This window comes from Ptychodera flava, chromosome 9, assembly GCF_041260155.1.
Source record: "Ptychodera flava strain L36383 chromosome 9, AS_Pfla_20210202, whole genome shotgun sequence".
NCBI classification, from domain to species: domain Eukaryota; kingdom Metazoa; phylum Hemichordata; class Enteropneusta; family Ptychoderidae; genus Ptychodera; species Ptychodera flava.
In genome coordinates this window covers 36,062,545-36,191,592 of record NC_091936.1, presented here as the reverse complement: position 1 = coordinate 36,191,592, position 129,048 = coordinate 36,062,545, and the positions used below count along the sequence as shown (strand labels likewise).

The window sequence follows — 129,048 nt, the reverse complement described above, 5'->3', positions numbered from 1 at the left end:
TATCATCGACAACAGGAGCTTTATAAATGTTCTGCAAGCTGCGATCACAAATTAAAACTATATACAAAATAGAAAATCTGAAATTTATAGTCCAAGGTACTGGTGACTTAGAAAAGACTCTAGGCTACCGTATAAAGTTCATTGAACTTGTTTGATTTGAGTGACATACAAGAACAACTCTCACCAACTGGCCTACAAAATGATGATGTTCTACGTTCACACATATCATGTACTTAGATATATTCATTGTTCGGTAATGATTATATATATATCTCTGGTTGGAAAATCCACGATTTCAACTTTAGCCATAGCGGAGTTATATTTGGTGAAACTCCCGGGGGAGTCGAGTATTTGGATGCACGTATCACGCTAATTGTTTGTTAGAACAATCTCCGGCGTTTTCTAATAGCCGACATGTTTTCAATGGAAATATACACGACTGCCATTTCCTGTCTCACTTCCTTCGGCTTGGCATCGACAAGTCTCTTCAAGGATATAATGATTGTAACCCCAGTCATAAAATCATCTGAACGACAACTCCCAATAGGAAAAGTGTACATCTTTGAATGAAATGTTTATTAGATGTACAAAATCAGGACATTCTATGCTAAATATCTCAAAACTTAAGTCAACAACGGTTTCTCTTAATATTTCGTGCCTACTCATATCTACGTAGTAGGTAAGCAAACATGAGTAAAATGAATACCAGTATTAAGTGATAGAATTGTGATCAATTTTCAAATATATATCTTTGGTTATTTTGATCAAATATTTTCAAATTTCGGCCATGTGGTCTCGAGCCCAGAAATTTGCTTACAGACTCCTTAATTTCATTATTAACGATTGTACAATTTTGATATTTATTCTATATCTACAGACAAGGACGAAAAAAATAACTGTGAGTCCACAGTTATTTTCATCCCAAACTTGCGAACGTATCTTGCCCTCCATCTCCAGAACCAGACAAGAATATATTACAGCTTTTATATTCTGTTGTTTAGGTATACAAAAATATATTAGATAATGGGGCAGTAGATCTTTGGAGGGGGCGATGGAACAAAAATGAAAAATGTGGAGTAAACATTGTAAATAAAATCGGCAGAGGTGCTCTTGGAAAAAAATAATCACCATAACTTGTAATTCAAAAACCATGGACTAATCCAGGGTAATTTGTGCACATTCTGTCTCCTCAGTGTCTAACATCGGAAGATGAAAACAGTAACAAGTCTCTAGTCTGATCAATCGACCTCAAAGCTCTCCTGTACCGAAATGCTATACTGATTATGTCTTTATTTCACACCGTGGTACAGTAGTAATAGCTTAGAAACTGGGTAAAACACACCTTCTACCGTCATTAGCAAGAAAGGCGTTCTTCTTACCCGTTTTGTGCCATTACATTTCAATAATTTAACATATTCTGGGGCATCCTAATCCTCATCCTCAGCGTTGCCTTCGGATTTCCTCGAAGAAATAACGCGTAACAGCGTGTACAAAATGTCTGTTTTTAATAATGACTTTTTATTTGTTTTTTTTTCTCGCGTTCATTCGGGATGCATGGCCGGCTAAAATGCATTTTTGGGAGAAAGTGGAATATACTGCTTGACTTTCTGGAAACAAAATTTTGGAAATAAAACTGTTGATGAGTGAACATGTTTGTATTGATGAAGGAAACACATTATGTGATGTCAAATTTAAAATAAAATTTTATACTTTGATAATGAATGTTTCATGCTTATAAAAGTGCATCGATTGAACTGTTTTCTTTATATGACATTACTTAACATGATTTGAACTAATTTTGGATAATTGGACAGTGAAGTAGTGTCTGTTTAATCTGCAAATGTAAGCTTATCTGCTTTTCTTTTTAAGTGATACACTTGGTTTTATGAGTAATTTGTCATATTGCAACATTCAGGTAAAGGGCACCAAAACTTTTGAGAAATTTGAAAAATATGAAGATCCAATTCTCCCAAATTAGTTCCTTGTATATTGTCCTTTATAAGGGAGTTTTTTCTTCTTGCATTCTCTCTGTTGAATGGTCGTCCTCTTAAGATTTTATTTATGTAATCTGGATAAACGTTTCAACATACCTCTTTTTCTAGGGTCTATGAGTCTAGCGAATAAAAAACAATCCCATGTCAACTCGGAGAGCACAAATGAAGGGAACACGTTTCGCTTTATTCTAATATGTGACGCGAACCTGTCATGCCTAAACTGCAATGACGGAAGTATGTACCTGTGGTGATGCCACATTTTTGTTTCTCAACAAGTAGTCTATTCCAAGCAACCGGGCTTTCCATCATTTGCAAAACACTGTGTTCTGTTCTTCCGTTAATTGCTTGTGGAAAAAATTGGCGCTGAAGACGCTACACTATAGGTCATTAGTCATAGAATATTTTTACCACAATCAGTTTTTCAAAAGCGAACAAGATAGAAAAATGTAATTGGTGTCCTTACACTTAAACTTCAAAAGTTTTCGAACACTGTCGAACTTCCATCATGACAGACCCAAAGAAAATGGAGACACTTAAAGGGATACTGTTCGTGCCGTCTCGTAAACTTTATGCAAATGAGATGTCTGCAGTTGTAAATTTTAAAAAAAATATCTGGCTATAAAAATAAAATTCCTGAAAAACATGCCGCTTTTTAGAAGCCATTTGAAACTGTCTGATCGCAGAGGCTGTAAAACGCCAGCCAAAAAATAAATACTGTTGGAAGTGTCACTGCACAACAGGAAGGAGTATATCGATATTGGGGTCAGAGGTCGCATATTTATCATCGTTTTATACGAGATGCGGTCAAAGGGTGCGGGGACGCAGCTGTTTAATCTATTACAAAGTTTTGTTTAAGCCATTACGGGGGACATTGTCTGAGTAAAGTGAAGCCCCTAGTATACATACGCTTTTTTGTCTTGCTCAAAAGTTCCATGGCTCTCACTCCGTGTTCAGCTGCAGTAAATTTAAAGCGGGCAATGCTCGACATTGTCATGTTAGGGATAAACATTTGAGGTTATAAGCTGTCGGTCAGAAAATTAAATTCTTCAGGAGACGAAGACAAACTATCAACAGCGCTGTGACAGGGGCAAAAACACGTGTTATCAGGGAATAATTTACGATGACAACAGCGAACGCTTTCCCCCTATCTTGCCAATCAGGATAAGTTTCGGTAGTAAATTTCACTTGGCGTTCAAAAAAAGCGCGCCAATAAACACGCCTCCCCCGAAGGCGTCGGTGACTTTTGACAAGACACATCCCGGGAGCTTGCCTGTCAACCGACCCACTTAAAAGTGGCGGACAGGAATTGACAAAACACGGCTAACATCATTCATCTTTCCCGTCGAGCAGTGTGGACCAATATGTCTAAAAACACCAGCCCGTCCACGCACCGGGAGTGTGAAACGTCCAGACGTTCTCAGCAACACTCCTCGATAGAGCCTGAGTGGGTGAATTATCTCCGTGGAATCGCTTCCAACTGGGACTGGCTTTCAACGGACAAGCTGTCAACTTTTGAAATGGCTGTGACTTCTCCAAATGAAAGTGCACAGTAATCACCGGATGATGCCTCCGTGGTTGAAGCAGGTTCTAGCCAAGTCAGTCAAGCTGATAGACCAGCTGAATTATCCCAATGGACAACTGGCACATTTCAATACTTCTATTAAAGAATATGTATCTCCCTGAAGTCTGTTGAAATACAGAGTATTAACCTTGCAAACAAACTAAATTGTTTACAATATATTAATATTGATACATTTTTATGGTCGAAAGGTGAATTCCAGTTCGGACTCTTAAGAAATCAGCCGTCAACAGCAGACAATAGGCTGGATACGTTTGACTGTGATTAGGAGAGTAGAACAACAGACTGTATTTTACAATAAGATCAAAAATAATGAAAAGCATAGCAAAATTTACCGCTAAAATAGGCGGGATGTGAGAAGAGGTCACGGTTGTCAGGGTTTTGAGTGATTAAATCAGGATCAAGACCGCCCTCTCCCACTCCCCCAAAAGTGATTCAGATTGTGAGTGAATCCGTGAAATTATCGTCTTTTTCGAGCAATTAACCAAATGTACCAAAACCACTCATCTTGACAGCAGTCAGGGTAGATATGATACATTATTTCCTGTTGGAGGACAACAGTTATACATTCGTCAACCGTAAAAAGAACCCGACAGAAAAGTTCCTCGTTCAAGAGATATCACGTGATATAGACGTCTACAAAGAATACGAGGTCTCCAGCAATGAATTCCGAGTAACCCACCCTGAACCTATATCAGCATCCCTGTTCACAAAATCAACATGCAGGTCGACAAACTCGAATTCTCCGTGTCGTCCATTGCGTTATTAGGATTAATCGTGTTAAAAATGTCTCTCTATTAGGTTTGAATATGGCTGTTGATTTATTATATTATATTTATTCTCGCTCGTGGGCAAGTAGAGACACCGTCCTGTCTCCTTTCTACATGCAGATACAATCTTAGCGTACTTGTAACTTTCACCCACGGCATTAAACGTTTCTGCGGTTTATTAAAATCGTCTTCATATCACAACATAACACTTATCAGGCCTGGATAACAGTGGCAACTCTGTTGTTGTTTCAACTTCACCCACACACCCTTGAGCGATAGATCTATTCCGATTACAGGGAAATTTTCACAGACTTGAAACCGCAACTTAGGGTAATCCGATCAGTTTTGCTCGGGAAGTCCTCTGACTTGTGTCAATGCCATCCTATCGATATCATGAGTCGAACGGGTTGTGTGCGTCTGCAAACTGTGAGTAACCAGCTCCCCATAAACATTTTTCCCCTCCGGAAAAATAGGGAAACAACGACAGAAAAAAACCCTAGAATTACTCTCCTGTGTGATAACACGTTGAGAGCCCTATTCTCTTCAGAAACGAACCCGACAAGAAATTATAGGAACCGCCCTGGTGTAAAGTTACTAATCGTACCCGGTCAAACTTTATCAATATAGGAACAAATCAAATTTTAAAACAGTAGGGCAATATCAACAATACACTTACTAGCTATGATAGCCATCATACACCGAGTTGTTGTACTAGGTGTTGAAGTGTGATGACCGGACTGAAATTTAACCAATACAAAGGCGTATTGTTGGCTCGATTAAAGGGCCAGTAATGTTAATTTTTGATGATTTTTTTTCATTATTTTTATTTTGTTTGTAAATTGCAAATTCTTATTCTCTTCCCAAGAGAATGTTGAAATATCCACTATTTAGCACGACATCCCGTCTTTATTGTGTAAAATGCACTGTTATCATTTGAATTCTAGTTCGGACCAGAATTCACTTGTCAACAATAACAACGCAGTTTACACAAGTAAACAGGCTAAGTTGACAAGCTCTGTGTATCTCAACATGCTTTGGGGAGTAGAACTCCCCAAATGGTTATAAACATTAAAACAAAAAATAGTGAAAAAACATCAAAAGTTAGCATTACTGACCCTTGAAATATACTGAATTTCAAACACATTGTGGGACACGAAACAAAATTTTAAACGAAGAATTAGGAACGACTTTCAACGACTTTCAAGAGTGTCCGGCTGTTAAGCCCACAAACCAGCACCTCAAGAGGCAATATGGGGTAGCTCTTGAAAAAAGGGCGAAGATTTCCGTGTAAATTGGATATGTTTTCTTCCCATATTTTTAAAGAGTGAGCTTGGCACTCCTACAGGAAACTCTAAAAGTCGATCATCTATTGATAATTTTTTTTTGTTTCAAAATACGTTTCATTCTAAAACATAACGCAACATTCTCACGTCCATGTTTCTTTTCACTAAAAAACGGATGGAGACACGTCCCATTGCAATCGAAATGTAACGGCTAAAACAAGAGCGGACAAAAGACCCGCATTCCCTCACTACTGACTAAACTCGGACGCCTTCGCGTTGTTCTTGCCCCTCAACACCTCTCCATCAATCAACACGTCTGTCCGATTACCCATGAGACAGGTCAACAAAATATGCCTCGCGACAGGCTACGGACTATCACCTTACCGGCAAAACAACCCAACGACCTCTTATAGGGCTGACGTAACGGGAAAACCGGACAGCGGCGAAGGCCATCACTTCATAAGACTTAGACAACGCGTCGAAAAAGTTCTGAGAACGCAGTAGACTAGCATTTTCATGTAGATACGTAAACTTTAAAACAAATTTATTATATTATATTTTTTCAGTTTATGGTTGCAATTGCATCGGCTGAAGGTAACCTTGTGTAACAGCCATTCTCGCCTTCTGGTTATTCCAATGGGGGCGTTTTTAATGGCGATTTAAACTCGGCGATGGTTTCAGACGCATTTAAAACAACAAACATTGAGGGGACAGCACAAATCAATCAATCGTCCAAATCATTTCATCTGTCATTGATCAGCCAATCATGATTGAATTGCGAGTCGAAACCTGTCATTGGACAAATGACAAGAAACAACGTATGTATTAAGATTAAGCAGATAACCACTTCAACTCTCTCGCGCGCGAATTTCCACTATTTACCCTGGGATTCTAGATCACACATTTATTTTTTGGGGGATGCAGGCCGCTTATGTCGAAATTTATTGATTTAGACAGACTGGATAATCACCAGCCTTTAAAGCCAACCCTGCAGCCGCAGTTGAATGCACGGCATTGCGGAACTTCTGAGAAATGCATACATTACAGCTTAAAAACTTGTGCAACAGAATGTATGTATATTGCCGTATGTGACTCTTCCATCTGTAAACTTACAGGCAGGCTGACCGGGATTCACACACGAATAGATGCTTTCTTCTCAGCGGAATACGTTTTTATTGCTAATCTTCTTCCTAAGGAACCATGCAAATGGCAGCACATCTACAAATTGACATAATGAAGCATCCAAATAAAACTGCACTGGAAGTTACAGTTGTAGCTAGCTTATTAATTTTTCGACATATTGTTATATAGAGAAATTACCGATACATCCTGGAATACTAGTATGACTGTGACTATGACATTATATATATATATATATATATATATATATATATATATATATATATATATATATATATATATACATATATATATTTATATATATACACATATAATATGTATATGTACCAATAATGTACTGATATATGTACCTATGAACATATACCTATTTATAATATATACATACATATATATATATATATATATATATATATAATATATATATATATATATATATATGAGCTAGTCAGAGGGAGCAAAAGTTAAAATGACGAAAATAAACGCGACAACATATCAACAATATTTACAATGTCAAAACGAAAACTGACCAATCGCATTGCAGTTTTCTCAGGAGACATATATATATATATATATATATATATATATATATATATATATATATATATATATATTATATATAATATATATATATATATACCTCCTATTCGATGGAAGAAGCTATCAAAATCTCATTGGGCCAATCTCTCATTCGTCTTAACATCGTCCCACACAATCACAATAATTTCTAGCCAGGCTAACTGCAGAGAAAAAATTAAAGCAGGTACAAAAGAATTAACATATAGTATTCGTACCGATCAAAAAGTCACGAACGAGTCTGCTAAATAGAACGATAACTCCCAGTTTCTCGTCCGATACACTGGAATGGAAATGAAAAAAACAATATTTTAAATCTTGCGAGGCATGTAACTAGCACGAACAATGCCTTCCCACGCACAGTGTTCCCTATTAATGATCAGTTTCATCAACTGATATCAGTCGCACACACTTCTCCACATACAGGACTGTGCAGTACACTATTTTAAATCAGTATAAAAGCAGGATAAAACCGACAACCCTTGAGCAAATCAGTGAGCAAGCGAACAAACAAACTGACGAGCAAACAAACAAACAAAAAATACAAAGTAAGACAAAATTCCATTGAAACTATTGCTTTGACGTAGTTTGCAGTACTGTACACACAAAGACTCGTAGCTTGAATATACAACCAATTACCGCCTAAAATTACAAGCCCAGAAAAATCCGTGTGTGACTTGACGCGAGGAAGCTAGATAACCATCACATAAATCATAGCAACATAATTGTCAAATGATAAACACGGGTCTCAATATTTATTATTCAAAGTTTCGATATAAATAATCTGACAGAAAGAAAAATACTTGGTATGCACGTACCCGGGTATATTTTATTTTTAACCCCGTCAAGTGACACATTATCGGACGCGACTTTTAGAAAGTACGGCCAGTAAATCGTCAGGGGAGCGAGTTTGGGTTCGCTTTCTCCGCTCTTGTATACTTTACATTTTTATCCAGCCTGGTTTTTGTTGTTGTTTTTGTATCATAGCGATTGTGTACTTCGATTGCGAACATTTTGAACGCTATATTCGACTGCAACTTTGAAAGTATATAGCCCCATGCAGTGTGGTGCGAAGTCTACAGCACAGGAGGGTGGGTTTCCACTCTAACTCGTGGTTACTGTCACGCCAGCCCTCGTCAATCTTTTGGCGCGCACTTTGGTAGCCGACGGCAAAGATACATCGAAAGAGTGGGATTAAAGATTTGCTCTGAAAAAAACTCTTCTATGACTTGAAATGACGCTGGGCGTCTCTGGGTAACCAATGGAAGCCGCGGAACCAATTACAAGAATCGGTCAAACGAAACTAACAAAGTGACAGAATCAATCAATTCGGACAAAGAACAGAGCATGAAATTTTCATCGAAATGAAAATTTTCGACATTTTTTGTGTGCCACGAGGAGAAATGAAGCAGAAATGGCAGGGCACCTGATTAATTTTAGGTACAGTAACTGAAAACACGGGGCTGTCAACCCTCTTCGGGGCTGTAATATTTGTTTCTGGATACAAACAACTTCAGGCCCAGAGAGGGCCGCGCAATCAATGCATTGACAGTTTCCGAGCCACAACTCGTTCTCTGTTTTGATGGAAAAAAGTACAAAGACATTTGATCCATTAAGAGTACACAAGTTTGGGAACTGTTGAAAGCTGAGGTTTACACTATCGTTCTACTGGGCCTTATAAACGGAAAAACATTTTGGTTTTAACAGATTGAACTCACTGTCGGCTAAAAAGGGGTATGTTTATTGTTAACTGGGAGAAAACAGATACCCCTGTTTCACGGAGTTCCTCTCCCACATGTGGAGTCATTTACATAATTCACTCGCAGACAGGCTGGCACCATGCAAATAATAGCTGCCAAGCACATTCCAATGGTGTTTCTGTGACGTATGTGGCGCAAACCGATACATTATGAAAACAGCTTCGTCGGACGCTCCGGAATACAGCTGTAGCCGCAGCCTTGAAATCGTTCTCACAAGAAGCGGCGATGTTGTATATTTTCTCAAAATCGCAATACCAAAACAAAATGCGTTGCTTTGGCGTAATAGCGCGGCATTCAGCTTACGTGAAAGGCGTCGAAGAAGACTGATAAAGTTCAAATCGGAGCGACCTCAGGTCAAACAGAAATATTTCATCTATAGTTATAAAACATGTCGTGATGAATGTAAAAAGCCGATCACATAAAGTACAACTGATTTATTTCCGCTGGTACCGGACAACACAACATAATAGGGCTTAACGTGGACTTTCACAGGAACACTGGCTGGGCGCCTTAGCCTCGATAGGAGATAAGGGCCACAGCATGTTGGTAAATTGACCACCACTTATCCGCTCATTGCTTTTGCAACTTTCTAAAATTGGACGTTCTGATTTTTCAGTTTAAATTGCATGTCAACTTTTTTTTTCCACAACGGTTTTGCCGTGAGAGTAATTGCAGTAGAGCAAAGGACAAGCGACGGATAATTTACAGCCTAGCTTGACATTAAATATCTATAATTTAACTGTGGTATGCGGACTATTCTAAATAGCAGGAAGATGGGCAGAAATGATGGTACAGTGGTGCAATAGACAAGCATTCGATGGGCGATTACCGACAACGTAGTGTAACCCCTCGCGTCCGATTTCAACTCACCCGGTTGTCAGAGTGAGCGCCAGTTGTCCAAGTTTGTCAGACTTCGGTCACAGAGCGCGAATATCGAGTTTATCTTTTTATTTTGGCGGGGGCGGCGGGGGCGAGGGAAAGTGGTAATCAGACGAAAGAAATGAATGAACGCTGAGGTAAAAGGCGACGGTAGCTTTAACCTCTGATGGCTGTTTTCGAGAGGTTTGTACTTCCTATCATCCTCTGTTCCTACTTCGATTCCGTGAAACTTACGGATGTTGAAACGTCCAGTGTCCAGTCGCTCTCAATCCTCATGAATGTTCGCTAACCCTATATATATATATATATATATATATATATATATATATATATATATATATATATATATATATATATATATATATATATATATATATATATATATATATATATATATATATATATATATATCGATACGGGCAGTAAAACATTATTTCAAAAGAAACACCCGAAATTCAATTTTGGATGTACGTTTTGTCAGTCGACTGTGCAGCGACTGGACCACGAAAGTTTCCCGCAGAATATAATAAAATACTGAAAGATGTCAAATATGATACGGTGAACGGGCGTATTGTACCAAACAGCTGGCAGTGTTGTCGGTCTGCACGTTTTACGCAACCAAAAGCTGTCACAATGGATCATGTGTAGTGAGCAACGACCAAATCTCCCATCGTTGTAGTTAAGAAAGAGAAGAAGATATCTATTTTTGAACTTATTTCGAATCCCATCTGAAAAATTAATCGAAAAACTTTAATGCGCAGTCACGATAAAGTATTTTTCGCCATCAGATTAATCACCCCCCCCCCCACCTTCCCCATCCCCATCTACAGAAGAAGTCAAGATGATCAGATCAGAAGTGTGAAGAAGACAAAATAGAAGCCATCCAGCTGAGAAGATGAAACTCAAACCAACCAGCCAGCACGGCTGTCCAACGCACATGACGCAGATGATGGACGCAACGCCGAGGAGCGTCATGTCTGGGAACCATTTACCTCTCCGCGGACGGCACAGTCGAGCTTTTGCATCGCTGAAGGCACAAACACCATTTTACGTAAGCGTATGTCTGGTATTGTCAACACCGAGACAGGAACACGTTTAAATTTTGTTGTGATGGTTGAATGTGTACTTTTGTTTAGGTTTGTTGTATGTGTTAGCACCCAGCTTGTAGTCGAGAAAAAGATATATTTTATTAGATTCTTAAATGTTAAGTAATTCATCGACAAGTTTAGCTGGGATGTTCTGTTGAGGGTATTTTGGGTGAGATAACAATGAAGATCTGTTATAAGTGTTTAACTTGGCTAGAACTCCAGGCAGCATGCTTTACTTTCTTGGTCATGTCTCCCAAAGTATTGTAGGACCCGCACCGAAGAATCATTTCAAGATATAAGCGAGATGTATCTGACCTAGAAAAAACAAAGGTGGGGACGGTAAAGCGGCATAAATTGTTTATTATCTTAGCTCCGGAAATCATATGAAAAATCAGATTTATGAAATGGCCGCACCCAAGGTCGAGACACAACTGCTTGAGAACGTATCGTCGGCCATTCATGCCATTGGTCGACGGTAAGTCGTCATACTTCAGTTGACCTTTGACCCGAACAGGCGGCCCGGAAAGATGAGCGGCAGGTCGATTGCTTCGGATAAATCAGTAATATTTAACTTCGGAATTCAACAGGACAAAGTTTTAGGACAACAAAAAACACACTCAAATCAGGATGAACATTTTTATATCCAGATAGGTCTCTTATAGGAAAGACAAAATTTTGAATTTGGATCGGCACCCTGGAAAGGTCATTGATAACTGCACGTTTCTGGTGATAAAACTTGACAAACGGTGGCATAAAGCCTCTTTTGAGAACGATAACAGACAAGCAACATAAAATCGAATCGCACCCAGGACATATTCATAAATACCGCCGACCGTTGCTCACCAAAGATTGAGCTTGTCTGTATATGCACAAAAACAGGCTTTTGTAGCGTTGAAAAGGTTGTGTGCTCGTCTAGCTGTAAGCTAATACCGCAAATACCAAAATTGTGCGCCCCGAGCAATACCTGTTTTGGAAGGAAATATTTCTCTTCTGACTGCGATCGAGATTACCGCTCATTAGACGTCGAACAGATTCGTCGGCGCACGGCTAGTATCTTTTCGTTCGGTCGTTTTATAAAAAAAAATCAGTTTAGCTTCACACATATTATGCAATCTCGTAAATGAAGCCACAACGTAGAAAAGCTATGTGCAGGATTCGAGAGTCGAGATTCGCAGCCTGTAATTAACTTTTATGATTGTGATATTCCTCCGCAAAAAAATAAATGTGTCAACATAAACGTCTAGGAACAATCGAGAAACTGCTATCTCTGTCGAAAAGAGATGAGCATTGTCCCATGTTAAAACTATTTGGCCCGCATTTTGCATCATGAACGTAAACATCTCGAGCCGAGGTCAAAGGTTACCCGCAGTTGATGGGCGAAACCGAGGAGAAATACCGAGGCAGGAGATAAATAAAGTTTATCCAAGTTATTGGGTTTTACGGTTTTTATGACTTGCTATCGGCGAGAATCGGCGCAAAGCGCAGTAATTGACTACATTCTCACGACTGGATGTACGTGTACAATGCCAGAAACGCAAATAAATGTGGGTCTTTTTCCACTTTCTGTGTTTCTGCGCAGCTGCGACAGATAGATCTGTACAGCACAGTAGCCGCTGAACTTGGACCGCATCCAACACTTTCAACTGTTTCTCGAATTTTAAGATATTGTTACTACCAGCAATTAAAGTGATACACAAACCGTGTGATGCACAATAAATGATTTACGAGTCAAGACCCTTGATGAAATTGGGGTCATAGGTCACTCAACAAAATTGGTTCAAGATCAGCTTTCTACCGACTTAAAAAGGGATCCGAACTACACCGGACAAGATGGAAAGAAATCTTACATGAATTTCCCGGAGTCCACCCATAAATATTCATACAGGTTGAATGTTTACGTCATGATAATATTTTTATTTTACTGACATGAAATAGAGAAAGCAGAATTGAATTTACCACTAATAGTAAAACCAACAAAACATTGTTGTTGGTTTCTTGCGTGGGAAAATTCGAACTAAATTTTGTGAACGAACGTCTACAGCCCGCCGTTGGCAATGAACGTGCCCACTCCGCGGTAACCTCGTCACATACCAAGCAAAAGAGCGAGGCAAATTTGCCTTCCTCCCCGACAAACACAGTGCAGTTTCAGTTTACTCGGTCTGCCGGAAGATCAAAAGGTTCGGCGCATTTTACACGCGATATAAAATCCGCCAATTCTTGCAGCTGCATTCCCAGCAGAGGAGCGTGTGTGGAGCTGACCGCCTTTCCCAGGAATGCTTGCCCGTTCTCGCATTGCCCTTTCATTCATAAACAGGGACTTCCAACGGCAACATGCATTCTCGCAGTTGCCGAGACCTACAGCATTTTAAACACCAGAGGTTGGCGCTACTGAAATTCATCAAGCTTGTATTCCCCACACAGCGATCTCTTTTCCCTGTATTGCGTATCCAAACGACAAACAGAGGACGCACGGGCCCTCTGAACAACAATCAAAGGATATGTCTAAGAATAAACAGTCTAAAAACAGATCAGAAAACCAAAATTCGAAACTTGGAAACGTCTTACGCGAGTTACAGCTACAACAACGTAAATACATAATGTCTATTTTAGAGACGTCGTTTTTGAACGTTTTTTACGTGTGAAATAAGAACTGAAAAATATTTATAAAATTAAATAGCAAAAATTAATAGCGATGTATGATATGAGGTGCCAATTATAGCATTGGTATTATTCATTACAGGGCCATGTAATTTTTGATGATTTTTAACACTATAATCTGTTTTTAATGTCAACTACAGTTTCTTGTTCGACTCCTCAAAGCATGTTGAGATACAACTGTATTCAGCTGTTCAAATCAGCCTCTGTAGATTAGTAAACTACATTGTTATTGTTGACAAGTGAATTTTGGTCCGGACAAGAATTCAAATATAAACAATAACAGTGCATTCTACACATGTTGACGATATGTTGGCAAGCTAGATAATAGGTGTTTGAAACATGTTTTGGTGAGTAAAACAAGAACTTGCCATTGACATACTAAACAAAAAATACTGGAAAATCCTCAAATGTTACAGTTACTGGCCCTTTACAGCTGAAGTTTGTAGTTAGTGAAAGCAGCGCTCCATTAGCCTACTAGCATGTGTATCTGGTTGATAGCAGTATTATATGTGTGTCGCCGTTGCTGTAAACGTGGCTGAAATTATGTTTTGTTGACTGCTCTTTCATAATTGTCTGAGAGGTACCGAATAAGACGACTAATCTAATAATTGATAATAAAAAGTTGCTCGATCAGAGCGACTGTGTCTGTGTATGTATGTATGTATGTATGTATGTATGTATGTATGTATGTATGTATGTATGTATGTATGTATGTACACAGATATATATATATATATATATATATATATATATATATATATATATATATATATATATATATATATACATATATACCGTACTCTCTGTGCCCAAGTTCAGAGATTGCCATAGAGCCATTATGGTGATAACCGGGAGGGCACATTGTATACATTGTGTGTGTGTATTATATATATATATATATATATAGAGAGAGAGAGAGAGAGAGAGAGAGAGAGAGAGAGAGAGAGAGAGAGAGAGAGAGAGAGAGAGAGAGAGAGAGGGGGAGGGAGAGAGAGAGAGAGAGAGAGGAGACACACACACAGAGTCAAACCTGTGCATAGTGGTAAACCAAGGGACCAAGTAAAAGTGACTACTATATGGAGGTGGCGTTTCTATAGCGGGTGGGTGTGGCATTACTTTCAGTAAAGAAATAAAGTTCAATATCACAAATTGATCTATTGAATCATGTTACATGCATGTAATTTCTGAAGAATCATTTTGCAACTATAAGATCAGTTTAAATAGGTCCATTTCCGGACTGTGTATTTGGCCCTGGCAGTGATGACGACAATACAAAAGCTCTCAAAGCGGACTACTGTCCGCCGAGTCGCTGACGATCTCGAGTACCCTAAATTAGTAACGTTTGCCTGAACGCGGAAATATTTTCCCGCTTCCATGACTGGAAAAATATTCTGCAACTATCTGAGTGGAAGTTCCTCGGGCGCATTCCCTACACTGAACAGTGAAATATTGCCCTGCAGAAAGTGATTGGTCGGAGAAGAGTGGCTATTGAAAGGGATTCCTCAGCGCGGCCCATTGATCTCTATTACCCCTTGTGACTTCAACGAGTTTCACATCGCAAAAAAAACGCCCATCGATTTATCACCGGCGTTTTTGCGCGCCAAAAAAGCTTAAGTATTTCGACAGTTGTAATCCCAAATACCGCGCAACGACGCGCGATCTAATTGGATTAGCCGTGATATGAATTACATACTTTAAATAGTCACGTGACGTTCGAAGATGCTTGAACTTTAACGCGACTAATAAAAGCCAAATTATTTCAACGGTAAAATTTTTTTCTAAGCATCGGCAATTTGTTTCGCGACTTCACTCACATTGAATGCCCGAATACTCTCACAGGAAGAAAGGCCGACATCGGCATGCAGGTTTGCATTGCATATTCATATCGCGTGCAAACATATTACGGAACATGGCAGAAAGCGTTGCAGTTTATGAAATCCTTCAAAACTATTTCACTTTATGTTAATCTATGTCGTGGTATATCAAATGACTGGTACTGGTCGTAACAAGAGGGCGTATCAATCCGAGTATACACCTCGAATTTCGGTTTTTTTCAGTTCTCCTTTCGCATGTAAAAGAAACGTTCAAAAACGATGTCTTCTCTAAAATAAACATTAAATGTATTTACGTTATTAGGGCGCCTATATCTATAACGACGTTTCAGGTTTCAAATTTTGGTTTTCTGGATCCTTTGATTGTTAATCAGAGGGCTCATGCGTCCGATCAAGTTCAGCGATTGCTAGCTATCTACTCCTGGTCAATACCTGTCTTCTGTTGAGACCGCCACTCAACCGAAGTAATTTTTCCTCGTTCAGTCATCCGAAAATATGACTGAGAAACCGCCCCATCAGTTCCGTATACCGAACAGCTACATACGTTGTGAAAATCTCTCAACACTTTCCAGATCCTGTCAAATTTCATTTTGAAAGGAGGTCGTGGAGTGTACAGGGACGAAACCTCGCCAGAGGCTTTCACACAGCCTTGCGCAAAACACGGTGTGTATACCGGATCACACCCACCGACTGTGAACTTGAAACAGATTTGAGTCATATTTTTTAATATTGCCGGTAAAGGACCGAAAGGTTAAAGGTCACTGCGGAAAACGAAATGTAAGTTGATCCGGGAAAGCACTTTGACCTCGTCACTTCCCTTGTAAGCGTGGTGCCACATCCCAGTCGCACCATTGTGTTCCTCCAGCAGTTAGAGAAGTCGGAAAGCTTCCTTTCGCGAGAAAGTTTGAAGAATCTATTACATTTTCTCCGAACGTATGATTTTATGTTTGCGAAAGACGTAACTTAATACAGATCTACAACACTGTTCTGTTAATACGACAGGCAGAAAAAGTATGATGCACGCACATGAAATCTATTTTATACTGACATCACGTGTTTCTACCTTTATGAGACAATAACTGTAACTTTGTTAATGTTTTAATCCTGTTGTTCTATAATTCATTATCTTGTTCTTCTCTCTTGAGTTTATTGAATTACGAAGTATTAGCCTCGTCGACACAGTGTACAATTTGTAGTTTTATTGACAATTGAATTCTAGTCCGGACAAAAATTTACTTTAAGAATAACACTGTGCATATATACATACATACCCATGCACTTACGTATATACATACATACATACATACATACAACATACATACATGCATACATACATACATACATACCTACATACATGCATACATACATACATACCCATGCACTTACGTATATACATACATACATACATACATACATACATACATACATACATACATACATACATGCATATATACATACATACATACACACGTGCATACATATACACACACACATATATATATATATATATATATTATATATATATATATATATATATATATATACTAAAGATACACGTTCGCATACACATATACATATAGACATACATGCTCACATAAATACATACATACATACATACATACATACATACATACATACATACATACATACATACATACATACATACATACATACATACATATCTATAAACCAACATAGTACAAAGTATATTGCTGGTTGGGTGGATTATGTATGTGTATGTACACAATTAAAAACGCTCCGTTAGTTGTAATTTTTAAGTATTCTAGTGTTCAACTTCGCAACACAACCTGTAAGCTTATATGATACATGGAACTATCTATGCTCTCATGCACGCCTTGCCCACTCCATGGATCTATAGCTGTATTTACATACAATACATATTAGCATACACATGAAACATCATACACTTTCGCACACCCAGTAGTCCCAAATAATATCATTGAAACAATGGACCACACAGACATATCGTGCAATCAAAATTATAACTTTGGTTTAATGAAACGATCACTTTAAAATGGCATGTGAAGGAATCCAATGAAACTGCCAGGGACGAAAGTGATCACAGGAATAAAGTCTTTTAAATTACACTAATATATAAAGAAATTAAATCTGTACTCGACGCTTTGTGCTTCAGGCCTGTCATCGGATAAATTGTAAGGAAACACTGTCCGATATCAGTGCAAAAGTCCCGTTATATCAAATACTGGTGTAAAACACTTGTATTTGCCGAGCTTCATCGCTTTTTCCCCCGAGGAAACAGGTCTAGATATTCCGCTCTTGGCCTCATCTGCGAATACATTGACCTCCGTGAGGTTTACGGCGTTGAAGACTAATGTCTGAACAAGCGGCCGACTACGATCCAGGTTAAAGGAAACGAGCAAGCACCCGAAGTCTAGTATAGTTTACAGCAGGACGTTACCAGTGCAAATGGGGATTTCCAATGCAGGGGAAGATCAGAATTTGTCATTCGAAAGACTGGTGGGAAAGGGAATCGGATATGGTTGCGACAAAACAGGATGAATTTTGTGAAATTACACACAGAAAGAAATATGTACTATGACCACTGAAAATAACAAATATCAATATTTCACGAAAATGGGATGAAATTTAACATGCAGTTACGTCTATCGATGTGACTATAACAATATCTGACGATACCATAACATAAATTTGCATCTCATGGAAAAACTAAGCACGTGTGACCTTTCTCAGAAAAAAAAGGAACAAGATTTGGCACAAGTTCAACTTGCAACATGGTAGACTCTCCTTGAAAGTCTCATTACACTGCGTTCATTTACGAATGTCTGAATGGTTTTGCGCACCTTCGCTCTGTCGACATAATGAACCTGCAAATATCTCTAGACCCAGATATTGGTTATGGCATTTGACCTCTGCCCTGGCAACAGATGTCATGATCTACTGAAGTGACCAAATCAAGAGATTATGTTCCGAGGACACGATTGACAGAGGCTTACAAAATTATGCAGGTGTAAATCGAAGGCTCCTTCAGTTTAAGCCGGTATGAATTGCAGGGTAAACACTCTAAAACTTTGGAAAAATGAACTTCGAACAATGTATTTTGAATGTCTGAGAAAACAAATGCGGGTGAAACACGATATAGTATGAGGAGAGCAGTACTGAATACTTGAACTGGTCAAGAAACGATAAAAAACCCCGAATGTTGCGAATGAAAATGTTCAGAAAAATAGGACGAACGACAGCTGGTTAAGAAGTGGCGACCCCTTGTCGTCATCATCACAGATGCTTGTATAAGTCCGAAGAGGATAACTTCATGCGTCGTAGTGCAGCCAGATTACGCGTTACATGGCAGCCTCCTCAGCTATATACATCTGAACGAACAAACGAAGCTCACTGCTGTTCATTCGACGACATCGTATCACGTGATACCAAGAACCTAAGTCTTACACAGTTTGAGTCGCGTGAAGAGCAGAGGATAAGGCTCCTTTTTCGTCGGATTCTTCCAGCTTGCGTTCTCACAGACTTGACGATCATGGGTCAAGTGAATGCAGGATGTGATAAGCCCGCCGGTTGCTCAAGTTAGCGTGTGGGTCTCTCACGTTGCCTGTACAAGGTAGAAGAAAGCTCTGTGGGTAGGAGAGAAGAAACAGAAACGAAAAACCTTTTAATATTTTTGAAACTGCAGTTAGATTAAGATTTTCGATGCAAGTGGCTGAGTAAAAGTGGGTGTACACATAGTTCGAAAAATAAACAGAAAACCATTAGTAACTTCAAGTGGCATAGAAGAAAATGCTCCAACAAGAACATGTGAGTTGCGCATGACTAAAATACATGTAAATTGCCACAGTGACCATCGTCAAAAAGTAGCTTTCATTTAAATGAGCAGACGACAATATCTTGCGCGCCTTTTCACAAGCCGATAAGGGCCCGTCATGAGTTTTGTCTACAATGTTTTCAGAACTTTAGTCGGTAGAGGCATTTGGAGGATCTATTTCTGTAATTTCGCAGTCGTGTAATGGGACGAGATGCGAATGTCACGCCAGTGTACCCGTGAGGTTAGACCGTGAAAATTTTTACCCAATTCCTCGGACACACACTTGCTGGTCAAGCCCTTGGGGCCGATAAAGCGAAGGCCAAGGCATTATATTTGTTTATCCCCTTAAAAGCCGAAGACAATTACCTGATAAATATTCCCACTTCAGAGTTAAAGCGGACGTTGTTGTCATCTATGTGTGACATGACAGCCATTTTTATGTGTTATGTGATATGACTGCCAGCGTCCACATTTATTCATTGATGTTATTGCGTTACAGAAATTAGTCAAGGAACGAGTGTTTCGGTAGACACCCCCATTCATCTGAAGTTTGGTTTTCGTCTGAACAACTTTACCCGTCTTATAGAATAATGCTATCGAAATGAGTTAGAGAGTCCCCCAACATTTTTGAGTCAGTTTTGGTCGGTGTTACTGAGCGATAGACTGAAATGATGTTATCAGAAGTTAGCAGCGATGGAAAGAGAGCCAGAGCTGTGTAAATAACCCCGATTAAAGGCTGAATTCGAAGTGAAACGCCCCCTTACAAGTGGCGAGGAGTGGCACTTGAGCTAAGCCTAAGTAAATAATTTATAAAGCAATTACCAGCAAATTTCATAATTTCAATCTCAACGTCGTGTCAATCGACGAGAAACATCAGCCGTCCGTCATTTCTGCTGGCAAACAACATCTCGCGATTGAAACCGAAAACTTTAAATGTTTGCCTTACTTAAACACGAAATGACAGGTTCTCTACATTTTCTGCTGGATGAAAGCAAACCCAGATATCAACGCGGTTGGGTACTAAAAAACCATGACCCGTTAGGTGTGAAGGAAAATATACAAATTTTGTTGTCAAGAACTTTCGGTCTAGGTTTCAGACGGGCAGCCAATAGTGCCGACCCTTCTTTGACAGTGTCAACAAAGAGACCGATTGCTGAGGACCTCGATAAAAATTGGCAAAAGTGACCCTGTGTTTACGTCATCCTTAAAACAAAATGGCATGAAAAATAGCTATTTGTTGGCCACAGTTTATTTCTGGAGCGTGATGGTTTATGTTGCCCTGCTTGTTTGACATATTGGTTGTATATCAAATGCATATACACAAACGACTCACAACAGCTGCTGCGATCAGTCATCGTCACTACCAGCTTGACTGTAAACGGGTTGTCAAGATTGCGGCGGGGCGGCATACACATTTACCGAATGTCTTCTTTAGAACTTAAAGTTGTAACTGTCGTCTCTCATATTGTGCATATACATTTGGTACATATTTTGACACCGTTTTTGTCCGAATTTTAAAAAAGAGTTGATTTGACAACGAGCACGTTGAACGGTGACGATGGCGGAAGATTGGAAGCCAGACGACATAACGATGGAAGATGATTTGGCGCGAAACTTTTCGCCAAGACATACTCAAGCAGTCTGCAGTTATGTTCACTAACCGTGAACGATACAATCCGACGTTGGCGTCGAAAACTAACGAGTTATTTTATGTATAGTATGAATTTTATATCCTGAAATTCCGCTGAATTAGGGGAAAGTCACTCTGAAGGAACTTGAATATCACCGGAAGCATTTTTCTTTAAGAGGGCGAGGGGGGGACATAAAAATAAAACCAAACTAAATTTCAGAGCCACATCACGAACAGTTTCAGAGTATCAAAAATGTAGAGACCAACTCCCTTGAGCTACCTATGTTTTGTCGTCAAACTCAATTTTCTTACGCATTTTTGGCACAGTTGGAAGTCTGACAAGGTGATGGAAGTTATAGACGACGGACTGTAAGGTATTTTTGAAACTGGGAATACCCCCGGTGGTGTAATGAAAGCATGGCGCCATTTTGTCTGGCAGCAATGACCATTTCTGGCTGACGTCTTTGCCAACTGAAGCCTCGGTTCTTCTCAGAGCCTCGAAATGTTAATGAATAAACAAGTTAACACGCAGGAACGCTAAACTCTGAAAACAGCGCACTGAACAGATTATCAACCTGTTAGCTGGCCATCTGATGATTCAGCGGTCAAGTGATATGACTACCGACTGGGCACAGAGATGTGATAAGTTACAAGGCAAGGAACCATTTGGCCGATCTGCTGAACAATGTGCAGGCATGTGAGGGTGTCCGGTTTTTTGGATCTGTGACACTACGCAGGGCAGTTCTCATGTCATCAGTGATCAAGTTACTAGAAACCAGAATATTGATTATAAAGCCTAAATTGTCTGGAGGTTTACTCATTTTTTTTAAATGAAGGTTGGCGACCAAGCTTCTGAGTGACCTAGCCTCGATGGAAACAACTCGTAAATCTACATAGGAGAACTGCGAACTACTCGTTGCGCGAAGTTTGTGAATCACTCTCGCTCCCTTTTCTAGCTTTCTCTCTCTTGAGCAGGACAACCCGCGGCAAAGTCGGTTGGCTCACGCTGCCGACAAGGGTTTTGACTGGCAGCCAGCTCTCGAAAGTAAGGAAATTGGACAGGACAGGTTGCTGTAGCCGCCAACTAATGAAGAAGTATCAATGTTTATGAAGTCGACAACGGCGCCGGTTTCCCGGGTAGAGAGATCGAGGCGGGGCGACACTGTCCCGGTTTTAGGTTACGATATTTCGCGTGGAGTCGTTCTCTCGTGGCTGTACGGAAGCCAGGCAGCCGTAAACAACAGTGGGCAGTTCTGAAAATGCGGTGATAAGTTTCGTTCACAGAGTGACCGTGGCTTGAGGTTATTATTCGCAGAAGAACCCGTTTGACTGCCATCACCTTTTAACCCAACGGTTAATAAAACAGATTAACTCCTTTTAGATTTGAAATCCCCCTGTATTTAGCGGCACGCCGTTGCTAACTGTCCAAACATACTTGTACAGGTTGTGTCAAAGTGCTACGCCGGACACTATTTGGACACCCTGTTTTGTAAATATGCCAATTGTCTAATAGTCTTTGACACAGATCACTAACAGGAAAAAAGAAATTTTTGGTGACATGTTTGCCGTACCTGAGATAAGAGGGAATGATGGGCGACAAGTCTTGGTGTTATCGGTGCGAGTTGCCATGGCTGGTCATGTTCCACGCTCCTTCCATCCTCCAAACGGAGAAAGCGTAACTGAGTCTTTCGTGAGCGACATAACTACAGCTGGCTGGCATGTTCAGCCTGGTGTCCACCTCATCGCTCCTCAACACTTGGAACAAAAAGTCAATGTACCTCGACGCTAGCTTGAGCGTCTGAATTTTGCTAAGTTTGTCCGATGGCAGTGTTGGAATGATCTTCCTCAGAGCAGAGAAGGCTTCGTTCAGCGACTGGGTGCGCTGTCTCTCGCGCACGTTGGCCATACACCGTTGGTTCTGGAGTTCTTCGAAGGACTGCGGCGGCACATGCTTTCTCCGCAGCTTGCCGCCCCCGTCCCCTCCGTCCGCGCCCGATTTCCTATACCGTCGCTTTCTGGGATGGTGACTTCCTTTCTCTTTATAGTAGTCGGCGTTGTCTTCGCTGTAGAGATCATGCGGCAGCGGTGAAGTGTTCAAGCTGCCGCTGAAGCTGCTGTCGCTATCCTCCATGGACTGCTGGTGCTGGTGCATCGCTTGAATCACATCCATGATTAATCTCGACCCTATGACAGACAACGCGCACACGACCAGAAAAAGGATGGGTCCTCGGTGCTTCGTTCGAAGATGTACGCTCACCTAACTGATGCAACTCTTGCAGTTCAGTCTTATTTGAACTGTCGACGATAAGTGTAACATAAGACTCCTTCACTATTGTTCTGGGAGTGACCACGCGCTGGTAGCCTCCGTCCACATGCCAATCACACATGTATTAGCTGTTCCACCAGTCGGCAGTCACCATACCAAAATTATCAGTCACCAGACCGGTGGTGAAGTCCCGCAAATAGAATTAAACGCTGTTGAGTATTTGGGATACTGCTTGTTCGATGACGTCTTGAAACTTCGATTGGTAGAGAATTTCGATCTGTAGCGCACCTAAAATGTTAAAACAAATGTTTACCCAAGTTACAGGCCAATATTGGGGAAACCACCGATTTGCACCTGTGTCTTTGTATACAGATGCATTCCTTCATAGTATAGGGAACTCTCAAATCTTTAAATCAGCCTAAAACTTACTGTATGCCTTGAAAATACGAGAAAATAGCACTGACAATGGATATATCTTCTCGAAAATACATTTTGGAGCAGCAACCGACAGATAGTGTTAATCATATCAACGGAGGGGGTATGTAAAATAAAATGGACGGCAATATGTGGGCATGCTCTGTCAGCTTATTGAGATTTGGATCTCTGTGTAAAGCAATATCATAACAAACGGTCCATCAATCACAAGAGCTCATACAATGAAACCGCGTTCTCGGACCAATGAATAAAAATCTTGTATTGGCCAAAAGTAAAGCAATACAGGGTGGAATACAAGGACAAATAGGGAAAAAGCTTGGTAACACAAAATTTTTGTCGAATTTTTCACGCGATGCCGACACAAAGTCAATCGTTTCACAGACCCCTTATCTTGAAAATTGCACTGAACAACTTCAGGAGGTGACAGACTACAACTTCCTTTCGAACAATTGGCAAAGTCTACTCACAAATGATTCACGACGATCACAGTCATCCCCATAAATACTGTGCGAGAAAAGGGTCAACGTGTAACGTATTTGAGATATACACGTTTGTTGCTCATCAAATGGACACATTTTGGAAAGACCATTGAATATAAAACTACTACCATTGAATACAAAACTACTCAAGCATAAAATATAAAAAAATTGACAGAAATTATGCACGGTAGTAAAATGTAGATAAAAAATTGAAGGATTACATTCATGACCTTCAGTTCCTTGTGCGACTACTGTGTGAAGGTAGGTTTTAGAATCTGAAAGGGCACGTATAGGCCAAAAGTCTGCCCATATTAAAGAAAAAGTTATATTCACCGCGCTAATAGAGTGAAAACTATACACGATAGACGTTTAGAGTCCCTGTAACATTCAGTAACATTCAGCGATATGATGCATCTCCCCTCGTTGTCCATGTACTTGTTTGGCTCTCAACTTCGTATGTCCAACGATCCAATGTTCTCGACGCGGGAAATTCACGACATGACCCCACCCTAATGAACTTGATAAAACGTACAAAATTATCATCGGGGAAAAATGCCACCAAAATATTTTAGCGAAATAAACTAATTTTGCCGCCAAAGTTTTACAAGTAGGAAGATAAGGAAAAAACCACATTAAACATGTCATGAACAGGTAAGGTAAAACTTGAAAAAAGTTCAAATCGCCTGATAAGTGTTTTTAGCGGTCTATGTGGCGCCTGCCGACTTAGTAAACGATAAGGCAGCTTGATTTATATTTTCACGGAGTCGGTATTCGTGGTTACGTTCAGCTTTTGACTGGTATTTCCGGAGTTCTGAGGCGACAGACAATCTGTCGGAGAGTACGAATTCTAGGACAAGGTGAATTCTAGTAAGGGAATGATTGGTCTCCAGAAAAGTCAGTCAGAACTTGAAATCAGAATAGATCAAGGTAGTAATAGAATAGATCGTACTAGTAAAACCTACAAACGACGTGTTTCCAAATCAATAATATTCATGTATTGGATTATAAGAAAATAAGGGCTTTTTTAACTATTATCGATTATTACTTTTGATCTCGGGTCTGCATGCAGTTTGCGGGGTTCTTTTGAGGTCTAAGCTCATACAGGTTTGTGTTTGTCACATTATAGTGAGATTCAGCCTCGTTTTCGAAGTCGACGTTGTCTGACTGATTGACGTTCCTCCTTCCATTCTGTTTCCAAAGTCATCCGCGTACATAACGAACAAAAATCCGCAAAATGCATTGGTAGTCTGCTACACACCGGCCACGATCTTTTTTAATCACACTTTTGAGCTAACTCAATGAAACATCTCCCAATATTTGTTCTCTGTTGCAGATCAAACATCTACTTTCTAGAATGCAAATTCATCTGACTACCTTTACTTGTTGAAATGTACCTGATCAAAATCTCGCAGAATGAACCGGTTTTTTCGGAGAAACATTAACCATTGTTCATTGAAACTCAAACTAAACCGTTGATTACGTCATTTCGATGCAGGTGTGGAAACCGGAAACTAAATAATAATTTCGTGCATTAGACGTCCACTTTTTTTAAACGCAAAGATTCGCCGGAAAATTCTATCCTGAGTGGGCTTCAACCCTATTGATCTTATGAGCTAAAATCCGAGCCACAGCGTGAGCGATCTATTGAATGCCTGTTTCTCCCTGGTAGGGCGAGCTTTGTACTTGGCAATGATTAACGTTTGGCTTCGAAGCCAGCATAATCTTGACCGTGACGTTTTTTTGAACAGACACGAAAGAAATGCCATGGTTTAATATTCGCGAAAAAAGACAAAAGTTGCTGTCATTTCGATTCGTTTGTTGGTTTTATAAAATGTCTGTGCGGTTGCGGTAGCCAAATGACGCGTGTTGATACAAGTCAAAAATATGTCGTTTTATCCGGAAACGACAAATCTTTGGATAAACAGTCACCATCCTCCATATACAACGGTCGTTATTTTGTCCAGTAATGTTGTTTGTCTTGTTTTGACATCGCTAGATTTTCTCTCCGGGACTAATCAAGCCGAAACACTCAGGGACAATCCAGCCACTATTTTGTATATGCACCAAAAATCCGCCCGCAGGAAATCCCGTATTGATCAAAGTTTAAAAAAAAGGAAGTAAAAGTTGACAGGAGCCCTGGCCGGCCGTACTGTCGTCTGTTGTTTTAAGAACAACGGTTTTATGTGAATAACTTATCTTCCGTCGCATAATCATCCTTAATTGACGATTTAACTTGCAGCTCGAATAATTGCCATTTGTTTAACTTTTTTACACTCAACACCACGTGACCCTTTACTACGCTCTGCCTACTCCATTTCATAGAAGTCTGTGTGTCAGGTGTCAAAAATCAAGTATTTGAACAAGACAGAAGTTGTTTTAATCCATTTTTCAGTTGCATCAATAATTTGAAATGATCAGTGCTCGAAAACGGAAGACTTTGTTTTCTTACGATACTGAGTAAATAAAGAAGATCAAATCAAATGTTTGGCTGCGGCTTGAACCATTTTAAATATTGGCATAGTCAGTTTGGTTTCTTCCGTGGATCTCTATAGCATTTATTTTTAACCTACACAATTTACATTTTTTATTAGTTTGAGGTGTTTAGGGTTTTGAATTGAAATCGAAAAGAGAAAATTTAATTTATCTGAATCGTGTCGATAAGGTATGCAGTGTTTCAGTGTTAACGCATCCCAGGAAATTTTCTTTATGTAACAATCTGAGTACCTGCTGACAACGCAACTGATGTGTCAACCATTAGACCTAAATTAATTCCACTGCAGGCAAACGTATGTTCGATGTATTTCGACTCAGAGAACAAGCGAGTTTTCAGCGTACAGCGATAATGTTATAAGGGTAACCACGGTCTTTTCTCAAGTACAGCCAAAATTTTGTGGAACTATCCTTTCTTTGCCGTACGTGTTCTGCTCGGGTACCTCAGGTGTGATGTCAGCTGCGAACAAGTCGATATAACTCGGAAATGCAAGCATCGGCTTACTCTTAGGCCGATGTTAACTCAACACAGCACAGAACTTAGCCCCTTTCTCGAGAAAACACTCATCTTACATTATTTTCTCCGTCTCACTTCCCCCATCCTCGCTGTCGTAACGCGGAGACCAGCTTCGATGTGGAACTAATCTGCAGGGCCCTACCTTTGGCAATCGACCGCGAGGAAACAGTGACACGTCACATGGTGACGGTGACGCGCAAAACGGGAGACACCGGATGATATAGCCCGTTTAATTAGAGTGGGGCAATCCTTCTCACATTCAAGTGGGATTTCAACCCTTTATAACGACATTCAAAAATTAAGTTGAAACGTAAGCCAGGGAAAAATCCCTAATCGGGGTGGAGCGCAGTAAGTAAAGCGTAATGGCTTTCGCAGGTGGCTCAATGGGCCTGGCCTCATCCAAAATTTGATATTCTCACGGAATACGGCGAATGGCAAGACCATTGAAATACCTTGATATTGACCTTAGCTTGTCGTTGACTTCTATCAGATGATGACTCACTGCCAAATCCGTCTAAAGTCGCTATTACTTGGCAGTGTGCATTTCAAGTTCACGTACGCATGCACAATGATTCTGAGTGTGGCCTTTCGGGGGGGGGGAAGCTCCTCAAACCTCTGTGCCAAATTTGAGTTCAACGAACTCATGACATCGCACATGATTGCGTACGGCAGCATAGTTTTTCATGTGGACAACGATTTGGAAATATATTTCTCTGTACAACCGCATGCCCCTATATTTGTATTTTTCGGAAGCTCAAGTTCAAACATATTAATCCATCTCAAATTGACTTTGTGTGTAGACTAAACATGTCCAACATATCCGCTATTGGATGAGAGTGTACACAGACATGCACATACGGCCCTTGTCAAAGGCTGTGAAGCAGTCCAGTCCCTATCGTTTTCATGACACATGTATTCAGCAGTTGCCTATCGAAAAGCCTTCCGTCATTGTTACGACTGACAGACACCGAAGTGGTCCACACACTTGGGGCAAAATATACATAGAAATTCAAGCATTCTTATCCCCTTCGCTTTATATTTATATATCCTTCAAAAAGAGCCACGCAGGTAAGAACCGACTGCATACCTTCACTCGACCGATGGACATTGATTGGCATGACAACCAAAGAGAGTGAAATATTGCGCCCCCGTGCTTCTCGGCTGTTAGTGCTCTATCGGTTGTGAGATTATTGTAGGGGCTGTTAAAAGATTGTTCTGAACGAGGACGCCTTTGTTGGAATTAACCTGTGCTGTCCAACTCGAGAAAGGTCAAGAACCGAGCCTTAACTGTCGTGAAAATGTCGCGTGAAATGAATAGCTTTTTTCCGCCACTACTGCACCAATCCCTGTGAACCCATCTTTCTCGTGACAATCGTTCATTTCAAACAGCCCGGCCGAATCCCATACAGATGGAGGGGCGGGGCGGGGTTTCTATTTATTCCACAGATAAACATGTTCCATTTTTGAACAGTTCAAGTTCCGCTGTCATGAGCTAGCATGTTTCCATGTAACGTAAAGATGTCGGGACGCAAACCTCACCTTTTTTCTAGTTGTTAATGCATTGAGTCCATGAAGGCCGCAATGGGAAGAAGCCAAGACAGTGATATTGATTCACCGATTCAAACTCTAGTATAATATCAAAAGTTCCCTTCAAATATCTGTAAATCTCTGATCTGTGGACCTTCACATGTCGATGACTTTCATAGTAAAATAGGCATTTTGGATGTGTACTTTCTGCAGATTTTGCGTGTAAGTGTTCATCTTGACACTGACCCACACTCTTGCGATTTTTTAGGCCCATGCATTTTGGAATAGTAAACCAACTATAGGCATTTTGGTCGAGTGACATATACTATACGTCTTACGATTTTTGCTCATATTTTGTGACACTTTAATTTGCGACCAATCTGTTGTGTGGCACAAAAAACCACGCAGGAATTTTTCGGTCGAACTAACTGTGTGCATTTTTTGCAGTTTTGACTACTTCCACGCCTGGTGGAATTTTGAGAATGTAGGCATCTTTGGTCTTGACTGGTCATCGCGATATAAGTTAGTCTTTGCATTGTTTGATACATATCTTGGTTTGTCAGAAATATGAGAGAGAGAGAGAGAGAGAGAGAGAGAGAGAGAGAGAGAGAGAGAGAGAGAGGAGAGAGATCACCCAATTAGTCTATTGAACTGGCACAGATAAAGATGGTTTCTGTGTAAAAGGTTCAAAAATAATTCAATTTGTCTTCATGTTTGGAGTAAAAACAATCACTGTCCGGGGAGTCAATTCTGCGAATGTTTTAAAAATGCACCCATATAACCGGTATAAAACATCTGTTAAAATTGTCCATTCATCTTAGCCTCAGTTAATCACGTAGCAGTGAGGTGCACTGAGGGGTTCGCCGTTCCTGTTTCAGAGGTATCGCCATCATTGGTTATGAGAAGTTAAAGTATAATCATTTCTGAAAGGCGTTTGTTATATCGTCGCAACGAGATCGGTTGAAATACTGGGGAAAAAATGAATGGATTTCTCCCTGTCATAATTCATTAGGCAGTATTACATCGGTTCAAATTTGTCAAGGCGGGTTGAATTGCACAACGGTGAAATATTGACTCTCTTGTAGGAGATACCTGAAAACGTATACTATAATTTGATATCATACACGAAATATGAGCTTTCATTGTTTGATTGAAATCGCCGATTATCCGATTATAATGAAAGCAACGCCTTTCTAATTGATCAAATCGTCAGTAAACGTTCCATTTCCAAGAAGGCACTAAGTCAGATAGGAAATCCTCGAGCCATTTTAATCATACGCTTCCCTACTTTCAGATTGTTTGACATCGGAATGATAGGCATTACTCACTTCAAATGAGACTCATTCTCCAGATCATAATTTTTGAAAGAAGTATGAAATTTTGCAAAATCATTATTGAGTTTTGAATATCATCCCAGAGATGAATGTTCTAGCTTGTGCCGGGTCGATTTCACTGTCGGGGACCCCTTTCCATTACGATTAACCGCCGAGGCCTGGACCATATCAGCGGCGTGACATGATTGGCGTTTTGTTTCTTTTCTTTAGCACGTAAATTAGCAGACAAGCCGGCGTCAGTACGTGCCGAAGCGACGCATATCCCGCTAAGCTTTCACCCAGGTCCAATTTCCACCCTCGCTTGACTGCAATCACGGCCAATTTGTAAATAAACAAATGGTGGGTGTTCCCGGCCCGGGGCACACGGTATCTTTCCGTTTGACCGCTCCTTTTATTTACCGGTCGATTCGTCTTTTTATTTATCTACGGGAATGGTGATAATGGTTTTACCAGAGCCTCCTCGCTTCATTTTTGTGAGATAGGGTCCGTGACATCTCGTGATGGTATTATAAGTTTTCGTTTGGATGGAAAATTGTTCTGATACAAGAACCAGAGTTCCTTTTGGTTCGCACGACCCCTGATATGCTAAACATCGAAATCTTGTGTTTGGGATAAGTCAAAGCCCCATGCATATAATGGATTGTTCTAAAGTGGGATAAAGATGTGAGTTGGCTTGGGAGTCGGCCTACATTAAAAAGATGAGTCCGCCTACAGTTTGAGTGTTCACACATTTAAAGTTTTCAACGAAAAGAGAATCGAAAGAAAAAAAAAGTGCCACAAACTTTAAATACCGTATGGTTTTCCATAGCAACGCCGATGTACCATATGAAATACCTACAAAGATGTACTTTCACATACACTCGGAAATATTTCAAAAGACTAGGGCAGGCAGAAAGACAGAGGATGTGTGTTGAGACTGAGAGGCAGAGAGACAGAGGCACAGACAGACACAGATTAAGGAGAGCGACTTTCATAGAAATACGAGTAGCCATACCGATGCACGAGCACAGGAGACTCATCGTATTTTATCTCGTCTCATATCTAATTGACAAGCGCTGACTCAGTTTCCCGAAGTTGTACTTATTGTACAGAAAGTCCGTGGGCGAGCTGTAGTTGAAATATTTTCTCTGTTGGTGGTGGTATATTCTGCAGTAGGGCGTGACAATGGTAAACACAGAACTGCGCGCCCTCTTCACCGCGGAAGAAATTTCTGGAAGCACTGGGCAGCCATGGAGCAGATAGTATCTACCTAATCCGCAATGAAACGTCAAGTTTGCGTTTCCCAGGTGTCTTCCAATGTGAGGTCACATGAACTTTGATTTGACAAGTGATTGACAATACTCATAAGACGGGGATAACAAGAATTCCCAAAGTACCAGAAAAAAAATTTACATCAGGAAAATAGGTGTAACTTTTGATAATAGTTTTGTTGATTTTATTCTGGAAAGTAAGTACATTAATCTCCGTTTCTCCCTAAAGTATGTTGAAATACACAGTGTCAGTCTTGCAAACACTACAAGACGTGTACGATACGCAATTTCATAGTTGTCGACAAATGAATAATTATCTCGACTGAAAAGTCAGACATCAGCAGTGATGTTGTACACTACACATAAAATAGTCTGTGTTCACTGAGTACGAGTTGATCACCGGGACAATTCGACAGGATGGAAGATGTATTTCTCAAACGGTTAAAAAGCCCGGAAAAAGTATTAGAATTAAAACGAATTGACCTTAGTAAAATCTTCAATATTTCAAAGCAAAAAGCACCGCTACATTTTACATCATCAACACTTTCACATTTTCCATTTCTTATTTGTTTTTTATCCAAAAATTACAAGATTCCAAAGTGAATTTTATCTTTCAAAGTTTGCAAGATAATCTGAAAATTCCAAATCACCATCACCCTATAAAAATGACAGCTTCATACATATGAGTTGAGTTTAACGAACAGAGATTTTCTCTATGCCGTAATCACAGTGTGAACACAGTGTATGACATGGTCTTCTTGTGGCCTTTTGCTGTGGTTATTAAGCAGTATTGAATGTAATCTCGACAGTAGCACAAACACGTTGCTGCTGTTGCTGCTGTTTGTTGTTGTTGTTGTTGTTGTTGTTGTTGTTGTTGCTGTTATCAAGCTTCAAACAGTTTGGTTTGATCCAGTTTTTCAATACACCAGCGCTATTTCAATCACGGTTCATTTTCACAAAATGTCCAAAGTGTGTTTGGATATCGCATTTCAGTGTTGCACACTGGGGATAAACTGGTCGCCCTAAGGGTTCTGAAAACGCGCTTTTGGGACAGACCTTCTCAGCCGTAGAAAGACAATTGAAATATATCCGCACTTTGCTGAGTTGATACTAATAGAGGGGCTTAACTCTCGTAACATCACAAGAAACTTATTCTTGCAAGTTCTCTTCGTTGAGTCAACACTGGACACCCGGGCGGAGATTTTAAGTGCCCCACAATGGTAAACCACAGCCCCTAAGGCTCACCTGGAGGACCGTTTGCTAAACTAACCCTGAACGTTTTCGATGTCCCGTGCTCGTACGTTCCAACGAGAGAAAGCTCCGAAGGGGAACAATGAAAACTAGTTCAAACTTTTCCAAGCGAAGTTATATAAAAATTATTACACGTTTATTCATTGCTAAACTATGTCGGCCGTCACTGTACAGTTGGAGTCTTACACTACAACAATACTCGTATATCTAGTAGTTGAATGTAGGCTATTATGTCAAGTTTTAATTCAGAAAAATTAATTAGAGAAACCAAAATCAAAAGGTAATCGCGTCAAAAGAGCGAATAAGTGTTTACAGGCAATGGAACTAGAAACTGAGTACGATCTGTTCACTCTGGCATCCACTTCCGGCAAAGGAATACGGAACCGGAAGTGAGGTAACAAAACCTTCTGAGGGTAATACCTTTCAATAACTTCCGTCAAGACGTTTACCAAGTTTTCGGAAGAGAATCTCGACTGTTTCGAAATACGGTCTCGTCACAACGATTGTAAGGCAACTATTCAAAAATATTACAGTGCTGTCTTGACATGTAAAACTTTAGCAACTTGGTATGGCCAAATTTGGAATTTTGATAAGTTACGAACAATTTTTAAACAAATCGATATGTTTCTGCGATTCATAAGTCTGTAGCTAGTAAACCAAGATGCTAGAAAGTTATTTTTAAGTGAGTGACAACAGGTGCACTGAGTATACAGTATTGCAGTCTGTGGTAACACTTAAAGTAACAGTTAATGTTACAACAGTAACAGAGACGGGAATGTTTGATCATATTTACCTGAGAGCAAATTGCCTCAAAGTTACCTAAAATCAAATTGCCTCGGTTTCACCTGAAATAAAAGACAGAGTAGTGTCATCAAGAAATGTACATTTGGAAGCTAACAGTAACTTCAGGAAAACAGTGAAACCCCTTGGTTTCAAAGCTTTCCTTCTGATGACAAAATGACTTCACCGTGACTATTCGAGATTTTGTACTGAAGGTGCACAAATCCTGAAACGAAAGGACAAGGTCAGGTTTTTAGGTTTTGCCTTCCATTTCTAGAAATAGGAATACGGTAAACAAAGTACTGCAAGACGGCGGTGATACAACTGACTGTTTCAGTCGAATCACATCCTACCATCATAGTTGTTGAGGGGCTGTTGCTGGACAAAAGTAATTCTGTCCACTTTTCCTGCCAAACTTATAATTCTTCGCAAAACGAAATGGCCGCAATCTATGGCCCTAAAGTGTTATACTGCAAAAGTTAAAGGGGAGACGTTCAATCCCGGGGATTGACCCCCGACAGTTTTGGTCAGTCTTTGTCTTCAGAATGTACAGTCCTTTTTGCGGGGTAGTTTTCTCTATGTCTGGTAATTCTAACGAACGTCATCCATTCAATTACTGGCTGGATCACGTCAGTGAGGATCATCGACACGAAATTCTAATCATTAAGTTTTAAAAAGCCATCGATCATTTGCGATGAGTCGAATTTGCAGGTTTCAAATCACTTGGGCGTCGCATTTGTACAGTGACAATATCCCTTTAAATGCTATCATACCGACCGAGATGTGCGTTGGCGCCGTTTGTTCCTATGAAACATTTCACTGACATTGAGTCGAGTTTAAGAAATTTGGTGAACTGTAGGAATAGTCATACCAGAATCTTAGGGGCCGACCATTAGATCTTGGGAGGGGTGGCAAAAATCAAATAATAACTGCACGAAAATACTGTTGACTGTTTTTGCGGCCATGCAGATTTTTGAAAAGAAAGTATTCATATAAATGTCTGCTGAAACATCGTTAATTCTCGGGGGGGGGGGGACTATGTATGTACACAAAATCTGATGACAATAAGTCAGCAAATTTTGGAACCACACCTCTTAAGATATATTGGCTCATCCCTTACTAAATAATGGCTTCATCGGCATTTATTTTTTCATGGATATGTCTATGTCCACGGACTTGTTTAATTAACTTAAGTTTAGTAGCCATAGTTTGTTTCGTGATAGAGCCCCTAATTAGTATGCAAACTTTTTGACCTATTAGTATGTTGCCATTGGAAATACCGTCAGAAGAACAGATAATGTTTCTGCTATCTGCGGTCTAATCGTTCTTGAAGACACAGATATTTCTTATCTGTCCCAATCGTATATTGCTTTACTATATCTACAGACTGCAGATACCGACTTATTTTGTCTCTCGTGGAATACACGTAGATCAAATACTGTTCAGTATGAAGTCAAGTGAACTGGTGCCATCATTGCTTTGATGTGTATATGCCCGAAAGTTTACTACACATATATGAGTGCGCTTTCTTCTACAGCGTGCAGAAATACAATTTGTTATTTACGCCAATAAATGTTGTGACAGCAATATGCGATTTTCATGTCCACATATTTATTTGAGTCTAGTCTGAAATTTGTTTATCAACAATAACATTCGTCAATGCACACTCTGTGGACACATTGAACTCTGGGCATTTCAATATGATTTCTGCAGACTTTAGAAATGAAAACTAGATATTTCCATATCAATTTTAAAGTACTCTTTAATTGTTACTGGCCAGTTTGTAAAATCCTGTGTTTTGTCTCTTTCAGGTGAAGTTGGGCGAATTTTGAGAGCCGAGGCTACTTTGTAATGTCGTCATTTTGCGGATGAGAAGCATATACAGATAGGAAGGCGTTGGTTACAGTCAAGGTAGGAAGGATTATGCATCGGATAATCTAGACTTAAAATAAAGCTCCACTATAGTTGTGACTTTTGATGCCGTTTCCTGTTTTTTTCTGCTAGTAAAGGCACAATTTCTCGTTACATCCAAATAATGTTGAAAGATCTGGTGTTCAACGTGTAACACATCCTATTTGTAGGTCATGTCCAATGTGATTATTGAAAAGTGAGTTTTATCTCGGATTTGAATGGATAATGTCCACAAGAGCATTGCCTGTGACTGCAAGGACAATACGCAGTATTTCTTCATACAGTAGGGAGAAGAGGAAGAATATGTACTGAGTTTTTTTTTCAAAATTTATAAGATGGGTAATAAACGTTTGCCCATAGACAAAGCATACAAACAATAGTTTCAATATCAGGCTGCCAAAGTGTGACAGAGACTGAGCAGCACAATACAGGCATTTGTGATTTATGTTCGGTAAATTGCTAGACTTTTCCGTTGAAGGTTTAAACGAAAAGTCTCTAGAAAACCTCCCCTCTTATCACACAAGTGGACAGAATCACAAGGTTATGGTACGTGTCCCCGCCATCTGAAAGGTGCTAACCACAGAAAAAAATAAGTGTTTCCGGAAGGCCAAGGATACAGTCAGGTGATTGTATTTCGTGTTTGCTCAACAACATGTTCGAGCGTGTTTTTTTTCGAGTGAGGTGCTTAACATGGTGTATATTGCGTGTGGAGTATTTTTGGCCCACTGGCCTTGTGACTAATTCTGTACACGTCGTTTACCTTTTGCTGCTGTACAGCAATCTCTACACATCACAGTTCTTAGTGTCTGCCCACTTTTATTTCAAATAGTCACGCAGTTGCGTATTCATTACTGAAACGTTCACACCTGCAATGGTGCAAGTTTTGTTTCAAATCTTGTAATCTTCTGAATTAAAAAAGGGGAACGAGCAGCGTGTGATCATAACGGATAGTGTTGTTTCGATCCCAATCATGAGGAAATTAAGGACTGTAAGTTCTGTATACCTTCCCTTAAAATGTTGCCTATATAATAAAAACCTTCATTATTTAAGTCATAAATCAAGAAACCGTGCCAGGTAACAGCCATGTATAACACTATCTTAAGCGCCATATATTATCGATGCACGTGGACATCTTGCTCTGACACTGTCTCTCTCAAATCAAGCAACGTCCCCCTCTGTTGAGAAGAGAGGCTTCACACCCTCGAAACAGTACTCTTCACCCCCAATTATCTTTGAACTGGTCCACACTTAACATTGGTAACAATGGGTTTGGGCCAAACCATGTAAAAGGAAAGGTTAAGGTAGTATGCACCTAGAAACTGAAAGGTTTTTACTCTTCGCTCAATTTTTTCAAAAGCAAACTTTCAATCTTTTTCAACCATGTAAATTGTGATATCAGAGAAACAAACTACCTAAGATTTGCCGACATTTTAAATTCAAAATGGCCACAATCCCAATGTTAACTCCACTAGGAAAGTTATAATTTCAATTTTCACAAAACCAAGGCAGCGAAAACTATATTGCTCCGTAAGATTCAAATTGAGTCCTTACAAGAACATATCAACAAAGCATTGTAAAACTTTGAGAGTCCGAATTTTCTACCTGAGGAGAAATAGCCTCTCAATCGTAAATTCATAAAGTTCACGGCTTTTTGAACTTCACAATCTTGTCCAGAAAGCCAACAAACATGTTTATATCACATAGAACGCAGAAAATTATTCTCTTTATCGACAAAAGCAAGTGCTCGTTTTCATGACCGGACGATGCCCACAACCAGGTTAATACCATAGAATATAGGGCTTTTGAAATAATGTAAATTTGAAAAAAAAAATGAAAGCAAGTCATTCGATGACAGGGCAGTCACAGTAATTTTGAATAACACTGAACTTGGACTTGATGTGTAACATCTGTATAGTTCCTGGCCATTCCTTAAACGTTCGCAATGTTACCGAAATGAGTTGATGGCACAGGAACATGGAGAACATTCCAAATTCACGAAACTACCGTTAGTGCAAATATATTGTCACGTAAACCTAACTATTCGGGAACACAGCTGTGAGTGTTTCATAACCATTATTTACCAAAGGATCTGCCTCAGGATATGTAGAAACCCACTGAAAATTCGATTTTTAACTATTTCCTGAGTACTGTCAAAATTTAAAAATAGCTTTTACTACTAAGCGCCCTTCCTTAGTTGTTTTCTACTTAATCTTGTGGACAGTTGAAGGGTTAAGACTTCCAATAAAGATATAGCCTCAATGTTTTTAAGTGTTAACATTGTATTTATTATATCTGAATAAAACGAAAGGCACACTATTCAAAGTGAACAGACTGAAGTTTCAGACACGAATATTATGTATTTATGAGTGTATGTATGTATGTATGTATGTATGTATGTATGTATGTATGTATGTATGTATGTATGTATGTATGTATGTATGTATGTATGTATGTATGTATGTATGTATGTATGTATGTATGTATGTATGTATGTGTGACTGTATGACACTTCCTCAAGGTTTGTGAAGGAACTGTTTACATGGTTTAAGTTGTGAAGGAACTGTTTACACGGTTTAAGTTGTGAAGGAACTGTTTACACGGTTTAAGAGGATTTTCTTTTTAAAGGCTTGTTTTGTTTAATTTCACAATAATATGCCGTTCATACACAGGCCATTGAAACGTCTCTGAAACGGTTCTGGGCCAATACTGGCACAAAAAGTCATGTATGGACACTCCGAAGTGGTTCTGAAGCGTTTCAGATTTGAGACGGTTCAGTCGGCCGACCTGAGCCGTTGTAGGGATTAACTCTATCCGCAAATCGCTGTATGGACAGACTGAGACGCTTCAGAGGCGTTTCAAACGCCCTCACGCGACAGGTATTTGTAACATAAAACAAACAACAACCAACATACATATTCACTTTCGCAATGGCTGCCGAACACAGTACTACATCTCGTGGTAATAACTGGTCCGACGACGAGATAAGCTTGCTAATTTCGAATGTATAAAGTGTGAAAGAGGCTCCCCACCTAACTATCCAAAATGTTTTTGTGTCGAGTTTGTGTTTGGTTCGTTTCAAAAATGTGTTCCTACATTCTTATCCGATTGTTTGTGTTAATAAAAAATGTTTGTTTCGCCTCGGATATTTGTAGGGAAGTTTGGATTAGTGTGTACGGTAATGTTTTGTTTGTGTGGGGAAAGCTTATGGCGAGACGCAGCCGGACCTATGGTGTTACAAAGTTGATAGAGTGGCCCCTTGACGCTAGCGTTTCGAAACCCGAGTGTGGTTTCTCATCAGTCGCAATGTAGATTCTTTCCTTTGTTTGGTTTGTGAAAAATTATTTTAATGTGTTTTAGTGATCTTACTCATCGAATAGCGAGGCAAGAATATCAATGTTTGGGTCTCGTTGTGAGTCCATTTGGTGGTCTGGTTTGTTTGTTTTTTGTTTCTCCACTTCTGTGAATTTTGTTTTGACTAGTGTGTCTTTTAGGTTTTTGTTTCTCTTGTAGGCAATGATTGGTGATTCTGGAAATAGATTCCTTAGAGTTGAGTCCTTCTCCAGTTCGGCCCAATGTTTCAAAAGAATTGCTTTAAGATCTTTTGTTTTTATGTAGGGCTGTATGTTGTACTGAAGATGAGTTTGTTTGATGTTTCTTTACGTGTAATTGTACGGTTTGTTAGTGTATTACGAATACTGTGGTTTATTTTGTCTGTTATATTCGTAATTTCGTTGTTTGTGTATTCTCTGTCGAGTAGTTTATTTCTAAAGAGAGCGACTTTTTTAGTGAAGTCGTCATTGTTGTTACAAGTGCGAGCGTATCAAAGGATTTCACCTTTGATAAAGCCATTAAATGTTGCTGTCGGGTGACACGATTCTCTATGTAGAAATTGGAATGTGTCTGTTGGTTTAGTATGTGTTTTGATGTCGAGGATATTTTCTTTGTTGTATCTTGCACCTTTGAAAACTACTACATCTAGGAATGTAATTTCTTGTGTTGAGTTTTTGTATGAAAACTTAAACGTTGGGTGCATTGTGTTGATTTTTTGAATGAAATTAGTGAGTTCGGTTTGTGTTCCCAGAAAGATTGCAAAGACATCATCTCTGAATCTTTTCCAGAAGTGAATGTTGTTGTTGTTGTTTACGATTATTTTCTTTTCAAGTTCATGAAAAGCAATGTCGGCGATTTCCGGCGACGCATTCGATCCCATGCTGCAGCCGCGGGTTTGACGGAAGTATCGCTTGTTAAATTCAAAACTGTTGTGTTTTAGAATTAGTGAAAGCATTTCTATTAAGTCTTCCGTTGGTGGTTTTTTGATACCGTAATTTGTTTGAAGCGAGGTTGTGAGTTTGTGAGTTTATCCACAGTATGCTTGGCCATACACACCTTTTGAACTCGAGAGGGCGCATTAAGACGTCTTAAATATCAAAACAATGGCTTAATTTTGTGAGTATGGACACGAGCGGACCCAAACTATTAATCCCCTGTGTTTACAAATCACAAATAAAGTCGCTGAAACGTTTCAATTTTTGCCTGTATGAACGAACTATAATACTGAGAATAGCGGGAGCATAATGAATACGACGAGCAATTGCCTTATAAGCCGTTAATGCCAAGCGTTCAGTGCTCAAGGAGGTGTACATAAGACTGTTGTTAACAAACAGAGCAAAATATTGAAAGAAGCACAAAATTAAGGGACGGCAACTTTCTTGTTAATGGCACGGTTCGCGAGAGATAATGATCAAAGAATGTTGATCGGTGTCAAAGGTGAGTTTTTCCTTAATATTAAAAATCATTCGTGTTGGACATTTGTACATAAAGGCGAAAGAATGTCCACAGTTGTCAGGATGTGTAGTAGCTGCCGCAACTCTCAAAATCATAATTAACAAGGCGAGTTTACACCGTTCAATAAAGTCAACACACAGGTGTTAGGTTCAGTCAGCCCGCTCGTATCGGCACTGCCGCTAATACCATAGTCACTAACCTCGGGGGAAAAAATTTCTCAGGGCAGAAATGTACTTACCGAGCCAGTTTGGGAGGAGTAATACCCCAAATTAGAAAATTCCAATACATTTACGGTATTTGTTTTTACCCTTACATAGTCATTTTATGCGTGATTATTTTTGCCATACGCATATTGCATGCCTGGCATTTCTTTGAAATTCCGCACACATCTACATGTCGAATTTACAGAAAATGTCTTTGCTCAGGTCTGACACTGCTCAAGTGAATGAACACTGATTTTTTAATTCTGAAATCGTTTTATGACAGAGTAATGTTCTTCTGTTTCCCACTCAATATTTCAACGAAAGAACTCGAATCGAGTTATTCTTGAAAAAAGACACAATGTGAGTATAAATCTGCTTGTCGTTCAGAAATTGACAAGCGTAAGCCCTCTTGTCAATTTCAAAATCTATACTTGAATACAACAACTTTTTCCCTTGCATTGTTGCTGTTAGTTTTACGCAAGCGTTTTGTCTCGCGCAAGCTGTGATCTATCGAAGGGGAGAACGTCGCCGTCCCTTAGCAACGGCAGTTCTCTTATTGAAAAACTTACGGGTTCGGCAGACGTGTTGATTATAGAGGCTGTAATCTCCGAAATTAACTCTTACGCTTTGAGAGTTCGATTTCATTCCTTATCCCGAACTGAACGATAATAGCTTTCACCATAGATACCTTGACATGTAACAGTCGTAGAGTGATCCTGGTCACCGCGAGAAGTGCACTGACACTAGGACAGTCACATGTGTACACTGGTGACAGATTATTTCCTCAAGTCTTTGAATCAATGTGAAAGTTACAAGTAGTATGTGATTTCATTTCACATCGCATAAAACTGGGTTGCCTATTCCATTTGTCGCTCCTCCTCCCCTCCAGTGCGCCCGAAAAGAAAGTTCTAATACTAGTACTCTCTGCCGTTGACCAGACAGCGCGAGTACGAGGTCGAGCAGACAGACCTGGTTAGCTCCGCGGCGTGAGTTCACAAAACAGAACGCTGCCAAACAGTGCAATACCCGTGTATCGCGCAGGAGTAGACACCAATCTGAAATACACTTGTCTCTCAGTTTTCTTTCTGTGGAGCTACTCGTGCTAATATATAAACACAGAAAACATTGTAATCTACATTCCTATACTTTCCCACACAGTTGAAACATTAACCGCGGCTATGTTGACTTCACAGCAAGAACAGACACTGGAAGTGGACTCGAGTAAGCCAGTCGCAGAATTCCTTATAAAAGCACCGAGTGGGCGATCATTATTTGAAGAGCTGTGAACAGTATTGAAGAAGTGACAGAAATCCTACTACTTCGGTTTTGAACAATGTATTGTCTAATTTCTTTTCTAAAACATTGTCTTCTTCGTGAAAGGATACTTATTTCTTTGACATAAAAAAGAGTACAACCTTGCCCAAGTCAAAGCCTGATATCGACATGTCATCGCCGGTATTCAAGACCAACTGCTTGGGGCATCTTAGAAGAAATGGCAGTAAAATGGCTGGCTTATTGGAACTTTTAGATGGATACTAGTAGTAAAATGCCTTCTAAAAAATTCATGTCACCGATAAAACACATTGCATTTGTATATATGCAATGCGGATCTTTGTCACAAATTTTGAAACTTTACATTTAAAAATTTCGTATCCATCAATTTATTCTGTATTGAAATCATTTTGATAGGACCCTACATCCTATCATAGGTCTAAGCTAAGGGACAGTCCGAACCCTAATTGTCCAATTAAAAAAATCAATGTAGAGTAAACATGTTCACTATTCTCTATCAAAAGCTTGGCAAAAAAGTATAAATGTAATAGCCTCATATTCAAGCACACCAAGGCCTGTTAATATCAAATGTTTGTTATTCTAGACCTCTGGCTAGGGCTGGAGTGACACGCAAGGGACCGACATTTTGTCTGCGTAAAGCAGCAATAACCAACACGTAATTACATCGCTACCTGATATCTTCAAAACATATGACACATTTCTCTTTGAATCTAGGTTGCCCTGCCGTATTTCTTTCACAATACCGAGTTTTTCCAAATTCACAGTCACATGAAGAATACACGAGACTCACGTGTCTTCTAGTAGGCCAAGTGGATTTAAAAACTTAGCATGTAATTGTGTTTCCGGTTATCAAGACATTTACATGTGAGGGATCTTTCTGTTCGAAGCAAATACTGTTTTGAATTTATCCGCCAATAACTGAGGGGTTTGCAGAACCTAAAAGAAATGGTTTATGTCGAAGACTGGACCAAGACAAATTATGACGGGAAAACATCTCTTTACTTGTATTCTGGAGCAGATGGTATTTCAGAAAATATTTTTGCTCTCGTCCACTTCAGTATCAAGCTGGATCTGCCCGGCCTTGTTTCAATCGCCTTTTCTTCTTTGTACAATTCTACTACAAGCAAATGGTACTTGTGTACACGTATGTGTTCACTGTTTAGTTGTGCAATATACGCACTGCTCTTTCTCAGTTTTCTGGTCAAAACTGGTTGTAACGGAATAAGTTACTAGTACATCACGTAATATAACTCTTGTATAAGTATGTACAGAGTGCCTGTGACTTTTGACGTATTTGAAGCAGTCATGTAGTTGCATAAACTGTCAAGGCAAATTTGAAAATTATTAACTCGGTGTCGGAGTAACTGAGGTCGACACTTGAGCGAAAAACCAACAGGATTTGTCATGAGTGGACTTCCATATTTGGCCGTGCAATTGATCTTACCCTCTGTCATGATTTATCGGTTGGACACCGACAAATAGCGAAGGCAGTTTCGGACGGAGGGATTTAAAAAAACAAACGAAGAAGCTAATCCCAGGGTTCCTTTTCGATTTTGTTTTCCCACGCTGAGAATAAACAACCGATAAAATGTTCCCGTCAGGGTACGACCTCAAAATTTATATCACCCCAAAAACTTCCCATAATTGATATTTCATTATGAGCAAAGTCACCGAACACTAATCCCCCCGGATTTGGGGGATTAATTGCCATGGAAATTGACATTTGTCACAGAAATAGTGGTGCCACTATGTCTGGGGCGAAATCGACACAATTGCAAAATAAACACATTTACTTATCAGGTGGGTTAACCCGTTCACCTTGTGTCTTGTTATGCTTTAATTGATAATTCTTCACCCCGGCCCTCGTTATTCTGTCATTATTCTAGCATGATGGCATACCTTGGTATATTATTCTTATTGACTGAATGGGCCATCTGTGCAATTTTAGGCACTCTGTCAGACTCTGTTTTGTTTAGTTTTGTTTTGTTGTCAATTTATGGCCTCACCTGACATGCGGTGACCAAGGTCTTAATTTTTAAACTTCCTTAATACCTTTTAGCTTTTTCAATGACTAACACTTACTGGTGAATGAATCACAACATTGAAAAAACCTTACAGGTACGGATACCCTCCCCAACTCCCGTACCGACCCTGTACCTGTCATTGCCCATGCCTCTTCCTTCTCAAAATTCTATTTTGTGACGGTTTCTATGGTTTCTTCGCGTTGTATCCAGCGCTTTGTACTTTTTCACTTTACATAAAAAGCCAAAAACCTTTGTTTGGCTTTTGCTCTTTTGGTACTGTTGTACAGTGGACCTTTCAGCCTGTTCAGTCTCTCTCTGTTTAATATATATATATATATATATATATATATATATATATATATATATATATATATATATATATATATATATATATATATATATATATATATATATATATACATTCTGTCGTTTATTTCCATTGTTTTGCTACCCTGTCACATCCCTCAAACCCTTAAACTGTATTTTTCCAATTATTATCATGGACTTTTATCAAAATGATGAAACATCATTGACTCTTTCAGACTGATGAAACATTGTCTGATACACAAAAAATAAAGAGCCTAAAATAAAGAGAGACAGGCACTAAAATACATGTGAAGACGAATGGACGAAATTCAATGAATCTGTATGTACCTACACACAGGCATGGACTAATCAGAGTGTTTAGCTATACGTCCATCTTTAATCCCGTTTATCTCAAAAACGCCGTAGAATCGATTCTTACCATATTCCCCTATTCATGCAACAATGCTCGTTTAATTTCCTCCTGTTCTCTTCCTTCCTTCCTTCCTTACAACCCCGCTTACTGATATGGACAAGATTGGGGAAAACATGGCTTTGGCGAGATAGTCCTGTGAAGACTTAATGACACCGTATGGCAACGCAAGACTTTTTTTAAAATTACAAATGTCTAATTATTATAAGTGAAAACAAACCAGAATATCTTCGAAAGATTAGAAAACAACTTGGCTATGATCTAAAGAAGTAGAACATGACAGAATGAGTTGAACAGGCATGAGTGTTTATCGCTGACAAGTAGTACCAGAAACGAAGGCGAGACTTCATTTGACCCTTTCCCAACCACAATGGTTTTCAGCAGTGGTAGTCGACTTAAGAAGTAAATTTGTTTATTTTGAATGGTTCATTTCTATACCTTGGTATCTAATATCACGGCTCAGTGGGGTCTTTTCAAGTGGCGCAGCTTAGGCCATGTCCCTGGCACTGAAACACGACAAGTATGCTTAAGACCGGATCCGTTTCATAATAAGATGTTTTTCCCTACAAACACCCTCCTGTCCGGAACTTGCAAATCAGAACGTATTACAAAAGTTATTTAACGGCGCAGTTTACATCATGGGATTTCAAACATTACAGCGACCTTTTTATTGATTTATTCATTAAAAAGTCACGATTGTGAGTAAATTTTGCAGTTGAAGAACACCTTAGTATAGAGATTCCGCGTAAATTAACGCCGGGCCCCAAAGTTACCACGCAACCGAACTACACGTCTAAACATTTTGGCATTCTAATACAACAATTTAGATTGCTGAGCTCGCAGGAAACCCGCGAATGTCGTCCACCCCTGGAATATTTCACATAGTTTTTGCGGCGGAGAAGGTCCCCACCAACCCGGGCCGGCGTCGGCAGAACTTCGTTGGTGAGCGTTCGTCGCTCCTGAAGTGTGGGAAAATGCGAAAGAGGTCGCTGATTTGACGGCCTAGTCAACGGGGATTAAATTGAACGAAAACATGTCACAAATTGATACCCACTGCGTTTCTGTGATTAAAGCACCAGTGATCTGCCTTCCAGCCGTCCTCTCCCACTCGCTTTTGATCCGTATGTCAGAACCATTTCTAGGCTGGCTCGGCGAAAAACATTGATTTCAAGTTCGTGGCGAGCGTTGTCACTTAGCTGGAGCAGGTGAGAAACCTCAGACACCGTGACTTGTGACAGCAATCGTGCTTAAATACACCCCGAGGGAAACAACTTTTACAAAATTTTAATTTTCATGCGCAGGGTAATTTGGATTCTGGTTAATGAAGTTTAATAGTCTGACACGAGTTTTAATAAATCTAATCAACGGGAAGATAATGAATATGACCCAAAACGACGCATGTATAAACTCTGTAGTTTGGCCGGACTGTGGTACATCAAAACGACCTGTCATATTTTTTGAGCAGTTCCACCTTAACTGAGCCGATCATAGAACTATCGCATTTGCTCTCAAAATTATATCTATACGTCAAGAACTGAGAAGGGTTTCCTTTGAGTCCAACAGGCCTCCTTCACTTATGGTACAAGTAGCATAGCATTGCACCGTCAGAGTTAACGAGGAAAAACATGCGGTCAGTTGAACGGCCATCTAGGAAGTTTGAGGGTGTTGCAGTTTAAGAGGTATACACGATGCTGTTCTGTGGCTAAAGCTTTTTAGTGTCACATTTGAAGGGCAGGTCATCCTCCCAGCTTGTGGAAACAACGAAATAGCCACTTCACATTTTGGAGAACTTGATTTCGGTCGAGAAGTAAACCGAAAAATAAAAAAACCCCGAAATTTCGTCTCACAGGTCATGTACATCATCCATATAACGGGGAAAAGACGACATTCATCAGAAAAAAAGAGTGGCCAACGTGATGAAAAATATAGCCAAAATTTAGTGAAAGCGATTAACATTACTGTGATTTTATCCCTTTGAAATGAAATACACAATTATATCTTTTATGTCCAAATATTATTGAATCAATATTATTAGTTTTCGTTGCCATTGTTGGTTTAGTAAGGTGGGAATCCCCTTTATAAAATAAACAGGAATCATGCAATTACACTGGTTGGTCTGAGTGGCAGCCTTCAATTCAAATTAGCTAATGACGTCAGATGGAAATTCTCAATTCCTGATCGGATTATCGGCTTTTCCCGGTAGTACTAGTAAACAGACCTGTTCCTTATTCTCACTACATTAGGCCAAAGGAGTGAAGGGAAATATCAAATAAAGTCACGAATATCAGATCATGATATAAGCCTTTTTTACAACAAAAATAGCGACTTCGGTTCGTAACAGCTTCACAGTTTTTCATTTAAATTCCTGGAATGAATTCATCAGTATAGGGCAGAGGTGGCTGCCAAATTTGACAATTATCATATTTGTATCGTGATTTGCTGCCACCCCACGAAAGAATGTTAACTTCATTCTTCAAAGGACACTACCTCTGGCGTTCAATAATTAGTTTTTTTCCATATTTTTGAGGCATGTTAACAATCCAGGTATTTGCCGTATAAAACAATACGCATTTAATGCTATCGTCGGAACACATTCAAGTCCGGTCTAAAAGTAATTCTAATAAAAACGTGAATGTTTAAAGAGAGTATCCCTTGCTCATACACGGCCAGGGTTTCAAAACATATGCTGCAACAGGCAGAATTGCGCTTGAGGATGCCCGATGTCAAAAATGCATATAAAAATCCCCAAAATCGCTTCTATCGTCAATTTTACTGACTCTACTGTACAACGGTGTTTGTTATACTGTACGCGTGCAAGTTGCAGTGAGTGTAACAGCTTTCAGTAAACGAGCATTTGCACCAAGACGTCATTTCACAGACTCTGAGTTGAAAGTAAGCAACGGTTAACCTGGGCGAATTGGTTGAAAATCCTTTGGGAAGAAGTTTCACATTGTTTACAAAGCGAAATAAACACAATGTCCTAAATATAAATTCAATGAGATTATCATAGAAAAGAGATTATAATGACGGTAAAAATCACCACAGCCATTCCCCTACTGATCCTTGTATTAAACCAACACCAATATAGTTTCCTATTACATCTGTAGTTTAGTATCTTGTTTGCTGGTTTCAGTCGATGCCTTTGCTCTTTTAAGACACAAAACAACATGCTAAATACGCAAAATCCTAAATTTAAGTATTTTTATTAGTAAACTTTTACTTGCAACGTTTCATTATCATAAGCTACCCGTACAAACTGTAATTGTACCATGCCCAACCGCTGACTATCGAGTGTCCCTGCAGCAAACAGCGAATTTCTCTTTTCAAAATAACACAAAGTAATTCTCCTTGTAGTAACACGTGGTTTTCGTTGGTTTAAAACTGTCTTAGCCCCAGATAGCATTGCGGGCAGCTTGGTATTTCTAAAGTTGATTTGCAAATATTATACGAAATACACACAGATAGATGAGCGTAGGAGCGATCTCACAACGTACTACAGTAATGTTACGGCTTAAAACGAGTGGCCACATACATGACGCACTGTGATTCATCGTCGATTCTCCCTCATAACTCTATATTACCCCAAAAACGGATGTCTGGACATTGTCAAATTTATTTCCTCCGCCACTACTTGCTCGTATTTGGCCTCTATCTGCTGCCCACTTAGAATACCACTTTCTCTATTTCCCGCACAGCCTGTATCTAAGGTTTTTATCGTAAGGGAGTACAGCGTCGGCAGTTGCCCCGGTTCGCGCGGCGACTGCCTGATCATGCACTGCACCGATGGAACTATATCGTGTGCACACACACTCCTGAATGCTGATTGTGTACAAGTGACTTTGCCTGTGAAGAGGATTTTGTGCTCTAGGATTTCCAGCAACCCCTGCACCGATGGACCTGGCGGGAAATGTAAGGTACTGCGGTTACGAAGCAATCAGACCTAAATCGAAATACCAGCGTCAACGTCTCTCATGCGAAGACCGCCGTTGATTTCGTTACGATTAACAATGATCTGGTCTCCTCGCTGCCATGATTAGGAGCGTCGCGGTTCGATATAAATTCTGATCTCTCAATATTAACAAGTGCATCCGAACCCTAGGTAATAGTTCACGGTTATACTACAATTTTTCCAACACCGTAACTGAAAGAAATGCTACCGGTGGAAAGAAGACCAAATGTCTTCACACCCACTTCTCGCATTCAATTACTACGCCTTTCCTGTAGCTTGACGAAGCAACCCAATCGGGTCATACCCTTACACGCCTTATACGAAGTACTTCACTGAACATCAACGAAGCGCCTGTTAGTATCTATGTTCCATTGGATTTTGAATAGTGTAAGTCCAACCGAAACAGGACTGTAGTAGAATGCAGGCCGTGTTAGCAAAGGAAATACACATGTTTAGAACTGATTTACAAATTCAGACCACAGGCTTGCCCCTGGTGGCCAATATCTTTGCTAGTACATGATGGCAATCAGACGGACAACCGCATATTTTTCTAATCTCATTCCCCTCCCCGTGCACATTTCATAATTACCGGGATCATCATTCAGTTGAGTTCGGATTCCCTCGCAGTGGCCATGTCAAATCTAATTTCCCGCTCGCTAAATTCATATCCGCTGTGTTCAGAAAAACCAGTTCGGTGTCAGGATCTATGTTATGCTCATGGTCTATTCAAATCTAGCTCGTGCCATGACGTCTATTACAATTTTGAAAACCATGAAATATTACACGGTTATTTATCGAAGAAAGAGAGTGACGATCAGTGAACTTCTACAAGTGCATGGAAGCTGTAACAGTTTGTGAAAATGCAACACATTCGCGATGAAAATTTCTCCCATTTTAGGACAAACTGAGTGACCTTCTGTTCATTTTCAATATGGCGGCCCTGCTCAGCAAACATAGCAAAATGGTGCCACAAAAATAAGATCATTTGCGCGTTAATTTCACACCTTTTAAACAAACCACAATTTGTGATTCATTTTTACTATACACGCAATGGCAGAGTTTATTTCTACAGGTCATAGAATGTGAAAAAGTCCCGAAAATGTGATTTTTATGCAGTCATTATACAGTAGACGTGACCATGACACGGGCATGGGCCACTTAACATAATTTTCAAAATATTACCAACTGATTTGATACAATTGTAATGGCTTTTGAGACCGATATCTGACTCAGATCTTTTCCGTTGATTTGTCTTTTTTTCAGACATATTCTCCTGGATGTCTCTGGGTTATTGAAAAAAAAGTTGGTCAAAATACAGACTAATAACATCGCAAGCATCTGCCTAACAGTTTGTGACTGCCTAATTACAATGCGAATTACAATGTGAGATGATATTTCGCTTTGCCACGTGCATACCAAACAAAAACAATCCAGTCAAATAGCGCCGCACGCAACTCGAAAGCTGGATGAGCAGGTGACCAAACGACATGTTCGAATGTGAAGTCGTGGAAAACCCGGCGGCCATCAAAACAGTCCAGAATATCTAACAAATACACCTGTTGTCCATAATTTATGTTTCAGCGCCATTGCTGGAGTATCAACTACATGTAACACTAGCAGATCATGAGAACAATTTAGAGGTAAGAAAAACGCGAACAAATACCCCTTCAAAGCATAAGGCAGGCGTGATGGTTTTGTCAATTATCATGAAAGATGTATTCATTGATTCCAGTTTGCTGTCAATAATCCATATTTTTATATGAGTATTGGCACTTATGTTTCTTTTGCCTAAAAATAGTATACTTGTTTAGGCATACATGTCAAAATGTTATTAAGTATATAACCGTATATATGCACACGTATACACATATACATACTCTACACATAAATATAATATGTATGTATGTATGTATGTATGTATGTATGTATGTATGTATGTATGTATGTATGTATGTATGTATGTATGTATGTATGTATGTATGTATGTATGTATGTATGTATGTATGTATGTATGTATGTAAGCATGTATGTGTTTGTATACATGCACAAAATAATACATCCATCCATACATCCATTAATACACACATGCAGACAGACAAATAGTCTAAGAATAAGCTTTTGCCAGGGATATTCGATTCGGAAATATATATATCAAGCCAATTTCGAGCGTTCAATTTGTCACCAAAAGGATCAGCAAGATACCTTTGATACTGGCTATTGTGGCTATTGATGCAGTGTTTCAAACACCTATCAGGCATAATGTCTCCTAGTAGCAATATATACAACAGTCATATGATAATTTTATGAATATTAAAAATCCAATAAATCAATTTGTCTTCGTCAGAAACCAATATCATACTTGTCGACGGGACCATTCCCAAAATCTGAGATTTAGTGGGACCAGTAACGAAGATATGACAAGTAAACTACATATTATAAGAACTAATATGAGGAAAGACACTTCCAACTTGGTGTTTACAAAACAAAGGCCGTTTGAAACTTTTATAAATCGTGCATGCTTAAGATTGGACATTTTAATACGGAGATTGCTTCCGCAGTTTAGACAGTGTTAATTTGTGGCTAGGGCTTCAAAAAGCGCTGAGCGAATGAAATGCCGACAAAAATTTAAACTATGTCATCTATAGCTAGGTACAGCTATACTGTTCAGTGGATTCAGGGCACCGCATGGCATAATGTTGTGGCCTGTAGAAACCCTTGAGTTTCAGACAATCATCTTGAGAACGGAAGTTGAGAACATGTTTCTCTATATAGCTTACAAAACGTACGTTTTTTACTGAAGTAGTTTTGTCGTGGTAATATTCAAGTTCATTCTCTAGAATAAACTGGGATCTGAAATTTTTAGACTCCTGAATTATGCATTTCGTGTGACGATTCACACCTGAGCAACATGGCGTCGTGCGAAAAATGAACAAACAAAAACCAAAGTAGTATAACGAAGACTCACGTCAGTTAGGAAGGAACAGAAAGGTGCACCCCTTTTCGAACTCGTCCAACACAGCGGTCGCCAACTGCCAGATAGCCAAACACTCCTGAGCATGGCTCTAATGTTCCCGAAAAAAACACATGGTAGCGATAAACTGCCGTGAATATTGCACTTAAATGCGATTTCTCAACAACCAGACATCGAATACTTGTCGTACAGTGTTCACAGACTTTGGGCAAGCTGACCTCGTTGCCCCTAGTTGGATAATTCGCTCATAAGAATCACGCACAATTACAGTCAATGGACGACTTTATCAGTGGTTCGGCGGCAATATTTGGACTATAGTGTGTGTGTAATGGCATTATTGAATACGTAATTGACCTATTCAATGACATTACAGATAAGGTACACCAGACTAGAGTGTCCGGTCGCCGGATAGCAACAGGACCCATGAAAGAGCTCCGACGAGCACTGACACACAGTACTGTGTGTCAGTTTCGAGTAGAGGCATGCCAGCAGTGTAAATTTCTATTGAAAATGAACCGACTAAAGCAGCCGAGATGTTCAAGCCTTACTATGAACATTCCAACAGAGGTAAATCAATTTCAGTCTGATTACTTTATGGTGGATTATGTTGTACAGGTGTGTTAACTGTCAACAATACGCTGTGATCTAATAATCTGTTGAGACGCAATACCCTGTGTTGTAGCATGGCAATTTTTGCGATATGTCAATTTTACTCGTTTATACACGAGCTTCAAGGTGTCTGTTTAGAGCACAAATTAGGGTATTTGATCCACAAAGAGCTTTACGAGCTCAACTTTTTTGAAAATAGTTAATATATAATTCCCTCCGATGTCGGTTCCGTCAAAGGTCTGTGCTAAATAGCAAGGGCGCATACTGAAATTTCCTAGTCTATTCAGATTTCATCTAAAACAGTTCAGGTGATGGTCCATCGATCATGCGCAACAGGAAAAAACATTTCCAACGGCTCGGAAGACAACACTTTATCCTACCGACGGTCATTGTCAAGAATTCTGAGCAAACTATTTCCTGAAAAGGGTTACTAAAATTGTTCTAGTCCGACATTCGGAGGATAAAATTATAGCCAGTGAAAAATACACTGTAACGGCATCTAGTAGATGAAAAAGTATACGGTGATATGCAAATAATTGACCTAATATTGCTGAATGACGGTCTTGGCGGGAAAGAAGAAATGGCACACAGTGCAATATTCTGACCGTAGTGCAGTCTGATAACCCCGCTAAGTAAACCACTGAACTTTGGTTGATTCACATCGTACCGTGCAGTAACAGTTTTTATCAAGCACGTGACCGCCAGCAGAAAATCGGCCACAGCTCTCCACTACATCACGAACGACTGCGACACACATCATGGTGATTGTCATTGCACAGGTCGACAGTCCCGCTTTAAATGGGGGCAAGTTTTTATTAGCTTTATCAAATTGAGTAACTGTGCACAACTTTCAGAGGAGATCAAATGACTAAAATCACGTAAACAGTCGATGTTAATAACCACTCATGCGAAAACGAGGGATCGAAGACTGCCCCTTTAATATGTGCTGTATTTGCAAACTACTTCGATCGGCGTGGAGAGGGGCTCAGAATACTGATTCATTCCAAAGCTTAGGGCCGGACCATTAGATTTTGGGAGGTGGGGTGGTCACAATCAAATTGTGAATATTATTTTACAATTGTAAATTTTGCGTTTCTTTCCTAAGTAAGTCGTGATGTGCTAATATTTTTCAAAGTAAACTGTCAGATTTATTATTTTTTCGCGTTGTCTGATTTTTTTTATTTTGCAAACTAGTCTGAAGATTTTTTTCCCTAACCTTTTTGCTTTGAATTTTTTGTTTTTTTGACCACCTCTCCCAATATCTAATGGTCCATCCCTGATACTTCCAAAGTCTCGATGAAAATTGCAAACATGTACAGCTACTTCATTTCACCTTGCCAGTGACGAACATGGCAAATTAATCAGGCGCATTTTGTAAACCTTTTGAGATTCATTCACTGTCATGTGCGATTCCCTTCCTGGATTTAAGAGGAATACTTTCTTGCAAGCAATGCAGATGCCGTAACTGGCTTTCTTTGCTATGGCCAAGTTTTTGGTCGCCTAGAAAGTGTACATCTGTGTTTGTTGATCATACATTATTCAGATTATCGGGGATCACGTCAATATTCATATCCATATCCCGGATTCTGGATGTAAAAAACCTTAACTCTATTCATCACGAGGTACAAACAAGAGTGCTGTCGCATTTTTAAAAACTGCCACTACGAGATTTAACGAGCCGATACAGTACACATTTAAATGACGATGCAATCCCTAGGGGTCGATTACAGTATGTGTGTCAATTTCGTTGTGCACCAACTTACGTATCTGTTGCAAATGGTCAAAACGTTGCATATCTACCCCGGGCAACGTAGTTTGCTAAACTACTAATTACCAATTTACACTACCTCACAGTTGTTATGTACACAATATTTAAAAGAATAACATTTATACATTTTCTGTATTTTTTTTTCACTCGCCTATTACTCTAAATCAAGAACACAAGAGCTTTGCCGTAAATCACGGAAAAGTTAATGCTATCACTTATGAGATATAAATCTTTGACTTCAATATAATTAGCGATATAGATCGTCGGCGCTGTGTGTACCCTACGATCACTATGGCACACAAGGTCTAAGGGTTAATTTTCACCAGCAGAAAGTTGGATTTTCGTTAATATTCATGTTAGCTCCCGTGATCACTCACTAGGGCTTATGAAATGACAATGTGTAATAGGACTATCTAGCTGCAGTCTCAGTGTTAGATGAACCCCTACCTCGATCAAAATAGAGTGTTTTTAGCAGCGCCCGAGGAAAAATTAGCTCCAAATTATTATACTTAGCATCATCAATAAATTAGTTTAATTAATAAATTAGCCACGGTATGTCTTAATAATTGGTTTGAACAGGAAATGAAGCTAGCAAAGCATGATGGTAAGCCTGCCATATTAGATCAAATCATGAAATGAATTGACCTGATAATGATGTCGTAGTTTTTTGAATTCGTGGCGTGCACGTTGACCTAAGTTGGCTAGTTCGTTTCAATTCCGGTGACATTCGTTTGGAGGTATACCTGGGCGATATTGTCAGCACGATGATGTACAACAATCGTAGATTGAAAAGAATGCGGCCAGCGACCGCCGTTGTCCCCGCTCTTATTCTCCAAGTACAGTTTTATATCAGAGACGGCCGTTTCATATTTGCGATTTCAAGTCGTCATGGATCGGTAAGATTCGGCAAACTTCTAGATAATCCCACTGATGACGTATTAATCCACGCTGTACTGCTATCCAAACTAGTTTTTGTTACACTGTGATTTTGTTCCTGTTTGTACTCCGGAATCACTTCGTACGACGCAGCGTGCCTCCACTGGTCGCACGCTGGAAATAGACCACGTCGCAACTACATTGTTTTCTCTGCGTCGGTTGCCATCGATGTTTGGTATGAATTCCAATACCCCTTGACTTCTGCGAAATAAGTCGGACGCACCTGTACATTTAAATAAATTGGTTGATCTGGACGTTTCGGCGTGATATCCCGGATAGGAAATGAAGTTCCGTTGCGTGTTTTCACAGGCTAAGCAAGACCAAAGAGCGTTTTTAGTTTGCGCGTCTAGCCCGTGGAATTCACTCTGCGGAATTTTTTGTCATTAAATATTCGCACCGATAGAGTATGACTGTCGTATAACAGTTACTTAACCTCTGAACCCTGGAAACTACGACAACTTGTCAAGATACGTGGGAATTTACCCTGTTAACAGTGTAGAGATTTGAAAGAGTCATCGTTTGATCAGTATTATTCACAAGCTGTTAATCCAACCATGCTTCTCGTCACCTTTAACATAAAACGATTTCAACGGCTATGTAGTTTTTCTATTTATGTGCAAGTAATGCGCCCCCACTGCGGCGCATGTATTCCACATCTTGTAAGTTTTTTTCTGCTTTCGAAGATCGTAGAAAGAAAAGCCCACAGAAATAATTCGTCACAGTATTCCATCTACAAATGCGAAACCCATAGATCTAATTGTATCTGGGTTATGGTCAATGGCCATAAATTAATTGTGCAAAAGGCCCCTGCGGCCATGTTTTGATATTGCGTATGTCGATCAAAGTATATTGTCTTTGCGATGAAACTGCTATCCCTCGTATGTGTAATTAATGGATCGTTGCAAGACAAATGCGATCAAATAGTGTCAGTAAGCCACTCTGGATTTTATCACCAAATAAATTGACACGCATATCAAGGTCATGGATTTACAGTTGATTTTGGGCATACAGATTTCAACAAGATATATATCACTCGAGACTGAATATAGGTGTGTGAAGACGATATTCGCAGCTTGAAACCTATTTAATGCCAACAAACCGGCCGTACAATGCAATTAGACCGAACTTGTACACTTTTTGTGCCAGTCAGCAAACTTATATTGCTGTTTGTTTTCCTGGTTGTCATGGATCGTTAAGATTCGTAAACTTCGGATAAGCCCGAGACAACAACGTTGATCCACGCATCGGTGGCATTTATGCAATACTATTGTAAAATGGCGTTTGGTGTTATTAGCCCAGACCGGCGTATTGGCAAACAGTTCGGCCAAACACGCACTTTTGCAATTGTGTGTCGGCAAAAAGTGACAGAATCGCACGATTCGATATTATTTCGCTTTCGTAGGTTGGTGCCAGAAACGCGTGCAGATTAAAAAACAGGCCACTTTGAAGATCGTGAGTGATCGCATTTCTTAAATTTAGTAGACTGACTTGTGAAAGATCCGTTTGATTTCACTGCGAAGGAGACACACAGATCTGCATCTAAAGAACCTTAATGTGTTGTGTGCATTTGCCACCGAACTATTTGCTATTAGAGTCTCGTACTACTAGAGTTGTTGACTGTTGTGAGCGCTTGAAGGACTCGTCATTTCACAGGGTATTGTTCACAAATTCTTTGCATTGTGTATTCTCCCTTTCATTCTTTTAGCTGCCATTGTACCCAGGCCTTTCGTTATTTGCCGAGGACCTTAGAGGGGTACACTAACTTCCATCATCTCACTTCAAGTTTTTACCAATATTGAAAGAAATAGGCCGTTTTAAATGTAATCGACGAGAGATCTTTCTATCAACCGGGTCGCCAGTGACAATTTCTTAGATTTTGCATGTGCATGTACAAAACTACATTGAGGTATGCGTGTGTTGTTGTGGGGGGAGGTTCTTTAATATCGGACGTCACTGAGAAGACAGCTGGACTCGGAATAGTTAACAATAAACACGTAACTATTTATTGAAAACACTGGAGAGAGGATCCTGAACTCCTCACGTTACATGGAAATTCGAAGAGCCAAACGTGGAAAGCCTCGCTTTCATTTCCCAAAACGGCGGGAAAGGCAACACAGAACATTGTATCAAAGTTACAATAAACATGAACGTCATTGGCTAATTTTCCAATGTCATGCGTGAAACAAATCCTGGTTTTCGATGACGTTCGCACTGTGATGTCAAACAAGTTTAGGATCCTATTTAAACATCAAGCTATAGCACGCAAAATATGCAGCTTATGAAAACACCACAAAATCACTCAATAATCTCAAACTTTCACGACATTCTCCGGCCGGCCAAAATTAATATCGACTGAAAGTCATATTTATAGGCAGGAATCGTGATATGATATTCCCAAAAGTCTGTCCGTGGGAAAGGTGTCGAAAAACACACTGAAACATTAGTGAAAAAAGTCTTCACATTGTTCAGTATCGTGAAATACACAAATCCAAATTTGTCACAAGTCTTTCATACAATCCTGGATTAGTCGACGCGCGGCTATGGCAGTCTTCCGTTTTGGTCGGGCATCCGTTGTGTGATTGTCCGGCAGCGTTGGAACATCAGATCCTGGCAACTGGTCAGTACTTTGCAGGCAATCAAGCGACTGTACTTCAAGGGGGTAAAGTTTCTGAATCGGTCGATTAGTTTTACCCGACGACGTCTTAATTTCGGCCGATCTTACCAGACCATCTTTCCCGTAGATGAGTTTAAGAACTTTCGCCATCTTCCACTTCATTCGTTTGTCTACATCACTGTGTACGAGGACTATATCACCGATCTGAATAGAATTAGTTTTAATTCCAGTAGCAGTTAGTCGATGTCGTTCTCTGAGCGCGGTGAGATACTCTGTGGACCACCCTTTCCAAAAGTTAGACTGCAGATGGGAAAGATGTCGATATCTTTCATTCAAAGCGTTATGATTTCCATACGACGGGTCGTTGAGTTCCTCATCATCCACAGATATGTAGGGTAAAGTCGTTAACGGTCGACCGTGGAGTAGATGCGACGGCGTCAATGCGATTGGGTCATCCTCGTTTGTAGACACGTAAGTCAGGGGTCTATCATTCAACGTGGCTTCGATTTCGGTGAGTAGAGTGCGTAGCTCATCAAAAGTGACAAAAGCGCGACCCAATACCTTCTTTATTGTGGTTTTCGTGAGTCCAATTAAACGTTCCCTAAACCCACCGTGCCAAGGTGCGCGTTTTGGTATGAAGGTCCAGGTAACTCGATGTTCGGCAAGTAAGTCCTTCACTTCTTGAGAATTCATCAAATCATGAAGTTCGTCAGCAGCAGAAAGGTAAGTTGACGCATTGTCCGACAACATCTTAGAAGGCAAAGATCGTCGTGCTGCAAAGCGTCGAAATGCCATCATGAAGGAGCGAGTAGTTAGGTCCGGTACCAGCTCAAGATGTACAGCACGCGATACCGCACATGTAAACAGGCATACGTACGATTTCGTTTCTTTATTGTTCGCGGATTTGACGAATAAAGGGCTAGTGAAATCAACTCCGGTTACCGCGAATGGTGGGACCATGTTGATACGATAGTCCGGTAATGGTGCAGTTAATGGCTTTTGATAGGGTTTACCATCTACCCGTCGACATGTCACACATTTCCGTATGATAGAGTTCACTGCACGCCGTATTTGTGGTATCCAATAACGCTGACGGAGTGACGTGATGATCGTTTGGGCACCACTGTGTTTGAGTCGAACGTGATCATGCCGAATGATCAAATTAGTGAAAGGATGGCCATTAGGCAGTAGGATGGGGAACTTGGTAGAAAATTCAATCGGTGCGTTATGTATTCGTCCCCCGCAGCGAAGAATTCCATCGTCATCAAGGAACAGTTTGAGTTGTTTCACCAATGGTCCATACTTTCTGTTGTTTCCGCGAAGTGAAGTTATGGTGTCGTCAAAACGGTCATTCTGAATTTGCTTGATCCACTCAGTTTCGGCCTGATTTATCTCATCTGCTGTTACTTGTCCACGCGGTACATTGTCTTTGTGTTTCAATATTGTCACAAAACGACGAACAAGCGCAGTAACTCGCAAAACTTTGTTCAGAGAACTGTAGTTCGATGGGTCTATAGCGTGTTGAATTCCGACGGGAATTTCAATTTGAGCGACAACTTCAGGTGGCGACATTATCAATGGATTGTCACGTGTAAATTCAGTGTCCGCGATGTCCTGATGAATCATGTCATAATCCTTGACAACAGGTAGAGTAGAGCGAATGTCCGCAGGTGTGAGACTAGCCACGTGATAAGTAGAGGTTTCGTCTAGGTTGAGTTCTGAAGTCTCTTCAACTTTGGTTGTCATGGCATCCGAGCTTGTGTTACTTTGTTCTTCGCACGATGGAGTGTCGAACAGTTCACAGTTTGGCCAATTGTCTCTGTCCGATAGCCATACTGGTCCATTCCACCAGAGTGTAGAATTACTCAACTCTCGTGCAGTAATTCCGCGAGTGAGAAGGTCAGCCGGGTTGTATGCTGTAGGACAGTATTTGTAGGTGTGTTGGAAATTATTTATTTCCTTCACTCTGTTTGCCGTGAAGACAGGCAGCCTTTTCTTGCTGTTTATCCATCGTAGGACGATCTGTGAATCGGACCAAAGCACGCGCTCTGTGAAGTTGTACTTCGATGATAATGCGTTGTGTACAAACTTACTCAGTCGAGTGGCGACAACAGCTGCCATGAGCTCTAATTTGGGCAAAGTTAAAGTTTTGTTGTTGATTGGTGCCACACGTGTTTTAGCCATAACAATTGCTGTTTTGTCGTTTTTCTTGAGGTAAACGACGGCTCCGTAGGCTTTCTTCGAAGCGTCAGCGAAGACGTGTAGCTCGCAATTGTTATCATCGACGTTGTCAGTCTTTCCATCAAAATATTGACGGTTGATTGTAGTACGGGTGCTCTGGTTGATGTCGTCGGCGATTGAGTACCAGGCTTTTGACATAGTTTCGTTCAGAGGTTCATCCCAGTGTATGTCTGACTTCCAAATGTCCTGAATGAGTAGTTTCGCTTTGACATGTACTGGCGATAATAATCCCAACGGGTCATACAACGACGCAGTATGACTGACAACTTCTCTTTTAGTAGTCAACAGGTCTGGTGACGTATTGTTGATGTCTTTGTACGTGAGCGTGTCCTTCTCAGAGTCCCATTGCATACCGAGAGTACCGACGCATGGCGTTGACTTTAATTTGTTATCTTTCTCAGCGAGTTTACGAACAGCGTCACTATTTGATGACCAGGAGCGTAAGTTGAAACCACTAGAGTCCATCAGTTTGTTGGCTTCTTCGTAATATTGAACGGCTTCAGATTCAGTAGGGCGTCCACTAATGACATCATCAACATAAATGTCTTGTTTCAAGTCCGCTGCTGTCTGATTTTCGGGATCAGCTTCCATCTGTGTTTTAATGACAGCGTTGAGTATGAAAGGGCTGCAGACCGCTCCGAACAATACAGACTTGAATTGATATGTAACGAATTCGCTGTCGATATCATTCGGGTCTGAAAGCCACAAGAACTTTGTGAACTTTCTCTCGTAGGGCTCAAGCCGTATTTGAAGGAACGCCTTCTCGATGTCGCTGGTTAGTGCGATCGGATTTGCTCTGAAACGCAGTAGAATTGAAGTTAAATCATTCAGTAACGGCGGTCCCGTCATTAAGCAGTCATTCAAACTTGGAGAGGTGTTATTGCCTTTGCAACTGCAATCGTACACTATTCGAATGGGCGTGGTTGTAGAGTCTTTCTTGACATGTCTGTGAGGCAAGTAGTGACCAAATTCCGTGTTGTCGTTTTCGACGCGTTCAATAAAACCTTGTTTCTCTTGGTCAGTGATTACTTTGTGGTAAATGTTCACAATGTCAGCTGGTAGACGGCGTATCATCGCGCGCGTTCTATTATTAGCAACATGAAAGTTAGACGAAGTGGTTGTTCTCACGGCGGAGATGAGTATCTCTGTAGGACTCGAATTCTGCTTCTCTTGAGAGCGTCGTGTTGCATTGTGTCGTGTCATCCTTTATTCCAATAGACTCCAAGTCCCAGTATGTAGTTATCGCATTGTCACTCAGAGTGTCAATCATGACGTGCAAAACATTTGCGGCAGCAGTAGATTTACCATTCTGTTTTGGGCCAGAAAGTAAGTATCCAAACGGCGAATCAACGGCAGTGGGTCCCTGTCCGCGGATAATTTCGTTGCCAACGAAACTCCAGTAGTAGTCCGCGCCGATGAGAATATCAATATCGTAGCATGCATCATTTGAGACAGGGTGTGCTAGACGGAGGCCCTTCAAATAAGGCAATGTAAGCAAATGAGAGTCAACGTGATTCTTTAGGCCCGTAGAAATTTCAGGAATCAAAAGTGCTTCAATTTCAGCTTTATCACCAGAGAGAGTGTGAAGATCGAAAGTTCCTTTTTTCATAGAGTGGACACGTGTATGCTTATTTCCGAAGGCGGCAAGATCGACAGTTTCTGTACGCGTGATATTGGCGCGAACGCGATCGGCAAAACTCTCAGTAACAAATGTACGGTTCGCCCCTTCGTCTAATAGTACGGTAGCTATCACAACATTTCCATTGTCTGATGAGACTGGTATCTTGGCGGTTTTTAACAATACTGGACCTGTCGGAGTACAACTGCCTGACGAGAAATGTACCTGAGTATTTTCATTAATAAACTTTGAAGTTTGGCTTCCGCTATCAGTTTGAGTTTTTCGTTCAGTTTGACGGTTGTCCTTGCTGCGAGTTGATCCATTTTCGTTATGGTTACTTGATTTATGGCGAGGAACAAATTCACTTTGATGTAGCGAAGTGTGATGTCTACGTTTACACAGTCTGCATGAGAATTTTGAAGCACAGTGTCCGACAGTATGTTTTCCCAGACAGTTATAGCAAAGTTTATTTCGGCGTACGATCTCCATGCGGGACTTCGCATCTGATACAACTGTACAGTCAGTTGGTGGATGGGATCCACTGCAGTAAAGACACGGGCGTTGTCTAGGTGTGCGTACAGGTCTCTGTCCTTTAGTCGTAGAATTAGAGTGAAAAGTGGCGATGGTTGCAGGTTGGTGCGGCATATCATTGTCATTATCAGTGTTATTGTTACCAACAGATCTGACTTTTATTTCGCACAAGATGGCTTTTCGGAGGGCTGGTAGATCCCAGGCATCATCTCCGCGTGTTCTTGCAAGTATTCGTTGTATTTCTGACGGCAGTTTCTCCAATATCATGGGTATTAGTAGTTTACCATAGGATGCTTCGTTTTCTCCCAGAGCGTGTAGACCGCGTACATGGGATTCAAGCGTATCGTAGAAATGGCGCAGACTTGATACATCTGCCGTTGGAGTGGGCAGTTCCCACAGAGATTTCATGTGAGCGCTGATAATCGTTTGGGGTTGGCCATATCTTTCCTTGAGAAGTGTCATAGCGTTGGTATAGTTTGCGTCGGTGAGATCAAGTCCTTCAATTGTACGCGCTGCTTCATCTGTCAAAAGACTTCGTAGATATGTGAACTTCTGAATATTTGAAAGTGACTTATCATCGTGAATTGAGGCGTTAAATGTGTCGATGAAACTCATCCATTTCAGAGTATTTCCTGCAAATGTTTGAAGCTCGAGTTTAGGTAGTTGGATCGTTTTTCGTTGAGAGATGACTGGTGTAGATACAGTAGTAGGATTAGCAGTGTTACTTTCTGCAGCGGCTCTTCGTAGCATGGCGGGGTCGTGGGATTCGATGAATTGGCCGATCAACTCTTTTCTTTCCGATATTGCTATTTCGTAATCGCCAGAGTCCTCGATATCTTTGTCGGTTTCTGGGTTAGGAGTATTGTTCAATATGAGTTCATCGATAGCTGTAAGTCGTTCATACCTGACTTGGACGAGCTTGTAGGTGCTTTGATAGCAGAGTAGTGTTATGTAGGTCATTTCCCCCACACTCATCATGACCTGAGTTCAATTAGTCTAGAACATTCTCAAGGTCACTGCCCTTGATGACCTAACAACCTTGAATTCAATTAGTCATGTTTGGAATGTTCTGGAAAGTTGATTAGTTGTGTAAGGGAGATAATTTTAGAACAGTAATTAGCATGTCAATAAAAGTTCTAGATTGTTCTTATATGCCTTTATAAAAGGGACGTGCTCAGCTTCCAGTCAGACTTTGGGATCGTGTCTCTTGTGTGTTACTAAACTCCAGCAGTAGTCATTCTCAAGACTTTTCAAGACCTTCACTGTCAACGCTGGATTTATACTGTGGTCTTTGTGCAGCTTCAAGCCTGCAAGCCAAAGGACTGTTCATTCATCCAACTGACTGTTACAACTCTGAGACTGGAGCTTTGCCGTCCCAGCTGAGATAAGTAGTCTGTACACTTTTAAAGCTTGTACTCTGTCCCTAACTTAGCAATTAGTTTTGTTTTCGTAATAAATTTTGTTTAAACGGAAACTGCTGAGTTCACCCTTTTGTTCGTTTTCTCTGCACGTAACAATTGGGGGCTCGTCCGGGATTACGAATATTTTGAGCCGTTTGACAACATTTTGACAGCCTTTTCAAAACTACTGTATACTTTGAACTCAGCGAAATTTAATCATGGCGGAATTTAAACCAGAGGAAATGGATGACCTTGATCAGGACACATTTGAATCCCTCAGAAAAGACGACCTCATTGCACTGGCCAATTTCCTTAAAGTAGAAGTCAAAAGATCTATGCGCAAGAGGGAAATACAGTACCGTATTGCCAAACATCTAGTTGATTTAGGCCAATTTGAGGAATCCACCCTGAAAGATTATGAGCCCGAGTCTACCTCTGAACTCAGAAAATAGAATTAGAATTGCAGACAAATTTGGAGATCAAGAAACTAGAATTACAAATGGAAAAAGAGAGACAGGCATTAGAAAAGAAAAAAATACAAATGCAGTTAGAAATGGAAGAAAGACAGAGAGAGAAGAGATAGGCAGGAAAGATTAGAAATGAAACGTTTAGAGCTTGGACAGTCAGGAAAATCCTTCCCTTCACACGGTTTTGACATCACTAAGCATTTCAGGTTAGTTCCCCCTTTCCAAGAAAAGGATGTTGATAAATATTCCTTCATTTTGAGAAAATTGCTCAGAGTCTGGATTGGCCTAAGGAGTCCTGGTCTATGCTTTTGCAGAGTGCTTTGGTGGGTAAAGCCAGAGAAATTTACATTCAGTTGTCAGTAGAGCAGGCTTCAGATTATGATTCTGTGAAGGAATTAATTCTCAAGGGCTATGGAATTGGTGCCTGAAGCTTACCGTCAGAAATTTAGGGATTGTGAGAAGGTAAAAGATCAAACTTATGTTGAATTTGCTCGAACAAAAGAACAACTGTTTGATCGTTGGTGTTCTTCTGAAAAGGTCAGTCAGAATTATGACAAATTACGACAACTTGTTTTGATTGAGGAATTTAAGAGGTGCATTCGGAGTGACATCAAGACGTTTATCAATGAACAAAAGGCAGATACATTGGAGGTTGCTGCACGTTTGGCCGATGATTATTCATTGACCCACAAATCTTCATTTCTCAGCAAACCATCCCAGTCCTTTTCATACAGAAACAATGCAGGTAAATTTAACTCCTCCTTTTCATCCAAGAATTTTTCAAAGGAGAGTAGGAAATCAAATGACAACAGTTCACAGAGTTCACGTACACTCCCACATCATCAAATCCCAAGTCTCAATCTCCTTCTGACAAACAGTTCGGTACACTTTCTTGTAATTATTGTAAGAAAGACGGCCATTTAATGTCAGAGTGTTTCAAATTGAAAAGAAAACGTGAAGGTCAAAGTGGTCAAAGTGGATCTAAGCCCACCGCTTTATTTCTTCATCAACTCGATTAGAGTCTAATAATGTGTGCAACACATTTTCTGAGGTTAAACCCCTCTTATCCCCAATTAATGAGGTCAAGGTCAATTCTTCTCAAGATAGCATTATGGGTATTTTCGAGCCATTTATTCATAATGGTTTTATATCACTTTCTAGTGATTTCTCTTCTGCTACCCCTGTCAAAATTCTAAGAGATACCGGGGCTTCCCAGTCTCTTTTGTTGGCAGATACCCTGCCGTTTTCTGAAAAGTCATTTTCAGGTTCTAAAGTTCTTATTAAGGGGGTAGATTGTAATGACTACATTCCTGTTCCTCTCCATAATGTCTATTTGTCTTCGGACTTTGTTTCTGGACCTGTGGCTTTAGGTATTAGGCCTTTTTTGCCTTTTGAAGGGATTCACCTTCTTCTTGAAACGACCTTGCTGGGGACAAGGTCATTACTAATCCACTTGTGACTGATAATCCTAGTTTAGATCAGGATCCAGAGCCAATTGAACAAGAGATACCCGATTTATTTCCTTCATGTGCCATTACTCGAGCCATGTCAAAGAAAACTTCTGAGAATCAAAATACTCTCAAAAATAATGTCACAGATGTTGACTTAAATGACACCTTTCTCAGTCAGGTGTTTGACACGGATCATTCCGTTATCCCTCGTGGATTTGAAACTTCCAGTAAAACTTCTGCTGACCAAAGTCAGACATTTTCTAGATCAAATCTCATTGCAGAACAACACAAAGACCCAGATATTTTGTCTTTGTTTGACAGGGTAGATGATGAAGGTAAAACTTCAGATAGCTCTGTTTCCTATTATACAAAATCTGGTATTCTCATGCGTAAATGGAGACCTCCAGATGTTTTGGTTGATGACGATTGGGCTATAAAACATCAAATTGTGGTTCCAAAGCCCTACCGTGCTGAAATATTGCGCCTGGCCATGAAACCCCCTGGGCTGGTCACTTAGGAGTAAGGAAACTTATCACAAAATTCTCAGTCACTTTTATTGGCCTAATCTCAGGCAGGATGTAGCACATTTCTGTAAAACTTGTCACACATGTCAAATGGTAGGAAAGCCAAATCAGACCATTCCAAAGGCCCCTTTACAGCCAATTCCTGCATTTCAAGAACCATTTAGTAGGATACTAATAGACTGTGTTGGGCCCCTACCAAAAACAAGATCAGGAAATGAGTATATGTTGACAATTATGTGTACATCAAACCCGGTTCCCAGAAGCCATACCACTGAGAAATATAAAGACAAAGACTATAGTGAGAGCTTTAGTCAAATTTTTCACTTTATTTGGCCTCCCTAAATGTGTCCAGTCCGATCAAGGCTCCAACTTTATGTCTGGTATTTTTCAACAAGTAATGGATCAGCTAGGCATTAAACAGTATAGGTCATCCGCCTATCATCCAGAAAGTCAGGGTGCTCTTGAGCGATTTCATCAAACTTTGAAAAACATGATTAGGACCTACTGTTTTGACACAGAGAAGCAGTGGGATGAAGGAATTCATTTTCTGCTCTTTGCTGTTAGAGAGTCAATTCAAGAGTCTCTTGGTTTTAGCCCATTTGAGCTTGTATTTGGACATACAGTCCGTGGCCCACTTAAGCTCGTTAAAGAGAAATTCCTATCAGACGATGATGATTGTCTGAATATTTTGCAATATGTGTCAGATTTTCGTACAAAACTCTCTAAAGCATGTGAATTAGCCAGAGTAAATCTTGAGTCATCTCAGCAGTCAATGAAAACCAAATATGATAAAGCACCTCAAAACGGAAGTTTGAACCAGGTCAAAAAGTTCTTGTTCTACTTCCATTCCTGGCAAACCACTCCATGCTCGTTACTTTGGGCCATACCTAATTGATAAGAAATTGAGTGATTTAAATTACATCATAATAACACCTGACAGGCGAAAACAAAAACAGCTATGTCACATAAATATGCTTAAGCCATATTTGGATAGGGATAATCCTACTATAACTCAGCCTGTCAGTGCAGTCAGTTCAAACCATTATGAAGATAGTGATACTGAACTGACTTGAGTGAAAATACTCTAAACTCAAAGCTGGGCTCGGTCAAGCTTCAAAACTCAGAAATCCTGGAGAAGCTGGAGTCTACAAAGTTGGCACACCTCCAGCCAGAACAACAACAACAGGTGAAAGAACTGCTCCACGAATATAAACACCTGTTTCAAGATGTTCCAACGAGGACAAACGTCATCTATCACGACGTTGATGTTGGGGACAGTAAGCCTGTAAAACAACATCCATACAGACTGAATCCAACAAAAGCGAAATATCTCCAGGAAGAAGTCAAATACCTGCTGGACAATGACTTTATTGAACCCAGTAAAAGTAACTGGAGTTCGCCGTGCATACTTGTTCCCAAATCAGATCACAGTTATCGTATGTGCACGGACTTTAGGAAGGTCAACACTTTAACAAAGACAGACACTTTCCCAATCCCGAGGATTGATGACTGCATCGACCGAGTGGGAAAAGCCAAGTATGTGACGAAATTTGACCTACTGAAGGGATTTTGGCAAGTCCCTCTGACGGATCGTGCTCGTGAAATATCCGCCTTTGTTACACCAGACGGATTGTTCCAGTACAAGGTGATGCCATTCGGAATGAAGAACTCTCCGGCAACGTTCCAACGGATGATCAACGACGTCATATCCGGGCTAGACGGGTGTGCAGCCTACGTTGACGACGTCGTCCTGTATAGTGACACCTGGGAGGAACACATCAAGCTCATGCGGAAGTTCTTTGAGAGACTGAGCAAAGCAATGTTGACTGTCAACCTTGCCAAATCTGAGTTTGGTTGGGCGAGGGTAACTTACCTCGGACATACTGTAGGACAGGGTGAGGTAAAACCTGTTGATGCCAAAATCAGTGCCATTTCAAGTTTTCCCATACCAAACTGCAAACGACAACTGATGCGCTTTCTCGGTATGGCTGGTTACTACAGAAAATTCTGTCCAAATTTCTCCACAATTACTGAGCCTTTGACTAACTTACTTAAAAAGAAAGTAAAGTTTGTTTGGTCAGAGCAATGCCAACAGGCATTTGATACACTTAAAGCCATACTGCAAAGTGCCCCAGTGTTGTCTGCACCAGATTTCACTTTGCCATTCAAATTAGCTGTGGATGCTAGTGATACGGCTGCTGGTGCTGTTTTATTGCAAGAGGATAGTCATGGTATAGATCATCCTGTTTGCTATTTTTCACGCAAATTTAACAAATCCCAGAGAAACTACTCTACAATCGAAAAAGAGTGTTTATCTTTGATATTAGCTTTACAGCATTTTGAAGTTTATGTTACTTCTTCAAATCAGCCAATAGTGGTTTATATTGATCACAACCCTCTTGTTTTTCTGCAGAAATTTAAAGGCAAAAATCAGAGATTGCTAAGATGGAGTTTAATGTTACAGGAGTTTAATCTTGATATTAGACATATCAAGGCAGAGACAATTTAATTGCAGACTGTCTTTCTCGTATTTAGAGTTTATTGTTGTTCACTTTCAAGAAGTTTTACTTTAGAAAAAAAAAAAAAAAAAAATTCGAGTACTTAAATCTTTTAAAAGATAACATTTCCAAAAGAAAGATTTTTCTTTGAAAAATTTTCTTTTTTGAAGAGGGGGTGTGTTATGTAGGTCATTTCCCCCACACTCATCATGACCTGAGTTCAATTAGTCTAGAACATTCTCAAGGTCACTGCCCTTGATGACCTAACAACCTTGAATTCAATTAGTCATGTTTGGAATGTTCTGGAAAGTTGATTAGTTGTGTAAGGGAGATAATTTAGAACAGTAATTAGCATGTCAATAAAAGTTCTAGATTGTTCTTATATGCCTTTATAAAAGGGACGTGCTCAGCTTCCAGTCAGACTTTTGGGATCGTGTCTCTTGTGTGTTACTAAACTCCAGCAGTAGTCATTCTCAAGACTTTTCAAGACCTTCACTGTCAACGCTGGATTTATACTGTGGTCTTTGTGCAGCTTCAAGCCTGCAAGCCAAAGGACTGTTCATTCATCCAACTGACTGTTACAACTCTGAGACTGGAGCTTTGCCGTCCCAGCTGAGATAAGTAGTCTGTACACTTTTAAAGCTTGTACTCTGTCCCTAACTTAGCAATTAGTTTTGTTTTCGTAATAAATTTGTTTTAACGGAAACTGCTGAGTTCACCCTTTTGTTCGTTTTCTCTGCACGTAACAGTAGCTTTTTGACTTGTCAGCTCCGTGTTGTATTGATGGATTTCGGCCCTCAGCTTTGTTGAACACCTTAGGAGTTAAGTGATCGGCAAACCGTTCTTCGTTTCTTGAGTTCAGGGAGAGCATCTTTAGAACTTGAAGGTCCAGCGTCGGTCGACATCGCGATATCCTGGTCTCGGCACCAAAAAATGTGGGGGGAGGTTCTTTAATATCGGACGTCACTGAGAAGACAGCTGGACTCGGAATAGTTAACAATAAACACGTAACTATTTATTGAAAACACTGGAGAGAGGATCCTGAACTCCTCACGTTACATGGAAATTCGAAGAGCCAAACGTGGAAAGCCTCGCTTTCATTTCCCAAAACGGCGGGAAAGGCAACACAGAACATTGTATCAAAGTTACAATAAACATGAACGTCATTGGCTAATTTTCCAATGTCATGCGTAGAAACAAATCCTGGTTTTCGATGACGTTCGCACTGTGATGTCAAGCAAGTTTAGGATCCTATTTAAACATCAAGCTATAGCACGCAAAATATGCAGCTTATGAAAACACCACAAAATCACTCAATAATCTCAAACTTTCACGACAGTTGTCCCCGTGCGAAATTGAATTACTTAAGCTCTGGCATACTCTACAAATTAAGGGAAAGTGTCTTTCCAGCAGCCGTGTTGGATCGTATCACTGCATGAATTAGTTGCCCCCATGGCCGTGGCTTTGGTCTTTGACAAATCCATGCGCAAGGTATGCCAAACTATGCGACTCATAACAATGTCACGTCGACATTCGACACTGGCGTTGGTGTATGATATTCGCAGCTGGCTGACATCCAAACCTGCTGATCCCAAAATTTTTGCTGGCCCACGCAGGGCGGCATGGTTTGCCGAAAAAAGCGGGCTGATTCCGTTACTTAGAACTTGATCCATTCATTTAATGAATTTCCAGCTAGACGTGTCACATTTATTACTCAAGACTTGTCCGTGTCTTTTCGTTCTGGTCACGATCGCAGCGCGCCCCGTCAGTCGCATACCCAATCTTGAATACTTTAAATCCGCACTACATGATTGCCTTCGGGACCCATTTGAAACTCGTATTGAATAAAAAAATTCAATTAAAGTTTCTTTTCACTGCCGTCACAAGTGATACAGCGCCCAGCTCCTCATTATTAAAGTCGAGCAATTGTGTTGTATATTCTTCGATTAGGCGTAAATCTCTGTTTGGCTCAACGGCAGGGAAAGGATTTGGAGAGATTTAACGCCAGGAAGCCCTTTTCATTTGTGTGTCTTTCCCACGGAATTCGTTGCCATTCGAGATTCGTACCCCAACTGTTGCTGGCTATTGTAAATTTTGCTTAAAAAAATAATCCCTGAACATTGATATTCATAATCTGTTCATCTTTACGGATTACTTGTTGTCTCCTGTGAGGTTGTTTTTCAAGCGATGATTGTTATTTTTGAACCTCGTACTACACTGTGCCGTGTAAAGTATGGTGCAATATAACGCGTTATTTTGTTCTAAAAATAACACGTCACAGTATCTAGTACTCGCACGCAGTTTAATAAGCCGTTCATGGCTGAACAATACACTGTACTTGCAACTTGACTGTTTGAAGCTAGCTAATTTAAATATTCTCCCCATTATGCGAGTCGCATAAAAATCATAAGATTCAAGTCCTAAAAAGGGCTTTTCCGGTGTCCTCAGAGCTTCTGATGTGTTTGATCGAATTCTTTTAAGATATCGTTATATCTCCAGTTGGAAAAAATAGTCATAGATATGTATGATCAATTTCGTATGCGCATTTCAGAAATACTGTATGTTACCATAAATTGTTGACCAAACTCGTCGAAAAGTCCACTGCTTAATATTATCGTACTGCTATTGCAAACCAAAGTCAAACCGCTCATCTTAAATCTGTTGGGCGGTGCTTTAGTCACCTTAGTATAAGGTAAAGACACGCCCATGTACAAAGACGTCGGCGTGACATCACAGGAACTCCTTACATGAACACGGGAGCACAAGGAACAGTGCCTACGCTCTCACTTCCGTTTCACGGGAGCTATAAATGGGGATCTCAGTCATCGACGATCTAGCAGCGAGACGACCGAGTTAACTGCGAAGGGCGTTGGTCCTGGCAAGGAGAAGCTTTTAACACAGAGGTTAGTTGCTGCCACAGATAGTAATTTATCGAAACTGACATACTGCGATCGTTCGCTGTACAACGCAGTCTCTGACTCAATGGCCGCAAAGCGATGTATTGGTTGCGTGGACAATCAAAGCACACGTCAATACTCACTGGTGGTGATTCAAGGACCATACCATAACCTTAAAATCCTTCAATATTAAGTGGGTTAATTTGACAGTCCCTTTATATTTTTCGTGTGTATAACCACTGCTCAACAATAGCAAAACAATAATATCATTTCGTTCGCTGTTCGATGTCTTACTGTTTGTTTTCATTCAATTTTGCGACGAAATTCCTTCATCTAAATCTATATTATTTTCTTCCCAATAGCCGCTAGATCTACCAAAGGAACAGTCAACCAGGAACAGATTTTTCCTTATGTGTCTATCTTTGATATTTTCAAGTTATATTGGATTAAACCAAAGATTTGCAGACCTAAAATGACTCAGAGATTTTATCTCTTGTCGCAGACTACGATTATAAGAAACATCTTCCCAATTTGGGAGCTCACGGTGAAAAGTTTTGTCAGGATCCACTCTCCCGTTTGTCAAAATTTTTGAAGCGGACGAAAAAGAGTTTTTTATCGATCTCAAGACAACTTAAAATATACCACACTTATAGAATTTTGAATGCGGTATATTATAGATAATGTCTTTTTTGGCCGTGGTCTTGAAACCTCTCTGTGTAAGCTGTGAAATTTTCCAAACCAAAACGTCTGCGAAGTTTCATTCTTATTTTAAAATCTTAAAATATGTTCGAAAACAAAGAGAAAATGTTTAAAAAATTAATCAAAACTTGACAAAAGGTTAGATTGCATATGCAGATAATTAGTTTCAACTTTTGGAACAGGAACATCGATAGGTTATGACAAATGGGGAAGTGAAATGCGTCCTGAAAATTCATGATACTTTCTATATCAAGAAAACCATTCTACTTTGCAGTATCTGTGTTCTAAATTTGAAGAAAACCACAAGTCTAACAACATTGTACAGCTTGTACATTCTTGTCGGTGTTGTTGACATGAATTTCCTCGGTTAAATGCTCCATTCACTTTTAAATCTAATACATTTTTTTTGTATTTTAGTTCTATTTGAAAGTTACAGGTTCTTGTTCTGCTTCCAAATTCATATCATGTCGAATTCTTAGACACTGTGAAGTCGTCTTGTAAGAACTGGTGTGAACTGTTCAGAGTTACCGATGAAATCTGCATTGTAGTCCTCAAAACAATTGAATTTTACACTGATAATGTGGCATGTTATACACAATACGTTATGTTCTCAAACAACATGCTTTGTATTTCAATGTATCATAAGTATAAAGGAAAATTTATATTTCTCTAAAACTGGAGTAATTGAAATATCAACAAAAGTCACACCTACTGTCCTTCTTAATCACTGTTTCACACGTTCTCGAGTAAACAGTCATTTGTTGATTCAACATTCAAGAAGAACACTCAACGCAAACATAATTCGGCGGTCGACAGAGAATAGAACTCCCCGTCCGTCCGCTTTCATTCCCCAAATACTAGCCAACATTACGCATTACCAGAAATTGTCAATGACATATTAAATATCCGATAAAAGCACGTTCATTTTGGTAAATTGACAAGATTTTCAAAGTTTCATTTTTCTTGCTTCTTCATTGATCGATGCAGGTTCAAATGTCAGGGATCAGTTTAAATGTTAGTATCAAACTTGTGGCTAGGAAAATGGAATATGTCAGCATAATCTTCCCGCGTATTGTCGAACATGTTCAACGAGACCGGGATATCCGCCACCATTGGCGGATTTCCCTATCTTCCATTACTGATTAATATATTTCAATTTACGGAAATAGCGACATCGAAAATGATACTTTTGAACTTTTGCTCTATTGCTCAACGAAATTTTGTACTTAAACGGTTCTGATTTGGGAAGCCCATTACTCAAAATTTCCATTTTAGTTTTAATCACTGACTCCAAAAAACCCCGAAGTTCCGGTTGTGACAGAAACAATACGATGAAAGGCCATACCGTATTTTCGAACAGTTTCAAAGCGAGTCAAAAGCCATTGACAACATTTTAACACAAATACACACACAAATTTATATATATATATATATATATATATATATATATATATATATATATATATATATATATATATACACACACAAACAAGAAAGGGCATAGTGAGAAAATTCCATACGTTTAGAATATTTAAGAAGCGAAGAAGTTTCATTTTCTGCTTATAGAAATTGCGCAGTTGGTTTATGGGTTACTCTTTCCTAAAGCATTAAGATTCTCTTAATGTTACATCCTTGGTAAGTATCAGACCATATTATATAGTAAGAAACAAAATGATAACTAGGGATGAAAACTTGTTCTGTAACAACGGGGTCTAAACTCCCAAATTCACAAAAATAGTTAGAAAATCGTCGACAGCAGAAAACTAGTGGACAATCGAGTGTCTAAGTCTGGAAGAAGATAAATCTATCGGAGAATTGGGTTGCATGTGGAAGCAACTTCATGGAAGGAAAATTCGGGGTTCGAAACATCACAAATGTGTTTTTGACACCGACTTGTTTCTTATGATTTGGACATAGGACTCTGAAATGAATAAGTTAACAAAGCGCCAATTCTACATCAAAGAATACACGTTTGTGTTGTAACATTGGGACGTTTTAGTCTCAGCATACACACCACATGGCATCATGGCCAAGCAAACTTCACTATCGGACGCTCAATGCCAGACCACGTTGTCAGGATTTGTTCAGAAGAGGACTGTTTGCTCAGACTAAACCAATTAGAGACCGGTTCTCACTTAAACTTAATATTTGTAGATTATGTTATCATATGCACCGTCATTGTTTCGCAATTTCACATCGCGTGTGCTTTCGGAGACTATAAGCTTCCAGGCTACGAAAACTAAACTCGATATCAAATCCTGACATAATATCAGATTACCATCAAATAGGATGTTTTTATCTTCGAGAAAGTCGGAAAGCCATCATCAACCCATCACAGACAGACAGATATCACATATTAACTTTTGCAGAAATTCCCATTTGAACATGGTTTATTTGTTTGTGCTGTTAAAACCTCTCGGCGTCCGTTACCCGACGTTTCTCCTGGCAATCTAGCGTACGGTCAAACACTAGGTTTCGAAATTCAACGAACAAACACTGATTGAGAACAGTCCTGATCTGAGTAAGATGTGCTGAAGGCCCCTGTAGGGATATTGGCGATCAACCAAGCTGATGATATCATCGCCTGTATTTACGATAAAATCAAAAGCACGAACGCGCAATCTTCTACCGTGACGCTCCCTTAGCCCGAGGCGTGACATTTTGATGAGAATATCCAAAATAATAAATATTTTGGATGTATTTGTTTGTTGAATGTTTACGCCAACGCGTCAGAACTGGCCATGGGACGTTTCACGTAATTAGCATGGATAGCCCACCGCAGTTCAAATGCCATTGACATTTGCTTTATTTAGAGGACCCTGAAGCTACATTTTGTGGATGTAAAATAGTTGTGAAGCAATTCAGAGTTCAGAGATTCAGCTATAAAACTGGTCAGCCCACACAGGTTAGGTTGAAGGTGATGATTGAAAAGGAAAGAACGCGATCCGAAGGCTGATAGATGGCGCTGTGACAATTTCTTCTGTCGCAGACTTGCAACACCCCACAAAATTTTATAGCAATGTTTTCAAGCCTTGTAGACTTGAAGGAGAGGGATGGGTCCTAAACGCATTCATTTAATGATATGATTTTTAGGTAATTTTCTTTCTCTTCTCTAGTTAAATGACTATTTTCTCAAAACATTTACATTTATGTAGATTTGTTTTATTTGCCACTTTTGTTGGAATAAATTTATCTTTTAAAAAAGACTTGCAACAACCCCTGCTAAGTTGTGTAATAAGCCTTGGAGTAAAGGAGATTAAAATCATGATGCAACTAAATTTATTCGTAAATTTTGTGAGACTTGATGGTAAAGCATGCGCCTTGAACTCATTTTAAAACTACACTATTGGCACAATTTTGTTGTCACTTTGTTATTCGAAGAATTCTTGTACATTTTTCGTTTGCTTTACTTTCTTACAGTTATGTAGACATGACGCTTCATGTTGACGGTAGACATGGCCCGGCAAAGTCACTACTTGTGAACAAATTTTACTTTCCTTCCAAAAAGAGACTTGCAACACTTCCATGTTATTCAACTAAAATACTGTCTGTCTTCATGGAGGAATACGTTATACGTTTATAATTTACACACAGTCAGTGATATTGCGGTTAAATTTTCAAGCCATGTTAGATCTGAAAATATGGGATGCACCATGAAATTATTTTATTAACATTTTTGCAATATCTCACGGCATGTGGGTACTTTTTAAGTGTAACATATGTGATTTATTTATTTGCTATGCAGATTTACCGTTCAGTAGATTTGATTTTGCATGTTAATGTTGTAATAAATTTAGTAAATTTGTAACAAAATAGGAATTATAATAATTGCATGATTTTATCTTCTTAATACCATTGCAACATTTCCAGTGGCTGCGTCAAGTACTGACTCATCGCTAATTTATGCATCTGATGAAACAATTCAATGATATTTTACTCGAACACGAGGTGGCTGCAATCCATATGTCGACGTCATTTCGTAAACATGACTTGCTTTGGGTAAAATTTCATCAATATTCGGATCGAATGGGTCTTAAATGTTTCTTTCTCTCCTTTAATATTTCCACCTTTTAATTTTTGTTCTTTTTTCTCTGTATTTTTGTAAGTGTGCTTGATTAGGATGTGACGAATGAGAAAATGAAAAATTATTATTACCATGGCAATGACGTCATCCTTCATCATAAAAGTGCCCATAAATACTTGTGTATACTCTTCAACGCTAAATATAGCGTTTGCCAAACAAAATATGGATATTGATTCGAAGGAGGAACAGCGGACGACTATGTACGGCCAAGCTTGCAAGGTAAATTTCCCCTATGAAAGACTACACTTTTTTTGAATATAATACTCAAATTAGACAACGTTGGTGTTGCGTGACGTCATTTTAGATTCATTTCTGTATATTTTCCACTTAGCGGACTAGAAACGATATTGAATACCGAGGTGCCCAACCACATGAAGCATTGCACCTGAAGTCGAAGACTGTTGAACGTGGGTTTTAAGGTTTCTCAAAGTCCTTCCTTGAATGAACTTAAACGAAACGGTCTTCAAGTTTTCACCAAACATTAACAGATTTTAAGGAAAAGATAACAGCGGTTTGCGATTCTGAGCGTTTTCAATTACATACCATGACAGGTTTACCACGCTTCGACTACGTTAACAATGTTGATATATTGTATGGGGAAACCCTGGACATTGAGTTGTAGTTCGTCGCTGGTTTTTGTATTTTCCTCATAAGTGCGATACCCGACTTGTGCGTCTACTGACGAGCTGCATGGGAGTTTACTACAAATTTTCAGCCTAAATTATTTTGCAAAAAATGACTTAAAGCTCGTCTGATGAACTTACAAAATGAAAAGTCGTAATGTTACCTAAGCTTACGGCAGTATCTCGACGGAATCGGGTGAGTTGGACAATACTAATGTGGCAATGACACATCACAACATATTTCGCCGCCAACGAAACCTGTCTCTCTTCAGGACCTCCGTGGCGATACACAGGCACAGTTGTGTGCCTGTCTGCGCGCAAAAACACAACCAGCGCGGAACAACACCGGCATCGATTCCAGTGTAAATGCATGGGCATGGCCAGTCAATGCAGCCGACGTGAATGCTTTGGTAAATAATACTAGAGAGATAGGAGAAAAAAATTGAACTTCATAAACATCCTACCTTGGTGCCAACGGTATGACGAGGTGGTCCTATCGACGGAGAGACGAGGTTGAAGAGGACGCCTTGATGTCTTAATTACCGTATCCGTAATTCATGCCTCGGGCATGCATCTCGTGGTCCCCATTCGAGTAGGGAGGGAACCTGAATGGCCCCCCTCCTTGGCAGGCTGAAGAGTCTGCCGCCGCATTGAGATATTGATAGACTCCGCCAATCTCCGCCGACGATGTTTACACTTTTGAAACGGTACACGGTTAGATAAGAGTCCTGTACAATGCTAGACATACCATTGAAGCTAATCCCTTCTACTTGATGATATTAATAAACCCTGATAATGAATCTGGCCAAGTGTTGAAAATGCCGCGACATCTCTCCAATCAAGGCAATATATTCTGGTGCGCTATCCTGAGAGAAACGGACATTTCTTTCCGACCTCGGAAACTGCGCCAGGCCTGAAAAAGGAGTCAAAATAGCGATCAGCACCCATGTAACCTGCCCTGAAAATGGACTCTCAAGCGCACATGTTTGATCTTATCCGCTTGCGAAAAAAACAGACCTGAACGCTGAAAATCCTAGACAGAGCCTCTGAGATTTCACAGATCGACGACGCGCGTGGCAAAATATCGAAGTTTCTAATTGTAGCCCGTGCAATGTTGACGAAACGCTTGCATCGGGAAGCCACACATGTTAGCCATTTAAGAGTTTATGGCATTTTGAGAAACACCGCAATACCACGTTCCACTTTTTTTCAGACAAGCTTCACCGAAACCTCACGTTTAAATTGATAATTGGACTCAAGATTATTAGAAATATCAATGCTTTATATCATATATATATTGCATGTGACCTCGCGAAAAAGTGAAACTCTGTTTTTCAAGTGGCGAGAAAAATAGTTTGTCACCTGCGATAGTTTCCGCGCAATCTATTTGCCGGTAACTTCAGGCTTTTGGGTGCACACCTGAGCAAACATTGTCGATAGAGAATAAACAAAACAATATTTACGAACAATTACTCAAGTGTGGTGGGGTGTGTGCATTCTTACACCTTCGGCCGATTGCTGGCCAATCCCCCCAGTATCGTCAACAACTGGACGCACGTCTCGAGCAAAAAAACTTGAAGATTTCCCCGATCTAAACTTTCTTCGAACGCAACAAAAATACACGAGACACGTTACGATTAGGGGTCTTGTCTCGACTGGGCTGACTTGCCCTTGCCTTGCGCTCGCTAAGTCACGCGTCGATGCGACAGACTTACGGGCGGCCCGGGCTCCGTTGTGTGAATCGTGGACGCGAGATGAATAGAATATGGAGCTCGCGGATTGAAGGGTCAACAGGCGAGCTCTCGAGGGCTTTGTGATACGATAAGAACCGTTTACTTTCCCGCCTGTCAATTATTTAAGGAAAAGCGGACGGAATTCAAACATCACTGTTTCCCCGGAACCTCTGAGAACGTTTCACCACGGTCCCTCAACCAAAACTGCACGTCCCTCTACTTTTGGGAGTGACCGTGCCTAAATCGAACCATCGATATCGAGACGGCTGTCTGAAAAAAAGCCCTAGTTTACTATCAGATTTATCTATTAGGAAGTTTGTTCAGTTGATAATAATTTCAATTGAGACAGAAGATTGATAAAGTGCAGTCGAGCACTTTAAACACTTAGAGGGAGAACTAGACATTGGGGTGGGCGCCTTCAATTATTCAGCCTGTCGAATTACATCATTATGATAGAAAATACAAAGAATAAAGTTTGTAAAGAATTTTAAAAAATACAAAAAATTATGATTTACAAAATAAAATGAAGACTTCACAGAATAAAGGTTGCAACAGACGACTAGACGGGCGGCAGAGTGCATGCATCGACGTTACAGTTATCGTTAACCTTTGAGCGCCAAAGTCAATTTTGTCACCCTTACAAAATGTACTCTAGTCAACCTTTTTCAGATTTTTGCCAAAATTTTGATAAGAAACTGTAGCCAATGAAATTTTACGTCCATTTGGTACAAAATTACCAAAAAATACAGAAAAATTCATAAAAATTGGTAAAATGTAGCACTCAAATTTTGGTGGCAAAAAAAATCGGCACTCAAAGGGTTAATATTTGATTCGTGCGTTCAAGATAAGAATTGCTTTCGGGGGGATTCTGATGAGGAGAGGGTTCTGAATTACCGATAAAACGCCAAGGAACACTGATTTGGATGTTTCTAACTGATTTCATGTAAGACTTTAATCCCCTAGTTTGCAGATGTGATGTCTAAAGGTTAGAGTGCAAACTGATTGCGATTGTCACAGAATGAGTTATGGTGAGTCTGTTCTCCCCTTGATGTGAGGTATCCCTGGGAAAGCAATCATTCGTGAAAAATTTCAAAAATCGCCGATGAAAACTCTCTTTATATCCACTCTGCTTTAAAGTGAATTGCAGTTGTTCCCTGGCCGCGCTTACTACTGGCCCGCATGTCGGAATGTACTGCTCGGTTTACCCTCTACCAAGTCACTTCTGTTTTGGCGCGTAAATAGCGACGTCCATTTTTTGGTCGTCTGCCTTCTATCTGTACTTCGATTCAAATGTCAGGAGTTGCTATGGTTCGGCTGGTAACCGGTTCGGCTTGTTCAACGTTCGGAGTTGACAGGAATTAAAGCCGTCAACTTGACTTCTCTGTCATTATATATCACAGGTGTTTCACAACACAGGTGCAAAATATCAAAGACGAGATGGCAAACAGCGACGCTGACACGTGCAAACAATACTGTGGGTTTTGAGGGACACGGCGCTTCGCCCTTGCGTTACGAATGAGTATCGAAACCGTGTGGGCAGTTTAGTTTCTGAAGAATGTCTTGCCAATCAATGTGTATCAGTCACCTGGGCATTGTGAAACGTGTCAAAAGTTGAAAAAAGATGTGTCAACATGGCTGACAAAATCAAAATCTGTACATAAACGGCCGTCAGTCTTCGGAAAAAGAATAATTTGAGGGTCGGAATTCTCATTTCGCATGATGTTTTGCTTCTTGTACGTTGCACGACGATAGCTTATGATCTGGTTTTCTTAAAAGTTGATAATCTGCCGATACGAATAGCAAAAGAAAAAATATCGCTCCTAAGATATCGATCTTATCGCTAAGATTCGGCCTGTCTGTCCGTTTGAAATCTTAAATCTTTAATGGACAACAACTTGCTGACTGTGAACGGATTTAATAGCTCATCGACGTTTGTCTCTAATTTTTTAAAATAACATTTCTGTTACAGTGAGAGTCATCAGTTGTCCCCTGCAATAAAAATGGAACTTCGTATGAATTTCGACTGTGATAAGAGAATAAAAAAAACACTTTGCAATTCTACAACATCAGGTTAATCACGGGACTGTTTGTGAATCCTTCCGAGTTTCAGGGTGCAGTTCTGGAATTTTGGCTGGTCAGACGTCAATTTCTGTCTATAAACGAAAAAAGATAAGGCGGCAAAATTTTACTCGATCAGTATCTTCGATTTCCAAACTTAATCTATATGCAAATTTAGCCGTGTTTGTTTCTCGTTTTTTCCCCATCGCAATCTTGAAAAATCACAGCGGTGACCCTTTGTGACCCTTTACCGGGGGGGGGGGGGGTCAACTCCCGTACAGTACTTTCATGTGTCGTTACAAACTTTGTATCCCTCTACAGTCTACCTATTGTCTGTTCAAAACCCATTTCTGCATCATGGCGTGGTGCATTTTCCGAAATAACACGCAAAGAGAAATAGAGGACATGCTCGTAATGTTTTTTAATAATTACGTGAGCTCAAGTTATAACGTTGAGCAATTACGATTATGTCTTGACGTACTCTAACATCATAACTTTTAATGCCACACATTCAAAATCTCGTCGGCCAGTGACCCCTCTTTGATATTTTGAAAGGAAACAATGTGGCGAAGCGCTCTTAACGGTTCGATGCCACGTAAAATCGGTCCTCTCAAAACAACATGATCACGTTTTACCGTGGTTAATTGTTGGAGGCCAAACTTTTCCCATGGCACTGTGGTCGTTTTATCGCCCGATGTATAGGACTCCCCTGTTCTTGGTTATGTTAGCTTTTCTGCGCTTAAGACTAGCTGGCTCTGATCGAGTTCAAAGTCCATTGCGCAAGCCTGGGGAAAAAGAAAAATGAAGAAATGACTTTCAATATTGTTAACTGGAGTTCACCAATTTTTCCCTGTCAGACAATTGTTATCCGTAGCTGGTTTGCCTGTGCTTCATTCATACTGTAAACTTTGCGGTTGCAATCGTGTGCAGCCATCAAGAAGCCTGACACCGATACCATCGCTAGCATAATTTGTGGAACAGCCTTCCGTTGGAACTTCAGCAGTCGCATACGTCGATAACCTTTAAAAAGGGCTTGAAATCGCATCTCTTGAGAGAGCTTTTTGGTTTTTGTGTTCTTGTTCAGCGCCTTTAGAACATTGCCTCGCAATAGACTGTTTGGCGCTATATAAATGCTTTTGATTGATTGATTGATTGATCTCAGTTTTTTGTGCAGTTCGTAAAACTCGAACGTTTTTAAAAGCAAATCCAATAACACCCACTAACACTAACAAACAGACTGTATTACTTGTCTACAAAAGCTCAGGCCTCGGAGAACATCTGATTCCACACCTTTCTAGTACGACCAAAGCTAATCTCCTCAAGTTCACTATTAAACGTCGAGCACTACAGATTACTACACTACACTACACTACACTACACTACACTACACTACACTACACTACACTACACTACACTACACTACACTACACTACACTGCACTGCGGTGCGCTGCACTGCACTGCACTGCACTGCACTACACTACACTACAATGCGCTGCGCTGCACTGCAATGCATTACACTACACTACACTACACTACACTACAGTACACTGCACTACAATACACTACAATGCGCTGCGCTGCACTGCACTACACTACACTACACTACACTGCACTACACTACACTACAATGCGCTGCGCTGCACTGCAATGCACTACACTACACTACACTACACTACACTACACTACACTACACTACACTACACTACACTACACTACACTACACTGCACTACAATACACTACAATGCGCTGCGCTGCACTGCACTGCACTACACTACACTATACTACACTGCACTGCGGTGCGGTGCACTGCACTGCACTGCACTGCACTGCACTACACTACACTACACTACACTACACTACACTACACTACACTACACTACACTACACTACACCTCACCACACCACACCACACCACACCACACCACACCACACCACACTACACTACACTACACTACACTACACTACACTACACTACACTACTCTTCTCGTAAATGACTATAGAAGGATCACAGCAAAACTATCAACATCTCATAACTCGTAATACTACATTGTGAGCCAGTAGCGCACGTCCCAACAAACCATGTTCTTCTTTCATTCAATTACGTCTCTCTTTGGTCGACTACTCTTACCATGTTAGAGCAATCTGGTACAACTGTTCACGTGACACTGTGGATTAACACGTCTTTGGGACTTTCACTGCCCTGAAAAAAGTTTGATGAAGCATTCGTTAACACTATGTAACTCATCGTGATACACATGATGCAGGCACCTCATGGTCAAACACTATTTTACCGCGCGTTCAGAAATTAGAATAAAAGTCCAAAGCACGGCATTCATTCAGCTGATAGCAAACCGCACCAATCAAAATGTCACAATGTGGTAGGATAAACTGCGCCCTCTTCCGCGTGAAAGTGAAACACTATGGAACTAAACTGTGGACAAATTTTCACGGTGTGTCACTGCCACTCCCCCTTTTTACTACTTCGAGCCTTCATGAATCAAATCATGTTAAATCAAGTAGATATATTTCGTGAAATACAAACAAAACAAAAAAAAAACGGAAAAAAGCAAAGCAAAAAAGAGAAAAAAGTCTGTAAAGCACTCGGTTTGAAAAATTACTGTAAAATTTTCTCTCAGGATATATAAAAGAAAATACTAGACGATGTCATCAGCATTATTTGTTGAAATATGATGATTGAATAAAATGCTTTTTTTGCTAAAGATGATGATTCAAATTCCGACACGTTCGCAAAAATTTTAACGTTCTAAGGCAAAAAAATAAATAAAATACATTGTGATGTTCCGATAGCATGGTTTTCAAAAACAGGGTAAGTAGGTCGGCAGGAATTTTTTTCCAAAATATTTTTTATTTTTCAGGGTTTCAGGGCGGTCAAATACTGACCACAACATTTCCAGAAAAATGTATCGTACATATATAAAAGGAAAAAAACATAAAAGACATCCTCGTTCAAGCAAAAATCAAATGCCAGGTAACGAACGCCTGATTTTACGGGTTTTTACTTTCGTTTTTTTACTTCCGTGTTTACGTAGCTCTAAAAAGTTTAGGGTCGGCAGGTAAAAAATAGGGTAGGTCGGGTTATCGGAACAGCACATTTATTTCTTGTTCGGCCTAACATTACTTTCTCATAAATGTTAATATTCAAAATATTTCTAGGGTCACCTTTGACATGGAACCACTGTTCTGAGTAATCGAGATATAAAATCCTATAGCTTCAAACAAGATTTCACCTGGGGTATTGTGTTGGCCTAAGTATTAAGTTGAAAATTATATCTTTCTTGAGAAAAACTGTCGGCAGATATTATAGAAATAACAGGCGACGCGCTGACCATTAACGTTTATTTGTGGGCAAGGGCGAGAGGAAAGCCAAAAATTAACGGGCGAGGCTTGCCGAGCCCGTTAATTTGGCTTTCCTTGAGCCCGCGCCCATAAAGAAACGTTAATGTTCAGAGCGGAGTCTGTTATTTCAATTATATTATCAACGAACCCCGAAAAATCGTCAAAATTTACGAAAATTTCCCTTGCGAACGACAACGGGGCCCCAGAACCTGTCAGTGAGTAGTGCGCGCTGCAAAACTTTTGCAAATCCGGAGATTTTTTTTTAAAAGCGTCTAAACTTGGCCAACAAATGCTCCATTTTATTTTGTGATTGATTATGATCTTTGTACAAATCACGATTTTCGTTTTAGCCGTAAAGTTACTATGTTTACGACATTATTCATATTCACGGGCATGAAAACAAACCATTACTGTGTATTTGCGGGCAGTCACACGGTTCAGCTCGACCAATTAAAACGCAATGGAAAGGGCATGGTAATATATACGATCAATGTTGGATGAAAAAATAACACCATAACGCACGGTTGCTGCACTCTGTGTGCACACTTGTTGCATTCCAAGGCCTCCGGCCAATTATGAAAGGGGTTACAGGGTAAAGTTCAATAATTAGAAGAAAGTAGGATGCAAAAAAGAAAAATCTTACAATTGTGAAGTAATAGTCTTCATTAAGGTTTGAAGGCTTTGAATACAAATTGATAAGTATCAAATATTATTTCTGAATCTGATTTACTCATGAGATTATTAAACTTACAAAAATTCGGTTCATTAATTTCTTATGAGAGTAAGTATTCCTATCGTAGTTTATCGAAAACAAGCAAACGATTGAATACAATTCCAGCTACAATGCGACAATAAGTATCTGTCTGGTTCTGATAGGCTTTTAAATTGGCAATATGTTCTCAATTTTTTGGTTTTCTGCAAGTTTGGCTTTCCATTCTCAGCTGGAGTATGTCTGAGATTCTGAAGTCACAGTTAGGCAGGAATTTTCTTAGGGGGCAAGACAGCTGGTTGGAAGAGTACTTAATCAAGGTTTTAACTTTATAAATTGCAGATACTGGTATCAGTTTGGACAAAATCAGCCAGCTACTCCTGACATGATAATTCTTGACATTGTCTATATCTTAACTTTCGCCTGTGAAGCGGAAAACAAACAAACAAACAAACAAATAAATATTAATAGTAAATAAATAGAGGAATCAAAGTGATTATCAATCACTACGTCACTAATTTGAAATTATATGAAATTGAGTTTCCCAAATTACAGATGACTATTTGAAACAGGAACTCCAATAGCGGGTACTGAGTGTAAATATCTGATAACATTCTTTAAATGCTTGGCATTGGCGAAGGTCCGTTCTTTGTCAGCGTGGCCTGCAGTCTGTGTTGAATATTTTTTCAAATATCGCCGCCTAGCGATGGCGGAACGTCAAGAGGACCTATCACATGATATCAATCAGCGCTATTCCGTAGAATCCTAGATAATAGGCGTTCCATTATTTTAAGTTGAGCTAACACAGATAGCCTGACCCGGAGCAAAAAAAGCCATAATAACTGATGGCCTAACTTGTTTGTCCTCAGACCACTTTGTTGGATATACACAATGTTCGATTCACAATCACCAGGGTGATGTTTGTAATCCCGGGCTTGGTTACTGTAAACTTTTCGAGCGGGGTTTGTAGGGCGCCATCAGGCGACAGACTACACCGCTGTTGCAGCGTAGTGTAGTACAAGTGCAGGGACCTTCAATCCCGGGGAATGAGCACGCCCATGAATATACTCTTTCATTGTCTGTCACCGACAAAAAGTTCGAATAAACCCCTTTTGCACAACTGGATATCGATAAACCTTTGAATTAAAAAAAAACAAAAAAACAAATGCTAGACCTGAGATTCTCTATCATAACCATTTTACACAAAACATCGCGTAATTTTCAACTTTTCCCGAACATATATTTGTAATTTATTCGAGGTATTTAGTTTGCTAGAAAATACTGTCACGGAACTTAATGCTTGAGAGAGCATCTGGAAATGTTGGAAATTTAGTTTTTTTTTCTGGAATCTTTACATTTCTCTCTCAAATATGAGACATGGTAAAACAAACAGCGATAAGGTGAAAATTAACTTTTACATGATGAACTTGCTCGTAATATTTGTTTGATCGCGATTTCATACACATGTAAGATATTATTTGTGTTCCCGAATTTGCATGGGTATATGAGTGCGTTTATGCCTTGTTATACAAAATTCTAGCGAAATAGCAGTTTTTGCCCTGACTATCCTCGCAAGCCAATTATTCATAGCGATGTCTGATTTTGTTAAAAATGAATGCATCATTGAAGTTGTCAGTCGAAACAAAGTCAACCAGAACTGACATATACAGAACAGCTACTGTATGTCAGCTGTCAATTATTTCAGGTTTTCTCATAAAAATGTGAAATTGCTGCGGAAATAAGCAGAATTAGCAAGCTCTACCGAACCATAAGTGCATCTAAGATAGAATTCCATAATGTCTGTAAGACTATACAGTCAACCCCTTTTAATGCACTTAACATTGTGGCCAATTCATATTAAGCGATCCTGTTTTTGTTTGGTTTTCATCTACAACGTTATTTTCTTGATTTAACAAAGCGCCCTCATGGGGATCGGTGGGAAACGTCATGACGTTGTCTTGTTTGTGGCACATCTCGCGATGATGTATGAACTCAGGTGGTCGGATTCCTTTCCCTGGAATAGATCGCCGTCATTCGCCAGTCAGGAATGGCACACGCTTTGAATTAGTCGAAGTAATTTCCACAACTTTCTCACGCTGGTCGGGCTCCAAGGAACCTGGAACGGGCCAAGTCTTCGTCGTTGCCCTCGTCGCGATGTGCAACTATTCATTTCCAAACGAGTAGCATTCCTGAAATGTTCAAAAATAGGGTTTCCGGTGATCTCTCGATGACACCTTTGCAACTATTTTTAGTTCTGAAATCTGAGAAGTGTCAGTGCACAAGCGCCTATTTTTCTTGTCTGAAATTGGAACACAATTTGCACACCTAACAAAAAGTTGACATTCCCGTTTGTGATATTGGACGAATTCAAAAGGAATAGCCAGTTTATTCCTACCGTTTTCGGAAAAGTAGGAAACGTTGTTTGAGATTTGTATTCGTTCTGACATCCACAAATCACTGCTACACTGAATAATAGTCTCTCTCTCTCTCTCTCTCTCTCTCTCTCTCTCTCTCTCTCTCTCTCTCTCTCTCTCTCTCTCTCTCTCTCTCTCTCTCTCCCGTAAGTATTCAGGTTTAGTAAGAAATGGACAGAAAATTTTGTACCGAGTTAACCTTGCACATCAAAGCAAGTTGTTTGTAATTGAGTGTTGAGAGTGCCTAACTCGTGTGCGATTTTCTGTGTAGACGTACTACACTTTGGATGTGCCGATCGCTTCGCAATTATTATTGACAGTTTTCCCCATGACGGGCTGATAATTTTCTCATATAACAGCCACTGCTTAACCTTGTACTAGATCATATTTATATTGTATAATTCTAGGTTCGAGTGCCTTCACTTGACATGCTTGGTTTTGGCTTAGTGATCCAGAGTGTTAGCAGTATTTTCCAAAGTTAGAGAGACGGTGCTCCGTTCACAGCTACTGTATACAGGACAGGCAGGGATGAGTGATATTCATCAATATTGTCAGAAATATAATTCAGATTTGGACAACGAGGGGACATAGTTCAACTATTGATAACCTCAATGGACAACCAAAATTTTTCGTCAGCATAGAGACCATGTCAGAAAAGCGGGCAATTTATGCCAGGACCGTATGAATACATTAACTTGAATGAACAGATCATGGTATTCGTTTCCCATCACATGCACTCTGTAGTGACACGTTAATGTAAAATGGAATGTTTTATACTTTTTCATGTATTTCTGTGCATTTCGAGACTTCGAACTTTCAATCCTGCGTCCAAACCTGAATTAACAATAACTTTATTTGCGATGCTCATTCAATTCCTCATTAAAAGATAACTATAGAGTTGAATCCTGAGAGAGAGAGAGAGAGAGAGAGAGAGAGAGAGAGAGAGAGAGAGAGAGAGAGAGAGAGAGAGAAGAGAGAGAGAGAGAGAAGAGAGAGAGAGAGAGAGAGAGAGAGAGAGAGAGAGAGAGAGAGAGAGAGAGAGAAAGAGAGGCCAGACAGACGGACGGAGAGAGAGAAAGAGCGCGTGCTTCTGTCATCAATAAAACAATTGAAAAAGTTTTTATACAACTTCTACAAAGTTACATTTAAGAAAATGTTGTGCTGCAAAAAGCAATATGATTGCGGCAATCCTGAATAATACGTCAGCATCAAATGTTCTACTTTAGGTAGCAATTCTTGAGTTTAGTGGAAGTACAAGTTGGAAATTGACAACTTAAATAGCATTTGACTTTCAAACCTATGTCAGTAAACATAATTTCCTTTCTTACCATGCATTGCGGGCGATGTATATATTTAAAGTTACGTCACGTAGAGTATGCTTTCTGCGACTGAAGCATGCCGTCCATAAGATGCTCCTTAGAATCAGAACTGAACTAGAAATCGTAAATTCTTTGCGCATTCGAAAGCGGAGTATACAACGTAAGGAATAGTCGAAACATCGTCGATTAACCCATACTATTGACATACTCAAACAAAGTTACTGGTGGCGGAACCGAGTACTTTTCGCGATTGTTTCAAAGCCGTTGACCGGAGACTAATTTTGCAATATCAAAAACAATAACGAAGTATTCAAGGAGAATGTTTCGGGAAAGGGTTATTGAGAACGAGGGTTGAGAATTACGAGCTTGTAAATTTTCAGGGATTTGCAGCTTTGAAAAGTCCGGTCTGGTTGAATTCAGCTAAGTGTTACAGTTAAATGTAAAAACTAGTAATGCAGGATTCTCTCTAAAGACAATCTCACAATCCTAACAAATGTCAAGCTCTGGCGATATCCATATTTCTCTTTTCTTCTCCGTCAGCATTTTGTTTAACAACAGCCACGTCATTCGATACTCCGGCTAAATGGTGAAGACGTTATTTCGTGACCTGGGAGGAAATATCTAGAAGTACATTTGGGGTCAATTCATTAAGGTTTAGATCTCATCTTCACAATGTTCACGGAAAAACAAAACATTATCATCCGATCGCCGTAACATTTTAAAATGTATACAGTGCTAAGTAGTAACTATGACTGCAATAACGCAAAATGTGACATTTCTTCTCTGTTGCAATTACAAAGGTCCTATCGCCCCCACAGCCTATTTACTGCATTTATAAGTGTGTCTTTGTGGGTGTGTGTATACTCAGAGTAGTGCGGTGTATGCTCATCATTTGTCTAGATACTTGGTGACAATGCCTCTCTTTTAATATTTCTTCTCCTAAGCTATCGCTCAAAGGATATCAATTAAAAGTAGTAAATTGATATGTTGCTCTGTCGTCGGTCGATAATTTATACTCTCACTGACTTGATGCGTCCAACGTACTTGGTAACAGGTCATTCATATTTGCACTTCGCACGTCATGATCTATTAGTGCACTCTAAGTTATGAGGAAGATCTCCTATAGCACCCGCAAAGAAAATTGGGTTCTCCGAATAATCAATTTCACTGTAAGGGTAGTTTTTTTCCTCCAGTAGTTCAAGGGTGCGAAGTGTACAAATGATGACACACAGCAACTTGAATACGTGAAAATACAAAGGCAGTTTATTTCTGGTTTTCATATTTTAAGTTCATCAGAATGAGTGGAAATAACATCAACTCAAAGCACTATGTACATGCCACAAAATTAACACACGTGCTTAGCTAGTCTTCAAATTAAACTCACAAAGACAAAGACAATATTTTATATAAATTCGAATCGAAGTTGACTTTTGTTCGATATAAAACATGTACCACGCTTCACATACAAATTATACAGCGAATTGTGGTTTTACAGATGCGGTATCTTGTGATCCGCAAGCGCAGTTCAGAGTCGCAGTTTCGTGGTCAGATATATATACTTGGTCATTTTGATTTTTCGTGGTACAGTCATTTTGCTAAAACAGAAATGTTTAAGTGATCAATAAAAGTATATGCAGTAATAACAATCATCAAGTGGACTTTTACGCGGCATTAACTCTTCTGTCTCAGCAACGCTTCCAAATTTGCCAGCTGCTACATTCACATCAAATGAAAATATACGTTGAACGGAGGGAGAATCATCATGAGCAAATATAACCATTGTTCGATCGCGTGCTCATTGCAGAGCGGTGATGTGCAACGAAATCTCGCGACAATGTACGATATCTGCGAAATATCAATTTGTATTGTAAACTGGCCGTCGTGCCCGATTGCCCCTATAGTTAGAGATCACAGTACAAAATTAGCAAGATCGAGAATTCGAGTGCGAACCACCTGTTTTTTTTATAATATTGGCGTACCTGACAAGTCGTGTAAATCAACGAAGGTATCAGGTTTTGCACAAGTCAATGGCCCCTTATCTTATCTGTGGGCCATTCAAAATCCCATTTCCTTTTGTTCCTGGGAAAGAGCCATTTCCTCCTTCAGTGGCCGTAATGTAAAAGGTATGTGAGAATGCAGACTTTGATGTTCAAAGTTTGAAAAAATCTTATCGAACTACACCCTTGGTAATAGGCATTTAAGTCGATGACAACGGCCGTTTGGCTCTTTCCTAGCAATGCCTGAAACCAAAACCAAAACAATAACAGCTATCGTGGTTTGTGAGCATGCCAAGTTCATTTGGATGTCTGATAATCTCAAAAAATTAAACAAAACTGAAAATATGATCATTTCTGCAATAAAGCTTGGCAAGTGGATGTGCATAACAGAGTTCGAAATAGTTTGAATGTTTCAGTAACATGATTATTTTTGTTTGTTTTGGCGGCAAACGTCGAAGACTTTTTTTGAGCGCTGATAGATGACAAGACGGGAATGTCCTCTGAGCGAGAATTAAAGACAAACACGATTTCTGTAAAATAAAAAGTTCCATAGACCAAGTGTAATGTTTAGTTCAACAGTTGTTAAAGTAGAGTTCATTTCAAAGTGAAATTCGTCGTGGTGTGACTATGTTAGTCGAGTAATGTTCGAAAATTGAAAAGAAAATTCAACATGATCATTTCCCTTCCTGCGCTGGCCGAACCTTATAAGGTAGGGTGCGCCCCAGGGACAGATATTTGAACTCTCAAACTTTTACAATTCATTTCTGATCTACTACTTATGGGGGCTCTTGGTGTAAGAAAATTTTCACCGGCTTGGTTTTCCGAAATTCGAAAATTTTATTTTACTCCATAGAGTTAACAGGGATGGCGGCCATTTTGAATTCGGTAAATCTTGGGGTTTTTTCCGAAATAGACCTGTTTCTGGGGCAAGTAAAATTCAAATGATAGCTGAAGAAAATCTTTCGAATGAAAGGGCTTATGATTAGTTATTTTTTGACAATGTGTAACTTTTTCTCGAAACAAAATGCCAAATCGTAAGAAAAAATGCGAAGCTAGAGGGTTAACGATATTCTACAATACGTGAATGTTGAATGTTCAAATCAAATCAAATCAAATCAACAAGTTGGAAATTTCTTATCATGTCACTTTGTACTTCCTATCGAATCTTAGCTTTTAAGAAACAATTTGGATGTGTGTGCTGTACGTAATCTGGTCTGTATGGATTCACCCTCAATGTATCAGGGAACAACCAAAACCGTTCAGAAAGTTCGAAAAACTGACGAAACTCTCATAATTTCCTTTTCAGGTTCGCTCATTTTCTCCGGACGCTGACAGCATGTTGCTATGGAAACACGATGATTATCTCAGCACAACGCCGAGGCTGGCTCTCTCGTATATCGACGCCATCCCAGTCTTCGCCTGGCAAGATTCCTACAAAGAACAAGAATGTTGAAAAAAACCGCAATTAGCCAAATAGTTGGAATAAACCGCTTCCAAGAGGCTGACCCGAGGGGTCGCCCCAGAGACGAGGAACTCTGACAGTGCTAGAAATTATTGACGACAACTTGCGCCTCGGAGGAGCGCGATGCCTGATATTCGTGATTGTCACGTTCGATCTCGGGTGAGGAAATCCAGCTCTGTTGTCAGGCTGCATTCGGAGATCCATTAGTAGGGATAGGTTTACGCCGGCAGTGGTGCCTGCGCCCGCGATTGGGACAAACAGCTGCAAACGGCCGAGCGTTCTCACGGTCCTATTTCAGTCTCCATGACAGACAGCACGAGCAATATTGTTGTGGGATAATGTAGATCATATGAAACGGCCCCGAGTCTGCAGACCAATTAATTTTTACAGTGACGGTAGCTGGAACATTTTAAAAAGTGTTTTTAGTGTGACAAGCATACGGTCACCTACCATTGCAGATCCATACCAGATGAAATATAAAATGACCCGCGTGCAAATGTCGCCACGGTTGGAAGGCCGACACTAACTATGTATCTGCGAGCCGTCAAAATGAATTTAGGTCCGCACTCAAAATACCCTGTCATTATTTCATCATATCTGGACTCATTATACAACAACGTTACGGCGAGTGTGTTTGACATTTCGACATATTCACGAAAAAAAAAGTGAGCGACTGTCTTCGATAGAAGTACAAGGACGGCAATGATGGGCACATCCGAACAACCATCATCATTATCATCATCATTATGAGCAATAGCAGCTGCAATCGCCGCAACAAAAAAGCAACACTAGCAGTATCTCACAAGGCATTACCCGTGCAATCTTTTGGATTCATTTTCACCACAATCCGTCCTATGTGTTCACTTTGTTATCCTTTTCCTTTATAGAAAATTGCTAACATGCTGATGGTATAAATTCACTCTGTTCCATGCCCTTAGCTGTCCAAAGTAGAACTTTTTTATAATTCCTGTAGTACGGTCAGGTTATTGCACTTATCGCCTAAGAGTTTTATATGGTCGGATCGTGTATATCTGATATCCGCAACAAAGAGGGCAAGCGATGACAACGCCTATATACCTCAAACAACAAACAAAAGATGTTGAAACATAAGACACGGGGCACTGAAAAGGATTAGAAAGTTCTCTCAGATCCTGGGACGAAGAAGAACCCTCTTTGATAATAATAAAACTTTGACTTTAAGGTAGCATGTGTCTCGAAACTGCAACACTATTAACTTTACCCAGAGTTTCCTCAAGGAAGCTTTCAACCATTCTCTTACCAAATCAAGAATAAAAATCAGGGGTCACTGTGCAAAATTGGGTACTGGAGAAACAAATTACCCAACGTTAATATTTACCGGTATTTTAAATTCAAAATGGCCGCCAGCCTTGTGTTAAATGTATGGTAAAAACTGCATTTTCGGTTTTCACAAAACTAAGTGAAAACTTTTTCCAAGAAATTCAACATGAGCGCCCCACACACGACAGATTAGAAAGGTTCTGGAAAAAATTTAGAGTCCCAAGATTTGTCCCCGAGGCGCATTCTACCTTAAGTTGAATGTTGTCTTCGAACAAAGATAAACCATAGACCCTCGAGAAAAAACGCTTTCTCAAGGATCTACGGATGAAGACGGCAATTCAAACAACGTATCTATGAATGTCGTCTGACCTGTCTTCAATTTAAAAATGTTTACAATACTGAAAGTCTTGGTAACATTTTGGTAACATTTATTTGTTGTATAAAAACATGAATCTACTATTCTTCTTCTTCTCGAGGTAGTACGTCGTTATTCAAAGTACATGTATTAGCATTGCCAACACAAAACATCACGTGAAATATGTAATGTTATTGTTGACAAATGAATTCTTGTCTGGACGAAAATTTAGCTTCGACAAAATGCAGCGTTTTTATTGAAAAAAAAAGAATTCTAGAACTAGAATTCAGTTGTCAAACAACAGAATTGAAAATACAGGCCGTGTTGACATGCTGAACACAAATCATTTAAACAAAATTTTGGAAGCTGAACTAGAAACTGTAATACTTGTACTACAAAAAGAACAGAAATACTGGGAAACCTTCCAAAGTCACGGCTTATGGAGCTTTAAGCGTGTAGCCTGATGGCGTTCACCTTTGTCAATTATCGGCATATCGTAGGTTCACTGTGTATACAGTTGTAAGTTTGAAGCTCAGCTGCGATGTAGAATTTTCACTTGAATCTTAAGTCATGAATACATTAAGGTAGAACGCGCCTAAGGGACAGATATCAGGATCTCAAACTTTTAAAAGTAAGGTTTTGGTCTCACTTTGAAGTCCATGGAGTAAAGAAAGTTTTTACCGCCTTACTTTTGAGAAAATCGAAAATTCAATTTCCCCATTACCACTGACATGGATAAATTTTGAATTTCAAGCGTCGGTAAATATCGATTATTTGTAACTCCAGTACGAAATTTTGCACGTTGGACCAAGACGTTTATTCTTTATTTCGAAAGGAAATGGTTTCCTGACGGAAAGTTTGAATTCAATTTCGAGACATTTACTTCCTTAAAGTGCGACGAGCATTATTCACACATTTAAAAGAAATGTAAAACTAGGTTCTGGCACACGAATAAGTATCAAGATTTTTTGGGAATATCTATAATTATCGAAACACTATACAATGACCTACTATAAAAACCTCTCGACGATAGCTACAGTTCCCTCTCAAAAGAATTTGGTGTTTAAATATTGATTCAAATTTTAAAGGCAGGGTTTATTTTCCCAAGTCGCATTCATATCAGCCGCATATTGCAAAATATGAAAATAAAACATGCTGTTTTCAAATTTCTGTGAGCGATGTAGGCAGTGATAACTATATCGATAATGATTATTATCTTTTACCAGTATATTGTTTACGGAAATACAGCAATCTGATTGGTCAAATGCTATTTTCGCGATATACCACAGTTGAAACCAATCGAAGTAGCCCTGAACATGAATGAATTGTCTACAATGTAATAACTGTCATTAAATTTAAGGATGGGCTTATTGAGAAGAGAATAGCGGATTTATCTACTAAAATTAATAAATGAAATAAAAATACAATAATTACAGTAACACTATATCCATTTTTACGATCACCCAAACAAATCTTCGGCTATTTGTTACGTCGTCTGCAGCGGCGACTTCTACAGTCACCGGTGCGTGTGCTAAGGAGCACACATGTTAGCTGTCCAGATAGTCGGTAAAATATAAATATTCACATTTTGGGACCGATACAATACGCAAACCTTACTCGAGTTCCAAAATTTTGTATACATTTCAAGCCAGACTTTCAATATTCCGTTATAACTGTAATAGCAATGAATCCCTATGAAAGGGGTATACCTTTGGGGTTTGGCCAGTTTACCCTATACATGCACACTCGTTATCGCATGTGCGTATATGTCGTGTGCTGGTCAAAATATATCGTCATATACTGGTCGCTGAAAGTGGTTAATTATATACACATTAAATCTGCAAAAACACCAAAGCCCTGTCATTATCAGACAATATTATTGCTGTGATCTACGGAAGGACATTTACTTCTGCTATAGTAGATTACTCTCCATCTTGTCGAAAAAGTAAACATTTATGAATAAAAAAAAGTGTTTGGGTAATAATCAGTTTTCTTGGCCCTTGTATACTCTTAGTTGTCGGTGCGCGCAATGTTTAAGCAAGGTAAACCACATCATGGTACAGACTTCGGCTCACACGGACAGAGATAAATCTCTATTCGAATCGTGTTTTCTAAACAAACTTGTTATGGATGTTTTGTCTCTCTTCAACCGTAGATGCAATCTAAATTGGAAGTGGAGTTGACGCCACTAAATCACATCTCATCCCTGAGTGTGTCTTCAGCACCTGTCCAGAAACATCACACTAGGAAATTCCGAATAAAAATTCCAGTGTGATTACACGAACTACGGTTAGATGAATGAAAACAGACAATGTTGGGTGCTGGTTAAGCTACCAGATACACTCATATGCATATCACAATACACAATCGTGTGGAAGTTAACAGATACAATTATACCAATTCAAATTGCATGTGTGTGATTGAGGGTGGGTTAGAGAGAGAGAGAGAGAGAGAGAGAGAGAGAGAGAGAGAGAGAGAGAGAGAGAGAGAGAGAGAGAGAGAGAGAGTTTTTCACTTGAACTTTAATAGTACAGAGAGATTATTTACACTATACTACATCAAAGAAATTAAAAAGAAAGTTGCATGAGGTAAAAACAGCAAACAAAAACGTGAGAGAGAGAGAGAGACAAAGACAGAGAGAGAGAGAGAGAGAGAGAGAGAGAGAGAGAGAGAGAGAGAGAGAGAGAGAGAGAGAGGGTGGGATTGTAGGATGGTTCAAGCAAAGTAAATACATGTTAGGACAGTCGCACGCGACTCATCCCTCGGTCTCAGCAAGTTGAAGGACAAAATCGTCCGTAAAATTCACGTATGTAAACATTTGGCCAATCATTCTCATTCTGAGGTTATTTAGATATTGGCTGCCGTCGGTAACAGGTTGTATGTATCTATTTCTCTTTTATTCTGTGGTTGGAATTTAAATGGCTTCCGGGAAAGAGGTGAAACGCCTAGCTTAGAGCTGATAAGGTTGTCGACGGTTGAGTGACGTCAAACTCTTAAATTGTTACGTCCTGTGGTGACGTCATATTCGCGGATTCTTGTATCCAGGATAAATCAGTAATTTATCGCACCTAAGCGAATCAATCGGCCTGATTAATCGCCCATACTGTTGTCAAGATGTCAATAAGTAATCTCCGGAAAAAATCTATTTTACTAAAAGTTAATAAATTTATATAAAAATATATGTCTCGCCTCACGGGTGTCTAACGCATCGGATACCGTGGTACGGTATATCTTTCCCGAGCTTTTCATCGCAATGTCCGTTCGCTTTAGTTGACGTTACAAAGGACTGGACATCGAGCATTGGTCGCAGTTATACAGGGCGACAGCTGATAGCAGTCGACAGCCCCCGTGTCGCTTGGGAGGGAGAAGTTCAGCAACGTTTACTCGATCAAGCCAGGGGGTCAAACTCCTAAACTCTTAACGGCTCTCTGGACTCGTTGGCTTGACAACACCCTGGCATTAATGCACTCGAGGCGTGTTCGGCTTTTAGGTTATATCTTACATCTACTGCCGAACAAATGTGGAGGATAAAAATACAAAAATATCAGCTTTCCGAAATTTGATAATCTTTTCGCAGAATTACACTTGTTTCTATGATAGTGTCCTCGGCTAATTATCGTAACACACGCGCAAATACCTAATGTATGGTATTGACATTTTTTTGCATTGAAGACGACCAGATGAATTAGATACAGGGTTTGTACAAGGCATGATGTTTACACCTCGGATCTATTTCTCTTCACTTGTACCGTACAGGCTTCAGATAAATCATCTGGTCTTATTTCTTCATATCTCTTCATGGAAGGATTTCGCCTGTCGTTTTCGTTTCTCTTCAAAATAAACCCCAGGCCTTTTATGTAGAGTGATTTCTGCTTCATGCATGAAATGCATCTTCTGATGGACAGGCACATTACAGGCGAACCCTTGCCTTTTAATAGCATTTGACTTTTGTTACCCAGTCGCTCTGCCTTCCCTATAACGTGAACCCGACTACTCCATGACAGTACAAACATTAACAACAGTTGTACCAAAACTTGATTTTTAAGCGGGTTATTAAAGTTATCGAGCTCAGTTTGAATTGTAGACCAAGTTAAAATACATTTCACGTTTCATTATTTCGTGTTCGTCGACAGGTTTCCATTAAGATGGTGTAAAATTTTGCCAAGACTGATAAAGACCACGCCCACAATAAACGATTTTACTGAGCAACATAATCTTGGAGGGTTCAGTCATTTCAAAAAGGTATGAGAGAAATCCCTGACAAAGCCCCATTGGTGTTTAAATGTAGCAGTTTGTGCCCACATTTCCCTTTAAACCCGTGTTTACCTTTCCACAAATGACAGCGTGCTACCATTATTTTTTTATCTGTAATACAGTGTGATTGCCAGTTAACAATCTATTGTCGCGCGGGCATAAACATTTGACATTGTCATTTTGTTGCTTACAGAAGTCTGTTCTCATCTTGAAGAAGAATTCTTCCACTATAAGAAGTTTACATTCGCTCATGTTACGTCCACATTGACATGTCGCGAGATGCGACCATCCAGACGATGACACTGTCTCTTCAAAGCGTCAGGCAAGCACAGGAGATTCTGTGGGCCTGAAGAATCGCGCATGTTGAAACCAGGACGAATGTTTAACGTCGAAAGTATGGCACGGGTGATCTTTGTGTGTTGCCAATCATGACTCAATTTAACCTGACAGTTGGAGCACAGAACCAGATTTCGATGGGCTGGGCGACTTTCTCTTGGAACACAGTCCAAAAATCTTCTAATAATGTGGAGGATATTTTTTCGAAAAATCCAACAATTTTAGATTGAAAGCCAAACTTTTTGAGGATGTATAAAGCAAATTAAATGAACACATCTCGCTTTTCTTTTTTAATTTTTATGAGGTTCCTGTACCCGTGATGTTCGCTTTCTGTCAATTTTATATGCACTTATATTTAAACCTTCTATGCTGTGTACTTTGGCCCGCGCCAAATGTTTTCAATAATAAAACAGATTTATACGATTTGGAGAAATGACACTAATCTGATTACTCTCGAAAACAACAATATCTGATTTTAACTTCTCCATATCTTGTCAGCAAAGTTTTGAGAATGACAAACGATAAAAGACTAGAGGAATAGTGTTTGATGTCAACTATCTTAAACCAACCAACCAAAAGCGATGATAACATTGATAAGAAGATCATCAAACTTTTATTCATTTTCGGCGTCTTCCTTTTTCTAAAGGGTCGGGTTTCTCTCTTCGTGACCGGACTGGAAGAACGGGTTTCTCTCGCTTCCCAGCCTCCTCCTTCGCCAAACGTCAGGCGTAATTTATGATTTCCAATATCGGTCTTCTAATAAAAAGTTGTTTTTATGAACTTCTTCGATTGCTCGTAAAAATTATACCCCATTATCGGTCAATGAATCTCCAGGGGTCGACTTAGAGCGAAGAGCATATATCACAACAGCTGTTGACATGTCGTTGTCAACAGACAAAAACCCACAGAATTGGTAAACATCAACAACTTTGACAAGCAAGGCACTTTAACTAAAAGAGTGATCAGTACATGGAGACCAACGGACGGCTGGGAACGCATCATTGCTATCATGGGTTTGTCTTGTTGAAAGAAAAATATATGTAATGATAAACAGTAATATTGCACAGAACACCCCTTTTAAGAGTCACAGTTTGTGTTTCAATAATTATTTTATAAAATGCCGGCCCAAATAAATTCGGGTTTTAAGTGCATTAGGTACATTTGAGGACTATTTCTATTATACAATGCAAAGGTAATTTAAGTCATACGCTGACGTAATTTTTTTGGAAAGTAATACATTTTGTCAGTCGATGAACCATGAGGGAAGGTTACACGCTGCTCAATTAGTCACCCATTAGCCTAGGTCAAATAATATCATAGAGGGAAATGTAATATAAAAGTTGCCTTGACACCATGCATCCATCCATTCATAGCTCGAAAATGAAATGAGAGGTTCTTGGTAATACATGTAAAACTGTCTCTGCTGTTGATGCAACGGAAACAAATGATTTAGATCGCGACGTCAAAAGCGCGTGTAAATGATAAAATTATGATTCATAATTGTAAGATCGCGTTGAGTACCAAGGATTCTTGTACAATTATAAAATAGACTCCAAACGTATTGTCAACATTGATATATATCATAAATTATTGTAGTCAAAGATGGTGATTTGGCTATGTGGATTTCATCGATGTCATTGTATGCTGAATAACACGTGAGACCTCAGTGGGACGGGGCTTAATAATCAAGTGATTCTATTTTTGAAACACACAATACAGGTGACCTCAAGCGTTGCGGCAGGGTTTTGCCAAATTTATCTATTTTATACTCATATTAATGCTATACGATTTTCTATGTAGAACACCGTATTATCTTACGTCTAGTTGTCGTAGTATGTTTTTGTTACTTTTGCCCAATCGTTTGAATTACATCCAAATCACTCCTTAACTTAGACAAGAAAAGTTTCTTTTGTCCGTTTACGTCAAAAATCCTTTGCATAAAATTTGGAAACTGTTGGATTTTCACACACATTAAGAGGCGTATAGTTTCCTGAGTATCACATTTTATATAGGAAAGGCAAATACAATGGTTTAACGGATCAATAATTACTTGAAATAAGAGACATTTATAGTGATAACAAGCAGTGTATACATTCACTTCTGTGAGTGTCATGAATATACAATTTCGGGCTCAACGTGATACCGATGGATAAATACCTAATCCCCGGTACATCTACAAAAGTCTCAACTTAAGAGGGCCTTGTAATGATGTAGTATATTTGAAGACAGGAAACAATTAAGACCGTGGTTCAAACATGGCATCGCTGTTAATTCACGTATTAAAAAGTAAACAGTCCATCGCGCCTACATATTGAGTTTATTTTATAATAGAAATTACCAAGTTAGATATTCGCTAATGAGAGATCAGGATTTTCATTAAAATACAGAATTTACGCCGCGGAGAAAACTACATGCATCCAAATGTGCATGTTACCAGTCGATGGGTGAAACCAGGTCCCGGATGTACATGTCGGACTGAACACCTTATCCTGAAGCTTGAACTCCGTTATTGCACAATGTAGGCCGATGTGTGGGAAGAGAAAGCGAAACAAAGCTGAAATATTAAATGTGTTTGGAAAGAAACATGCGAACTCCACACTGACCCGCTTGTTAAGTATAGTTTCAATTTCACAAAAACATTATACTCCAAGTCTCAAGGCAGCACTTCTGTCACGATGAAGTGTTAATAAATTTCTCGCTCTCACTTGCTCAAACTTACATCTTCTAAAGAAACGGGCAAGCACGATACGGTTGACTTTTAATATCGCACCTGCGTACATGATACTATGAGTATAATTTCGTGAGGGGGGTATCTCAATTTTTGGATCAGTACGTTGCATGGACTTGTCAATAGTAAAGGTGTCACAAATTAAACATATCACTTCTCCATGCGTGATCAGAGGGGATTGTTTCGGTAGATCCACTACTTTCTTGTCAAAAATGTTACGAAGGGACAGCAGAGTAGAAGAAATATTTTTTTTTTGCTTAAATATTTCTGTATCACCGGCTTGTTTGCAGTTTTACATGCATTTTTGTTAGATTACTTAAAAAAACTTTGTTTGGTAGTTCAACTCGAATCCGCGCTGAGAAACTGCGACTAAGCAATCGTTATTACGCTAGAGGAATATATATATATATATATATATATATATATATATATATATATATATATATATATATATATATATATATATATATAGATAGATAGATAGATAGATAGATAGATAGATAGATAGATAGATATGTATGTATATGTATGTATATACAGACAGGGATTGAGACAGGCAGAGAGATCGGTCTATAGATATGCCCCGATGGTCATGATACCCTAGTTGATGTGAACACGATACCGTAGCTCCGCAGTCTTCAAACTTGAATTCATTTGTGAGTTTGTTTGTTGTTCTTATCCCAGATGTCGTAATGATTTATCTCGGGGTAAAACAGTGTACGTCTGTATATTTTATGCTAACGATGATAAGTCCAACAGTGAATTGAATTTTAAGTCCGGAACTTAAGCACTTTTTTGATGGAATGCCCAGGTGAGGCAATTTCCCAGTGACTGTATTGTTTACATAGAAGTGAATCGTAATGTTAATGGCAGATATTGAACACTAATTATTGTCTGAAACGTTCAGCATTCACCGAGTAGGTCACGCTGGTTTGAGTGGCACATGAACAATCCCAGTAAAATATTGAAAACGTTATTGTGCCTCAACTTATTTCGAACTGTCTTATAACTTAACTTAATCTTTCTTTTTCATCCTATGCTCTGAATCGTTGATAGATCAGAAAGCAGAACAATTTCATGAGCGTAACTTTTTTCATGAACAATCATGAGATTGGAGAAGTTGTAGTATCAGAGCCACGACGTCATCGAGGCTAAAGATTCTTTGCCTTTTCAGGAAAAATTTGAATCCCAATGCTTCCTCCCTATACCTGTTCCCTACAGGCTTTCATATGAACCACTGGGGCAAGTCAAATTTCCAAATTTGGTTTTGTTTTGAGAGACGTAAAATTGTGACCAAGCATTCGTTAATGTGAGCAAAATGAAATGTGACATGTCTTACAAATCAGGAAGGAGAACTACTTTCACGTAAATAAATCATAACACACCGCTGGCCGTTCTCAGAAATGTCACGTCGGACTGCAAAGGAGCGTGTATCGAATTAATTATCAGTTTCCGAAAACTTCGGTAGTCGAACCAAACACAATTGGAACTAATTTGGGATAAGTGGATTTTCATATTTTTTTAAATTTCTCAAAAGTGTGAGGTGCTCTACGGCTGAATGTTGCAATATTACAAATTACTCATAAAAACAACTGTATAACTTAAAAAGAAAAGCAGATGACCTTACATTTGCAGATTAAATCAACATTACTTCACCATCCAATTATCCCAAATTAGTTAAAATCGTGTTGACAAATAAAATATCAGGGATCAATGCAGTAATGTTTGGAACTATTGCCGTCTAACTAGATCCTATCTTTCAGTGATTCTACTATGAAATATTCATAAATGTATCTCATTCAAATTCAAGACGGATTTATCGCGTTGAAATTTATGCCTGAATAAACTTTCAGTCGGTAGTGTGTTTACCAATATCGATTAATCGACCGGGCTATTTTATTCATCGGCAAGCTACTTTTTGATGAAGGATTCCGGTTGGCCATACTTTGGTCTTTCAGTTGTTTTTGTATCCAATGATGGTCTCATTGGCCACCCAACCACTCTCCCTGTGTTGCTTTTGTATTGTTCAAAGTAATCAGCCAGGGAGAAAAACTCAAAAAGGACAGTTGCGAAGTTTGCTGCCTAGGTTTGCTGCCTTTTAGTTCAGTGACTCGGCACGGATGTTTTTGTACTTCTGAGCGCAGCGTTCGCATTTTTGTCAATCCAAAGTGGTGGTCAGCTTTCGGCCAACATCAATAAAGTAATTTCCGCGCAATTTCCCATATGTACTTATCCTGATATCCGAAATAAACCTATGAATAATTGATCAACAAGTGGATACGCGACCAGTACTAGTAAACTGGCAAGGTTTAGAAATCACAGGTCGATTACTGAAATTTCAGACACCACGTTACTGGGAGAATCATGATACAGCTGGTCCGGTTTCTCATGACTTTCCAAACGAGTGCTGTCAGACTTATCGGTTTCCTCCATAACAAACTTTTATTTGTCACTTAAAGTCGCAGGGGTCGATATATAATTTAGTTTGGATGGTTATAACCTATTACGAACTTACACCAGACAAATATAATACTGACCAATTAAAATAAATTACTTTTGTCTTTCCGAAACGGAATTTCTAATGGACGTTTTCCCACGGTCTAACTTTTGTGAAAATGGATGCGTTTAATTATCCTGTGGCACATAGGTAAAGGAGGCCCTGGTCCTGAAATGTAAACACTTGCTTCCCTCTGATTGTTTTGAAGAGAGCGATGATGGCCGACTTTGTTTACAATTTCAACTACCGTGACAAAAGAGTTTACATTAGTTTGACAACATCGAAGGGCCATAAAGATAACAGTCGACTCACCGTGGCTTTCGTCCGGCTGACTATGGTGCCCCGTGCGGCAAGACAGAACGTACAAACCGGTCGGGGCTGCTGACCGATCGCTGTGCCGTACGACTGGCGGTACATGCTACGATGGAGGCACGGCTGCTCAATCCCGTCGTCGCCGACCATCAGCATTGTCTCTAAGTGGGAAATGTAACTTGCAGCGAGACGCAGTGTCTCGATTTTCGACAGTTTCCGATCGGGCGGCTCCGTTGGGATCAAGTCTCTCAGCGTCGTGAACGCCGTGTTGACGCTGTGCGTTCGGTCTCTCTCGCGCGCATTGGCGCACTGGCGTTGCCGGACCTGCGGCGGGCTTCCAACTCCTGTAGACGTCTTCCTCTTGCGAGACCTGCCCTTGCTTGCTTCGGATTCGCTGTCTTCGTCTATCATTTCGTACTTGGTGTCGTCACATCCCGAGCGTTCTCCGTCCGTTGAAATCGAGTCTTCCATGGAAGAATCCGACTGTTTTCCTTTGGTCATCGTTTTTCCCAATATTACAAATTCAATATTCCCTTTTCAAGAAGCGCCACTACAACTTAAGTTTCTGTCGCGTGAAAAGTCTCGATATATTTGATTTTCACCTTGCAAGAGCCGCTTTTGCAACCAATAAAATATCTCTGTATGTTCTAAGAGAGACGTCAAATTTAGAAAGCCAGAGATATTGTTCCGCAGTTTTATCGTGGTTTAGCTTGGTACCAGCTAAATAAAAATACCGAGCCCGAAAAAAATACACACCAACCGTTATATTAACCAGTCCAGGAGTTTTAGTACGAAGATCGGCTGCTACATTTGTTCATGTCGATGGCAGGACGACGAAACAGTTCCGAGATGCGACGAAAAAAAGTTGTATTGGAGCGTGGAAAGGAAGTTGAATTCAAGCCGTCGATAGATGAGTATTTGTAGAAGTCCACACAGAAAGAGAACGCTCAACTCCACTGCCGCATGCCGGTTCGTCTTCCAGCTCTCTATGCACCCTGCGCGCAGCTCCGAAGACAGTGAGCTCCTTTTACGGAAGATGAGCTGTTATGACAGCGAGATGAGCTTCAGTCTGTCTGCACCTTGTCACTTATCCTGACGGGGAGGAAGGAGCTATTTTTCGACACTCTCGTTTTTTTTCGCGAAACGGCAATAAAATTTATGGCCAATTTTGGACTCTCACAGTTTTCGTTCTAAACTCACACATGTTTACGATTACTAATTCCCTAACTTCGCCCTTAGTGGTCGTGATGCTACAACGTAAATGTCGCGACAGGAGATGGGACCGGGGTTAGGATCATCAATTAAACACAGTCCAACCTCTTTTGACACAGAGACCAAGGCCACGCCGAGTGACTTATTTGTTTGATGTACTTATTTGGAGGCATTGTGGGCCTCCGTGTTTCAAATACCGTATTCCTTAACCCTTCTGTGAATTTAACTGACAGATCCCGACGGCCGCTCTTCAGGAATAAATTGCAAAACCCTCGCGGCGGAATTGAAACTTTCCTCAGCAGTTTCGTTTGCGAAACAACGATCAGAGTGGTATGGCCAGTACGAACTGCGGTCGAGTATATTTATTGCCCAGGACATGTGGTATGTGTCTAGTAATGCGCAACATTTGTGGCCATTCATTTCGTCATTTCTGTTGACAGTCCATCAGCAAGCGATCGGGTCTAGACCAGGTGATGCCACAGCTAATCACCGCGGACAACCCGCAGAACTCCGACGGGGTAACCAAACACCACTTGAAAGCCCTGCTCCGCGCAGACACCGACAACCAGCCATCCCCTGTCCTCGGGGCCAAAGTTTATGACCCGGCAGGGTTGAATGACAGACCGCAGGAGACGGATCGAGGCAACGGGAAAAGATTGGCAGTTCTGAGTCAGGCGACTTGTCCACTCTGGTCGTGTGGAGCAAAGTAGTACGGGGAAGCCGTCACCTTTTTTGTTATCTCCAGACCAGGATCTGGAAACGTTCAGGGCCTGGAATCAGCCGTGTTTGCTTTCTGCAGGCAAATATTAATGCTCGATGATTTTGACTGTAGGCGTGTCTGAAAAAGAAGTAAAAAGACACCCGGCTCATATCTTTCGTCTGCCCATCGGAATATGACAAGTATTTTTTGTTTTGTTGTCTTCGCCGATGACCTCCGACACAAAGCAATCATCCGTAAAACTTGATACCTCAATTTGGACGTGGAGGTCACGACAGCTCCAGGCATTGCTTATGGATGACTCATAGAGATTGAAGAACTGGTTTTTAGGCGACAGCGCCAAATTTGATCGCGAAGTCGTAAAACTTTGCACTGGAATATTAGTATTCATCTCTCTGAAGTAGACTAAAAGATTCAGTAGGGCTGAACATTGGAAGTATCCATACACAACGGAGTCTTTAAAGTACTACCTCTAGAGATGACCGTTGATGCGCTGCGCAACCGTCTTTCATCTTTGTACATGCTATTATAACTTGAAGAGGGTCAATAGAGTGAAGAAGGAACCTGATAACAAAGTTAACATATAAAATCAGCAGTTTAGGTTTCTCCTGTTTCTCCCTCTGTGATTCAATCTCTCTCTCTCTCTCTCTCTCTCTCTCTCTCTCTCTCTCTCTCTCTCTCTCTCTCTCTGTCTTGTCTCTGTCTCTCTGTCTCTGTCTCTGTCTCTGTCTCTCTCTCTCTCTCTCTCTCTCTCTCTCTCTCTCTCTCTCTCTCTCTCTCTCTCTCTCTCTCTCTCTAAACACCATAAACAGTACAACTGACATATATCGAAGTGATGTCTACCCTGATTACCCATTCTGTCAGTATTAGCGTTATATGCCTCAAAGTTTCTTGAATGAGCATAAGCTAAAAATGTCAAAATATAGCATTTGGTAGCTTGTACATGCATAGCCTTTCGCGACAATGAAAATGTCATAAGATTTGATTCTTTTAAAGGGGCCAGTGTCTTTCAGTTTTGATGATTTTTCTTTCCATTTTCACAGCATCTTATTTTCTTCCAAGCATCATAAAAAACCCACAGCGTCTATACTTGTAGAATTTGCTGTTATTGTTAACATTTAAATTGTAGTCTGGACTGCCTGTCAACGATAACAATGCAATTTACACATGTACAGTCTGAGCTGACAAACTGAATGTTGTGTATCTCAACATGCTTTTTGAAGCAGAGCAAGCAACTGTAGTTGACAAAAAAAAAACCCAAAAAAACCAAACAAACTGAAAATATCATTCAAAGTTACTGGCCCTTTAACATTTTGATCAATCAACTTCAACACCTAGATTAAGTAAATTGGTAGCACTTGACAGTGGCTGTTGGAAGCACAGAGAAACATAGATATCTATCTTTCTCTATGTTGGAAGTGAAAGCAGATTAATGGATACGTCAGTATTTCCCTGAACTTTACTTTCAACATTCGAATTACATTAACTCCATCCTCCGTCACGTGACGTTTTAGTTACCCATACCCTGTGTGTCACGTATACAGAGGTGTGTTATGAACGTCACACCTGAAACGGAAAAAAATGTCAACGAGAATACTTACAAACGTTATTGATTTGTCCCTAATGGAGGATGAAAGAATTATAGGAAATTTTATGCTGCAACAGAGATACTTAAGCTCCTTTATTATGGTCAATTTGAGAAATAATTTGGCATGTTAAGAACGGTAGAATGTGCGCCTCAGATATTCGGACTCCCGAAAGTTTACAATACGTTTTTAAACCACCACTTGTAGGGGCTCGTTTTTGAACTCATTGAGTAAGTCTTCACTGGCATTGTGATAATCGACCCCCCCCCCCCAATAGAGCGAACAGAGGGATGGCGGCCATTTTGAATTTCAAATGTTTTGTGATTTGTTTCTCAGTATCAAATTGTGCGAGTAACCCCTGATTTTTATTCTCGATTTCAAAAGAGCATAATTTAAAGTTTCCCTGCGGAAAGTTTAGGCAAAAGTTTAAATATTTCAGTTTCGAGGCACCTACAACCTTAACAAAAGACTGCATGGAACTGCCCTCTGTATGATTTCATGAATATTCATAAACAAAGTCATTATTGATTTCTTCCGCATCGACGATTTTAAAGCTGAAAAATATAACAACCACTGCGTAAATATCGGTTCTGTAATTAATTCGGCTCCTCAGAAGCATATGGGATTTAAATGTGTTGCAGTTTTGATTGGATGCGTAGTTTTGGTAATGGGATTTTTTAAAAAGTTAGGTCAGTTTTGTGCAGGGAAACTTAAAACTGTCCACTTTCATAATAAAGGTCATAAAAATCTGAGGTTAAGTGTAATTAGCAATTACCATTATCATTCTCCGTTTGAAACTCTTTGTCAAAAATGAAAATTTCAATTTTACATGAACAAGAGTGAGGAATCAACAGACGTTATCGACCAGCAGAGGATCGGGAGAGGGTTCCAATATCAAATATCAAAGTGCACCTTGATCTGAGGTGTATGAAGAGGTTTAATTATGAGTGCACTCTCCTACTTTTATTTAAAGCTTTCGGTATGCGTGTATACACAGCTATAAATTAACTTACTCTCGGTTCATAATGCATCCGTATTAAGCTGATGTTTTTTGGAATTGTCGTATTCTTTTCGTCCAAATCTATTCATGTGTATTCGCAGACCAAACGGTGCAAAACGACAACCGATCATAAGTTGTCAACAAAAAGGCGCTGTCAGTTCAGACGAAAACAAGAACGTAGAAATTATTGATGATTGTTGCTTCTGAGTCTGAAGAAAGAGTAAACGACTTTGATGTCGCTTATTTCAAGATTTACCTTTAATTTTTAAGGTTGTTAGGGTAATACGCACCCAACAGAAATTTATCGATATTTGAAATTCAACAGGGTCGATGCAATCTACGTAAGCAGTATGGGGAAACGTAAACCATTTTTATTTTTACAAAAATGGCACGATGTAAACTTCGTTTGACTCCACAGGTTATGAAATTAGACTACATTTAGCTTGTGATCAATTGTCGGCGAGGAACCCTGTGAGCTGACAGCCTGTAAGCTTACACGGGCCCACACCGTGCATCGGACAACATGCACCGGTGGACTATGTTGACAAATTGCGTTTAAAATCAGCATTACTTACAATTCAGCAGACAGATTAGCCAACACAGACTGAAATTACACTGGCAGATTGAGTTTACGAGTAAATTTGACTCAAGGTATTCGTATGGAATCCATGCTGTCCTGAGTAAACCAAACTCGACTTAGATCAGTTTCGTTTCTCAGTCCGTTTGCAAAGGAGAACAAACTAACATTTATTCGATGACAAATTCATATAAAATGTTTGTGAGTTTTTCAGGCATTTGAATAGACCTTCATATCATCAGCTATGCAATTATAGTTCTTGTAATTATGGAAATGAATGAATGAATAAACTGAACTAAACACGGGAGCCCGCTTTTCTCCATCGGAGCGGTTGGGAGTCGCCAGACTTGACAGTATACGTTTTGTACTGGTACAGTCTCTCCATGATTCAGACAGTGTTGACAAACACTTAACGGAGAAAGGAAACAGTTTGTTTACCTTTACTCGAGATTAAGTGTTCGAATCAAGGACTTCATCGCAATTCCAGAGTCTGGTTTATTTGTATTTGCGTCAACCACTCATCGGGTCATAAATTAAGGCATGGCTCTGCAATCTGACTACACGCCAGAACTGATTTAATCACAATTGTCAATCCCCTCCCCTTCTGTCTACCTCTCTGTCTCTGACTCATACCAATACGTCGTTCTGACATAGCAGCCCGGAATAAGAGTATTCAGTTGCGGAGAAACTTAACTTCGATGATTTTCCGAATGTATCATAGATTTCAAGTTCCATCTCCCAACTGAAAGAGAAAGCTTTGTTAAAGGGAGATTTTAACTTTTGTACTCTTTCGTTATGAACCTAGAATGTCATTTGAAAAGAAATACAAAACACTTAAATATCAATTTTCGGTTAAAAATGTTAAAACCAGACTCAACAGAGCAACATGTCACATTGATTCCCCACTGTCAAAATGAAATACATAGTGACCCCCCAAAATGTTCAACGAGGTCAGAAGTCGATAACCTGCAGTCCTATAGTGCAAACAATCGTGCTTTTTATATCGAGAAAAAAAAAATGAAAGGTCCAGATCTTTCATATCAACATGAATTGAAATAATGTGGTTATACAACAGTTACTGCAACTTCTTTCGAAGTTTTCAATTTATAAATTCGAAAAGATGAAGTACAAAAAAGCGGCTCTGTCCATTTTAAGTTGACGCCATGAAATCCCTGTTTTACCGACATCGCAAAGTATCGATGGCAATCGGTGAAAGTGATAAGTTTCCAGAGGTGAGAATTTACTACCTCCGGTTTCAAGGTCTGTCTCCGTGGTTTCTACCATTACAGTAACTCCGAGGTTAGTGACCGCCAATTTCCGATCGGCGCCGAGCAAATCTTCCACATCTGTGACCCGCACATCTCCACTTGCACGAGTCTTTCTCTCTCATGTTGGAAACAATACCGTTTTTCAGTTGAGTCGGGAAGGGATCATGATAAATCGTACTTTATGTTGATTCACTGACGACCGCAACTTGATGCAACAAGTGGAGCACATGTTCTCGCCATCCTACATCTTGTCCCGTATATAAAGCAGCAACTTCACTCTGAGAACAATGCCTAATGCTTCTTTTCAGTCTGCCCCACAACTCTGTGGTCAAACGTTATGGTTCGTCTGCATTTTTCAAAGTATTTTTAGCTGACCCGAGGATTCGATGAAACGTGCCTAAACCGATAAGGTACGAGGTTACGCGAGACTTTTGCAGCCGAGATAGACCGATGCATATCCCAAACCACAAGAATGTTTGAATTGCAGCCTTCGAGTCGCCTATTGTGAAATCTGGGCAATTTTAGTTGTTTCTTGTCCTTGAAGATATGGCTTCATGTGTATAACTCTCACATTGCTATTGTAGTAACTTTTCCAACCTTATAAATAATGTTTTTATAAAGGAAAATCTATCATAAAAAATGACGTTTTCTTACTTTCCCCTATACAAGAATGACATTTAATAAGCAATACATTATATATTGCTTCTTCGAATCTGTCAAATGGTTGATTTGGACTTTAAACAATAATTTTGGTACATTCTTCACAACACAGCAGTATTGACTTGTATGGACACGTTACAACCGCGATGTCTGAGAATTGTCGTCCTTAAAATGATGTCGAAAGCGATAGAATGTAGCACTGTCTATTATGGCCAACGATATATGGGGTGCATTTGAAAATAATCAGACTTCATCAAAGTGCACAAAGTAGACGAACCTTGAAAATAGCCGCCTTTTGTTCATCTTTACTCAGTGAAAACCTAAAATACCCCTTCTTCTTCGATGTCCAAAAGCACACAAGTCTCATACATCTTTATAGAGGCGACAGAAGAGCCAGGGCAAACAACTTATAGCTAACGTGTTGTTTACCAAAAAGTTACCGACACTATCAATGTCACCCTAACCACAGTAGCAAAATTAGATTGATAATTTCATGAACACATAATCACATCATTATGACCAAGATTTTCAGAGGTTGAGAAATTAATGAGATTCCCGTCGGTGCGTGTAACAAATATTCATATATTTCATCGAGCCTTCTCGGCAAGGTCGGAAGGGATGTCAAAGTATCATATCATCTGTCCTTTGTCTCTTGTGTCCACAATTTAAATTTGTCACAAACGCCTTCATTCTAAGATAAATAAATCTTCAGTGCAACCTTTTCTCGTTTATAAATTCGTACATGTTTGCAAGTTGAATTCAATAACAACGCTATCTAGTGTACAAATATAAATTATTCAGCTTTTGACGTTAATGTTTAATTAGCAGTAGCTCTAATGTCTTTATCTTGAATATTGGAGCAATTTTCAAATACGCATCCTTATGCTACTCCCAAAGTCATCATTGAAGTTCAACCTGTGTTCAATAATTGTTGTTGATAACTCAGCATTTTAGTCCGGACAAGAATTCCTTTGTCAACAGTAACGTTGAAGCTATTGAACACAATGCGTTGTGTGTTCAGAAGACTGATTACTTCGTGTTTTAGGAAAAAGAACATGAAGATGTTTTATATGCTATAGATTATAGAAAGTTATTATCACTTCAATCAGAATTTAATATAGTTCGCTCCTCGAAACAGAAAAACTAAAACTTTGCTCAAATGTTCAATTCTTTTTCGAAATCAAGAATAAAAATCAGGTGTCACTTTGAAATTATTTGAACTATAGAGAAACAAATTACTAGATATCTACCGATACTTGAAATTCAAAATGGCCGCCATTCCTGTGTTTATTCAGCGGGGAAAATACAATTTTCGATTTCCACAAAAATAAGGCTGCGAAAACTTTATTTACTCAATAAGCTCCAAAATGAACCCCCACAAGTGTTAGATCAAAAATATATTGTGAAAATTTGAGAGTCCGAATATCTGTCCCTGAGGCACTTTCTATCTTAATCGAACTCCTGCGTAAACGCGAATTTCAATGTACATTCTTGAAGCCATGGATTGGACGAAACAATTCAGACTATTCGTTCATCGATCCAGGCTGCCATGTCTAGAGGCTCTGCTTATCGTAACAACTTAAATTTGTCGCAACACATGGGGTAACATGTTGAAACATCAGTCGCATGCAGGATGGCTGAGGAGGTATCCGCTAATATATCAACGCCGCTGGAAAACATCACTTGTTTGTCCTGGTTGATCAAAACACAGCATTACGCCATCATACTACAATTCGCGACCACAAGGCACTGAATCATTGATAAAGGTGCCCACTTTGTAGTCACTATCAGTTGGTTTTTACCAAGAGGGCCCTTAAAGTGTCCCGTATCTGGTACTGGTCTACCATAGAAAGTCACTGGCACAGAGGAATGACGACAGTGAATGTGAGGAATCGCATTCAATGTTATCTCCCGGGAAGATACGAGTATGAGTATTTACAAATGTTTAACACCAAGTACAAAAGTACCAGTATCTTGCGATGCATGATGGCTTACAATCTATGGCTTGGTGCCACTCATCAGCGTAGGGTTAAAAATAACTGTGTCGGCAATGCAGTGATCTCATGTACCGATCGGACGCTCTTTTGGGTGTGGAACGAGGCTAGAACAACATACGATTGCAGAAACAACGCCAATAATAAAATTAACAGAACACAGATATTATGCAGAAATCTATTTCAAAAAATAATTTCATTGCGATAGTTACTTTGTGCTTTAGTATTTTGTTCTCTAGAACCTCTACACAGTTTTGGTATGATACTGCTAAAACTTGAGTTTTGAGTAGCAAAACTGCGGAAAGGTACCAGACAAGTCCTTTGTGAGTACACATTCTCTCTGGATCATGCCGCAGATTTAGGATGGTACAAAACAACATAAAACAACGATAAAACGATACGATAAAACAACGAAGCATATCTATTTAGACTGTGCATTGTAATCATTGACAGGTCAATTTCAAATGATTAATTTTATGTTCTTTTTTAACATCATATTGAGAAATACCGAATCATTCCACTAACCATATCGACATCAAAATCAATGCACAAGACAATTTGCACAGGACAATTTGTATACGATTTTTCCAGAATAACCATTATAGGTTGCTACAGACCACAAAAATAGCGATTGAAAGTTACTGCAATTGGTGTGTACATTGAAGATCTGTAGCAGATGCAGCTCAGAGTCTCATGGCTTTGTTTCGATAGACAACAAGTGCCACTTGAAGCCTGGCTTCAACCTGTCACTGTGCAGATTCTTGCAGTAGTCTGTGACTGAGGATTTGTACACATTTCCCTCCATGAACATGAAAGACCCCAGTCCACCGATAGCAACCGAATTCAAATGGTATCAATCGCACGAAATTACTCCAAACATCTGCGCGCGATTGTCGGTGTTTGACGACGCACTCCCGGGCCCTGGCGATAACCCCGACGGCATCTAAGTACTATCCGATACCCCCACCTTGAAGCTCTTAAGACGGCTAATCGCTCTTAGGTACTAAAGATTGTTTCCGGTTGGAGACCTCTCCGGGCGCATAGCAGTTAAAATACTCGAGAAAAGATTTACTAAGAGGCATTTTGATGTAACAGGGCGCATTTTCGACGATTTATTGGTCCGCCAACGCTCGTGCGCGTAATGGATTACAGGGCCTGTTTTCAAGTACACCGAGAATGTTTAAAGTCGATGCGGACAGATGTGTCATTGTGCGCAGGCGCACAAGAGCAGCGAGAGGAGACTAGCGAAGTTTATTGGTAGCGAAGGAAAATGTTTGAAATTTCATTATGGAGAGATAAATGATTTCACAGAGTTAATGAAGGATGCACGGCAGGGGAGATTGTAAAAAAATTGAACAACTTGCCCATTTTCCAGCACGCAAACTAAACTTAAACGGTAGCGTTGACAAGTTAGAGATTCCTTCCATAGACTCGATGTTAAAGACTCTCTCCAGCCGTAGTGGTAGTGTGAAAGGTGTCCGTAATGTCAAGAATGACTTCTATCCTCTTTCTGTTTGCCGAGTCCGTAATCTGGTTGCACAGTTTTCTATCTCAAAAATACAGAGACAAAAACACCTTAACTGTGTCATGTTTTCACATAAATTTGATACATAAAGTGAACTTCGTCTAAAACTTAGAAATTTGGAACCTTATGTTTATTGAAAAAATTGACTGAATGGTCACCTAAATTTGACCAGCTAGGTGTACGCTGAAACGCTTTCAAAGAGAAATGTGAGTTTGCCGTTCTCTTGCTTCGTTCGTTTTAGAATTTTTTATAATTGGTCCAACCCGAACAAACAAAAAATAGTGGGTTGTGTTTGTCAACACACATCCACTGTCAGCATACCGGTGCGATCAAAGTTTGTGTTTGGCACTTGTAATAGTTATTCGAACCGACAGTTATTGATTGCCATGGAAATGGTGAAACATAACGTCTATTCATAAGCCGTTCGTTATCAAAAGGGTTGCTACAAAATGGGAAGATTCTTTGTCACTTTTCATTCGGGAAGATGTGCGTACAGCGGAGACTACGAATGATCCGATGATAGTGGGAATTTTACTGATAGGGAGTAAGAAGGCGAAACGTTAATGTTGTGGAATGTAGTAATTATCTGGTTGTCATTTAGATATGTAAGGAAGTGTGCTTTGCTGGGATAAAAATTGGGGGCGTTCGCTTGACCGAGTGCTGATGATATCAGAACAGATTATCGGCAGAATAATTAAAGAATACTTTGCAGTCCGTCAATCACTGACTCAATATGAACTTCGAACGAAGAAAAATTCGTACTGGATGACTATTTATCACTCAAGACGATATGCAAAAAACCTCCAGCAATCCATGCAGTCTGCATCCGTTGAGGTAAAGAGAGTCATTTGATTTAAGGTAGTATGCGCCTCGAAAGTGAAAGACTTGAACTTTTGCTCAAACTTTCCTCGATGAAACTTTTAACAATTCTCTTGTCAAATCAAAAATAAAAATCAAGGTCACCGTGCAAAATTTTGGTACAAGGGAAACAAATTACCTAACATTTACCGATATTTGAAATTCAAAATGACCGCCGTCCGAGTCCCTGTGTTAACTCATGGTCAAATCCAAATATAATTCAATTTTTTTACCTGCGGTCAGTATAGGGGCTTGGATCATTTGATTGAAAAAATAATAAGATACCACTCCAGCATCCTAGCATCAAACTGTTTTTTGTACCTTTTAAATCTTTTAAAGGAAAGCAAATGAAGATGACTATCACAAGCAAAAGTTTGGGCAACTGGTCTCAGTGCCAAAAATATGAACTCAGCTAAAGGTCAAAAACAAACATATAAAACATGTTATTTCTTAAAACAGCCTTTCACAACAAGTATTTCGAATACTGAAAAAAGAGCACAAGCGTAGGTTTGAAATATGTGCAAACACGGAAAGCTTAGACTTGGATCATGAGGTTTTGGCCAGAGGTCCATATATCTTTCTTTCATGAATTTGACTTTGTTGTGTATACCGGAGATTAATTTACTGTCTGTTCTGTGCTGTTTTGCGTCTATGTTTACAAATATTGTATTACAAATTTTGACCCAGTGTTATCGGATTATGGATTGCGATTATGTACACCTTATACGTAAAGCGGCTGGTTTACCCCTTTACGATAGGTAGTCTGATTTATATTGAAACGATCTTACGACATTCGCGATTTTGCGACAAAACCGCTGCGTGATGGCACTCTGAATGTGTCATTGCGGACAAAGGAAGGGCACAACGCCCCGTATTTTCGAGAAGACGATCTGTGTTTGTTTTTTTCAGATTTCGTCCAAAAACCTACCCGCACGTGGACGGCAAACGAAGAATTTATTTTACGCCGCCTAGTATAAAATTTTCTATGATAAAAAAATGAAACAGTGGAAATCCTGCTTACTCAAAGAGCTTCAAAATTAGTCCCAACAAGCGGTAGATTAGAGAAGTATTTTAAAACTTTGAGAGTTTGAATATTGTCCCAGAGGCGCATTCTACCTTAAGGTGTCAGAATGCTAACACTTTTTTCACCAACTATGGCAACAGTTATTTCTTAGAAAACATGGTCAATGCAGCATCTATGCCTAAACCAAGGTAATGCAAAGTTATTCATCAGAGCATCGTTGCACAACAAATAGTGTTTATCAGTATAATATGACTTATACTCTGGAAACATGCATGTCTGTAGTGATCGTATGGTCTGACACAAAGTATTACTTTCGCTGTCGAAGTTGTCCGCTAATATCATAAGCATTATGACTATTCGTTGCCTTCTTCTGCTACCAGTGATTTTAATTCGACATTTCATAACTATGCTCTGTGCAGAATAGCACGAATTAATATTCCTCTTTTCTTTTAAGTTTAACGACGCAGATTTGGACAGATAAGGGGTAGACCATTTGATATCCTCGTGGGGGGTCTGGAAGATTTAAAAAAAAAACAAACAAAAAAACCCCAAAAAAAAAACATTTTCCCGGCGAATATCAATGAAAAAAAATTAGCCAGAGGGGGCTGGAGAAAAAAGATGGCTCATACTTGCCTAAAATACATCGTGCAAGGAACAAATTTCATCATTCAGTTGCATTTTTGGGCGCGCCCTTCGGGTGCGTAACTTTAATAATAATAATAAGACATAGTTTTCGGAGCCTCAAGCGCGAAACTTTAATATATCAGACATATATATCAGAGATATCTGGATATTTAATATTTTTCTGCGCGCTCTTCAGGCGCAGTACTTAATATAACAGAGATATAGGCTTATCAGTGTAAGAAATATCTTGATGTCTGTAAATTGAAAGTCTGTTTTGCAAAGTGTACTAAACATGAAATCTGCAGTTCATATAAAAAGCATGACAAGTTCCTGATACTTTTCTGTTTTCTCTTTGAGAATTCAGCTTTAGAAAGCAACATGCACTACCATTTCACGATCACATTTTTCTACAACATTTCTGGACATCTTGTTATGCATAAAAAGTGTGAAATACGTTTACAGCTCTCATTCAAAAATACTGTATTCAACTTTGGAATTGACACTTTTAAGTTCATATATTCCACCTTTAGGTTTACCTTTGTCGCGCGCAGCAACATTTAAATTTTACTTCGCACATAGTAGTTGACTGTACATTTGTTGTCGGGAAAAATAAGTATCTAAATGAGGAATGCTAGAAAAAAACAAGTTACCGGTAATCAGAGAGTGAAAAAAAATCGAACAGTGGATCAGGGTAAGGTACAAAAAAAAATGCAACCTCTTAAATCTTCCAGACCCCCAGGATATCAGATGGTCCACCCCTATCTCTCGCCAAATAGTCAGGCCCTATCATGGAAATAGTTCGGTTTTTCCCCTGGGTGCACGTCTTTCAAGTCATTTTTCTGGCTCGAGAAATTTACTTAATTTATCTTGCTGATACCGCCCCTGTCTTAGGCCGCGTTCAAAACAAATGGTGAGGGGGGCTAGAGGAATTCAGGGGAGGGGGATTCGAAAAATTTTGGGATAGTCGAGGAGGGGACTTGAAAGTTTGCTCTGCCTATAGGGGGACCTGAAAATATTGTGACTCCCAACATTTTGATGTCGTGCGATGGTTCTAATGTTAGTAATAATTGAACAAAATCTAGAACCGTTTTGTTATATTTTATGTCTTTAATCTCGAAAAAAATCTAAAATTGTATGAATGCCATTAAATTTTCGTAAAACAAGTTGGCCTTGTAATGGGGCAGGAGCTACAACTGTTTATAATTTTTCAATATTTCTATGCAATGTATCAAACACAGTTTCTTGGTGTCGCTCTACAGCATGCTGCTGAAAAACACAATATTCAGATTGTCAACAAAGCCCGTTTGTCTAAATATTGGTGATAATTGAATGATGCAAATGCACGGTACACGTAGACTGTGTTGGCAAGCTGAATATTGGACAGCTCAGCATGCTGTAGGGAGTAGAACAAAAACGCAATTGTGTAAATTGAACAAAAATATTGTCAAAATAAAAAGTTAATACAACTACCGCCCTGCTACTACATACTGGCAGTGACAGTGATACATGTAGCTCTGACTCTGATATAGTTTAAGAAGAGTTACGGTCATAGGACACTCAATTGACAGTGAAACAAACAAACATACATCTACTTGTACAAAAGATCCAGCCAGAGAGCAACACATAGAAGATTAGGGGACTAACAGTTACCATGGTTTTTTGAATTCTGGTATATGAGAACAATCAAATATTAGAGAAAAAAGATGGGGTCACCATACTTGATCTTATACAAATGTACGATGAAAAGTCAGTTTTTCTAAAATCACTTAAAATCAATATATAAAACCATTCATTTCAAGTTCATGCAGTGAATGAAATTTTCACATCTCATTTTACCAATAACACAAAAGTAAAACTTTGAACAATAAAGACTCTAATTTAAACGGAAAAATGTGTGACTAAATGGAATCTTTTATTTGCCATTATTACACCCGAAATTTCTGAGATTAAAACATTAATTTCATGGAATATTTTAACCTTCCATTATTGTCAATTTTGTAAAACATTTAGGTCTATAAGTGGCATCTAAGTTGTATGTCTTGTACTTTTGAAAAAAAATTTCATTAGGTCACTGTGCTCATTTTTTCACAAAAATAGGAATACAGGTAACCAGGAATACACAATTTTCATACTCTCTCATGATTGTAATTTTGTGTGCTTTTCAGCTGGTGCCATTGAACTGGCCAGAGTTGGATAAACTAAAGTCGGCTTAGACTGAGGAATCCAAAAAGTTCACTTTTAAAAATTAATCAATTTAAGAACTTGCCCGAGGCTACAACCTCTACAACCTGCTGATAAAAAGTAGTGTTGAACATCTGCGTGCAGAACAACACATGACATGTTTTGTTTCACTCTGCGTGCATTCCTAATAAACTTTGATATACGGCTATATGGTAATTGGGGGGATTGAAAATTTTTGAGGGTATTGAGGGGGGACTTGAACATTTTTGAAGGTATTGAGGGGGATCTGAAAAAATAAGATTTCAATCGTGATTCTTCCAGCCCCCCTCCCCCCCCACCTCACTCTTTTTTTGAACGCGGCCTTAATATCAAATTTTGCTTTTCAAGCTTTATCGATCATCCGTACGCGTTTCCCCCGGACCATCGAACACTCTGTTTCCAATCGTATTTGGCTTGCTCTACGTTCTGTCAAAAAAACCGCCAAATCCGTTTCAGATGATTTTTATCGTCTGCGCACTTCCTCCCGCCTTCTCCCAATGACTACCAGTGCATGGCACTTTACTACCGGTAGTCAAGAGAAGAGATAAGATAGCGGGCCACTCGGATACTTTCACTCAGAGCTGTTTTCTCATGAAGCCAAAGCAAGGTAGTCATTTGACAAATCGAGCACTTAAGAGACCGGGGAAACAGATGCAGCTGGTCTCAACCACAAAGAGTGTGACCACATGGTTTTGGGGAATGGACAGTAGCGCTCATTACTTGCAGTGATACCATCGGTTTATGACTCTGTTTGCACGTTCTTTGTCGAAATAACATTTTATCGCTCGCGATTAACAACCACCTTTTTATTTTCGCGGAGGATAATAGGGATACTTAGGGTAATTATTTCATTGGTTATGGTGGAGTTTTATTCGCGGCTGTTGTATGATGGCTGCATGCTCTCTTGAGCCAGTCGACAGGACCGACCGTTACACTCAGCATGGTGTGCTCGTTGTCAAGCATGCGAGGTCTCGTTTGTCACGTTGCGGATCGATGCTAAGTTTGTAGTTGTCGAGTCAGCCAGGACATGCACCATGTGAAGAAATGCATGCAAGATCTGCAGAGAATCTCAGTTTTTCACGATCTGCGCATCGACTGGTCCGTGATGACAGGTGAAGAGGACACATAACGAAATCCTAATGTCATAGGGCTGTAATACTCATAAAATTCCTGAAGACGTTTGTACATGACTCCGATTGAAGACATCATCACACGTCATGGCCTAAATACTGTAATATATGCAGACGATTCAGGGTTGTATATTGCGTGCGACATCCTCGCCAGCTCTGTCGTTGTTGCACGTGTAGAGGCTTGTGTGGATGAAATTCGTAATTGGATGATGGCTAACAAGTTAGCTCTGAATGATGGAAAAACCGAGGTGGTTTGGTTTAGACCTCGTACTACTAGTAGTACAGCTAGATTACAGTCCACTTCCATGAATGTACGTGTAGGTGAGGCCATGATTTCACCATCAACTACTGTGCGTGATCTTGGTGTGATGCTAGACTCTTTCGGACTCATGGATGAACATATTCGTCATGTTTGTAAAGTCGCATCTAATTCACTTTGGAGGATAAGCAAGATTCGCAAATTATTAGACCAGTCTTCTACTGAAAAGTTGGTACATGCATTTGTTTCATCAAAGTTAGATTACTGTAATAGCTTATTTTATGGTCTACCTGCATACAAATTAAGCAAACTTCAACACATCCAGAATTCTGCTGCTCGATTGGTAACCAGGCGGAAGTTCAGCAGTCATATTACACCCATACTTAAGGAATTACACTGGCTTCCAATTGAACACCGTGTACGTTTTAAAATTTTGTGTCTTATTTTTAAAGTAATTCATTGTAAATCAGCGCCATCATACCTAGCAGAACTTTTAAGTATTGAATGTCCAGTTCGTAATACAAGAAACAGTGCAGGTGTTAGACTCTGTCCGTTTTCAATCAAAAGATCATGGAAAGCAACCTTCAAAAATATATGGTGACAGGGCTTTTAGCGTTTACGCACCTAAACTTTGGAATAGTCTGCCAATTGAGCTCCGGATCGTCAAGGAATTTGTTTATTTAAGAAATCTTTGAAAACTTTTATTTTTCGCGACTGCTACTGCTTATACTAGACTGTGTGATTTTTAAAGTGTATGGTTTTAGTCTATTATGCCAGTTCACATTTTTTTTTATGATCTTAAATTTAATTTTTTTATTTAATTTCTTTCTGAATCGTTTTAATTTGAGTGTTACACTTTCATTTTACTATTTTAATTTATATTTTTAATTTTTACTGTACTGTACAGACCGCTGAGACAGTTTTGTGTAGTGGTCTTTAAACAATAAATTATTATTGTACTTGGGCCTCAGCCCAAGTACATTTGTTTTCATTCCGTGGGAAAAAACTGTAAGGTATAACCATTTCTGGCTGAGACCAGGGAGGGCAAAATGTATTGGCTTCATCTTTCTTGGCATAATAAATGGCGTAATGATGTTAACTGAATGGAAGTGCTGCTCTCAGCCAGTCTTGAATAAGTGAGATGTGAATATAAATGCTTCTCTATCTGAGTTTTTGCCACAAAATCTTCTGAATATAATCAAAATGTGCATCGAAATGCAACAATTAATGCACCCTCCGTTTCCTAGGCGATGGCACGACCCTTGCTACACCCACTGGACGAGCCAAAGTGGGAGGGGTAATTTCGGTTTGGTCGAACAGGAGGGCTCGAGACCAGAATTTAACATTTAAACTTGAAACATGTTTAATCACTGACAAGATGTGGATTAGTGTTAATCAAAGAGAAAGTTTGAAAAGGAAAGGTTTTATATCCCGGACACAATGAAAAACATTACGACTGGAACTGTACCCCGGTTGAGAATAGTAATGCCCACAGCGATGGAGAACACTTATCCTTGAGCTGAGAAAACCAGACCATCATTTCGAAATAGAGCTGCAGATTCGAGAAGCTCGTTAAAAATAGCTAGGTACACCCCAAAAGGGGTGGTTTCGAGTCTTGAGGGCAAATTTCGCCTCCTTCATTTAGAAATCGTACGTTTGTTTTTCCAGGGGAACACATCATTTGACACAAAATTTGCATGAAAAGGGGTCGCCAGTAAGCACGTGGTCAAATCTGGCATAAGAAACAATATGAAATGTTGGTAAAGCCAGTCCAAAATAAACTGATTTGAACTTTTGTGTTTTGTAATTTATACCACTGCAGTAACATGACTTTTTTTGACAACATCACACAATGTAATACGTTTTGAAACTGAATACTCCGACGTATTCTGTGTCCCCTTTGCTAAAAAATACGGTATGCCGATTACCATGTAAGGAGATGATGACGTCAAGACAGATTTGTAGTGCGTTTGGTCTTGGATGGTGCACGAAGTTTTGTCGAGGTAGCTTGTGTATTTATTTCCTAAATGGGAGATATTAGGGTCGATCTAAAAGAAGGCCGAAAAATGTTATGATACTCTAAGCGAGCTGAACTCCAATGCGAATGGTTGGATAATTTGGAGGATGTCTAGACTGATCTCGTCTCATTAAGATTATTTGGCGGTCAGTATTGAATTTCAACTGCGTCACAAGTTTGCGTCGAACGGTCAACGAACGATATTTTAGAAATCTGGAGACATGGCACATCGCAGTTTTATTTTAGTATTTTATATTTTACAAAAGATGTAAGAAGCAATGATTTTGTTGAAAATTCTGAAAAAAATATAGGAAGATTTGATCGCGAACACATTTTCACTTGGGGGTCAACTAGCCCTGCGTACGATGCTGTGTGTTCCGCTACAGCTAACCGCCCCGCTCACCACAGCCCTGCAAAGACCCGTACGTTGGGTCGGTGACTTCAAATCCATTTTGGGACTTGACGTAAAAAGCCAAATTACTGGCCGAAATTCAGCGTTCTTGGGCCCAAGTCGTATCCCAGCCTACCTCAGCTACTCGATCGCTTCCAAAAATGACAGTCTTTTATTCACTTCTCGTAAATAACCGTCGATGTCGGCAACTCTCTCGCTGGCCCTGCGTACGATGCTGTGTGTTAGCTGTAGCACATAGCATCGTACGCAGGGCTAGGGGTCAACATGGGGTCGCAGCCATGTTGCCTCAAAACTTATTTCTGTCTGCACTCAAAACTAAAAAATGTCGCATATGAACCTGAAAAATCGATGTAATTTTGTCAAACTTCGGCGAAATTTCAGCCTATAGACAAAATTTCATCTAGGTAAGGTAAATTATTGAAATTTGATCGACAAATAATCCTGAGCTTGAACGTGACAGCTCGCCTTCTCCGGGAAGTCATGCATCGGCCAGCTGCCCATATGGCCGGGTGCATGAGATTGTTTCAAGCGACGGCGGCAGACGGTACGGGGCTCTGGATATGAACCTACCGCCGGTGTAGCTGTAATAACTGTTGCGTTGTTTTTAATCACCATGGACGAAGTCCGAGGGGACTTATAGGTTTGGTCATGTCCGTCCGTCCGTCCGTCCGTTCACGCCTAGTACCCAACCCCATACAGATGCACGTCGATTTGTTTCACAATGCTATCAAATTTGGCCGTGTTAGAGGACTTTTAGTTTACACCTCCATAGACTCCCATGTATAAGGCAGTTTCCATAGACTCGCATGTATGATGCCAAGAAAAATAAAAATTTAGTTTCTCATGTATTCATATTGCCTAAAGGATGCAGTGACACAGTTTTTTGTCCCCACGGATAAAGTCCAGGGGGCTTATAGATTGGCTCATATCCGTCCGTGAGTCCATCAGTGAGTCCATCGGTTCACGCAGATATCTCAGACATTTTGACAAAATATCATGTGACCTTGGTGACCTTTGACCTCAAATATACATTATTGTCCATAACTCAGTAACCACAAGTGCTAAACCTTTCATATTTGGTATGATGGGACACCTTATGACGCCAGATATTGTACCCCATTAATTATGTGCATATATAATTATGAGCGAGCCAATAGAGCAAGAGGTCTGATTTCTGGTACTAGTATATAGGGATAAGTTAACAATATAATTTGTTTTGACAAAACTTCACGTGACCTCAATGACCTTTGACCTCAAATATACATATTTGTCCACAACTCAGTAACCACAAGTGCTACACCCTTCATATTTGGTATGAAAGGACACCTTATGACACCATATATTGTACCTCATTAATTATGTGCATATCTTATTTTGAGCGAGCCAATAGAGCTAGAGGTCTGATTTTTGGTATATAGGAATAACTTAGCAATACAATTATTATGACAAAATGTGACGTGACCTCAATGACCTTTGACCTCAAATATATATATTTGTCCACAACTCAGTAACCACAAGTGCTACATCTTCATATTTGGTATGATGGGACACCTTATGACACCACATATTGTACCTCATTAATTATGCGCATATATAATTTTGAGCGCGCCAATAGAGCTGAGGTCTGATTTTTGGTATATAAGGATAACTTAGCAATACAATTATTTTGACAAAATGTCACGTGACCTCGATGACCTTTGACCTCAAATATATATATTTGTCCACAACTCAGTAAACCACAAGTGCTACATCCTTCATATTTGGTATGATAAGACACCTTATGACACCACATATTGTACCTCATTAATTATGCGCATATATAATTTTGAGCGCGCCAATAGAGCTGGAGGTCTGATTTTGGTATATAGGAATAACTTAGCAATACAATTATTTGACAAAATGTCACGTGACCTCGATGACCTTTGACCTCAAATATATATATTTGTCCACAACTCAGTAACCACAAGTGCTACACCCTTCATATTTGGTATGATGGGACACCTTATGACACCACATATTGTACCTCATTAATTATGCGCATATCTAATTCTGAGCAAGCCAATAGAGCTGGATGTCCGATTTTTGGTATATAGGGATAACTATAGGGTAGAAATCTAAATATTAGACATCTACCATCGAGAACAAAAGAAATTTGCTGTAATTTGAATATTTAAGGAGTTTAAGCAATTCCCGCTATAAATAAAGAACCCCTGCCTCAAACTCCACAAAAGTTGCTAGACATATTTTGCCGTTGTCATGCCATTGCTTCGTTTAATAACCAGTTAATCAAATGCCTCATTGACAGGAGGAAATTCAAGACCATATTTGAATAGTAGTATATATTGTCCTCAAAATTACTCTATCACGGCCCAAGTACTCATTGCCTTCAGCAATAGTGCCTTGTTATTATTATTATTATTAAGGTGGTTGTAGAAATAGATTGCACTGTCAGGAGGAACACCATTGAAATCACAACTAAGCTTACAATAGATCAAATAGAAGATTTACAAACAAATCCGATTGAAGCTGACATACAATTGGATATCGCATCAAACATGAGATATACACCTATAGCAATTGATAAATTCCTTTCAACCTTGATATATTTGTAAAATTTAAATTTAAATAAAATACATACATAGATACATACATAACTACATAGATACATAGATACATAGATACATACATACATACATACATAGATACATACATACATACATACATACATACATACATACATACATACATACATACATACATACATACATACATACATACATACATACATACATACATACAAAGATACATACATACATACATACATACATACATACATACATACATACATACATACATACATACATACATACATACATACATACATACATACATACATACATACATACATACATACATACATACATACATACATACATACATACATAATTAGGCAAATGAATTAAATCAATTCTGGTTTATCGACTAAACGAACGGTATGAATATGTTAGTCGAACAACAACCAACAGAGAGCATAACAATTGTTTAGATATCTATTAATTTAAGCGATGTAGTAATGGATAGATGGCTGGATATTGCTAGATTTTTTAATTTTTAATTTTAGCTTTACTAACTTATCTGCTGAACAGCTAAACCTGGCATAAAAGACAACAGAGCCAAATATACAGAGAGGTGATCAGTCAGATAGACAGACATACAGACAGACAGAGACAGCCTAACAGAAAGACAGAGAGATTCATAGATAGATAGACAGATACATAAGCAGATAGATCGAGATAGCTATAGATAGGATAGATTGATAGATAGACAGACAGAGACAGACAGATAGATAGATAGATAGATAGATAGATAGATAGATAGATAGATAGATAGATAGATAGATAGAGAGAGATAGAGAGAGATAGATAGATAGATAGATAGATAGATAGATAGATAGATAGATAGAGAGAGAGAGAGAGATAGAGATAGATAGATAGATAGATAGATAGATAGATAGATAGATAGAGAGAGAGATAGATAGATAGATAGATAGATAGATAGATAGAGAGAGAGAGAGAGATAGATAGATAGATAGATAGATAGATAGATAGATAGATAGATAGATAGATAGATAGATAGATAGATAGATAGATAGATAGATAGATAATGAATACATAGGAACAGACAAGTCATGTTTGACAGGGAGGAGAAAGGGGGATAGGGTAAAGGATACAGATATTGGACAACGAATTTATGGAAGAATGCAAGACGCATGCACAATAAATATATTAAAGCATCTCAGAGACAAGCACGCCCTCATTTCATTGTACGACATTGGGTACGACAAGTCAAGTTTAATGAAGAAAGGGTGTTTGCAGTCAATTTGCCTCACATCGGAATATGACACCGTGGGAAAGAAAGGTTATTGTTTGTCGGACTGCTAGGCACCGACTAACTACAAGGTTAAGTCCCGGGTCATCACGAAATTGAAAATGGAACAATTTATCATCTTTTGGCGTGTCGGCTGTTTTGAGGGGAAAAAATGTAGGTCACAATCAAATTGAGGAAAATATGTACAATTAAGCTGACACGTCTTTTTTTACATTCAAACTCAATTTCTGGTAAATGACAAATTTTAGCAGGGGGCAGACTTCCACAAATCCAGATGTATTAAGTTGAAATGACAAATAAATCATGGAAGCCACAGGATCCCGTAGAAGGGAGCCGTGCACCTCAATGTCGTGTTTCAAGGCGTGGCAAGTAGTTTCAGTGTTCAATCATTTTGACGTATGTTATCTCGAAATCTTGCCATGAAATACGCCAAACAAAAGGATCAGGAAATTAAGACCTTAATCACCACCACCAACAACAACACAATGACAAAAACGACGGCGACGACGACAACAACAACAACAACAACAACAGCAACAACAACAACAACAACAACAGCATGAAGATATCCATTATGAACACAACACTTTCGTTCCGTAAATAATTTCCACAACACACACGCCTTTAAATTGCTCTGTCATTTTTGATGCTCTAAAACAAATAATTTGAGAATTATAATTCTCGCCCTTCAAAAATATTGTTTTGTCAACAATTTTTCGGAAAGACAATCAGTTTCATTTATCAACCTTTTTTAGATTGTAATTTCATAAAAATGTGGGTTAATGGACAAATCAAAACGTTTATGTATATCTTAAATCTTGTAAGAGTTTGTAAATAAATATCAGAATGTGATGCTGTTTGAGAAAGTCGGTTTTCAAGTCATCTAGCTTAGGGATGCGGGGGCAAGTTGGAGGAGGGAAAGAATGTGGGGGATGTGCAAGACTTCGCCATACAGTGTAAACATTTTGTCTTCGTGAACAATAACAGTTCATTTTGCGTGTTCATAATGCAAAAGAGAAAAGGCATTGCCAAAAAGAGTGAAAAGTGTGAAAATTATGATTTATTGTTGCGTCAGTCTGTCGATATAGGCCATCACTGATGTATGCATGTGTATTGACCTCAAATGTAACATTTTTCAAGACGCAACCTGCCACAAGCGGACGTCTAAAGCCGCACAATGTGCAAGACTCTGCCATATTAACTTTTTGTTACTGCGGTTTGATCTACATCACTCAAGGTTCACTATGCACTATTTTTTCGCCGTCAAGTTCACGTGCACTTCTGACGGTTATATTTTTAGCAAGAAGAAAGCCGACAATTTGTTGTTTACTGTTAATAAATCATAAATTAATGTCCAATTTATCATTGTAAACATGACAGTGTGTCTAATTTAAGGGGTTCAGATCATTATAGAATGAACACATGTTCTGTGGTAATCGCCAGCTAATGGCTAGTCATCAGTATACTCACGACGTGAACTTCAGAACCGTGTATTTACATGTGCATGTAACTATGAAAAACAGAAGGCGAAGAAAGAATGACTTGAGCATCGATAAAAATAATCGAGATGATGATCCAATGAGGTCAAACGTTAATTTTAAGTCAAAGTTTAATGTCTGTCAGAAAGCGATAAACATATTCGTACTTCACCCAATTATGCACCAGAACTTTCATCTTGTCGATATTGTGAGTAAGTGATGTTTGGCGCTCTTTTTTGTACCGGGGCAGTCTTACTAAAGGACATAATCTGTAACTTGTGGCAAATTTTTCAGTATTCTGCTTCTGTATATCAACTACCGTGTCTGACCCTAATCCGTTTGTCATGCTGAAATTTCGAGTATTCTTTTTGTCAACACAGCTTGTATGTGTATAGTGATCATTGTTTATTGTTTACAAATGAATTCTAGTCCGGACTTGAATACAATTTTCAACAATAACAATGGAGATTATACTCATATAGTTGTGTTGATATGCTAAATACTTGGCATTAAATGACAGTTTAGGGATTCAATACAGAAAGTAGGGAAACCACAAAACAAAAGTTCTGAAAAAAATAGCCAAAAGATACAGCTTATGAAGCTTTAAGAGCCGATGACATAGTCGAAAAGACACACCACATAATTTTATGCGCAGTTCAACATTTCGAATTATCACTGTTTTAACCTGACAGTGGAATTTTTTGAAGTAAATATTACCTCTTCCATACGACAAACTTCCTTCAATGTATTTTACTATTATCAATCAAATAGAAACTAACTTGATTGTATGCCCTAAAAGCGTATATAGTCTCTTCACAACGGTGAAATTTAAAGATTCAGAGTATTTCACTACCAAATAAAAACACGTCTCGTGTTCTCAGCGCACCCTACGTATCTTCTGCAATCTACTTTTAGGTCGCTGATTTTGTATCTGTGCGGAATATTGGAACTTGTTATTCGCGTGATGACAAAATATTGAAGTTGCTCTTTGGATGGAGAACCTTTCTCCATCGAGGAGTTGTCGTATCAAGAACGGAAACCAAGGACATGCAACTGAGATGTACACATCACAGGTGTATTTTCATATGCATGAGTCGAAAATAAACCTCAACAAGGTTCATACGAACAACGATTTGAAAACGAGTGTTCTTTTGAAACTCCTGCCGATCTTGTCGAGTTTAAAATGAGGTCGGAGAAAGTACTGGGGGCGCTATGTAAAACTTTGCGGCAAAACCCGCGTATTGGGTTACCATCATCCAAAATTTCTTCAAACTTTCACCCAGGCTCCAATGACCAGCAACTGAGCAACTGCTATTGTTGACAGCCGAGACAATACAAAAACAAAATGTGCTGGATCAGAGATTTCGAGAAATAAACTACGAAATCTTCCTGTAACACGCCCTTGGAAGATATCCTAGGCGAAACCCCAATGTTATTATTGAGTTGCTATATTTCTGTTGCAGTAGCAATTCGTAATTACATACCTGACATTGACGTTTATGCTACTTACTTACAGTCAGTTTAAAAAGTTACGACCTGGCAAATTATCTTAAATTAATTTTAAAATAACGAATATACAATATTTTATCATTTTATCAAAAAG

General features: G+C 39.5%; 2 protein-coding genes and 1 long non-coding RNA gene across 5 annotated transcripts; 1 reads left to right on the top strand and 2 right to left on the bottom strand.

The window, feature by feature from the left end:
* Positions 1-17,540: 17,540 nt before the first annotated feature.
* LOC139140849 (twist-related protein 2-like) lies at positions 17,541-77,239 on the bottom strand. Of its 3 annotated transcripts, XM_070710299.1 has the most exons (4): positions 76,626-77,034; positions 33,343-33,394; positions 22,572-23,554; positions 17,541-19,182 (listed from the first exon to the last, which is right to left on the bottom strand). In XM_070710299.1, the coding sequence occupies exon 3, from the start codon at positions 23,168-23,170 to the stop codon at positions 22,610-22,612; it is 561 nt and encodes a 186-aa protein (XP_070566400.1). In that variant the 5' UTR covers positions 23,171-23,554; positions 33,343-33,394; positions 76,626-77,034; the 3' UTR covers positions 17,541-19,182; positions 22,572-22,609. The 3 variants fall into 3 exon arrangements, with proteins under 3 accessions (XP_070566400.1, XP_070566399.1, XP_070566401.1); XM_070710298.1 differs by lacking the exon at positions 33,343-33,394 and having other exon boundaries at positions 76,626-77,239; XM_070710300.1 differs by lacking the exons at positions 33,343-33,394; positions 76,626-77,034 and adding an exon at positions 51,196-51,411.
* On the top strand, positions 39,838-94,038 carry LOC139140850 (uncharacterized). The gene is made up of 3 exons (XR_011554078.1): positions 39,838-40,007; positions 49,494-49,870; positions 91,059-94,038. It is a non-coding gene; the product is annotated as an uncharacterized lncRNA (long non-coding RNA).
* LOC139140848 (transcription factor 15-like) lies at positions 88,997-104,933 on the bottom strand. Its single transcript, XM_070710297.1, has 2 exons — positions 102,996-104,933; positions 88,997-91,183 (listed from the first exon to the last, which is right to left on the bottom strand). Exons 1-2 carry the CDS (start codon positions 103,494-103,496, stop codon positions 91,112-91,114), a joined length of 573 nt encoding a protein of 190 aa, XP_070566398.1. The 5' UTR covers positions 103,497-104,933; the 3' UTR covers positions 88,997-91,111.
* Positions 104,934-129,048: the final 24,115 nt, after the last annotated feature.

Excerpts from the sequence above, each read along its gene's own strand:
- LOC139140849 (XM_070710298.1), bottom strand. The coding sequence starts at position 23,170 with ATGGATGTGATTCAAGCGATGCACCAGCACCAGCAGTCCATGGAGGAT.
- LOC139140848 (XM_070710297.1), bottom strand. The coding sequence starts at position 103,496 with ATGACCAAAGGAAAACAGTCGGATTCTTCCATGGAAGACTCGATTTCA. Across the intron at positions 91,184-102,995 it reads TCAGCCGGACGAAAGCCACG|GAATCTTGCCAGGCGAAGAC; the intron begins GTGAGTCGACTG and ends TGTTCTTTGTAG.